Consider the following 109,387-nt stretch of genomic DNA (forward strand, 5'->3'; position numbering starts at 1 on the left):
CCCTGCTGTGAGAATTTGATTGCATTCAGTGACAAAAGTGTTAATGAGGTCAACTCATCCCAAAAGTATTTAACACAGTTCAGTTAACACGGCTCCAAAAAGGTCCCACTCTATTGACAATACCACTCTATTGAATGCACTCGTGAAAAGCGGTGTCCGCAATTATTAGGACAGTGTTTATTCAAAACACAATTATAAACCCTTCTGATCATTGGCTATGAAGTTGCATTAAAGGAAGCCATTAAAATACAGCTCTTTTTAGATATTCTGATTGTACACAATATGTCCAAAAGTCTCCAGACACCCACTCTACTTTCCAGACAGGCTTTTAATTGTGCTCATACAGCTTGTATATTCTCTATAGAATAGCACTGCCAACAGAGTGGGCACACTTGAGCCTAGGGTCACCAGGCCCATCAGCTTAAAAACACTCTGTAGGAGGTAGACAAATCATTGTCAAAGTCAACCTTCATGAATGTAAATACAGAGTGCGCAAGCCTCTGGTAACACTTAAGAACTCAATGGTGAGATAAGGCAGTACGAAATTATTTAAAAAGCCCAATCAGTTCTGGGTCATTCTTTGAACTGATAAAACCAAGATTAAATTGAGTATAGACAAAAAAAGGAAGTGTTGAGGCATAGCACGTCATCTGTCAAACATGGTGGAGGCACTGTAATGCATGGGCATATATGGCCAGGGGGAATTTTGAAGTGTACAGACTTATACCTTCTGTTCAGATTCAGTTATATGCTATAAAACGAATAGGATGGTGCTTCAGAGTACAGAGGAATAATGACCCAAAACATACTTAAACCCGAGATCATCTTAAGAACAGCCAATGTCTTTGCCTTTAACCTGACGTCAACCCAACTGAGCAGCTTTTGACTTACTGAAGGCAAAAAACTAAAGACAGAAAGGCCCACAATCATGCAGCAACTAAAGAAAGCTGTAATAGTGCATCTCTGGGTAGTCTTGGTTCCAGACTTAAGGCAGTCATTGACTTTTGGCATTGGATTTGCATTGAAATTTTGTACTGAAAATGCTCCTTATATTAATAACTATGTTCCTCATTACGTTTGAGCCTGTGAAAATAAAGGGGCTATGTCAAAAAGCAGCGCAATATTATATATTAAACCCTTTGAATTAAGGCTGAAAATCTTGCTAACTTATCCAATTCAACATGACGGGGTTGTACAGACAACAATTATGTCACTGTCCAAATACTTATGGACCCGACTCTATGTCTAACTATTTTTAAATTTTATCTTGAATAAGGGAAACTCAGGAACTAGAAGAGAGAAAAGTAATGAGCCCGACAGCTCTGCTTTCATGCTGCCTGAGGAATATGCATGACACCTGTATGGATTGTCTTTCTCAGTGCTGCTCAAATGGCTTAATTTGTGCTGGAGTCCTGCCTCCCAGCGTTTGATGTGGGGTCCAACTGACGTGAAAGACACAGGCCACATTTGCCTTCCATTTACACCTGAAAAGAGCAGCTCTGCTCTACCCCTCCCTGTTGTTTATCAAATCAGTATTCAGTATTCATCATCTTGCCTCTTTCTTCCCTGCCGTCTTAACCCCCCCCCCCCAACCACCACCAAAATTGAGCGCATTGTCCAAATTCTCAGTGCAGGCCGGGGAAAATATCCAAGGTCCGCTCCAGACACTGTGGCAGCCGTTAGAAAGGAAAATGTAAATGACTTTCTTGTTCATTAATTATGCTATAAAAATGTAAATTGGTCCAGTGCCAAAAATGCTAATGGAACAGAGATAAAAGTCTCTTGTGCCAAGAGTATATAAAAGATTCATTTTTCCTAAATGCGTCTCTTTCTTCAAGCGGAAAAAAACGACAAGACCTTGGACTTCCTGGCTGGTTTCCACTGACTTTTGGAGAAGAGCCGCCGCTCTTTTATTAGTGACCAGCGACACACGCGCACGTGCCTGTCTTAATTAGGCGCTGGATGCTGGGTGATGTTTGCCTGATGCTCTCAAACCTCCTGGTCCTTTGTAGATCAGGCTCCATTGATTTGCCATGGTGGTAACTCTTGTCTTCGCGCTGATGGCCAGTCGCATGACTAGCCCATCCCAGACTGACCGCTGGCTCATTGACGTTTAGAGATGTCAACCTCTAATCCCTTTCGATTGTGCTTCAAAAGGTCCTTCAAAGGAAATTTTAGGAACTGTATGTGCACTTGCACGAATTGCACCGATTAGGGCTGTGGACGGGGAGCACTCAACAGTACAGTGGAGACGACATCTTGAGACAAGGCAATCTCAACTCAAGCTGGGTGTGTGGTGCAGTGCACCCACTGTTCCCACGCTGTCTTAAAGATGCAGCTAATGGGATCAGAACGCTAATTAGTAACGTTAATTAGCAAGGGGGGCCCTGTTGGAGCGCACAGTAGGAAAGGAAGGGGCAAGGGGAGAGCGGAAAGAATGCCGAGCGCTGGGGGAACTGCTAATCTCTTGCAGGAGTCGAGCAGAACTGTCAGCCAGATGAGTCACCGTCGCGCGCACAACACCGCCAGACAACATCTGAAAGAAAAAAAAAACTGACCACGCCGGACGCTGTCCTGTTGGCATGCTCCAGAGGAAATGACTGGAAGGACTGATGGAGGCGTGGGCCTTGTCTGCTCTGGAACACTCACCCATCAGTCTCTGGTGGAGGTTTGCAGATGCATTTAATCTAATCGGCTCTGTTGGATGCAAATAAGCCACGCGCTGGAGTCGGCATCTGCTTATGCTATGACTTGTCTTGTTCTAATCAAGAGCAAAGGGACTGATGTATGGTCATTGCTACGGTTCAAATCACAAGTGACCTGCATGAATTAGGCCTAATACATCCCTAATGAGTTACAGCAGCATTATGTGAGAATTGGTATTTCTTGCTCCTGGGTTCCCCCTACAGTCGGGAGGTGGAATTCAGTCTTCGAGTCTCCACTAAAGGACATACTGTACACATGCATTTCTGGACGAGCTGAGAGATACAGAACCTTCACCGAAAGTGAACGGAGCATGTGGACTGAGATGGATTTTTACACCAGTACACCAGTGTTAAGCAGTTCTTGCAGGTCCTGCCTGCTTCACCAAAGTTTCATAGTGTAGTTAGCAGCCCTTTTCAAGCTGGAGGAGATTCGCTGGGAAAGACACTGTAAGTTAAGCGAGTCTGCAGTGTCCTTAGTTTTTACCCTAGTCTGACAGTAATAACTGTGGTCAAACTTCACATGCATGTGGGCATGGCTGTGTACCACACTGCTGTTGTTATTGAGTATGCTCCTGTCGTCTAACACTGACGTGTAAATCCAGCCTGCCATGTTTGAAACTGGGCAAATCTGTTGTTTTTTAGGGAAATTATATAGAAATTTGAACCCATATTAAAGTAGTGGTCACAGCTCTAGTCCAGTTCAATTTAAGGTGATCTTATTGGTGGCCTTCTTCTCAACTATTATACTATACTTCTCGACCATATATTAGTTGACAATTAATTTGGTCTTCGATTTTAGTTGGCAAAGTCGATTAGTCTTTGCACCCCTACTTGCGTGCTAGAACTGATCACTGAGTGGTATGTTTGGAAAGTCATGCTACCTCCTTTATTAGTCCCTTTAATATAAACAGAACTATCATAGTTATTATAGTATAGCCCTTACATCGGGCCTTAACCTACAGTAAAGGCAAGTGCATGTTCTTCTCCACTGGGCAGCACTGGGCAGGCAAATGTAGGACAGGTCAAGTCGGGCAGGCTGATGCATGCACATCCCTTCTCTCAAAGCCTTATCTCGCTTTCCAACTCTGTCCGTATCTGACCTGCTGTAGAAATTGGCTTGTTTGTCTGCAGAGAGATTTGAGGACGAGTACTAGCTGTGGGTGCTTGAGGTTGCGACAGCGTGCATGCCTCACCCCAGTCACACCGGATTTAGCGTTTGATCAGACGCTGAGAGACATAGGGAGGGGCGATTGAGAGATATCCGCCTGCTGCTCATTAAGAACCCATCGCCACAGATGAAGTGAATAATGACCTGCGGAGGATGTGAGCCGATCAGAGGGAGCGTAATCGTGAAGACGGGCTTTGGAGAACGTCTACAATGAGAGGTTCCATATGGCGGAAAGCAGAGTTTTAGGGAAACACGGTACTTAGTGATTTCTGTAGCTCTTACAGTGTTCTTATCAATCTTCCCTCAGATTCAGCCTAGATCTCCACACGCAGCTGTGACTGAGAAGTAATCAAAGACAACTTGAAATCGAAAGGGGCCCGTCACTCCTTCAGTCCCTGTGGACAATGTGTCTCCATCACTGCACAAGATTTGTGATGTCTATTATTTTCTCATTTGGTGTCAGTTTTATCTTCCTCCCTTCCTTTCAACTGGAACCATTTCACAAGTTGCCCTTGAAGTGGTATAAGGGCACCGACTTTGAACTGAACTGAACTGAACTGAGCCTTATTTTCCCCTGAAGATGACATACCATCGGCACAACCCCACATTCAAACCTTCAGCCTTCCGCACGGTCACACACATGTGCACCACACATCAGATTGATCATCATACATAATAAAATCTCTGCAAAACATTCAAACAAGGTCAACAACAGATTTCTAAGATTTGAGGCCACAGCCACCTCCGATTCAGGTGTGTAGGATAGTTCTCCCTCTACCCCATTGCTTAGCACAATGCTAGCCAGCCTGGGCGACTGGCTTAGTTTCTTCCCACATTTACCTCTTTCAACTGGCCCTCATTTTGTACATAAGCACTATGTAGCTTATGTATCACTCTATAGTGTATGCACCTTAAAAACAGCTTAAAAACCATTGTAGCACTTTACTGACCTGTCATTTTGAGAGTAGCATATCTATAGCTTATCTTTAGTAGCATATCAGTGCTACTAAAGGCTCTTTGCTGCACTATGTAACTTTGGTGAAGCGAGCAGGCCCATCTGTAACTGACTAGCTAGTTAGCTAGTCCTCTTTCAGAAAGTCGCCACTGCCGCTTCAGAGCGTGTTTGTCTGGATCAGTGAAATCCAGAGCAAATTCATCCAGAGGCTGTTTTGGAGGGGTGGGGGAACAAGAGGTGGTTCAAAATGTGTGAGAAATGGCAAATGGTAAAATGTGGTGTGTTACATCAGGACACAACACTGCAACAAATAGTGAACCTGACCCAACAACCACCTACCCCACCCCTAAAAATACTTAATGTTTCCAACATATATGTTCAATAAACCACTGTTTTGGTCAAAGTACATCTTTGAGTTGAATCAACCTAGTTCAATGGCTTACTGCCACATTTTTTAAGGGTTTCTCTTTATTCTCCATGTGTAACCTCCTTAAAGGGTTATTATATGCTTCTATTACCAAAGAATAGCCCCACCAGTTTGTACAGAATTCCTGTAGTGTGTAATAAGCCTTGGAGTGTAAAGGGGTCCAAACTGATTAACTGACACTGGCACATTTTCAGCCTCTTCTTTCACTCATTTGCTTCATTATTCAATAAAGTTTAATTTTGATTGGAGCTCATACTTCATGAATACTTCTTCTGAATAATTGACTAGCCACAATCTTCACTTGGTCAAACACACTGTTCAACATTTTTCCATTTATAGCCCAGAAAGGTCAAGCCACATCAGTAAAGATCAATGCAGGGATTAAGGGGGTCACCGGTGACTTATCGCATATTGTTAAATCCTCTTAATGTAATCCATGACAATCGATAAAGGTTGACAGCAATTTTTGCAATCCCTATTTGCCAATAGTGAGGAAGGAAAAATCATTTAAGAGGGAGTCTTGAAGGTACAAGACTGTGTTTACAGTCTAATTAGAACTGAATGAATACGGCTGGCTACCTGGCAGGCCTGAGTCTAGCTGTGTGGAATCACATGATCACTTGACCAATGGCATGGTCAAGTTGCCGTTTTCAGCAGATTTTGCATTTTATCATACGTACCTTATAGAACTGCACTGTGCCATGTGCAATAGGTTGAATTGTAATGCACAACAACTGATAAACACTTAATAGACAAAAGTATTGGGACACCTGCTAAGTGTAGTCCAAAATCAGGGACTTCGGACTATCGGGTAACTGTCTCTACTGTCCAAGGAAGAAGTTTTTCTACTAGATATTGGAGCATTGCTGTGAGGATTTGATCCCATTCACCGACAAGAGCATTACTAAGGTCAGGATGTTGGATGATCATCCCACCTCATCCAAACTTCCCCAACTCATCCCAAAAGTATGGATTGAGCACCAACCATAATTCCAGAGAGCACAGTTCCACTGCTTCACAGCTCAATGCTGGGGGGCTTTATACCCCTCTAGCCCATGCCTGGCATTAGGCATCATGCCAAAAGGTTCATGTTCATCTGCTCCAGAGAGTCCTATTCTATTGACCAGAGAGTCCTATTCTATTGACAATACTTCTCTACAGGGACTAGACAAGTTGTGTGTGTGTCAGCAATGAGTGCAATAAAAGTAGCTCAATGCATTCATTAGACGTGTTGTCCAGAAACAGATGGACATATAGTGTATATATGTAAACTGTCATAAATCTACCAGATGCTGCTCCTTTTGGGGTCTACTAACAGCTCTTGCTGTAATAATGAAGATTTTGCAGCAGCTTATAAGCTGGTTGCAAAGGGGAGAGGCAGTGTCTTGGACATCAATTTGTCAGAGACCTAATTCCTTCCTGGTTTTTCCCTTAGTGCTATCTCCTGTTGAGCCCCGGGTGTACATGCTGGTTTCACTGTGATGTATGATGGTGGAGCTGTGCCTCAGGTTCAGCAGGCTAACATCAGAACTATCTGATTCTGCATTCATTAAATTATGATATCTCCTGCACCTTAATGTTTAATGCTTAAAGGGGCCAAATTATGTCAAACTGTATTTTCCTTGGACTATTTGACTAATGAGAGTTTGGTACATGGAACTGACACACCGTGACCCTCAAACCTGGTTGTCTCCTCCATCTTTGATCATCTGAAACCAGTTACCAGCAGAAGCTGGATTGTTTAGCTTTCACAATTTCAGCTTTCCCTTCTTAGCTTGCTTTGACAAGCCCTGCACGCTGACCCGCAATCAGGCTACACTGCTCAACGTGACCAGATTCATATTGGTTTTCATCTCTTTTAATATTGTTGTGGTCATCCTTGACCCCTTTAGCCTGACAGACGTCAGTGTAGCTTACTGATGTCTAACTGAAGCCCAGTAGCATTAGCTTTCATGTAGCATTATCAGTATTACAGCTACTATTAAACAACCTAGGGATTCTGAGGCTCCAGTGTTGTACAGGAGATGTAAAATGTACAGAGGTGCCATTCTTAGACCCTAAATTCTAAATATTGGCATAACAACATGGCGGCAACTACAAAGTGACGACACAACTATGCGCAAAACCTTGGTGACCTCTTTGACCTCCCTTTCCACCACATATGAAATCCTATTGTAAGACATATTAAAGGTCAGCGTATTTCCATCTGCACAGGATTGCTCATCTGCATCCTATGCTGACTTCTAAAGATGCTGAGATCCTGGTACATGCCTTCATTCCATCTAGGTTAGACTATTGTAGCTGTCTGTTTTTTGGGCTACCGTCACTTTTCCCCCTACAGTACATTCAATTCAGTTATTCAGCAGCTCATTAAAGCAGCATTATGCCAGAATTGTTATTTTTAGCTCATGGACTCCCCCTACAGGTGGAGAATGCTAAGCTGTCCCCTTCATTGTACAAGTGAAACCATTTCTGCGATCTTTAGGCAAGCCTTCAACTGGGCACCACGCCTTGATTTGGGGGGGGGGTCAGTGTGTCTGCTATCGTAAGGACGGGAAAAGTACCCCTTGCGCTGCTTGAAAAGCACAAAAGGCATGTACTAAGTCTCTTAATTAATCATGGGTGTCTTTTGGGTGTAACGTACAATAAACCAATCAGCGTGTCAGTTGCCATTCCCCACCTCGCACAGGGTGTAAGATAGGGCCCGTGGACTATCTCGGATAACTCAGCATGTTTTCCCAAGCGCTTCACCAAAGTTACATAGTGCAGTTCTGTTGAATAGCAACGATAGAGATGCCATTCTCTCAATTGCAGGTCAGTGGAGCATCACAATGATTTAAAAAAATGCCAATTTCAGGTAAAAATACTACTTAATGCCTTGAAAAATCTCCGCACATCACATCACACCCCCCCCCCACCCTTCAACAGTTGCATTGGCTACCAGTAACAGAACCTGCTGCTATCCTTGAACGCCTTTTGATGAAAAGGCATGAAAGGCCGTCCAATATCAGAGACTCTACTGGGCTTAGACACAGGACTGCAGATGCATAATCTGCACATTCTGACTGTATTCCCCCTCCACAGTCTATTGAAGATCTGGGATGCCCTCTGCACACTTAGCCGGATGAAATGCACACTTTCGAAAATATTGCTTTCCTTCAATAATCTTATTTCAAATGCACACAATCTCATTTCTGAGAGCGCAGCAGACTCCCCGCTGTGTGTTTGAAGAAGCTGCATTTGGTCTTATGTGTTTGCCTCTGTGCAGCTTCGCAAATCTAAATCCTCCAACTGAAAACAATCTGGTGTTGGAGAGATAAAAGGGTTGCTAAGGTAACAGGCAGAAACGTCCAACACCGAGTTTTTCATGCCTGGCAAAAGGCCTACTGCGCTGTACAGAAATAAATCTGATAGAAAGTTTATGTTGAAGTGGTTTGGTGAGAGCTGATCCATGCCTGCGTCACGACAACCAGCAAACCGGATACTCTAGCCGGATACTCTAGCCTAGAGTCGTTTTCTTGGAAAGATTTTCTGACCTTTTTTTTATGACCTTTAAATTGATGAAGAATTTCTGCATCAAGACTAAGCATTTTGGGATCTTTAAAGGTTCTTCACACTCACAAATATCTCTATGACAAACGTGGTTCTTCATGGAACCAGAAGTGGTTCTTCTATGGCATCACTCAAAAAAACACCCTGTCTGCAAAAACACATTTCAGGGAAGTAGCAGGAAGAGACCACCATCCTCCACGCGGGGTGTAGTATATATAAATATATATATATATATAGTAAATAGATCTCTTTCGGATAGTAGATGCTGTACTTTGACTTCAGCTGGTTTGAGAGCTGCCTGTAGTCTGATCTGGCCATGTTGCCAGTTGTTGCACTTCCCAGACTCATCTGCATGTACAACCTGAAGGCCTCAGAGACCTCTTTGGTAATAACCATGGTAATAAGTGGGTATTCATAGCAACAGCAAACATCCCAATATATATATATATATATATATATATATATATATATATATATATATATATATATATATATGTATATTATTATTATTATTATTATTATCACTGAACATGAATAACATTTTTGTTATTTGTAAATCATGTTGGGTTGCTGCAGAAAATGTAACATAAAAATGTATTTCTAAATGATAATTTATTATATTATATTACTCATGTAGTATTTATATATATATAAATGTAGTGTTAATGTGGCACCAGATATACAGTCTGAGCATATCAAAGGTTTGAGGTCAATTCAGCTTTTATTCAGTAATATTTGAGATGGATTTTCAGTGCTTGTTAATACAGACATGTTAAAAGGGTCTGTATTCCTAAAATATTTAATGTTATGGATACAAATATCACTCACAGCATATGTAACCCGTTTCCTTATGAAATATTGCTGTGTAATGACACTTATGACTAGCAACACAAATGCGTGATTACTGTACTTTGTGGTCTGCGGTATTTGGAAGTAACACAGGAGTAAAACTACTTCAGCTCCTCCTCGTTTTATGAATTTCTTACTTTATGAAAATTCTAAAAGTTGTGTTTTTCCTTTGCTAGGTGTGTTTCCTTCCTGTGAGTGTGTTTTGTGTGTGGTTAATAATGTCGCTGTTCCTTTAGTGTGAATGAGACGAAACAGAACAATGTCTCATTAATCCCGTTTTTATTACTTTTAACGACGCTTAAAAATGAAAAAAAAAAAAAGTAATATTAATGAAATATGGTGACAGTGAATGTAACAGTCCTCCTTTACACAGTGAGGGAGAGGGGACGGCGCTGTGGTGTTGACAGTGGCGCGGCGCGCCGGGTTTGTCTCTGTAGCGGAACTAATAAAGTTGGATTTGAACAGTATGGCGGCGCCCTGTGATCGGCGAGAGTCCCGCTGAGCCGCAGAAACACAGACGGATAAACGGAGAACTGAGTGGAAACCGGGCTAATGGCACCTATATGACTCAGGATTGGATACAGTCCAGTCGGCCGGGATGCTTCCGCCATTATTGTGAGTACAGACTCGTTGTCTGATCTTCGTTTGAGTTAGAGGTGAAGACGCGGCTCTAGGGCATCAGTGTGGTTCTCGTGCAGAAGAGCTCATCAGTGTGGTTCACGTGCAGAAGAGCTCATCAGTGTGGTTCAAGTGCAGAAGAGCTCATCAGTGTGGTTCACGTGCAGAAGAGCTCATCAGTGTGGTTCACGTGCAGAAGAGCTCATCAGTGTGGTTCACGTGTAGAAGAGCTCATCAGTGTAGTTCACGTGTAGAAGAGCTCATCAGTGTGGTTCACGTGCAGAAGAGCTCATCAGTGTGGTTCACGTGCAGAAGAGCTCATCAGTGTGGTTCAAGTGCAGAAGAGCTCATCAGTGTGGTTCACGTGCAGAAGAGCTCATCAGTGTGGTTCAAGTGCAGAAGAGCTCATCAGTGTGGTTCACGTGCAGAAGAGCTCATCAGTGTGGTTCACGTGCAGAAGAGCTATCAGTGTAGTTCAAGTGCAGAAGAGCTCATCAGTGTAGTTCATGTGCAGAAGAGCTCATCGGTGGAGTTCACGTGCAGAAGAGCTCATCAGTGTGGTTCACGTGTAGAAGAGCTCATCAGTGTAGTTCACGTGTAGAAGAGCTCATCAGTGTGGTTCACGTGCAGAAGAGCTCATCAGTGTGGTTCACGTGCAGAAGAGCTCATCAGTGTGGTTCACGTGTAGAAGAGCTCATCAGTGTAGTTCACGTGTAGAAGAGCTCATCAGTGTGGTTCACGTGCAGAAGAGCTCATCAGTGTGGTTCACGTGCAGAAGAGCTCATCAGTGTGGTTCAAGTGCAGAAGAGCTCATCAGTGTGGTTCACGTGCAGAAGAGCTCATCAGTGTGGTTCAAGTGCAGAAGAGCTCTTCAGTGTAGTTCACGTGCAGAAGAGCTCATCAGTGTGGTTCACGTGCAGAAGAGCTATCAGTGTAGTTCAAGTGCAGAAGAGCTCATCAGTGTAGTTCATGTGCAGAAGAGCTCATCAGTGTAGTTCACGTGTAGAAGAGCTCATCAGTGTAGTTCAAGTGCAGAAGAGCTCATCAGTGTAGTTCAAGTGCAGAAGAGCTCATCAGTGTGGTTCAAGTGCAGAAGAGCTCATCAGTGTAGTTCACGTGCAGAAGAGCTCATCAGTGTAGTTCACGTGCAGAAGAGCTCTTCAGTGTAGTTCACGTGCAGAAGAGCTCATCGGTGTAGTTCACGTGCAGAAGAGCTCATCGGTGTAGTTCACGTGCAGAAGAGCTCATCGGTGTAGTTCACGTGCAGAAGAGCTCATCGGTGTGGTTCAAGTGCAGAAGAGCTCATCGGTGTGGTTCAAGTGCAGAAGAGCTCATCGGTGTGGTTCAAGTGCAGAAGAGCTCATCGGTGTAGTTCACGTGCAGAAGAGCTCATCGGTGTGGTTCACGTGCAGAAGAGCTCATCGGTGTGGTTCACGTGTAGAAGAGCTCATCAGTGTGGTTCACGTGTAGAAGAGCTCATCAGTGTAGTTCACGTGCAGAAGAGCTCATCAGTGTAGTTCACGTGCAGAAGAGCTCATCAGTGTAGTTCACGTGCAGAAGAGCTCTTCAGTGTAGTTCACGTGCAGAAGAGCTCATCAGTGTAGTTCACGTGCAGAAGAGCTCATCAGTGTAGTTCAAGTGCAGAAGAGCTCATCAGTGTAGTTCAAGTGCAGAAGAGCTCATCAGTGTAGTTCAAGTGCAGAAGAGCTCATCAGTGTAGTTCACGTGCAGAAGAGCTCTTCAGTGTAGTTCACGTGCAGAAGAGCTCATCGGTGTAGTTCACGTGCAGAAGAGCTCATCGGTGGAGTTCACGTGCAGAAGAGCTCATCGGTGGAGTTCACGTGCAGAAGAGCTCATCGGTGTGGTTCACGTGCAGAAGAGCTCATCGGTGTGGTTCAAGTGCAGAAGAGCTCATCGGTGTAGTTCAAGTGCAGAAGAGCTCATCGGTGTAGTTCACGTGCAGAAGAGCTCATCAGTGTGGTTCACGTGCAGAAGAGCTCATCAGTGTGGTTCACGTGCAGAAGAGCTCATCAGTGTAGTTCAAGTGCAGAAGAGCTCATCAGTGTAGTTCAAGTGCAGAAGAGCTCATCAGTGTAGTTCACGTGCAGAAGAGCTCATCAGTGTAGTTCACGTGCAGAAGAGCTCTTCAGTGTAGTTCACATGCAGAAGAGCTCATCAGTGTAGTTCACGTGCAGAAGAGCTCATCAGTGTAGTTCAAGTGCAGAAGAGCTCATCAGTGTAGTTCAAGTGCAGAAGAGCTCATCAGTGTAGTTCACGTGCAGAAGAGCTCATCAGTGTAGTTCACGTGCAGAAGAGCTCTTCAGTGTAGTTCACATGCAGAAGAGCTCATCAGTGTAGTTCACGTGCAGAAGAGCTCATCGGTGTGGTTCACGTGCAGAAGAGCTCATCGGTGTGGTTCAAGTGCAGAAGAGCTCATCGGTGGAGTTCACGTGCAGAAGAGCTCATCGGTGTAGTTCACGTATAGAAAGATCTCATCGGTGTAGTTCAAGTGCAGAAGAGCTCATCAGTGTGGTTCAAGTGCAGAAGAGCTCATCAGTGTGGTTCAAGTGCAGAAGAGCTCATCAGTGTGGTTCACGTGCAGAAGAGCTCATCAGTGTGGTTCACGTGCAGAAGAGCTCATCAGTGTAGTTCAAGTGCAGAAGAGCTCATCAGTGTGGTTCAAGTGCAGAAGAGCTCATCGGTGTGGTTCAAGTGCAGAAGAGCTCATCGGTGTGGTTCAAGTGCAGAAGAGCTCATCGGTGTGGTTCAAGTGCAGAAGAGCTCATCGGTGTGGTTCAAGTGCAGAAGAGCTCATCGGTGTGGTTCAAGTGCAGAAGAGCTCGTCGGTGGAGTTCACGTGCAGAAGAGCTCGTCGGTGGAGTTCAAGTGCAGAAGAGCTCGTCGGTGTAGTTTACGTGCAGAAGAGCTCATCGGTGTAGTTCACGTGCAGAAGAGCTCATCAGTGTAGTTCACGTGCAGAAGAGCTCTTCAGTGTAGTTCACATGCAGAAGAGCTCATCAGTGTAGTTCACGTGCAGAAGAGCTCATCGGTGTGGTTCACGTGCAGAAGAGCTCATCGGTGGAGTTCACGTGCAGAAGAGCTCATCGGTGGAGTTCACGTGCAGAAGAGCTCATCGGTGGAGTTCACGTGCAGAAGAGCTCATCGGTGTAGTTCACGTATAGAAAGATCTCATCGGTGTAGTTCAAGTGCAGAAGAGCTCATCAGTGTGGTTCAAGTGCAGAAGAGCTCATCAGTGTGGTTCAAGTGCAGAAGAGCTCATCAGTGTGGTTCAAGTGCAGAAGAGCTCATCAGTGTGGTTCAAGTGCAGAAGAGCTCATCAGTGTGGTTCAAGTGCAGAAGAGCTCATCAGTGTGGTTCACGTGCAGAAGAGCTCATCAGTGTGGTTCACGTGCAGAAGAGCTCATCAGTGTAGTTCAAGTGCAGAAGAGCTCATCGGTGTGGTTCAAGTGCAGAAGAGCTCATCGGTGTGGTTCAAGTGCAGAAGAGCTCATCGGTGTGGTTCAAGTGCAGAAGAGCTCATCGGTGTGGTTCAAGTGCAGAAGAGCTCGTCGGTGGAGTTCACGTGCAGAAGAGCTCGTCGGTGGAGTTCACGTGCAGAAGAGCTCGTCGGTGGAGTTCAAGTGCAGAAGAGCTCGTCGGTGTAGTTTACGTGCAGAAGAGCTCATCAGTGTAGTTCACGTGCAGAAGAGCTCATCAGTGTAGTTCACGTGCAGAAGAGCTCTTCAGTGTAGTTCACATGCAGAAGAGCTCATCAGTGTAGTTCACGTGCAGAAGAGCTCATCGGTGTGGTTCACGTGCAGAAGAGCTCATCGGTGTGGTTCACGTGCAGAAGAGCTCATCGGTGGAGTTCACGTGCAGAAGAGCTCATCGGTGTAGTTCACGTATAGAAAGATCTCATCAGTGTAGTTCAAGTGCAGAAGAGCTCATCAGTGTGGTTCAAGTGCAGAAGAGCTCATCAGTGTGGTTCAAGTGCAGAAGAGCTCATCAGTGTGGTTCACGTGCAGAAGAGCTCATCAGTGTGGTTCACGTGCAGAAGAGCTCATCAGTGTAGTTCAAGTGCAGAAGAGCTCATCGGTGTGGTTCAAGTGCAGAAGAGCTCATCGGTGTGGTTCAAGTGCAGAAGAGCTCATCGGTGTGGTTCAAGTGCAGAAGAGCTCGTCGGTGTGGTTCAAGTGCAGAAGAGCTCGTCGGTGGAGTTCACGTGCAGAAGAGCTCGTCGGTGGAGTTCACGTGCAGAAGAGCTCGTCGGTGGAGTTCAAGTGCAGAAGAGCTCGTCGGTGTAGTTTACGTGCAGAAGAGCTCGTCGGTGTAGTTCAAGTGCAGAAGAGCTCGTCGGTGTAGTTCACGTGTAGAAGAGCTCGTCGGTGTAGTTCAAGTGCAGAAGAGCTCGTCGGTGTAGTTCTCGTGTAGAAGAGCTCGTCGGTGTAGTTCTCGTGTAGAAGAGCTCTTCAGTGTAGTTCTCGTGTAGAAGAGCTCTTCAGTGTAGTTCTCGTGCAGAAGAGCTCATCGGTGTAGTTCACGTGCAGAAGAGCTCATCGGTGTAGTTCAAGTGCAGAAGAGCTCATCGGTGTAGTTCACGTGCAGAAGAGCTCATCGGTGTAGTTCAAGTGCAGAAGAGCTCATCGGTGTAGTTCAAGTGCAGAAGAGCTCATCGGTGTAGTTTACGTGCAGAAGAGCTCGTCGGTGTAGTTTACGTGCAGAAGAGCTCATCATTGTAGTTCACGTGTAGAAGAGCTCCACTAACTTGTAGTGACACTAGTAGTGTCTGTAATAATTTGGGGTGTAATAACCCAATGACCCACAATTTGACATAATTCATGATTCTGGACTCATGGCTTAATGTTATGGTATTTTAAATGTAATTTAATTGAAGGAAAATGATGACTGTATCCAGCTGTTCCATATTCTACTAATGAAACTGGGGGCATGGGGGGGAGTTTGGGCACCTTTAGAGAGAGCACAATTGACCTTGCTCTCTCAGGGGTGGGGTGATGGCACTTCCTCCCTCTCTTAGTGTGATGTTGGTCAGCACAGGTGTCGGTTAGCTGTTGTGTCTGAACTGGGAAGCCAAGTTTTCCTCCGGAGCTGCCCAAGTTTAAAAAAAAAAGAGGTGGTGGCTGGCTTCACATGTGTCGGAGGAGACTTATGCTAGTCTTCTCCCTCCTAGTGTTGGAGGCATTGCTAGTAATTGAGGGAGTTCACAGGAATGGAAGGAAGGCTTTTTTCTACTAAAAAAATGCATAAGAGAGTGTTATGCTATGTCTGTTATTTAACAAACCTTTGCACACGCCACACTGATGATTTATTTATCTTATGGCATAAAAGGCAAGTAATGTGAATGTATTTAAAGCAGCATTATGTAACATTTTTACCTTGAAATAACCGCTTCAGAAACATGTTGACACGCCACTGACTTGTAATAGAAAGAATAGCATCATCCTCATCATCATTACCATTCATTAGTTAGCAAAAAAAAATAGATCACAGAAGGGGAGTGATAACAGAAATAAGCTTTCACTTCAGTGCAATCTTCGTCCACACATGAGAGGCGTTGCTAGTAATTGAGGGAGTTCACAGGAATGGGGATTGGGTAATTGGCCTTTTGGAGGGGAGATTATAAATACATTATTAAAGAAAAAAGAAACAATCTTTGAGTTGGTGCTCCACTTACCATGGCTATTTCAGACTTGGACTGCTTAATATAGTTATATTTGTGTACATTTCTGTAGTATTACTTTACCGCCTCAATCCACATGCTTCTTTTACTTTCAGTATATCTCAGCTTGTCCAGAAATGCATATGTAAAGCATGTCCCTTAGGAACTCAAAGTGGGAATTACACTTTCCGACTGTAGGGGGAGTTGAGGAGCTAGAAATATCAATTCTTGCATAATGCTGCTTTAAGGTTAGCTAAAAAAAATACTGTTTTATGTTTGATTTGCTATACAGGCTTTTTTCTACTAAGTAAAAAATATGCATAAGAGAGTGTAATACTATGTCTGTTATTTAACAAACCTTTGCACACGCCACACTGATGATTTATTTATCTTATGGCTTAAAAGGCAAGTAATGTGAATGTATTTAAAGCAACATTATGTAACATTTTTACCTTGAAATAACCGCTTCAGAAACATGTTGACACGCCACTGACTTGTAATAGAAAGAATAGCATCATCCTCATCATCATTACCATCGATTAGTTAGCAAAAAAAATAGATCACAGAAGGGAAGTGATAACAGAAATAAGCTTTCACTTCAGTGCAATCTTCGTCCACACATGAGAGGCATTTCATCACCTAGACTGGGTCTGTTGTCCAGTATCAGTCACCAAATCCAATGGTGTGTTCATTAAATAATGGGGAAAAAGAAGGTCTACTAGAATGCATCAATATAATATCCATAAACAGGAATGATCATTACAATGCGACCGCTGGAAGGAACTGCATAGCGCTGTTTAACCCGAGTCATATTTGTGAAAATTCCTGTAGTATTACTCTACCACCTCAGTCCACATGCTTCTTTCACTTTCAGTGATGGTTCTGTATCCTTCAGCTCGTCCAGAAATGCATATGTAAAGCATGTCCCTTAGGGGCTCAAAGTGGGGATTACACTTTCCGACTGTAGGGCGAGTCTAGGAGCAAGAAATATCAGTTCTTGCTTAATGCTGCTTTAAGGTTTGCTGGGAACACAGTGTTTAATGATTTATTAGTTATACAGGCTATTTTCTACTACATCTTATTGTTGATTAGCTATACATGCTAATTTTTTACTACTTCTTAAATAAAACAAAAAAAAAGAAAGAAAAAAAGGCAAAATTGTAAGACTACACAGGCTGCTTCCAACACTGCTGTGTCCGATATCACTGAAATAAGCCACATCCGTATTATGGGTTTCAGCAGTGTTGGAGATGGTCTTTACTGTCTGGAGTCAGACTTTACTGCTTTTACAGATGTTTTATTGTTCGGATTGATTCTCGAAAGGAAAAATCCAGAAATCTCGATACTTCAGTATCAACCTGCCCACACCTACCAGTCTTGCTGCTTGTCTGCCTTGCCCTTTCCATGCTGCACAAGCCGGCAGCCTTGAATGTACCGCTGAGCTGAGACGGTGCTGAGACTCGTGAAGCATGTGGGCGTTTGGTTGAGAATTTATGCTACAAAACACTTTCCTCCTCACTACTGTTCAGTGCTGCTTCCTGTGGACCAGCTTTCAGCACTCTTTGTTCTTGGCTCTGTGCTTTATTGTGGCCGGTAGCTGATGCAGAGTGTCTGCTACCAGGCTTCTACACTGTGGGTCAGTTTTCTTTAAGATCCCCCTCGAGGGTTTAAGCCGAATCCTAGACTATGTTTTCCTTTCCTTGGGAAATCTCTATTCAGTATGCTGGCTAATCCAGGACCTGGCTTAAACCTTAATCTTAAGTCTGGAGCTACCAAACCAAAATGTCCAAAGGTTTGTAGACACCTGCTTGCCCAACAGTTCTTTAGATTTCAAGGGTAAGCAACCTCTACTGTTCTGGGAAGGGTTTACACTAGATGTTGGAACATTGCAGTGAGGATTTGATTGCTTCAAGCCATATGAGGACAAGTGAGGTCCTTTACCGAAGTTGATTGATTAGTTCTGGATCACAGCATCTATGCTCCAACTCTCCTTAAAGGTATTGGATGAAAGCTCCATCACCCCAGAGAATGTGGTTCCACTGCTCAACAACCCAGTGCCAAGGTTAGCAATAAATACAGTGACTTTAGGCTCATGCCTGGCTGCTCCAGAAGGTCGCATTGTACTGATCATTTCTATCTATGGATATTATATTGATGCATTCTAGTAGACCTTCTTTTTCCGCATTATTTCATGAACACACCATTGGATTTGGTGACTGATACTGGACAACAGATCCAGTCTAGGTGATGAAATGCCTCTCATGTGTGATCTCTGTGGGACGAAGATTTCACTGAAGTGAAAATGAGTTTATTTCCATTATCAGTTCCCATCTGTGATCTATTTTTATTTATTTTTTTGTTAACTTCTAGTTTCCAGGGTGATAAAAGGATCACCTTACAGTATCTCATGTTGCCATAGTAACCACAGAGCCGGACCTGAGTTTGCTGTCTGTTGATTGTGTTAGTCTGTTGATTTCATTTGTAATGGTAGAAGATGTACAGTCTTAAGCAAAACTTTGGGCACCTCTGGTCAAAGTACATTAAAGTAAAAAAAATCCATTACCTCTACAGAGACTCCCCTGTGCACATTTTAATACATAATAACTGCTTAATTCAACATGGTTGGGGGGGGGGGGGGGGTGACACATTGAATATAAAATAATATTTTGCTCTATTATGTATTTTTTCCATTATATGTTATAGGGAATAAATAGGAATAGGGTCTAAAATCGCAGGACAATGTTGCAGCTAAGTTCATGTAGAGCAGGGGTGGGCGACAGGGGCCGGAGTCCAGGTTTGCAAATTTCCTGCTTCAATAAACCAGGGAAACTAATCCTGGCAATTGACAGGCATTCAATAGAAGGGGTGTCCACAAACATTTGCACAAATGGTGGAAGTTAGGGGTAAGGGGAAGTCCACGATGACAATTTAGCTAGGTCTCTCTCCATCACACGATGCTGCCAACGCTGGTTAGGTGGTAAGGCTAATTTGCTCTGCCTCCTCCGACTTTGTACAACTTCCTCTATATGTTTACCATCCTTTTCTGAGCTTCAACTGCTAACTCTATCACTAATTGCTTATTTCTTTGTGTCTCTAAAGAGGTCTGAGACAGACAACCATGTGTGGGCTCGCTGTGTGCTCTCGCGGTCTGGTGAGGCAGAGCAGATGCTTGCTGCGTCCCCTCGGAGTGAACGTCAGGAGCCTGTTCAGCAAGACTGGGGAGTGGGAGCGAGACTACAAGGTAGAGATGAGGCACAGGGTGGAGCAGTGGTGGCACCCACGCATCCAGCAGCAATGGCAGAAGGAAATGAAGGAGCAGGTGAGTGAACCTGGATTATGAGGATGAGGAATTCAAACGTAGAGGTGTAAGAAAATATCAGTACATTTGTATCGATTTTCATAAACACAGCATGCCACACGCCTCACCCCAAACCCCGACCCCCACCCCAGCCCTACTATAACATACTACTATGTGTATCAGATACATAAGCAATACTTGGGGGGTCCTCTTTCAACCACAGTTTCCTGCTGAACTGACTGATCTATAACTGGCATTTAGATCCACAAAGTCACTTAAAACAAAAACAAACAAAAAAAAAAATCACAAAACAGTCAAATGACTGGCGGCAAAGGCCAGATTTCTGATTCAGTGGAAAAACAATGAATTTGCAGAAATTTGCCTTAAAGAGAAACACAATTATTTTACAGATAATTCCTGAATTAATATGATCAAACATGTTGAATAAAGTGCCAAACACTGACTGAATAATTCTGTGGTAGCAAGAGAGCCAGCAAATGAAAAGGGTAAGTTACCGTACAGTCTAGAAAAGCGAGGGCAGGCGGTCAACCAAAGATATAAACTAGGACGACCAAGAGAAGGTAGCATTGATGGCTTGTCCCAATCGTGGCATTATAGCTGATAGCAACCATTACCACAGTTAGTACAGCTACTAGTACAAGCCTAGTACAAGTGTTTGACATTTACTGATTATCCATCCTGCTTCTCAGCTGTCCATGTCCAGTAGCTCTCAGCTGACGGCTGAAACAGCTCAAGCTCAGCTAAGCAAACATTACTCACCACTGCCCTCTGAACTTGTTCTAGCGCTAATCAGAAGTTTGAACGCTTGTTGTTTTCGCAAGACATCTTAATAAATGTGTTGTTTTTCGCTTCTTTCCTAAGAACATGTATTTACTTCTGCTGAACTGTTGGAAATGCACCCAGTTCACATTCTGATTGTTGTGATGGAAACGGGAGACTGAAAAAGCTAAGACTTCAAAGACTGGAAATCAAATCAAAGCTCAGATAATGATGTGAAAACTGTGACGGGCCTAATCACAGACTTTACTCCAACTCATCCCAAAGGTATTCTATGGAGCTCTGTCACAGTATAGAATGCAGTGTTGTGGGACTTCATGATCCACTTGTCGACACTTGGCATTGGGCCTGATGACTTGGGATTAGGCTTGTGCTTGGCTGCTCTAGAGCGCCCCATTCTATTCTAGTTTCCTGGACCGGGATTAAGCCTAGTCTTGGACTTCACAGCATGTTAATTGGAGATTCCCCACTGATATCAAGACGGAACACCTCTCCAGCAAAGCGCCCCTTGGTGTATTCTAGGAGTAGCAGGACATCTTTCCATAGAATGCCAAGACAGGTTAATACCAGTGATTATCTTGTTGATTAGCAGTGCTTTTGATCTTATGGCTGGGTCAAAGGATCAAGCCCATATCAAACGTGATGTGACTTTATGTTCCAGGGACGGTCATACTTTGCATGACTGTTTGTCTCTGTGCCTTTAAGACAGCTAGAAGATACCTAGAGCATAGACACTCCTGAGAACTACACTATGAATGGGTGGGGCTGAACTGTGGTAGGCTGAATAGTCTTCACAGCATAGCTTTCCTAAATTTCCTAAAAAGGACTGAGAACAGGATACTTTGGAGCTTCAAATTAAGGCTGAAGAGTAACGGAACCTTTAACTGAGGAAGGCCCTATTTTAGCGATCTTTAGGCGAGCCGTCAAACGGGCACCGCACAGCTTGATTTAGGGCGTGTCAGTGTGTCTTTGCTTTCACGCCAACAGGAAAATTACATCTTGGTCGAAGTGCACAAAAGCCATATACTAAGTGTCTAAAGTAACGCCAAGATAGCAACGAACTTCTGACTGTTGACGTCTGCCTAGGTTGTTTTCAGGCAGTAGCACTCCTGTGTTTTCCGTTGCAGAGATATACTAGCAAAACGCCAGAAATTCACCTGAACGTGCCTTATTTGAGACCACCAGGCCCATCGGCGAAGATACAGTATATTCACAAGCACCGTTGCTATTTAAACGACGCAGGCGGAAGGCGTGAAAGATCATAGACTGTTGGAGGGGGGTAAGATAGCAATGAGCATCGTGCTGCAACCTGCTCAGGGTGCATGATAGAAGCATGCAGTACAGCGTCAGTGTACATGGATGTGTATAGGACTGCAACGTCTCCATTATGGTGGAAGCCAGTGTAACCTAAAAGCTTATTCCAAGTACTTTTGAAGATTTCTATTGGTCTGTCCATCCAGAATTATTTACACAGCTGGGTTCAAACCATGGAGAAAACTAAAAAACTGACAAAAATGGAGATGCATGCTTTTCATTGGATACATGGTGATATATATGAAATGTAGTCAAAAGTAAATGTGAAATCTTAGGCCATACAGTCAGGAAAATAGCTGAGTGTGTGTCAGCAATAAATGCAATGGCCAGTGAATTTGCTTTGAATGTGGTGTTTTCATTATTTTTTTTCTTTGCTCAATAAACAAACTGGTGATTATAAACTTGGTCACAAAAAATCTTTAGCGGCGGTCTGTGGAAGATGGATAGAACCTCTGTGGTGGCACTCTGTCATTAATCTTCTATTGTCTAAAAATAATCTGACCCTTGAAGCCATGCTGAGATCATGATAGCCCCAGGGAGTATTAGAAATATATGACTAAAGAGTTATTAAAACCTCATTTTTTCTCTCCCTTTATTACTTATTCAAACTTGTGAAATATGTAGACCCCTCATAAAAAAAAGTTTTGACCCCTTTTACACCTGGTCACTTCATAGGACTAGTATCTGGACAGTATCCTGGTCAGATTTTAGCCACATGCATTTACACTGGGTAGTCAAATGTGTCTCCGGTTAGTCTGACTGAAACAGCAGTAATTATTACTACTGTTTGGGTTGTACTGGGTAGAGGTTTTGGTTGTACTGGGAGTAGCCAGTTACTCCACCCCACCCCACCATATCTCCTCGATGCCCATTTGCTCCACCATATCTCCTCGACGCCCCATTGCTCCACCCCATCTCCTCGACACCCAGTTACTCCACCCCATCCCCTTGATGCCCAGTCACTCCACCCCATCTCCTCAATGTCCAGTTACTTCACCCTTGACTCCTTGATGCGCAATTACTTCACTCTCATCTCCTCGACACCCTGTTGCTGGATCCCATCTCCTCGACACCCCTGTTGCTCCACCCCCATCTCCTCGATACCCAGTTACTCCACCCCAATCTCCACAACAACCTTTTTACTCTATCCCATCCTATGTTTTGTAGTCAATGACTGCCTGAAGTCTGGAAGCAGTGGACAGTGCCAAATGCTGAGCCTCCTTCTTCAAGATGCTTTTCCAGACTTTAACTGCGGCCGATTTCTGATGTTTCTAGCCGTCTAATCTGCCCTTTCTGTGTCTGAGTGTTACTGCTTATCAGTTAATTGTCCTAATTACTTTTGAGCCTTTGAAAACGGAGGGACTGTGTAAAAATGGCTGTAATTCCTAAAGGGTTGATGCAGCATTTTTGATAAAGCCATTTAGTTCAAGCTGAATGTCCACACTTTAATCACATCTTGGATGATGTGGCGTAGAGAGGCAAAATTATAAAGTTTGTGGCCCTGTCTAAATGCTTAAGGGCATGCTGACGTATACGCAAGAGACTGTGGTCTGAATTTTCATGCACTGTTTTGTTTGGGTTTGTTGACAGTCTGCCTTTTTTGTCTGTCTTGTCTGTCTTTTTTTTTCCTCCCTAAAACGTACGATACATACTTCACAGCAGCATTTTGACCCCCGTTGGCCTTTTGAATAAACGGCTGTCGAGGGGTCTTTATTCTAACTTTCAGCCCGTGTCTCCCCTCAACTATGAGTGTCACATGTAGCATTTATCTGTGAATTTAGGGCAAGGCTTCCTGGAGGCTTGTGCTAGAGCGGTTGCCTCGTCACTCTGGCAGCCTGTGAATAATTCAGGCCTCTCTTGACCTGATCTGATTAATGTTTCCTGGACCGGCGGCCTTCTTCAAGCCTTTATGAATCATTAAACGTCAGATCCCAAAGTGTGTGTGAGGCACGGCAGTATGCCAGACTATATCGGAGGTCAGCTAGACCGAGCTGCTGTACCTTTGAGAGCATTGCATGATTTTATCATGATTTTATGGTGGGAAGGGATCCACTTCACTCCAATGTCATGATATTAGATTCTGTCTTCGTTACGGTCATTTCAAGAAAGACATGACCCATTTCTATCGATCAGTCGATCTATCGATCTATATTATTATATTTCTTGGCTGTAATAAAGTTTGAATCTGATATGCTATTAGGGTTAATGTGGTAATTTCACAAGCACACATGCCACCTGGAAGCCTTAACTTGTAAAATGTTGGATTTGCATGGGATTGTGGAAACTGTAGTGGTTTAGGAGTATGGACCCTTTTCCCACACAATGGGGTTAGAAGGAAATTAATTAGTCTGGCAAAATCACCTCCAGTTGTAGTAAAGGTGCTTTACATGTTGTCTCTTTCTCATATCTCAAGCCGTGTTATGGACCAATTTATATAAAAGGAGACTGCTTATTACTTTTGAATATTTGAATATACAAGATTAACCATTTTTCAAGCATGAAATTGAGTATCTGATAGCCTATTAGATTAGCGTCTTTAGAAACCATGAAATTCCATTCCAATTTTTCAGTTTGGATAAAAGTAGGATGGCTCGACTCACCCCTCTCAAAAACTGACATACTCCCTCAACTCTGCGCTCTCAGGTGTGCTACTTTATCCTCTAAATGTGTGTAATTTCAGCCTCAGTTAGCTGGAAGGACTAAAAAAAACAGATATATCACGGAAAGAATGGCTTTAACATCTTATTTGAACTCATCAAATCAGGGTGGATTGGACGAGGCCGATGTGTCTACTTTTTTGGGTGTGTTGGGGCCGTGTTGGGGCCTCGTTGGGGGACGGGGAGCGGGATTATATGGCCATTAGATGGAACTTACTGTAACATGTATGACTGTCTGTTGAAATTACATTAAAAAAAAAACCTGGGTTAGTCTTTGGGTTTATTTTTCCTCCCCCAATACCAAACCCGGGTGCAAACCGAACTGTGACTTGCGAAAAAATAAAGAAAATGAATGAGTAAATAAATAAATAAAGAGATGGAGAGAGGGATAAAGAGAGAGACAGACTGTGAGGGCCATTACAAAAGCCACGTTGTCTCTCTTCACGTAGTCCATGCTGGTTTTGGGTCATTATCTTGGATCATAGGGCCTGGGGTTAGTTCCAGTTTGGTAGACAACTGAGATAGCCTGCTTGGTTTTCGGACGAACTGGCCATTGGAGGAAAGAGATGGATTACATGTTGTTGCGTGCCGAGCTCGAGCTCCACGTCTGCTAAGACTGACAAAAGAAACATCCCAGGCACAAGGCCTGGTTTACATACAGTTGAAAGCAGAAGTTCACATACACTATATAAAAGGACACATGCATTTTGTTCTTACAGTCTGACATGATTTTAGAATAAGCTTTTCCTGTTTTAGATCAATTAGGATTACCAAAATTATTCCTGTTTGCTAAATGCCGGAATAATGAGAGGAAATTTTTATTACTTTCTTTAAAGTCAAAAGTTTAAATATACTAAGATTACTATGCCACAATTTGGGACAGCTCATATGATGATGTCATGTCTTTGGAAGCTTCTAAAGGGTTCATTGGCAACATCTGAGTTAGAGACACACCTGTGGATGTATTTTAAGGCACTCCAGAAACACACTGCTTCTTTGTGTAACATCATGGGAAAGTCAAAAGAAATCAGCCATGATATCAGGAAGAGAATTGTGGACTTGCACAAGTCTGGCTCATCCTTGGGTGCAATTTCCAGATGCCTGAAGGAGCCTCGTTCATCAGTACAAACAATTATACACAAGTACAAAAATGATGGGAATGTCCAGCCATCATACTGCTCAGGAAGGAGACAGGTTCTGTGTCCCAGAGATGAATGTGCTTTGGTCCGAAATGTGCCCAAATCACCCCAAGAACAAAAGCTAAAGACCTTGTGAAGATGCTGGCTGAAGCTTGTGTGAGTGTGTGATTATCCACAGTGAAACCAGTACTGTATCCACATGAGCTGAAAGGCCACTCTGCCAGGAAGAAGCCATTACTCCAGTAGAAACATAACAAATGCTAATGATTAATATTTGCAGATGCACACAGGGACAAAGACCTTCATTTGTGGAGACCTGTCCTGTGGTCCTGTTTGGCCATAATGACCATTGTTACATTTGGAGGAAAAAGGGGGAAGCTTGCAAGCCTGAGAACACCATCCCAACTGTGAAACATGGGGGTGGCAGCATCATGTTGAGGGGTTGTTTTGCTGCAGGAGGGACTGGTGCACTTCATTAAATAGATCATGCATCATGAGGAAAGAACATAATGTGGAAACACTGAAGCAACATCTCAAGACATCAGCCAGGAAGTTAAAGCTTGGGAGAAAATTGGTCTTCCAAATGGACAATGACCTGAAGCAGACTGCCAAACTGCTTACAAAGTGGCTTAAGGAGAACAAAGTCAGTGGCCATCACAAAGCCCTGATCTCAATCCTACTGAAAATTTAGGGGCAAAGCTGAAAAGGCATGTGCGAGCAAGGCGGCCTACAAACATGACTCAGTTCCACCAGTTCTGTCAGGAGGAATGAGCCAAAATTCCTGTGAACACCAAAGCGTTTGACCCAAGTCATACAGTTTAAGGGCAATGGTACCAAATACTAATGAAATGTATTTAAACTTTTGACTTTAAAGCATCCCGTTCCCCTGTAACTAGCAGAGCCTAGAAGTGATGTGATGCTCTCCAGTATCAACACCACCATATTCCCATCTCCCTGTCGTGTTTTAGTGTTTCACAAGATTTCACTAGGGCCTCTGTTAGTGGGCTGGGATTATGAGAATTTATATAGGTGTAAAAATGAGTCAAGGCGGTTATGAAACGATTTAATTGAGCCATTTTCTAGCCCTGTTTTGATTGTGCTGGATTTTCATTTGGAAGGAAGAGACAACAGTGTTTGAGGTTCTTAGTATGTCAGTTCCATGTACCGAGCGCTCATTAGTCATATTTGAAAGAGAAAATGGAGTTAGAGACATTCTAGGGTGCCTTTAATAAGCTGATTGGCCATTCATGACCCACCCTTTTTTCGTTTTTTTGTTGAGAATCAACAATATAATTATGGTATTCACTAAAGGTAGGAAGACGAGATTTCTCAGAGGATTTGTTAGAAGCCTTTAAAATATGCACAGCTCTTATCTTGCATTAGCCTGAACTCAGCAGGGTAGTGATTGGGACTCTGATTCTTGATAGGTTCTTGATTGTAGACGTAAGATGGCTGACTTAATTTACATTAACGACATAAGGGCTTCTAGGAGCTTCCGTTCCTTGAAAGTCCTGCATGGTGTGGCTAATCAAGCCTCTCAAAAATCTAAATCATTTTGGGAGCGGTTCTTCAGGTTCATTCAAGTGAGAATAAACATCTGTCCGTTGTGTCGTGTAATGTACAACTTTGTCATCCAGTAAATAATGAGATTTTAGTCAGCATAATGTAGAAAGTAATTGTAATTGTGCTGGTATTAGCTTACATTTAAGGCATTTTGCAGATGCTCTTTTCCTGGCTAGAATCCAAAAGATACCTCTAAGCTTAGATGCTACTAAATACAAAAGTCAGTATGGAGAGCATAATACTTGACACTACACTTTGCCAAAGCACTCTTGGAGGAGGTGGGTCTTCAGTCTACGTTTGAAGACAGAGAGTGACTTTGCAGTTTGGACACCCAGGGAAAGTTCGTTTCACCACTTCGGTGCAGGACAGGAAAAAGCCTGGACGCTTGTCTTCCATGGATCTTAAGGGATGGCGGATCTTAAGGGATTGGTACAGATCGGATTTTGACCATTTCCATCAAGTACAGAGGGGCTGGTCCGTTCTTGCCAGCAGCTACAGGAAGCCAGCAAAGAGAACGCAGCAGGGGCCTGATGGTGCGCAAAGGAAGACCAGTCAGGAGGGAGTTGAAGTCCTGATAGAAATATATAATCTATTCAAGGGTTTTTTTTTTGAGGGTGTGTCCAAGAAATAAAATAAATAGTAGGACTGTAGAATCTCTGTGGACTGTGATTTTGCTCCTGGCATGCACTGGAAACAAATCTGGAAAGCTGTGGGGTGACAGCAGATGAGGGAAACTTATCCAAAGCAGGATTAAACCAGCAATTCCAATCATCATCCAAGAATCTTGCCAAAAAACCTGTGCAAAACCTGTTTCATGTCTTGTTCATTAGGAATATATATATTAGGAATATAATCCCTTTAAAATCAGTTTGGCCCACCTTATTACAATATTTCCATTTTCTTAGTACAGTAGATGCTGTTGTGCAGAGTCACTTCCAGACAGCACACAAGTTTCAAAGTCTGGCATGGGGAGGGAAGAAAAGCTAAAGTAGTAAAGTATTGATATTAATATATTTAAAAACTTAGATTTACTTTGGTGGTGTAAAAAAAATATTGTGCATGCCTAAGCTATTTTTTGAAAGTATAAGCTTAGATATTTCTAACATAATTTTATAACCTGGTGACATAAAAGTTTCTGTGCTGAGAAGTAAGACATAACTGCAGTCACAATCCTTTTAATAAGTGCAATTTTGTGTCCGTAATGTCAAGGGAAAATAGTAATACCATACAATCCTCTCTTCACAATGTTAATGATTTATGCCATGTCAATGCAAATGCCTCTTTATGCCTATGCCAATCATGGCTATGTAGCCTATTGGAAAATGAGAAGTATAAAATAAATAAATAAATAAATCCACTCTTGCCTCTCTGTCTTCCCGCCTGTATGATCGAGAAGGCCTCGAATCAATATCACGATTGATTGAATGTTGAACCTCGGTTATGATTAATGAATGCTTAGCTAAGCTGCACGAGTAGCTCAGTTGGCTCTGTGTTTGAGGTCGCTCCCAGGACTTGCTAGGGTCCTCCGCCATAGCATCCCCTGTAAAGGTGACTAGTTTCACAACTAGGTAACTTGCAAGGCTAAAGACTCTCCTGAAGACCAGGCTGGGTCTTTAGCCTTGCAAGTTACTCGTTTGCTTTCACAGACTTTGAGGAACCTGTCGAGACATTCACTCCTCAAGACTTAGCCCGCATTCACCTTCTCTTGTGTGGGATTGGTCCAGAAAGGTTAGCCTTTGGTGTGCACATGACCCTATCGTGGGTTCACTGGTTTTCTTTCCTTGGAATACTTTTACTGGACTCTGCTCCAGCCTCCATCTAGTCCTGGAGAATGCAGATTGCTAGGTGAACCTGGGAATCTAGGAATCTGCGCTAGGCTAGAAGCTAATACTAGCCTTTTGCCATCTCTTAATCGTCTGGATCTATGGTATGCTATAATCTGTAGGTTGTGTGAGATGTTGGTGATGCTGTAAAAACCAGTCAGTAAAAACAGAGCTTATCGTTTCTGTGATTCACAAGCTTTCTGTAATTTTGTGGCAGTGTAACAGGGTGGAAAATAGATTCAACCCGACCAATGTCAAGAAACAACTTAAAACACTCAAAAAATTCATTTTTGGGCCCCGAGTCGTCCAGCAGACTAAGGCACTGTTCCTACGAGCAGAGGATCGCTGGTTCGAATCCCTGTCATGCCTCTTGCCATCAGCAGCCGAAGCTCTGTGAGAGGGGGTAGATGGTGCTCTCTCGCCCACGTCGCTTCACTGCGATGCTGGCTGTCACGAACTTCTGCGAGCTGGTGCGTCGAAGCCAAGTATGCTGGGCTTCCCTCCAGGTGCGTTGCGTCGAGGCAGGCGTATGTTGGTCCATCCTCACTGGCGTCCAGGGCCTGGGGGAGCGTATGTATGGGTTGGGTAATTCATTTATTGTATTTGTTGCCGTTCATTTGAAAATCCTTTTCCGTTATCTCAGTTCCCCCTTTCCCAGTTTATAAATTGGAGCCTGTGCCTGCTGTTGCACCTTTTACTTATACAACAGATAACACCACTATTGGCCAGTGAGCTACCACAGCATGTTCCCGGTCATCAATTCCCGGTCTGGGTGACTATGCTGCACTACACCAGTAAGAGTCCTTGGGCAAGACTCCTAACACTACATTGGCTCACCTCTGTAATACCAGTAACCTTGTAAGTCGCTCTGGATAAGAGCGTCCGCTAAATGCCATAAATGTAAATGTAAAATGTACTCACAGTTACAAACCCAGAGCAATGTCAATTATGCAGCAAGGCCTATGAATAACCAAAAAAAGCTCACCATAACTGGGAAGTTGTTTTTTTTTTTCTCTCTCTCTCTCGATCTTCAGAGCAACCAGAAGAAGAAGTTCTACGTCCTCTCCATGTTCCCATACCCGTCTGGCCGCCTGCACATGGGCCACGTGAGGGTCTACACCATCAGCGACACGATCGCTCACTTCCAGCGCATGAGGGGTCATAAGGTAACTATGTGAGCTATGTGTTTTCACATGTGTACACATCCCATCTCTGACCATTCTGCCTACCTACACTCGCACGGCAGCCTGGGTTTTTGTCAAGGAGGCCGCTTGGTCAAGGTCTTCTGTTGGAGTCATTGTTTGCATTCAGAGGTGTGTGAACGGAGAAGAGGAGAAGTGAGGGGAGAAGTGTTTAAAGGCCGGACTGCAGGAGGGCCTAACCCTGACGCTAACGCTCACACACTCTCACACTCTAACTCTCTATCTCACGCTCTCTCACTCTCTTTCTCACACACACTCCCATCCTCTCTTTCTTTTCTTAGTCTTTGTCTCTTTCTTCACCTCCCTTTGTCTTACATTGTGCCTCACTTTTCTCCCTTTCTCTCTCTCTCTCTCTCTCTCTCTCTCGCGCTCTCTCTCTCTCTCTCTCTGTCCCACCCTTTCTTACTTTCTCTTACTGCTCTTCCTCTCTTGCCTTCTTCTAAATTCCCTGTCTCTCTCACTTACTATCCCTTCCTCATTTTTTTCTTCATCATTTGCTCTCTCTCTCTCTCTCTCTGTCTCTCTCTCTCTCTCTCTTTCTCTCTCCCTATTTCCTTTTTTCCCCAGATGCCCCCCACCCCGCTTTTAAACATGGAGGGGTAATCGTTCTGGTGGCTTTTCCACAAGGACACCAGTGGAAACAAGTCTGAGCCCTGTTCTCTCAGTGGCTCAGTTAGCTAACAGTGCTTTGGGCCACAGAACCGTTCAGTGGGAGGGCTTAAGGACGTAGGGATCCACTTATTGGCTCCATATTTATGTTGCTTCTATATGTCTCTTTATATTTCCGGGACAGAAAATAGAGGCTGTGTCTAATTGTAGGCTCTTTAAGTGCACTGATCATTAGTGTGGCGACAAGTTCAAGGACACACGGGCTTCGTCCAGCATCACTACCGCAGTGTTAGCCCGGCCCGGCCACAGGCTTTGTCCAGCATTGCTACCACGACATTAGCATGGCTCGGCTCTCTTGGAGGTAAAATTCGAATTTCAGGGTTTCTGTATTAAAAGTGTGGACTATGTTTATTATAAGAGCATGTAGTCTTTTACAACTGTAGCTGTGACATGACAAAGTGGTCTCTCGTCGACTCGACTCTTCCTTTCTTTATCTTGTGTTTTTGTTTCACTCCCTTTCTTTTTTCCATAGTATGTCTCTCTTCTCTAAATCTCTCCTATTTTAAGTTGTCTATCCTGTTGTGTTCACATTTTGCCCTCAGAACAGTCCCGTCACCCTTCTCTGTCCTCTCCGTGACCAATCTCTTTCTGGTTGGATGGACAGGCAGCAGCTGCTGGGTGTTGTAAACACAGAGCTTAGTGTAGGTGATGATTTAATGGGCCTTGACCGAGTGCTGGCAGAGTCAGAGAGGCGGCGGAGGTGGCGATGGCGGCAGCGGCAGCAGCAGCAGCAGCAGCTCCGTGCCGTTGATTCAATTGGAACTGACAGCGTTCAGTCAGGTTCTCATGTCCAGAGAGGTTTAGAGAGGGGTGAAAATAGACGCGTGAGAATGGCTGTATGGCTCTACACACTTAATCATGTGAATATTGGAGAGCTCAGGCGCGAGTGCCTGCTGGCCTAGGGCTGGGAATATGGGTCCAAATCTTCTTACAGTATCATTTTTTTATTTTTTTTTTTTAGTTCAATATTGATAATTAAATGCATTTAGCATCTGGTGCCTGGACTTCAAATCTGAATAGGATTTTCAACCATGAAGAAAACAAAGGTGATCAGATTAAAGAAAAAAAAAATTATGCTGTCTCTCCTAGTCTCATAGTCTCAAGTACTCTCCATAATTTTAACTGATGAGTTTACACTGTAAGAAGGGCTTTGTCTGTTCAAACTGAAAAACATAAGCTCCCTGGACAGGACAATTAGTCACCTTTCGTGTTTAAGGCGGTAGTAACGTCCTGCAGAAGGGTGTTGCACGAGGATAATCAGGCTATTAATACCTGAGGGGGGTGTGACAGGATTCACAGACTGAGAAGAGGTGGTACATTGCGGTGAGGGTATTGTTCGATGTGTGGAAAATGGGCCAGCTGAAGGAAGTAGCTGAATATACAGGTGTATTAAAGTGTACAGGTCTTCCAGCAGTGACAGTAATCCCAGCCTACCGTAAATTCTTATCAGAATTGTGGAAGAAAGGCAAAATCGACGGCCAGGGACCCCGCCGGGCTTCACAGCGTGTGGATGAAAAAAGACTCGCTTCCAGCTTAGATCTGCTTTTTGAAGTCAACACAGGTCCTTTACAACCAATTTCTGAAAGGCCACTTCACAGGTAACTGCATACAATCAACATACAGAGACCACTTCATCAAACAAAGCTGAGTTACCTGAATTTGCATAATAGTGATTTTTGAATGCTCTTAAAGTTTAAATATTAGTCGTGTGTTGTTTAAATATGAATAATTATGTATTTGCATAATAATTAAAAGCAGTTGTTTTTGAGCAGTTGTCATTTCTGCAAATAAATGCTCTAAATAGCAATATTTTAATTAGAAATGTAGGGGAAATGTTGTCCATGGTTTATGAAATACATCACAAATGTTAATGTCCCTAAACACATTGCCTATAAATAGCAAAACCAGAGAAACTGATCATGTAGGGTGATCTTTTATTTATTTTTTTCTGGAGCTGTATATCAGAGCAGAGTGGCACACAAGGCCTTTACTCACTTCTGCTCGAGAATATTTCTGTAAACTGGGATTTCTGCCACTGCTAGTAGACCCGTATGAACGTATGCTTCTATACACTTGTAGATTCAGCTGCTTCCTTCACACTATGGCCTTTGCAGTCACTCCTTTTTGTCATTCATTAACATCTGCTTTGCGACCCATTTACCACCTCCTCTCAGTCTGTGAATCCCATCACACACCCTGCAGGTATTTATAGCCCGATCATCTGCAGGAGCCTGAAGTCAATACCACCTTAAACAGGCAAGGTGGCTAATTTCTGGTCTGGTTGGCTCATTTCTGCTTACTTCATGTGATGATAAGCAAGTGAACTGGGTTTATTCAACTAAAATAAACACTTTGAGTGAACCATCATTTGATTGATAAAGTATTTGAGTTGAATAATCAAAAAGTTGTCAAAAGGCAAATATGCAATAAATTTTTACTCGCCTTCTGCTCTAATTTTGCAGTTTTGCGACAGCAACATATGCTCTCTCCACCAATCACAGATCTCTTTCTGCCGTTGGCATGGTAACAGTCAGCTGTGTCTACTGACCACTAGAATTTTTTTATTGAACTGACTGTGTATCCTCCTCGCCTGTGGAGCTGCATCTCCGAGATCTGTTAAAAAAACGCCCAAAGTCAGTTAACCTGCATCCGAGCGGTGTGTAGAAGCTCTCCCAAAGTTTCATCTGTGGTAGAACTTCTGTGGTAGAACTGTTGCAGGCAATGTTTACTCTTGGAGGCCCTGTCTCAAATCTCTCCTCCTCCCCTATAAAGAGCACTTCATTGGTTGAGAAATACCAGCACCTCCACCCAGACAGTGCATAATCTGTCTGATCTACTATTTAAATTCAGCAGTCAGACAGATGACTCTCTATTTAAAATTCTGTCACTGGTTGACAGTGTTTTTTAAGTAGTGCACTATGTAGGGAGCAATAAAATAGCAACTGACTATGTAAACGTACCATTCATTCACCAGTCCGTACATGGAAACTACCTGTCAAAATCAGCTCATTTTAGACATATATACGCCTGCCTATTTAGCCTACAGCTGTTTAGCTTCAACCATTCACATTAAAGAAATGTTTGAGCCTAGACTGCCTTTTTGAGTCCTAGTCTAGGGCAGCCAATAAGAAAAGAGTATGTTAAAGCAGCATTATGGAGAATTTTATTTTTGTTCTTGGGCGCCCCCTACAACTTAAGAGTGTAATTCACTGCAGTGAAGGCTAATTTGAGTTCCCGCAATCATTGTTTTGCCCACTTCTTTAGCTACGTGGTGCAGTTAGCAGTATGCCGAGCCCAGAGTAGCAATGATAGAGATGCTGTTTTCCCATTTACAGGTCAGTGGATCATCACAGTGGCTTTAAAGCTGCTATTTTAAGGTCAAATATTACATATTGTTACTTTAATATATTTTAGTGTTGATGGTGCAGCATGTTTAAATGTAAGAGATGAAGAGAGACTGGAAAATAAGTGTGTAAAAATGTAGAAGTAGAAATGTAATAAGTGGGTACCAGAAGGACGGGGAGAATGCTGGAAAAGTGTACTGTATATGGTGCCTTTATAAGTAGTTATTGTTATTGCTTTGTCACTCAAGCCCATTTTGGCTCATGTTTATGCTCCACTCGAATCTTTCAAGCCTTCATCTGAAAACTGTCAGCTGCTGGCATGTGTGTCTACTGAGTTCAGAGACGCCACCCTTTATCAACAGTGCTGAGAAGCTAATGATCAACATGGTTTAGAGAAAGCGTCGCCTGTACAGTTCGCTCTTCCTGGCAGGATAATAAAGACCATGTGATTGACAGCTGTCTTGTCTCTTGAAGGATGTTTACCATGGAAATCAAAGAAATAATTTTATAGCTCTTATGCATTACATATACAACTGGGGAGATGATGCTTGTTGAGATACGGAAGCCGGTGTCTCTGATTCTAACTTTTTATCCAGTTATGTCCGTCCTTAAGCTCCCTCAGTCTTTGCTCATGCAGCAGATGGAGAGGTGCTGTTGGCACTGTTTTAGAGAGTACCGCATGTCTCCGCGAATTCTCCTCTGTCCTTCACCTCAGAGCGTCTGCTTTTGTTATGCAAATCCATTTTTGGGAAAGACTAACTAAACTAAACTAAAGCTTTGCTAAAAACCGTTTATGCAGCTTTAATTTGACCGTTCTCATAAAAGCACAACTGCAGTCGTTTCAGTTACGAAGTTCGTTCAGTTTTAGGTCTTTGCTGCACATAGAAATGGACTGCAGGTCAGGAAACTAGTTAGTGGTATAAAGGAATGACCCATAGCACACCACTTCTGTGAAACGTCTTAATGAGACTGTTTTGGAGCTGGATCCTTCGTCTTCTTGACGAAATGACAGATCAGAAGTGTGTAACCTTGTCTTGCTGCACAACCCTGCAAGCCACACCACCAAACCGCTTGTAGTTCAGCAGGTCTAAGGGGTCTCAGATGGGCTGAATCGTTTTCCCAATTTAAATCCAATCGAGCTTGGTTTCTCTTGATGAAAAGAAGGATAAAGTCAGACGTCCTACAAAATAAACAAGTGCTGAAAGTGGCTGTAGCCAAGGTTTGGCAGAGGCAAATATAGCAGACTATTTGTTGATCTCTGTGAATCACAGGCTTTATCACAGCTATGTGTGTTTGAGGATTTGGCACTTTTTACCTTCCAAACTGCTCCACCTCAACTAATCTAACATCCCACCTTAATTTAAACTCAGGGCCTGTTTACACCTCGCATTAACATGCGTTTGTATCTGAATAGGATCTACTATGGATCTACTTTAACCGGATTCAGTTTACCCTTGTCATGAAACTGCGTCCTCTGCACGACCAGATGAGCTTGGATTTTACTTTCCTGTGTAAAAAGCTCAACATGTAAGAGCCCTTCGAGCTTCAAGTACGGCTCGGCTCGACCCGCCGTCCCGTAAGATCCACGAAAGACAAGCGTCCAGGCTTTTTTCTGTCCTGGCACCAAAGTGGTGGAACGAACTTCCCCTGGGTGTCCAAACAGCAGAGTCGCTCACTGTCTTCAAATGCAGACTGAAGACCCACCTCTTCAAAGAATACTTGGACGAATAGCAGAGTACTATGGTCACCCTATTGACTTATGTTTAGTAGTGTCTAAACTTAGAGGTATCTTTTAATTTTAGTCTATTCAAACTAGCTGAGGTTTTTCTTGGGTAAATAGCAAAACACTGTAAGTCGCTCTGGATAAGAGCATCTACTAAATGCCTTAAATGTAAGCATGTGCATCATTTTCGGTTCACTTCCTGTAAACAGTGATTTCTCATCAAAATGTACCTGCTCCGAGAGACATAGAACAGTTTAGATGAATGGTGGGGGTTCGACAAATGGTATGGAACAAATGGAATGGTGCGTATTCGACAGGCGTATTTCCGCTTGCCGAGTGGAACTCCTTTCGTGTACACTTGTATAAAATGTGGATGAGATAAGTAAATGACCTCCTCCGCATGTGGTCAAAATGATCAGATCGGAATCCAATCACAATGGGTCTTGAGTAGTGTTTACATCTGGCTTGTCATGCGGTACAAGTCCAGTCTGAACGTGACCTGATCACCAAAAACGCTGGTTCACTGAAGGTAAACTTCAGTTGTAGTGGGAAATGTGCTCAAATTAAAACCAGTAAGATGTCAAATCAAAAAGTACAGATAAGAATTAATCAAGAAATAATTAATTAATTAATTAATTAATTAATTACAGAAAATAAAGCAAAAAATATTTTAAAGGAATGCAGTATTCAATACGAAGCAGCTACAATAAACTGAAACAGCAGTGTTTTAGATTGTCTTGTAATACATTCAGATTGCTGATGATGTTACTGTAGATATAAATAATTATAATGGCTCAAAAGAAGCAGCAGTTTTTGTAAGTTATAGATTTGGAAATATGTGAAAATAAATGTGTTATTAGTTTTACATTAACTTTAAAAATGTGCTGGCCCTCAATGGGAGCAAGACATTTTCTTTTTCTTTTTTTGGGAGGAGGCACTGGAAGGCATTCACACATGCCCAGCATGAGACAACTTTAGGTTTAGCATTGTGAAAAATACTTGTATTAAAAGCCTGAAAAGGGCCAGATGCACCATCTCCTAAAGCATGGCTAAAAGAAATGATCAAACTGTTACACAAGGAGGAAATAACAGACATGGACAATTTTCTTCTACAGTACCTGGAAAACACAAAGAAATAATGGCAATCTTGCATCAGATCACAGAGCAAATAGTATCACTAATGTAAAGAAAATTCAGGGAGACACTAGGTCATTTCAAGTTGTTTAAAGTATTGCTATGTGTACCCCTGCTCAATAAATGATTTATGATATATATAAAAAAAAATTCAAGGTTGGGTAAGCTTTACAGAACATTTTTATTTATTTATTTATTTATTATTGTTTTTAAAACAATTAATTCAGCCTAATAGGAAAAGGGTTCCCACTGAGCAAATAGATGTATTTAAATAAATAAGATTTAAAAAGAAAAAATATATATATTTTAAAATATATATTTTTTTATTTTGTTTTATTTTGGCAGTAAACCTTAGTCAACTTGGAGATCCAACATGTTTTTAGCTTAATGTAGGCATGTAGGGGTATCGTTGGAGTATATGCATATAGGCCTATTGGGGTATTCTTGGGGAATTCATATAGGCCTGTTTGGGGTATTATTGGGGTGTGCTTATTGGCCAATTGGTATTACGGTATTCTTGGGGTATGCCTATAGGTCTTTTGGGGTATTCTAGGGGTATGTCTATAGGCCTGTTGGGCCAAGTAAACCTTAGTCAACTTGGAGATCCAAAATGTTTTTAGCTTCATATTGTCACAGTGAAGCAAAACCTTGTACCTCCAAATGGCAACTGTTGGAGAGAAGTTTAATTTAAAATCAATTTAAAAACATTTTATTCAAAGTCATTTTGGAGCTTTGCTATTGGTTCACTCAGCAAGAAAGTTTGAAACAATGAAAAGAACTACTGCCAGATTCAAATTCTGTCAATAATTGAGATGCAAATGACGCTAACTGTATAACCTCTACCTGTTCCATTACTTAGACCTGTGAAGTCTCTGTTTGTCAGTGTCATTTCAGTCCAGTGTCTATATCCACACAGGCTGCATCACGCAAATGATTCCTGAAGGGTTGAGCAAGTGTGACACTTAACACTCTCTCTACAAGTTAAGATAATTGTGATGCTAAGATGGGCTGGATCTTAAAGTACAACTTGAAACATACAGAGACAGACAGTCTGTAATGTACGCTGGAGCTAATCTGTTTAGTACTGTCCTAAACCTGTGCTAAAAGAGACTGGAACCCAGTGTAATGATGCCAGAATTTGCTGTGCTATGGAGTGTTGTAGTTAACACGCTCACTAAATGTTCTGGAAGAGCTGCAGCTCATCAATCTCTCTTTTTGGCAGCCCAGTAAAAAGTGACTAAGTCAAGTCGTGAGATTGCACTTCCAGTTTCTTTGCCTTCTGCAGACACGCTCATGTGGTCTTACATGAGCAATGTTCCTCAACTGGTTTGACCTGTGGAGCTCTGTGAAGAGTGTTCACTGAAGCTCATTTTGTTGAACAAACTCTCAAATCTTCTGAGCGTAAAGAAGCTTTTCTAAAGAACTTTTACATCAACTGAAGGTTCTTTAAGCATATAAAAGGTTCTCAGTGTAGCCTGTTGTTGTGAGATGTGCTACACTTGCCTATAGGCCTGTTGGTGATGATCTTGAGGTATACCTATAGGGCATAGGCCTTTTGGGGTATCCTTTACATCAAGTAAAGTAGGCATGTAGGGGTATAGTTGGGGTATATGCATATAGGCCTATTGGGGTATTCTTGGATAATGCATACAGGCCTGTTGGGGGTATTTTTGGGGTATGCTTATGGGCTTATTGGGGTATTATTGGGGTATGTTCATAGGCCTATTACTGTAATCTTGGGGTATGCAGATAGGCCTATTGGGGTATTCTTGGGGTATGCTTATAGGCCTATTGAGGTAATATTGGGGAATGCTTATAGGCCTATTGGGGTATTATTGGGGTGTGCTTATTGGCCAATTGGGGTATTATTGGGGTGTGCTTATTGGCCAATTGGGGTATTATTGGGGTATGTTCATAGGCCTATTATGGTATTCTTGGGGTATGCCTATAGTTTTATTGGGGTATTCTAGGGTTATATCTATAGGTCTGTTGTGGGTATTTTTGGGGTATGTCTATAGGCCTTTTGGGGGTACATTGAAGGTGTGGGCCCTATAAAAGTGATCTGAGACCAAAGCTGACAGGAAACTGCATGCTACATTCACTTACTGCTAATGAACACTAATGTTAATAAGCTAATTGTCTAAAGGTGCTGCCATTGACGTTGTGCAAAAGAGTGGCGAAATGTCCTCGAAATCCCCAGGGGCTATACCCCTTTAGTTCTTTTAGTAGCTCATAACATGGTGCGTTGGTATTTATTTATTTATTTATTTATTTATTTATTAGTTATATTTTTCTTCCTTTCCCACAGTTCATAGTTTCGTTACAGGGCAGTTTTAGCAACCTCTTGCCTTAATAACATTCAGTGCTTTGCTTAACAAATGAGGTGCAGCCAGTTACCAAGGATACTGATTCTCCTCCGCTACAGTCACTGTCTCCCCCCTCCCCATCTCTCTCTCTCTCTCTCTCTCTCTCTCTCTCACCTCTCTCCACTCTGTTTCTTTCTTCTCACCTTTCTCAGCTTTCTGCTTTTTCCATCTTCTTGTATCCTCCCTCTCCCCCTTCATCTCCCTCTCTCTCTTCTTCCTCTCTCCCTCCCTCTCTCCCCCCTTTTCTCTCTCTCTTTAATAATAGCACTCTTCACTTCTATTGTCCACATGTTTTATTGTTTAATGCTAAGAGAAGAAAGCCAGTTCTGTTTGAAGGGCAGGGTGAGAAAAACTGCCAGCAACAGGCAGTGTTTGAGGTGGTGGGGAGAAAGAGGGATAAATACAGTGTGGCTGTCTGATAGAAGAGGGTACACTCTCACCTCTCCGATCTGATCGCTGCTGTGATAAGACCTTAATGATGTGACATCCCATTAGGGTGAAACATGGACGTTTTATTATAAAAGAGGCTCTGGTCTGCACAAGCACTGGCCATTTAACACTGCTACTCTGGGCCATTCCCTACTCGAGGTATGCTTGGATTCGAGCGGTAATGTGAGCAATTAATGATCTGTGGTCCACTATGAGTCTGCAATATCTGCAATTTTTACCAGTAATAATTCCATAGTGAATTAGCTTCTGTACTTCACCAATCTCAGAGCTCCCTCTGTAATGGGAGTCCCATTCAGCCTCACTGTAATTTAATAAAACCTGCTAACAGACAGCAGCACATCTTCTTAGGTGACCAGAAAAAACAAGCCACTAGAAGGCTAGCTTCACTCGTCTCTGTCCTCTCTTTAAGTCTGAGGAACCCGGCAAGCTAAAGGTCAAGCCATGACTGGGGGCCTCTCCGCATCACTGTGCAATTTAACTGTTGGGTGCCAGGATGGACGGGAGGTCCCAACGCAGCACCGTAGCTAGGAAGATCCGCTGCCCACCGATTAGATGCCAAATGGGAGGAACAACAGAACATTCAGGAATACTGGCATGGGCGTCTGCTAAAGAATGCATCAGTCCCTGGTGCTTTCCTCTAAGCGCGTTGGTTGCCTGGTCATCTTTTTAAAAGAGCTGGTGGCTGGTTGCACATGTGTCAGTCCTCACCCTCCCAGTGTCAGGAGCATTACATGTGATGGGGGGAGAGTACCAATGAGTAGGTTGGATAATTGGCTAATCTAAAATTGGAAAATTAGATTAGACACATTTAAGGTTTTGCTATGCTGAGATGTGTCCAATTACCTGTAATAACTGCTTGTGTCCTAAGGTTCTCTGCTTTCCTGCCTCACAAACTTACAAGTCAAAAACACAAGATAATATATTTAAATAAAAATGAGACAAACGACAAAAACCTTAATCAAATATAAATGACACAACTTCTCTGTCGACTTCAAACACGACAAAAGATTGCTCTCAGATCGGGGTTCTGGTTCTGTATTGGTGGTGTTTTGGTGAAATGATGAGAGGACTGAGCACTGTTTGTGTCCGGTGGCAGGTATTGAACCCAATGGGCTGGGATGCTTTCGGCCTTCCTGCGGAGAACGCTGCCATTGAGCGAGGCCTGGACCCCGAAGACTGGACAAAAAGGTAGACATACACTATACACAACCCCTCCCACCATGTCCTCCTCTTGTGCTGGATCTTTAAACAGCCCATATTCAACTGATTGTAATTATTCTAGGGATGTCTCAATACAGCCTCATGGTTTAGAGAAGATGAGCTGCTTAAAGTAAAATGCTAATAATAGTTATAATGAGACATTCTGGACTGACTGATTTTGTTTATTAGAGACTTTTCCTAAAATGACTTTTATAGTGTGCTTAATATCTTATAATCCAGTCTGACTCTCCTCCTTGACCAATCAGCTCCCAGTTCATTTAAAACACTGCAGTCCAGTTGCGTCCTGTATGTGTGTAGTGGTACTGAAATCTGTTGTTGTTGGTCTACTGATGTGAAATAACTGGTTTATAGTGGATGAATGTGCTGTGACTTGGGTTTCTACAGCATGTGTGTATTAGCATTAGCGTTAACCTCCACTCGGTTCTGAATGTCAAAGAAAGCCATGCGGTTCTCCCGCTGGTAAAACACAGCGCTGTAAAATAGCTCCACCCTGCAGACTCTCAACTGCTTTATTCACCCTCTGAGAACGTCCGCACTGCTGCTGGCTGGGCAATAATGTCCATCAGTGGTGCCTTGAGGACACCAGATGGCGCTCTGAACACTGTGGTTAAAACACACTCTTGGATTAAACAGAATTCGCTTGGGATTAAAATAGCCGATACCAGATCCATTGAATCATGCCTTGATCCTGACCCCCTGGATTAGATGGGGATATCACCATGTTTCCAATCTGGATTCTGTTTATAATGTTTTTATTCATGTGCACAACCTTTTTCCAACCTTTCAGAATTAAGCAGGTGATTTGTAAATTTACCTTTGAGACTTGTAAATGACCATTGGTCTGATTGGTTCACCCCTTTACAAGTGCTTTTTGTCTTTGCTTGTTGCAAAAAAAAACTGGTTGGTCTGCAGTAACAACCTTCTTTTTCACTTCAATGTGACTGGGTTGGTTATATGCAAGTGTGTTCATGCTTGTGACCTCACAACCACGTCAAATTAACCAGTGGCTGTCCTTGCAGCCTTGTTTCCGTATGTAAACTATGTGGGCTAGGGAAGGAACCATTGAAACTTAAATGGCTTAGTCCATAAAACTATATAATGGAGCCATGATGTGGGCCCTTTAAAACATTTGTCATGTCTTGAATGGTTGTTTATGGATATTTGTATTGTCTGTGTCTCCAGGCTCATGTACACAGTGTGAGGTTAAAGGGGACACAGAGACCAGTATTACTGCTGATTTCTAATCTAATATTAATAATAATAATGATAATGTCTTCAGTATCGTCTGACCTTCTCTGTCCCCTTATCTCTTTCTGACTCTCTCTCTCTCGCTCTCGTGTGTATGGTGTGATCAGAGACTGTGAGTGCTGGGGTGTGAGAAGCGATCTGTGTATATGAGCAAAGACTGATAAACGCATAGACACACTTTCGCCAACCGTCAGGATCCATCCACCCACACACACACCAATTCATCAGGGTATCAACAGCCCCCAAACTTTACTTTACAATTCCAGTCAGTCTCTTGAAACATCTCTCTCTCTCTCTCCCCCTGCATTGGTGCTAATCTCTCTCTCTCTCTCTCATTGTCCTTCTGTCTCTACAGTAACATCCAGTCCATGCGGGAGCAGCTCGACAGCCTGGGGCTGTGCTTTAATTGGGACCGGGTGAGTAGGGAGAGATGTGCCCTCTGCGTGTGCGTGTGCGTGTGCGTGTGTGTGTGTGTGTGTGTGTGTGTGTGTGTGTGTGTGTGTGTGTGTGTGTGTGTGTGTGTGTATCTGTCTCTACGGGCGTGGGTGGTCCTCATTTTGTGGGAACCTCCATAGCCTCGCTGGTATTGCATAGTGCACACATGTGCAACTCCCCGTTTGTTTTAGTGAAGCCTGATGGACTTGCATCATTCCATCACTCCAAATATTGAGTCCTAATCTAAGCTCAGAGTTAATGTCACAGTGATGCTCCTTAAAGTGGCTGGTTACCATGTGAACAGGTGGCTGCTATTCCCAGTAATTGCAATAGAAGTCCCATTCTTCCTGAGCTGAAATCCCAGTAATGCAATCATGTGTTTCTAAAGATACGTGCCCATAGTGGTCATATGTTTGGCACGCTGGCACCACATGCTGGTTTACATACTGTCGAGTATCACTTGAGGTGTTATTTTTTTCATATTCGTTTGAGGTGTTATGAAAAATGATTATTATTTTTTTTTATCAAGTACAAACCATTTAGAGCTTTTCAAAGGTTATACAATATTAAATTAAATAAACTAGAAGGCCTTCAAAATTAAACGGTCAGTAAATGATCCATAGAATATTCTTCAGCTTATTAAAATAAAAGACTTTAATGTATGTATGTAAACATAAGTAAAGTCTCAAAACATCCAATTTGCTCCTCAGTCAATGCAGCCCAGGTACTTATATTTGTAAATAATTGGTTATGTGTCCCAAAAAACTACAGTGGCAGGCAAATGTTGCTCATTATTGATGCATATTTCAAAGCTTTGTAAATACATTGACTCCTCCCACCTTGTCCCAACAATCAGGAGCCATGGGCTCCTCTCGGCAGCTGCCTAACATTATAAAAAGTAAAATAATTAAAGCCTACAAAGCAGGAACATTTCACTGATCGTGGGAAGAATGGATTCTGGATGTAAACATCACACCATCTGCACAAAAACCTCTACAGCAGGATAATGACCCTAAACACACCTCAAAATCTACAATGGACTACCTCAGGAGTCACAACCTGAAGGTTTTGCCATGGCCCTCTCAGCCCCCTGACCTAACTGTCATTAAAAAATCAATGCCTAGGCTTTTTTTTTTTTTTTTTTACTGTAAATCAAGGCAATGAAAAAGCTCTTGCTTATGAAATATTAAAGAAATGCTTCATCTTTACCAATCAAGTCACTTTTACTTGCTAAACTATTCACAGTGACAGATGTTTCGATCAGGGATGCCCAGACTTTCCAATATGCAATGCAGGCAGTCAGTCAGTCAGAACAGAGCACATTTATATACATCAGTCATTTAAAAACAGTTATAAAATATTGATTATAAGTGCTTGTGTGTCTTACTTGGAGACCAGTGAGAGGTTTTAACAAACAATGTTATGCAAAGTATTAACAAAATGTTATTGATGGATTGCCAAGGTTAATTTGAATATTAAGTAAATTTACTCCGTTAATCAAGTTTAGTCAATTCATTGTGACCACCTTAAATATTGGCAATTCCATCCAAGCTCTATTGCAGAAACTCTGTATTTCATCACTTAAATGTCCAATAAATGTCCTTTTTATTTCCCAGTTCTCAAGAATTTATTCAAATCTGTTAACAGGAAATCACTACTTGCCTGCCTGACTATTACAAGTGGACCCAGCACTTATTCGTGAAGCTTTATGAGGCTGGGCTGGCCTATCAGAAAGAGGTATGACACGTCCTTCCTGTGATGATTGATTTGTGGTCAGTAATAAGACATATATTATATACATTTTATGTGTATATATATATATATATATATATATATATATATATATATATATATAAAGTACATATATACATATATGTATACATACATACATATATACATATAACATACATATATATATATACATAATTTTTTTATAAGACATATTAAGACTGGTGAGCTAGAAATGTGTCCCTGTAGATGCTGATGCTTTAGCTCTTATTGATGCATAAAGGAGGCTTTTGACAATTTTCCTTATTTTACAACAACTGCTGCTGCTGCTACTACTACTACAACTGCTACTACTACTACCACAACAACTGCTGCTGCTACTTCTACTACTACTACACTGCTGCTGCTACAATCATTTCTACTACTAGTAATGCAACTACTACTACAGCTACTACAACTGCTACTACAGCTATTTCTACTACTAGTAATACAACTACTACTGCTACTACTACTACAACCACTGCTGCTACTTGTAATATAAAAACTGTTACTAATACTTCTAATAGAATTACTGCTACTAATACTACTTCTGCTACTAATACTACAACTACTGCTACTAATAAAACTAATACTGCTACTGTTACTAGTAATAGAACTACTGCTGCTGCTACTACTAGTAATACAACTACAACTACTAATACTTCTAGTAGTAGTAGTACAAAGAAAGAAGCTGCTTATAGGTGGTGGCTGATGTTCACTGCTGTTCAGTTGATATTGGCAGTTTAGGGATTTTGTGTTTATTTCTAAACCATAACATGTACATAGTGAATTGAAGTCTGATAAACTACACCAGACTGCAGATATGAGTTGATGTTTCGATCAATATTTTAGTAAGAAGTGTAAAATGAATAAAATCATATCTATTTCAAATCATTTCCTTACACTGTTTCCTGTCATCTTCCTCAAGAGCTAATTACCACTTATAAGACAAGATTCTGGTTCTGGACGTTAACTCTATCCTTGGTATTAACGTTTTAAAGAGGCATCTTTTTTTTAAATCTCATAAAGCTCTGTTAACCGTCCTAAATATATCTAACTTTCCTTTCTTCCTTTGTACTTTCCTACTAATTATTGTGTGAAGATTAACAGAACAGAACTGTTTTATTAGAATTATTTACTGTACTTACTGTATCTACAGCTGAATGGGTTTTATTCTATTGAAAAAAAAATCAATTCCCAAATTGTGAACAGTGGGATAAACTTTAGAGAAAGTGAGAGATAAGCAGAGAGTGTGGTGCTATTAATATGCATGTGTCCTCAGAATGACACAGTATGAGAGTAAAACCTGTAGAACACTGGGTAAACTCTGGACACGACCTGCAGGCTCGCTGTAACATCCTCAGAAAGGCGTCTCTCTGTGGTTCACATTGGGAATGTCTATGACTGGATGGTGTGGAGCATGTCTGTACAGGCCTAATGTGTGTGGTATAGAGGAGATGTTTAATTCTGATGTAGAAAGTGTGGAATCGTCTGCATTTCTCCAGCCACAAAGAGCAGATGTTCTCTCCTGCATGGCAACATTTCACCCAGTGAGCAGAGTTTACTGCAGCCTATCCCTGAGCGCCAAGCCCTCAGCTTCACCAGCTGGTCTCCAAGACATCAATACACATCTCCACTTCTAGGCTGTCTGAGGTGAGCAAATACTGTAAACTCAGACCTCTATGTGTGTGTCTGTCTTAAGGCGGTGGTGAACTGGGATCCCGTAGACCAGACAGTCCTGGCTGATGAGCAGGTGGATGAAAACGGCCGTTCGTGGAGGTCTGGTGCCCCTGTGGAGCAGAAGCTTCTCAGGCAGTGGTTCATCAAAACCACCAACTATGGCAAGGTGAGTTACTATGCAGCGCCACGATCATCTGCCCTTAGCTCTGAACCTGTGGTGCTGTTATCGAGTCTCTAGAGTGTTCTCCTCCATTTCCACTGTTCTTGAATGTTCTTCCCTTTCCACACTCCAAGGGTGTTCTCCCCCATTCTCACTGCTTTTCTACTACTATTAGGATGTTAGAATGATCCTCGTTCACATTGCTTACAGTCTGTGTCCCTCAGTACCAAGAATGGACTCCATACAAGAACACAAATCTCTAATTGCAAGAACAGACAGACAGAGTCTCCCTTACCAGAGTCTGATGGGGGCCCAAAAAATGATCAGTTATCAGGACGAGTTTGTAATGTTTTTTTTCATGTCCAATATCAAACCTGTGTCGGGCTCAGGCAGTGTTGTACTCCGTCTTCAGAACCCACTGTTCTGAAAAAGTAAACTCTTCTTTTACTCAGATTTTATTCGTATGATGGTGGTTGTTATTATATTGTGGCGGTCTCCATCAAATTCCCAATAAAATCACCTTCCTTACAGTATTGCAATACATTGCAACCACCAACATGCAATACATTGCAACACCCTACCAACCACCAAGAACCACCTTATCAACATCATAGCTCTTGGTAACACCTGCAACCATCTGAAATGCCATATTAACCACCTGGATCACTTTTGCACACACTTCTGCTTAAAACGCAGAAATGCCTTAGCAACACCATAGCAACCACTTGCTAGGCCACCGCAAGGCTATAGCACTCGCTAAGCAACGCCTTAGCAACCTGAGTGACCACAGTAGCAACCATCAGATTTGTCTTTGCATTAACAGGACGGTCAGTGCAGTTTAATATACAATGTGTTTAAGCACGAGCTTTGGCTCAATTCTGTGACCATCATCCCATCCTCTGCTCTGAGGTCTACTGTGTGGAGATGTTTGAGGTGTGAATAAACGATAGGACTAGTCCATCTTTAAATTTACCTGGGAAAAGCAACTCACTCCTGTCTTCAGTTCCTGCACTGTGTTGCCTCTCACAGTCACAGACGGTCTTTCGTTTATTATAGTTGCGCAAAGTGAAGTAAAGATAATGATTGTATCTAAGATATTGAGAGAGAGCAACACTGATTTTACAGATTTCTTTTTCACATAGAAAAAAAATGTGCACCCTTCAAATGTTACAATAATACTAACACATTAATAACACCCAGCCTACCACATGAGGTACCACAGCAACTGCTTGGCCAACCCCCATCCACCACCTTAGACACCACAACAACGGCCAAAGCAACTACCTCAAACACCTCAGCAAGCACCTAAAAAACAACAGTCGCCAAGAAACACCTTAGCAACACCATAGCACTCACTTAGCAACTACCATGTCAGCAACCCACAGGAATACCCAACAACTACCCTGGCAACCACCAAGAAATACCCTAGCAACACTATAGCACCCATTTAGCAAAATCTTGAAACACGTTGACCTGATGTAACACATGTAACCACCTAGTATACCATAGCAACCACCCAGGGACACCATAGCAACTGTAGAGGAGTGCCCTACAAACCACTTGGTATACAATAGTAGAACAGTTGCACCCTAGTGATCACATAGCAAAAGCTCAGTCAGGCACAGCACAGTCTGTCTATAGCCCATTTCTGGATGCACCATTGGTGCCATGGGACCACCATAGGACCACCACTGACATTAATTATTATTTACTAATAGGACCACCGTTGACATTACTAATTATTTAAGTAACAGAGGTGATTATGAATGACAGCTACACCTAAAAAGTTCGCTTTACAGTCAACACTTTAAACAACCCTTAAAACTCAGAGTGCCAATCCACATCTGGGCATACAGACATACACACATTCACACTCCTACATACACACACACCAGGGCAATTTTCAGTAAGCAGTTCAGCTGCTTGATCTCCATGTTTTTTGACACGGTCATGGGGAGAACATGGAAACTCCACCAAGATAGGCACTTGAAACCTTGAAGACCCCAGGCAGACCAGGTTAACCAGCAAACACACTGTGCCATATTAGATGCCACAGTAATTCCAGCCTCTACAAAGTGCCTCTGTATAGTAACTGTATCTAATAAAATGGCCAGTGTGTGTAGGTACAAGCAAGGTGCACTTCATTTACTGGCCTCTCAGTGTTCGCAGAGTGACTAAATGAAGTAGCAGTGTTCAGGACAACCAAGTTAGACATTATACTCTCGAATCAATACAGAAGCCAAACGGCGGCGTGTCGGACCAGTGTGACCTGCCTAATGCCAATCAGCAGAAGCTCTAGGAGACTGCACTTGTTCTTGTAATCACAGTCTCCGCTGGGCCTCCTTCAGCACTGCCTGCGTAGGCCTGATTGTCGAGGGCTCGCTGTGCCATCCATGCTGTGCCCAACTGAAATTGCCCTGTTTCTACCAAGCCCAGCTCTGTCCATCTGATGGGGCCGGGACAGCTGCCTGATTTGGCCTGATCTTACCTCCTGATTGCAACTGGTGAAGTTGTTACAGGAAATCCCATTGGTTTAAATGGAGTTCGTGAGCAGTTTCATTTGTTGCAATTTGGGAAATCTTAAAAAAAAAAAAAAAGCAAGCAGTAGCATCACAAACAAACGTAAAGCATTTGTTTGGGTGCTGTAATAATTGGAGCAATAAGTGCATTTAAGTAGGTCATTAGGGTGGACCTTCTCTCTGTGGAGTTTTTTTTACACAGCCAATTGTGTTACATTAGCTTTAGAGCGGGGTGTTGCTACCCACTAGGCCAGTTACACTCATATGATGGGATGATGGGGGCAGTACTTAGACGTTTGCACCACATGGGAGTATCTGTGCTAGCTTGTGGCCTAGCATTGATACTTGCTCATTTCCTGCACCATCGTGCACCGTTTTCAACACGCCCCCTTTCCTGGTCAGGGCATCGGGCAAAGCCACAGTCAGGAGTGCTTCCAATAGTTTATTGGAAATAAACTGCAATAAAATACATTTATTGGAGCTGAAGTCTAAATGTTTTCCGATATCCATCTAGTGTGGCTGTAGTAGCATGGTGAACTCTACTGCATGACTTACTGTTGTAACTATATGCTGTAAAGACTGTACAGTTTTCACTGATGGTTCTGTAACTCTCAGCTGTTCCAGAAATGCACGTGTAAAGCTTGTCTGTTAGGGGTGGCTACACTCCCTGACTCTAGGGGGATCCTAGGAGCAAGAAATTCCAATTCTGTTACAATGCTGCTTTAAGTGATTGTGGTTGGGGGGGGGGGGGGGGGAGGGCTGTAGAGAGGGGCCTTCCTACCCACTAGGCCAGTAATACTGGGATATATGATGGCATGATGGAGCTAGCACTTAGATGCTACACCACATGGGAGCCCCCATCACATCCGTATTTAAGGTGAGCATTCCCTAAAACTGCATAGTGTCTCTGTGGTGTCAACAACTGACACGTTTAAGTGGCAGGAGCTTTTTCACAGTGATTTCTCCCTGCCCCTCCTACCCAGAGTTGCTGTGGTTGGGTTGACACTGGGTGGGAGGGCTAATGGAATATTCTGCTATTACAACAGGTCTTATAGACGGAGTCATCTTCATTAGAGCACGGTGATGTTGTTTGAGGACAAACCCTCCTTTCTGCTGCTGCCTTTTGTTTTCTAGACAACTGGTTGCGTATGTGTGTGTGTGTGTGTTGTTCGCACAAGTGGTGTGTAGTTGATTTTCTCTGCCTGTTGTCTCCCTGTCAGATGTTTGAGATGACAAGGTAGGCCAGTGTGTTCCTGTGATTCACAGACGCTCTCATTTGCACAGTGGTAGAACTGTGTGTGTGTGAGTGAGTGAGCACAGTTACGTGCTGGAGGATGGAGAGAGCAGGGGAGTATCATTATCTACCTAATGGGCCAGACTGAGCACTCATTATTGAACCCATCTAATTAGAATGTGTGTTTGTGCATGTATGCACGTGTGTGCTTGTCTGTACTACAGGTTATAAAGCGTGTGTTTAAAAAAGGCCCACTGTTGTTTCTTTCATGCATGATGGGCGAAGATGGACATACTGGCTTATGCAATATCGCGGCCCACCCCCCGACAGCGATGATGTGCTATATATGCTGGCTCAGATGCTTGCAGCTGTTCTGGCAGTTTTATGGTCCATAGGATCAGTGAATCAGCCGTGTTCTCTATCTCTTAAAACACAAGCCTGCAGCTGCAGTCGTGCTCGGTCTATAAACAGACAGTGTTCTTCTCTTTAAATGTCATTATTTAATGTACGTTCTCTCTCTCTCTCTCTCTCTCTCTCTCTCTCTCTCTCTCTCTCTCTTCTCCCTGCACAGCACTCATCCACTCCTCTCATCTCTTGCATAAGTGAGCAGATTCTCCTCCGTCTGACATATCCAGATAAACTCTTCTGCCTCGCTGCATTCCTGGATTCGCTCAGATTGTCCACATTCGTGGTTATTAGCTTTGTGTTACCATGGACACACGTTTGTTCCGAATTTTTAATAGTTCTCTGTTGTCGATGTAGCAGGTATGTGGCGTTTTGTTTGTTTGGGGGTTAGCAACCTGTTTACAGTCATATGACCTGACCGTGGAATGAAATAAGCCGTGGACTCCTGAGTAATTCGATGAGCTCTGCTCTGCTCTAATTGGCTGGTTTACAGCCACACACTATGATGGCTTTCACAGAAACAGACTATTTACATATATTATTTCTCAAATATTCCAGCACTATTTATTGTTAGGGTAAATACAACAAGTCTTACTGTAGAGTGCTGCAATCCGCCAGTGCAGTGCATAATTAGCCTGGCTAGCTGAATGGCTTCCTCTGACACCCAGAGACCATTTCGTGTGGTCTGAAGTAGTCCAGTTTGTTTTTAAGGGGGGGGGGGGGGGCAGACAAAGCAGAGAACAAGGTAAAGCTGGTGGGCTAGGGTTAGCTTTTAGTCTAGCATGGATATTTGCTCATGTCCTGCACAGTCACTTCCTCATGCACCGATTTCAGTGCGTCCTCTTGTGGCATCAGGCAAAGCCACAGTCAGGAGTGCTGCCAGTAGTGCATCATGTATGGCAGCTGAACTTGATCTATGGTGGTGGTGCGGTGGTCTGATCTCCATGGCTTGCTGTTGGCTGAGTAGTATGGTGTACAGTAGTACTGTAAACTTATGGCCTACCTTGGGTCTCAGGTGGGAAATGGTGAAAATTTTCACTGAACCGATATTTCACTGAACCGTGGCTTTTAAAGGAGAAATCTGTGATCTAAAGAAATCTCAAAGTTATTCAGAGGTTTGGGTTTGGTGAGAAATGACCCTCCTTTCTGTACAATGAGGGTGAATGGAAGCAGGGGTATCCAAAACCAACAGTGAACCTACTTGAGTTTATTGTGTTTTATGCATAATGTTGATTAGTGTAAAACCATGGTAAATCGAGGGGGCGAGGTATTTTGGGCAATATTTAGCTTTAAGGTGCCCTGTGTGTATTTTCTGGCAATAAATGCTTTGAAATATAAATGTTTTTAAGTAAAATTAAAGTCTTCTAGTCTGTATTAGGTAGTGTATTTCAAACTATTTCATGTAGCAGCGTTTAAAGGTGTTAAAGTGCGGTAAGTAAACTAGTAAAGAACTATTCAGTTTATAGAGAAATGTAGAAAAAGAAGTGGAAATCCCCCTTGAGGCGGGCTCAGTTTTTCATGTGACGCCTGGTGCCTCGGCTCCTGGCGTGCTGGATGAGTGAGTGCTGTTGTGACTGCTTGGCCAGGCTTTGGCATGACTCAGGAGAAGCCTGTGGAAGCTGTGAGCGAGACTCCAGAGAATTATGCAACCGTTTTTCCTCACAGGGTGATGCATCAGTGCTTGCTGATGGAGCTAGGTTACGATTAGAGACATTCTTGTTATGTTGAGGGTCTGGACTAAACAAGCACGGTGGGAAATGTTCACCAGTCCGCTTCTGTTCCCTTAGGGGGGTCCTGACCGTCATCTCCTCCAGGCAAACAGCAGAAACGATAATAGAAACCGAATCCACTTTGCTGCTAACGTTCTGTGGTGGAGACCTGACAGCCCACCCCATCTCTCTCCATCCGCCGGTTCTCCCAGCTAGAGTGTGCAACTCCGATTTCCTCTTCTTCCGTTAATGAGTAGAAGGCGGCGGCCAGGAGCGGCCTCAGGGTCCCGGCAATTATTTTGTATTTGCCTTCCCTGCAGGGAGCGGAGCCCCTCAGGGCCGGGCAGCTAATGGAGAGTGACAGAGAGGAGAGAGATATCAAACCAGCCAGCACCGGCTACTCATATCCTCTCCTTTCTCTTTCTCTCAGCCCAGCTGAGCCTCTTGGCCCCTGCCATCGTTATTATGCATAGCTTCCTTTTTGTTTTTCACCCGCGCCACCACTCTCTTCTTCATAGCCCACCGTCCTCTCTGCTGCTCCTGGGAGTCTTTTCTTTTGCCTGAGTGCTCATTAGTCGTCTGACTTGAACCCATAGAAAATCTTTGGTGGGATTTGAAGAAGGCGGTTGCAGCACCAAACCCAAGATTATTAGTGAACTGGGGGCCGCTGCCCATGAGGATTGCGGCAAGGATTCCTCAGGAAGGCTGCCAGAAGCTGGAGTCTGGCTATGCATCATGTTTGCTGCAGGTCATGACAGTAAAAGGGCTCTACTAAGTACTGACGATGCTTGTCCTCATTAAAAGAGTAATTTCGTTTTGAATTTGGGAAAAATTGTTGCCGGACCACCTAGCGTTTTCGGTTATTGACTGGCTGAGTAATTGACTGAATGACTGATTGAGTCATTTACCAGGCAGGGTCACATGACCTGGTGGTACATGAAACATGTAAACGAATTGACGAATCTATGCAGCCTGTGGTGGTCTGGCAAAACTAGGCCTGCCTGTGTTTTCTTGTTCTCAAGAAAACAAGAAAACCAAGAAAGGCAGACGTCTGTAAATGTTGCTAATAAAGCTCATTCGCACTGGGGGTTGAATCAGTTCTACTTTACATACCAATCAGTTCAACTCTTATTCACGCTGCAGTGTTTCAGCCTAGACTGCTTTTTAAGTGAGGCACAATTGGAACAGAGGTCATTTACATACGTGACCTGCAAAAGCTGGGTCTCCCCGGTCAAAATGTTGGTACTGTGAATTACTGAGTAGAGGATCTCCAAAGAACTGATCATTAAAAGGGTTGGCGTGTTGTTTTTAGCAACATTGGTAACAAGATTACCTTATTGACTTGTGTTTAGTAGTGTCTGAACTTGGAGGTATCTTTAAATTTTTAGCCTATTTAAACTAGCTGAGATTATCCTTGGGTAAATAGCAAAGCACTTTTGTAGGTCGCTCTGGATAAGTAAAGATATATTACATTTATTTATAAATAAATGTAAAGATTAGTGTGTTATTTTTGTAAGAGATGGACATCATGAAAGATATAGGCACCTTAAGAGATTTGAGCTCTCGGATAACTTGTACCCAGGTTTTTTTTTTATTTTTATTCAGGACTTTATTTAACTTGGTAGGGCTTTGGCTTGTTCACAATCATCATTTCTCTTCATATCTTCAAACTAAATTGAGCAAACTCAGGAGTGAGTGGTGCACTATTCTACTGTGCAGCGATACCCGCACAAATATGCATCCGCACTGCAAAAATTTAGTGTTGGGAGTTTTTTTTAAAGGAACCTCTAAACAGGCTTGATGCATTTTGGACTGATCTTCTGTCATCTCATTCCTTTTGGAAGATCAGATTTTTACTCACTTAACCAATATTTTGACTAGAGTTGTTCACACATTTGCATGCCACTGTATACAAGTCTTAAATGCTCAGGTTTATATGTTGTACTATACGCAGTATTCTACAGGTTATATATATATTCAGGTTTATATTTTCTACCCACAATCCATCAGGTTCCTGAACAAGCTGTGAACCTTTCACCAACACCACTGCACTCGGACACTTTATTATTAATACTCTATATATCACTGCTATGGACAACATCACTAAGTCACTTTATACAACAGGAATAGACATAAACATGCATATTTATATTTAGCTCCACTCTCTCTCAGACTATACCTGTCTCATGAATGTATATATCAAAGAATGTCTACAGATCCCTCCTGTCTTTGTATATTCTGTATTTTGTGTGTATTCTGTATTTATTTAATATAATTTTTATATAACTTTATTGTAATATGTTTAGCATGTATATAGTTTTGTCCTCCTGTAGAGCATCAACCTGAGCCTCACCACAAGCATTTCCATGCATAAATGTCCTGATATGTTGTGCAAATGACAAATAAACCTGAAACTTGAAACTTGAAACTTAAAGAGAGGCGGGAAAGTGGCCGTGTTCAAATTCTTAATACTCAATACCAACATACACAGTCTTAGGTGGACATCAAGGAAAACCTCCCTTAGTCTGTAAATCTGTGCGTAATATGAGACGAGTCAGTGGAGGTCCTCCCAAAGATGGTAATACTATGGCGCATGTGTGTGTTTGTTGAAATCTGTAATTTCATGAGCTTTTTCACTGGCTTAAGAGGAGAACAGGTGGGGAGTGGGCTGGAGGTCAGTGTGGGTTTTGTAAGCCTCTGTCCTCATTTAAAGTGACATCAGTCATTCAGCTACTCTGTGCCAGTAAATTGGCTGTGCTTTGGCAGGGCTGCTGGGTGTGAGCGATATTATTGAGTTGATTGGGAAAGGATCATGAGCTTTGAAATAAAACTGCAGCTCAAACACATCATGCATCCTGCCACCAACCTAAGTTAACGGAGGTTGCAGAGGCTTGTGTTTTAAAGACAGCATATCCACCATATTTTTTTGTAGTTAATTATTTTCCCTGATGTCTTTAATGTGTAATTCTTTGTGTGTATTTTTTTACATTTCCAACTTTCCAACTTCTTTTTGTTTTGTTTTTTTGTGACCATCTTTTAGAATACCCCTTATTTTGACAGCAGGTCAGGCTAAAATATACCCCAAATTTAACTCCCACTGATATCGTTTTATATCTTTTTATTCATTTCATCTTGTGTTCAGCCGGTGAAGCTCCAGATGACCCTAAAGACAAAGCTAGTTCTGTTAAATGTGTAAAATATTCTTTAATTCACAGGATATTTTAGCTCAGTACAACATGGTGATATCGCAGTGCATAAATATGACACTGTGTGATACTGACACTGTGTATGTTGTTAATGATCATATCTATTGCAACTGCACTGTTCGAACACCAAGGTTTGCAGACAATAAGAACCAACCAACAACACACTTCGGCATGGTCATGTCATGGCAGCACACTCCCCCTAGCTCTAGTCTCATTAACCAGATTTTATTCATAATGTTGTGAAAATATGGAATTCAAATTGAACTTTGTCTGTATTGTTATAGTTTTTTTTTAACCCAATTATATAACTCCACTGACACATGCACCTCTCTTTGAACTGCTGCCGAGGCGGGGCCACCACATAAGCAACATGCTTGGAGAGATTGTGTTCTTTTGGGCTCTGGCTGCTGATGGCTGATTTTCTTATATATATATATATATATATATATATATATATATATATATATATATATATATATATATATATAAATTTTGTTGCATTTGTTGCATTGTTCCAGCATACCTCATCCACATGGGCATGACCAGTATTTCATCATCCCTGTCATTTCCTCAAAATTTGTCTTGAGCTAGGCACTGTAAGAGCTGCAACCCCTTAAATCACAGGTCTTTATGTGCACAATATTGTTGGAGAAAATGTATACTCAAATACACAGAGGAGTCAACATTTAGTTTTTATGCATTTTTTTATGCATTTCCAGTTGTCCACTAGCTAAAGTCCACTATGCTATGCCTTAAATGTATTAAAACACACACTGATTAGCCATTACATTAATACCACCTGTCTAATATCCAATAGGTCCCCCTTGTGCCGCCACAACAGATCTGACTATTCGGACTAGATGCCATAAGACCTTTGTTGTGTCTGGCGCCTAGACTTTAGCAGTAGATCCTTTAAATCCTGTACTGCGGAGAGGGGTCTCCATGGATCACATCAATGATCCTTAGGGGCCAATGACCCTGTTGCTGACCTTGTCCTTTCTTGGAGCACTTTTGATGGGTACTGACCACTGAATACCAGAAATATCCAAAAAGACCTGGCTAATGTTTTGGAGTACAAAGCCAAGAACGGACCAGCCCCTCCATACTTGATGGCAATGGTCAAAAGCCGATCCGCACCAAGAGCCCTTCCAGCTTCAAGTACGGCTCGGCTCAACCCGCCATCCCTCAAAATCCATGGAAGACAAGCGTCCAGGCTTTATTCTGTCCTGGCACCAAAATGGTGGAACGAGCTTCCCCTGGGTGTCCGAACGGCCGAGTCGCATGCTGTCTTCAAACGCAGACTGAAGACCCACCTCTTCAGAGAATACTTGGACGAATAGCAGAGTACTATGGTTACCTTACTGACTTGTGTTTAGTAATGTCTAAAGCTTAGAGGTATCTAAAGGTAACTTTTAGTCTATTCAAACTAGCTGAGGTTTTTCTTGGGTAAATAGCAAAGCACTTTTGTAAGTCGCTCTGGATAAGAGCGTCTGCTAAATGCCTTAAATGTAAATGTAAATGACTTGTATTTCTTTTCATTTCTGTGTCGCAGCCTCTTTTGGATGCCCTGGCAGATCTCCCTGAGTGGTACGGCGTGAAAAGGATGCAGGCCAACTGGATCGGAGAATGTACAGGTTGTTATTTCGACCATGTGCTGAAGGTGAGCTTTCTTCAGAGCTGCATTAGCCCTGCTAAAACACTGTCATATTCCTCCTGATTCGCAGAACAGAGTTTGACTGCTTGTGCCCTGTGGGCCGTGTCTGTGGTTATGAATCTGCGTGATGACGTCTGAACATTTTATTACATTTTGTGCATTTTATTAGGCTTTGTGTCGACTTCAGCTCACGGCTACGGGTGCTTATCCGTGCTATCCATCCTTCTCTGTCTCTCTCGTTATGAGAGGAAATATGTTCACTTAGCGGTGGCCTTGCTTATTAAATCCTTAATTTCATTTCCAGAGAAGGGGCGCAGATACAGCGTGTAGGTGGACTGAGTGTGTGTGGCTGCTGAGTGCTGAGGGAAGGGCCACTGAAGTGCCCATTTTGGAAGCGCCATGCAGAGGCAGATTAGATGGGCAGCATTGTCATGGCTGTTCGCCGACAGCATCCATATATACAGTACTATGCAAAAAAAATGGAGAACAGTGGACATAAACCTGGATGTAAAGCAGTTTATGTGAGCAGTACATTTCAGCTAGTTCTGAAAACAGTATATATATATTGGAATAAATACAGGTTCACTTCCATGCTGTGAAACTCCTGTTCTACCACATCCTAAAGCTGTTCTACTGGATTCGGATCCAGTGATTAGGAAGAGCACTGAAGAGCACTGAAGAGCACTGAACTCATCTTCAAGGTCATGAAACCAGTTTGAGACTTTGTGACATGGTGCATCATCATAGAAAAGTGAGTGGGCAGTGAGCATGCACACACCCAGAGCGGTGGGCAGCCAACTCCAGCGCCCAGGGAGCAGAGAGGGTGAAGGGCCTTGCTCAAGGGCCCAACAGTGCCAGCTTGTCGAGCCTGGGTATCAAACCCACAACAATTGGGGCATAATAGTTATCTGTGCTGGTACTGTAGCCTTTCTGTCAGCTCTGACCAGTCTGACCATTCTCTGTTGACCTAACAAGGTGTTTCCTCTGGCAGAAATGAAGCTCACTGGGTGTTTTTTATTCTTCTTTATAACACCATTCTGCCTAAACTCTAGAGACTGTTGTGCTGAAAATCCTTGGAGCATACTCAAACTAGCCCATCTGGAACCAACGATCATGGCATGCTCAAAATCACTGTTACCTGAAGCTGCTGCTGACCTGTATCTGCATGATGTTATACACTGCTTTACATATTTACTCATATTCTACCATGTTCTCTCTCATTGTCCCTCCTCCTCCATCTCTCAGCTGGGGGGGAAAGAAACAGGTGAGGTGCTGGCTGCCTACACCTCTACCCCTGAAGCTGTGTATGGAGCAGCGTTCGTCTCCATCCTGCCCTCTCACCGCCTTCTCCACGGCTCCAGCCCTGTGAGAGCCTCTCTGCACAGAGCACTTCAACATGGGAAAAGTGAGGCGCGCGCACACACACAACATGGATAAGAAAGTGTGTTATGTATTTGTGTAGTAATCTGAGTCTGTGTAGCCCTCTCAGTGCTGCCTGTGAGGAATGGTGTTTCTCTAGCCTGCTCTCACCGGACTGTTTGTAATTAGGAGTCCGGCGCAGGGCCGCTGTCTCTGTGGAGAGATTGTAGTTAATGAGCTATCAGGAGAGAACACGCGCAATTAACACTTCACCATTAGCTCTCATTTGCTGACATCTTGCCTGCAGACTCCCTCACTGAGGTCACTGCCCTCAACGTGTTCACCGGCCTGGAGATTCCAGTGGTCATCTCTGCTAAGAGCCAGTTCCAGGAATACCTGGACACTGTAATAGGTGAGAAATCTAGCAGTTTTTTTTCTGTCATGGAAATGTAGGAAAACTACCAAAAGCATAAAACAGAGTTAGGCGTAGAGCTTTAGCGGCACATAGATTGTTACACGTCATCATCACAGTCATGCAAAAAACTTGTATCTCCAAACCTATTTAACTTTTAGTGGGACTCGATGTGGAAAAGCATTTTTATTGGTCCAATGATTTCATTTTGGCACTGTGTAAAGAACAACTGGCAGATTATTTCAAGTGGAAAATTGAGTTAATTTAATTTAAAGAGTTAAGAGTGGAAAATGGCAAAAAAAAACTTACTTACTTACTTACTTTACTTTAAATGTTAAACCCTAAAAATTCAAGTAGATACAAATAAACTAAAGGTTGAAACTGAACAAATCCGCACACTGTCAGAAGCTCTGAGAGAAGCTGCAACTAGCAGCTTCAACCAGTGGGTTGTGCCCCTCCTGTAGGCTGTGGTGATGGAGCTATAGGGGGTGGTGTTATTTCATTTATTTATTTAATCAATTATTTAATACAATAACTTACCATAAAACATTGTTAAAATGTGTAGTGTTATAATTGCGTAAATAAATACATGTCGTCATGGTCGCACAAATACCTGTGATTAAATTTCATGATGAATGGACCAATATAAATATGTCAAACTAACTTTGTTAACTAACTTTTTTTTTTTCAAACGTTTTCAAAGCGTGCCAGTGACATAACAAATATTTTAAACATTACTGTGCAGAGGTTTTAGGCACCTTAACACAATACTTAGCTCTTAGAGTATTTGCTTGTAAACTCTAAATCAGATTATAATAGGTGAGCAGGTGAACATAAACGTTACTAGAATATCTCCTGTTAAAAGAAAATCTTGTGAGGTAGTCTAAAGAACAAAGCCCCCGGTTTGATTTGTCTGACCAAACTGAAGCAGCTAGTTATTTACATTTCTATGTTTAATGTAAGTCAACATAAAATGTCTGCTATTGACTGTATGGAGTTTATAATGAAGAAAATGATACAAAGCTAATTTGTTGTGTGAATTGATGAATTATGTGGATTGTGTTTGTATTATAGTGGCTGGCTGTTGAAGCTTTTGGGGTTGGTAGTGTGGCCACAAGTTGCAAAAAATTGGAAATCCCTAATTTAGTTATTTTATATAGACTTAAGATAAAACCACTAACTGTTGAGAGTGTTTTCAGCTATTCCGCTCAATCATCCCAATCATGACTGCTCAAGACGATGACCCCTTGTCCTCACATTGTATAAAAACAAGTGTGTGTGTGTTTGAAGTATCTTACTGTGGCTGTTTGTGTTCTTACAATACAGAGGCAAATATGTCACAGGTTATTCATAGCACCATTAACCAGCATGCTCTGCTTCACCTCACCTGAATCCCCTGCTGGCCTCACTCAGTTCTCTGTAAACAGCTCCTCTGTGACTGAATCACTTTAATCACACAGATAGTTTTTCTCTAATGTTAAGTGTGTGTGTGTGTGTGTGTGTCTGTGTGTCTGTCTGATAGGCATCCCTGACAGCAGTGAGGAGGACGTGTGTGTGGCCAGGGAGCTGGGTGTGAGCTGGGAAACAGTGCTGAAGAGTGAAGAAGACGGAACTCACACCCTAATCAACTCTGCTGAGGTATACACTGATCGCACTCAGCATGTCACAAGGGAGGCAGCTGCCCACTCATACACTGCACCCCCCCCCCTTCCTTGCCCAAACCATTCAGGCACAAACACACACATCAGCACTGTCCCAAGGTTCTTATTGCCATACACACACCCACACACAGCCCCCCCCCCCCCCCCCCCAAGGCCCCTACCTACTCAAGCACATATACACTCACACACACCCACACATACACTGTACTGGAAAAAAGTGGCAGAAAAGCAAATATCAAGCTTCACAGATTGTGCTACTGTAGGGGGGTTGGTTCTGTGGTTAGGGAATCAAAAGAGAGTTCTCTCAATGAGGACAAGGAAAATAAGCAGACTGAATCCCTCCTTTCTGGAACACTGCGTATGCAAATTACATATTGCATATGCATACAGCACGACATGCAACATGCAAATCATCACTTTTAGACCTCTCCCATCATGGACAGCTGAACACATGCATTTGTTGACAAGCTAAGAGAGCAAGATTAGGCATCCAAAATCCAAAAAATCATGTGGACTGACCTGGTACAGTAGCATTACAGGATTTTATATGAATATGACTTGGGCTATGCAGTTCTTGTGAGAGTTCTCACAAATGTTCCACCAAAGTGACATTGTGCAGTAGCAGTGTTTTGGGCCTGGAGTGGCAATAACAGAGATGACCGAGACCTTCTATGTGAGTTTGAACTGATTTTATATGGAAATATTATGATATAATAACATAACTGCAATAGCAGAACAGTTACACATATATTTACGTGAACTATTAGTGTTGTTGCTGTTTTTATTTTTCTCATTGTTATTAAAAGGAGCAGGTGGAAAAAAAACAAAAAAAATGGATGAACTAATATAATGGAATGATGACCAAACATCCAGTCTACTTTGCAGTTACTGTACCTATAATATTGTTGTTTACATGCTGTCTATATTTGTCCTAATTCTGTTTTTTATTATTGTTTTTTTTAAGAATACATGCAGAGCCAGTATTATGATTTGCCAATGATGCATCATTACCCTGATAATGCTAGAGCACTGGCCATCAAGCTCTTTGAGCATTGTCCATCTTCTCTTGTTGTTGTTGAATGTTGAAAACATTTTGTGCCCGGTTCCACATTGCAGTGGAGGAGGATTCAGCCATACCTGTGTAATGACACTGCTGTGAGTGTGTCTGTACGAGTGCTTGAAAACCCCTACACTGTCCTTCAGCAACACCGTAGGCGTATATGTCCCTGTTAATCAGCCGCCGAGAGAGCGCTGCAGAGAGCCGAGCGATACCCCCTCAGTAATCTCATCATATCTGCTCTGTAGTTTACAGGTCAGACACGAGAAGAGGCCTTCAACTCCATTACCCAGAAAGCTCAGCAGAGGAATGTGGGTGGCTACCTCACCAGTTCAAAGCTGAGAGACTGGCTGATCTCCAGGCAACGCTACTGGGGTACACCCATTCCCATAGTGCACTGTGAGTCCTGTGGTCCTGTGGCGGTTCCTGTAGAGGATCTGCCCGTCGAGCTGCCTAAAGTGGCCTTCATCACAGGAAAAGGGGCATCGCCTCTGCAGTCTGCCCATGAGTGGGTCAATTGCTCATGTCCCAGGTACAGCAATTTCTTATGCATCCAGTTCTGTAGACCTGTTGTACAGACTTATTATTTAGCAACATATCAGGTAGAGCAGCACAATAGATCATTTCTTAAGTAAGTTCTGGCTACCTGTAATGGCCCACCCAGAGTGAATGGGGTAATATATAAAAGCACCGGTGCTGCTTTAGTAATGGTCTGTAACTAAGCTATTAGCTTAGCTATTTAAGGCATTTTAGGGATGCGCTGTATGTTGTGGGAAGACTAGTCAGTACACAAATTTGATGAATCAGATGTCCCCAAGAGTGTTTTGATGAAATAATCCACTCACAAAAGTGTTATAAATGTTACTGTCTAACATTTTTGAATAGGGGGACCCTGAATGTTAAGGCCTCAACATCATGCACATGTTCATCTATTAACCTATATTGTATAGATCAAGCAGAACACTTTAATCTCATACAGGCAAAACCTCTCTGCTAGAACACTGAACATTTTGGATGTAGCATGAGATGGTTGCTCTTGTCTAGCAAATGGGAAAGAGTGGGTTAAATATCTCAGCTAGCTCAAATATATCATCCAACTTTTACCTGGAACTGGAGTGTAACATCATCTCAGAGAAACACCTAACTCTCAGGGTTTCCTGTAAGCTATCAAACCATCGCCAATGTTTTCTTATTGCAAAGCATTCACCAATCTTCCTGTACTATCCCAACTGAAATGTGGTTGTGATAGCATAGCGCAGGGTTCCCACATGTCCACAGGACATGTGGACAGATGTATACACTGGCCTCATGGTTCACAGTGTTTGACGCTAGAAATGGGTACACAACTCGGCCTAAAGGAGGCAATTGCACTTACTGACTGACTGACAGGCCTTGTTGAAACAAACGTGTGTAAGGACTGCCTCTTGCTAACAAGTGTATATGCTGCCGAGAAGAGATGCAGTTTTAATTAAGCTGAAGTTGGGTTTCCTTGCTTGAAATCCTATTGAAAAGGGAAGTGGTTAAAAGACATACTGTGGCATTAATGTGTGTTAGTGCAGTATCACTACTGCTTTGGCCACCGGCCTCACCCAGCATCTCTGTTGTGGCACTTCTACAGGGGTTACCTTGCTGTTGCCAGCATTAGCATTGCTACTGCACAGGCTGCCAACCTAGTTAGTCACAAGCCATGTTTATGGGGTCCTGGGCCTTTCACTAGTAAATCTATGCTCTGCATCTTTAGGCTCTGAGAGCAAGGCTTAAGTCTTTTACCAGGCAGTGTCAGATGAAATGGTACAAATATTTTCTTTCTAGCTAGAATCAGGCAGCTACATGCCATTTGCTCCCATCATGTGTGTAGTAACATTTGGTGTTGAGAGGCTGTTGGTACGCTCACTATGTGTATATATTAACTGGAATAGAAGTCATGGAAAATGTCCTGGAAAAGCCCTGGAGTATAATTTCTCTTTAGTTGAAGGTTAAAGACTTTGAAGGTGTGTTTTGGCTGCCTGCACGCTGTCGGAAATCTCATGAAATCTCATAAACCCTCACAGAGGTCACTTTGTACAGATGAAGTGCTGGAGTTCCTACCTCGGGCTATAGGCATTGTCAATGAGTCACGAAGCCCATAAGAAGGTTTGGAGATATGGCTCTTCCTGACTGTAGTCTGGAGTAATAGTCTGCTGGTGTCTGACTGTGATGCATGGTTATGCAATACGTATCAGACCTGCTGAAATGCTGGGATCGTTATTTAAAACTGCTACTTGACTCCCTAAAAAGATGAAAGCCGACATATAGGGGCTTCACCCACCTCTGCTTCAGATGAAGCGTACATTTGAAAATGCGCTGATCATGCTCTACATATGCTACAATGCACACCATATGTTAAAAAGGGCACGTATTTAAGTTTCATAAAAGAGATAAAACACTTTCTGACTCATCTGAAGCACATCCCACACCCCTCTTCCCCATCCCACTGGTATTACATTTTTTAGGAGGTCTGTAAAGAATTTTAGGGCAGTCACGATTGCTGGATTCAACTTGATTACTCAATCAACCAATACAATTATTTATTACTACTATACTTGATCTTGACAGTGACCGTCTTAGTTCTCATTAGGGCTTAGGGCTCATTATGGAACAGCATGATTAATTAAATATGTGCCAATATCAATTAAATTGTATGAACTAAATAACCACACATACACTTTTTCTTGGTAAGGTCAGTAGACCTACTCATTCATGCAATCCTGTAGATACAGTCTAGCATCAGCCACCCAGATGTGCTCTCAGTGATTTTTAGTGTGACATTATTGTTGATTGGTGTTGTGGCTGGTTTGAGTATTTCTACAACTGCAGATCTTGGATTTTCAGCACACCAGTTCCCAGAATTTCCTCACAATGGTGTAATAAAGAAAAGGCATCCAGTGAGCAGAAGCTCTGCTGATGGAAACATCTTATTGATGACAGAGGTTGACCAGGCTCCAGATAACCTCTTTGTATAATTGTGGTGAGCAGAAAAGCATCTCAGAATGCTCATCATATTGAACCTTGAGGCGGATGGGCTAAAACAGCAGAGGACCATGTTGGGCCATCCACTGCTATCAGCCAAGAGCAGAAAGCTGAGGCTGCAGTAGGCACAGGCTCACCAAAACTGGACAGTTGAAGATTGGAAATATGTAGACCAGTTGATGAATCTCTGAGATTTCTGCTGAGGCACATAGATGGTCAGAGTCAGAATTTTATGCCAACATTAAGATTCCATGGTCCCAGGCTGGTGGAGGTGATGCAATGGTATGGGGAGTGTTTTCTTGGAAGACTTTGGGCTGTTAATACCAATTCATCATCATTTGAATGCCATATCCTATTTGAGTGTTGTTCTTGACCATGGGCATCTCTTCATCATTTTGCTCCACTGTGTCTCTTGACTTGACTTTTGACTTAAGAACACAATTTCCCATCTTCTAACTGACACTTCCAGCAAGATAATGCACCATTGCACAAAGCAGTAGTCTTCTTTAACTGTTTTCATGAACATGACAATAAGCTCAGTGTTCTTTAGTGCTCCTCCCAGTCACTGGATGTGAATCCAATAGAGCCAAAAGTAAGGTGTGAAAAGTATTCACATTCATTACTCAGGTAGCAGTGTAGATACTAGGGTTTAAAAGACTTCTATAGAAGTTAACGTATCAACTGAAGCTTTTTACTCAAGTAAAAGTGTAAAAGTACTGGTTTCAAAACTACTTAAAGTAGAAAAGTAAAAGTAATGTAAGGAAAACAAAGGCCGAAAAATGTTGGGATGCACTAGGCTATCTGTTTCAGCTGCATATCTGCACATTGGAAATGAATGCAGTTTAGTAATATCAAATATATTAAAGAAGCATCTATGTGCACTGCTGAGCATTAACATGTGTTTCATGGAGCAGAAAATATGATGAGTAGTTGAGCCTGTAAAGATTGTAATAGTGCAAAAAGTCAAACTTCAGAGGCATGTGATCAATAACCTTTACTGGAATGTAAATATGGAGCTTAGTTGGGACGTTTCTCTCGAGTTCTCTTGAGTCTCTGCCACGGAAGTCTTCATACTAGGCTACATACGTCTGTTATGTTCTTGCTGGAGTGTGATGTGATGTGCAGGTGTCGATGGATCAGAAGAGTGTCAGAATGGTATATGTTTATACTTCTCATCCAACCACAATCAAATTCACCCTTTCTGGATGGCGCCATTTATCTGGATAGGGTTGTTTTTTGTTTGTTTGGGGTTGTTTTGAATGACGATGACACTGACGATGACGAATGACAATGACGAGCCGGAATGAAAACAAACAGAAATGAAATAGGAGTAACGAGGCTATTCTTAAAATGTAAGGAGTAGAAAGTACAGATAATTGTGTGAAAATGTAAAAATAAATTAAAAAAATAAAATAATTACTCCAGTAAAGTATAGACAACCAAAATTTCTACTTAAGTAAGGTAACAAGGTATTTGTACTTCGTTACCTGACCCCTCTGAATACAGCATCTTTGGGATGTGGTAGAACGGGAGATTTTTGCCTGAAAAATCTGATGCAGCCATGTCCACATGGGCCAGAATCTTAACCGTATTTTTTCTGGCATCTTGTAGAATTCATGCCATGAGGAACTAAGGCTGTTTTGAGAGCAATCCTACTCCGTTCTACCCAGTGCTACCCGGTGTTAGTGTGATGTTCCCAATAAAGTGCTAAACACCACTTGGAAAAATTAGAACATGGAGGAACTGCTGGCTGTTAAGTGTTTCATGCCCTCTGTGCAGAATATAGTTATTATAAATGATTAAGTAATATTACATGCTAAGCCAGTAGGTCATTATATGGTAATTATGTCTCCATCTAGGAAAATGTGAGCTATAGGAGAAGGCTCTGTAACATTCGTGTGGTATTTCATATGCGGACATTTATATTTTATTCATGTTTGTCTAAATTCACTTCATCATTCAAGATTTTGGCTTTGGCACATTTCAGTGTTAGTTCAGATCTTCGAGTCCTGAAACCGGTCCTCAGGAGTACTAACACTATCATATCTTTCAAGTGAGATGATTTTTGTCGCTGTAAAAGTTTTGTCGTTGAGGTCCATTGATTCTTGTAATGGCAGAGAGATTGGAACATCTCTGTCTGTAGAGAGCGCCGTGGTGACAGTTTGAGGGAAATCGCTTCAGTTTTTTAACTGATCCTCCCACATCCAATTAGGCAAGCGAAAAAGAAGTCAGATGAAAGATCGAGTGAGAGATGGGGCTTATCGGCTTAGTCCTTGAAAGAAGCTAAAAAAAGCTGGAAGTCATTTCCTGAGCAGTGATATTGTCTCTGGTCTTGGCGTTACCAGCTGGAGGACTAATTGAAAGCCTCCTGCAATCCAGTCATCAAGCACATCTCCGTCCAGTGGAGAAACAAGCGCTAAAGATGTTTGTGACACTTATTACATGTTTGAAGAATTGCACAGCACATCTGACCACTGACCACAGAAGTGGAATTTCACCATTTTTCCAAATTTCTTCGGAAATAAAATCATTCAGAGTTGGTGAAATGCTGTGTTCTGGAGAAACTTGCAGAATTAGAATGGTTCACAGTGGTGGTGATGGGAGTCAGATGTCCAAACAAAGCAGTTTCTCCAAACTCTACAGTTATTACATGAAATGATTCTGAATATTGATGGTAATTTTGGCGTAAAATATTTGGATGGGAGGGGCTTTGGATGGCAAAATAGTTCTCAAAGAACATTTTTCTTCAAATTTGCCACTATTTCAACAAGATATGTAAAACTCAAGGCATGTTTACGTTCATGTTGACCCAGCTGGTTTCCACCCCCCTTAGTGCTGTAAAGAAATCCAAACTTGTACGTTTCTCTACAGTTAACAATTTTACACCAATTTAGCAAATGTAACAATTTTATACCAAACCCACTTTCACCACTATTGTGCAGATATAAAAAAAATCCCCTTAAATCTCCAAAATTCCACAGAACTAAATAGTTTCCTTATGTACAGTATATGTAAGTTTATGCTGTCTAAAATTAATGTATGTGTCAGATATGATTGGAAGTTAATACATAATTCTAGAATTCTGAACAAATGGGTAAAATGTTTTGGAGCGCAGAACCAATAAAATGGGCAAATTGTGACATTAGGTAGGATTCTTTAATTTATAAATAATAATACATCTTTCGTCTAAAAAAAAAAATATATATATATATATATATATATATATATATATATATATAATTTTTTTTTTTTTTCTTTTTTTTTTTTTCTTGAGTTTAATTAAACATCTTTCTATGTTGCTTTATCCTGCATTTATATAGCCAGTGAATCTGGTGACGCCATGTGACTCCATGAGCTACACATCAGGCACAGTCAAGTAGAAGTACACAGGACAATAGCTATTGGAACACAGCAGAGAAGGGAGTATTTAGAACCTTATAAGTGCTGTAGTTTGAGAAGCTTTTCAGCTACTTTGGGACTTTTCTTATGAATCTGTAGTTGCTGTGACACAGCAGATCTTGCTGTGCCAACACCAGAGACAACCATGATTGGTGGACAGAGCTCATGTTAGCCATGCTAAGGAGGGAGACGGATTGCTGGCTAAAATCCGAATGGGAACACTCAAAATCCTCAGGGGAACTAGCATTAGCGGACAGACGTAGCTGTCAAGCATGCGTGTCTTGACTTGCTGTGCAGTCTAGCTAATCAACCTGAATAGATCAGAGTTAGGCCCACCCCCTGACTTTGATGCTTGGATTTAATTATTTCATAGTGTGATAAATAATTGCTCAAAACAGCTACTCAAATATTAACAATTATTTATGCTGTGATTTCAAAATTAAAAATTAAATAAAACTTTGAATTATTTCATACTCATTGTAGTCATTTATTTCTTTATTCGTTTATTTAATATTCTCACTACAATTACTCCATATGTTGGATTTGTGTTGTGGAAAGTCTCGCCTTTAACGGAAAAGAGTAAATCATGGCTCAGTTGAAGTCACTCAGATCATCTAAACCCTGCTGAGACACTGCTGAGTAGTAAAGGTCTAGTTATTGGCTGTTTACAGTAATAGGCCAATCGCTTTTTGGAAATGGTATCTGAAACCCTGTTCAGGCAGGATTAAAGCAACACTATGGAAAATTGGCATTTCTTGCTCCTGCGCTCCCCCGTCAGTCAGAAAGTGTAATTCGTGCTTTGAGCCAGCCAGCAATGTGTTTCTGGATGAACTAAGAGAGACAAAACTTTCACTGAAAGTGAAAGGCTCAGGTGACACTGGTAACTTTGCAGGATTCTTCTCGAGTAGAAGTACATGCGATTAAAGCAACGCTATGGAAAATAGGAAAAGTGTAATTCATGCTTTGATCACCACAAGACATGATTTACACATGCATTTCTGGACAGACTGAGAGACACACAACCATCACTGAAAGTGAAAGGCTCAGGCCATAGAATACTGTTAGAGGATTTCTCGAGAGCCCACTTCTCCAAAGTCATATAATGCAGTTAGCAGCGAGCCAAGCCATTCTTTGTCCACATCAACACTTGTTCTGTAGCTTACCGTCTGTGTATATCGAACTGTGCTGTCTCAGCACCTCTGATAAAGACAAGGACACATTTTCCTAAGTTTCAGCAGGAAGTTTCCCAGCATACCTATGGTCAGACACACCAACACCAAATGAATCTTCTCACTCGTCTCCTTCAAGTAAACTTCTTTCCTCCTGCCCTCGGTCAGCCACTCGGCTGGAGCGCTCTAAGAGCAGCCTAGTACGTCAGAGTGGCGTAATGAGTTTGAAAACGGTTTCAAGCAAACCCGTTGCAGCTGAATTTCTCTCTCTTCATAGAAGCACCACTCCACCCAAGTGCGAGCAGTGTGGGCACACGCAGAGCGCACACACACTCTCCATTGTTTCACCCCCCCCCCCCTACAACAGGCCTCAGCTGTTACTGCCTGTCTAATGAGTCTCTCATCTCCTCACTGGACAAATAGCAGCCATTATCACAGCCAGGTACCAACACAATGCTTCAGTGCAGAGCCTCTACTATCAGCTCAGCTGTAAATCCGAGTCCACTTACACATTTCAGACGCTTCAGATCGACTTAAGAAAGAGACGGAGCGACTCGGAATGAGATCAGGAGGAGATCAAGCAAAAGAGGTGTCGCCTTTTTTCCCACGGAGCGTCTTTCTCACGCGTGCACGCAACAGTCTTTGCTGTAAGGCTCTTCATTACGGCTTGTATCGGTGGGGGGGTGGGGGGGTTCATCCTCTGAAATGGCACATGGCTTTCAAAGAATTAACCTGCTACACCTTAGGCTAGTTGCTAGGCAACATGGAGGCGCTGCACTCATCCTGTTGAGCGAGCGCGAGAGCGGACCTGCTTCTGTGAGTGTAGTTCTGATCATCAGTGCTGAGCTGGAAGCTCATATCCCCAGAGAAGACGGCAAGACTGGTCGCTGACTACAGGCTTCCATGCAAGATTGACCAGAAAGGCCAAGACCCTGTGGGGATATACACTTTTGTGTGTGTGTGTATGTGTGTGTTTCCTTGTCTTGGTGTCTGTGAGTGTGAGCAGGATCATTAATTTTCTATAGGAGCTGCTGTTAATGATGGAGATCAGCTGACTAAATTCAGTTGAGACTTGTTACCATTGGTGTGAAACTGATGCAGACGCTTGTATTTGCATTTGTCTGTGTGTGTCTGTGTGTGTGTATCTGTCTCTGTGTGTCTTTGTACATTCCTTGGCCAAAATGGCTCTGCTTTTGTAACAAAACCAGGTTGTACGAAAAACAGGGCAATCCACAATGTTAGAAGCCTGTTTTTTCTCCCAACACTTACAATTAACCCACCGGTTCGTAGCTCCCCCTAGCACTAGCAATGCTCCCAGCATGACAAAGGAAAGGACTTAGTCACCTACCGCCTCTTTTCCAACAGCCGCCGGTGCGGCATTGCCCTGTAGTCGACACGCTCGGAGGACAGCACCGAGTTCCCAGCTCCACCGCACCACCAACAGATGTCTATGCGGGCCAACAACACTTTTAGAGCCGTGAGGGGAGAGAGCTCCATCTACCCAGCCGGCCAATTGTGCTCTCTCAGACTCTGAGGCCACTTGAGGGAGCACAAAGCAACATGGCTCATGATTCTAACCCTGGACCCTCTGGCCATAGTGAGACCGCAGCAGACTGCTGAACTACTCTGAGCCATATATTTCATGTTTTCATGTTTAATTTTTTCATATACTCTCCATGTTCTGTCATTCAGTTCTACTAGCATTTATATGGATTCATATACCAAAGAAAGTCATCATTCATATTTACGCAACTATTTTCCAACGTTTCCTTATCCCTTTTCTGTCTTAAGGGTCATATACAGTCATGTGACAAAATAAAGGCACCCTTTGAGAACATTTTGTCTTTCAACAAAATGAACATTTGATCTTCAAACAATGCAGTTTTCCTGTGAGGATTTTTTTTTAATTATGAACATTTATTACTATTTAATGTCTAAAATTAGAATCATGTGCAGCATATCAGCTGCAGACGATTAGAACATGGTTAGATTGAAACCTCAGACATTTAGTTTGGTTTGCTCTTGATGGGTAAAGAGAGTGTTATTACCATGGTCCCACCCAAAGAGTTCGCTAAGGCCTTCAGAAAGACGGTTGTAGATGCAGAGGAAGCTGGGCAGTTCACTGTTCTTCAACCACAAGGGCATTAGTGAGGTACAGTACTGATTTTGGTTGGTCACTTTTAGTTCATGAACACCACCCTAGCTTGTCCCATCAGCTCAGAGATTGCAGTTTCACTGCCACGGTGCTTGGGGGGGTTATAATCCTCTGGCCGATGCTTGGCATCAGACATGATGACTGGTGCTGGGAGACTTGTGCAGCTGCTCCAGAGCGTCCCATTCTATTGGTCAGTGCTTTACTCTGGAGATTGTACAAGCTCGTGTGTATATAATTGAACACAGAAAATAAGTGCATTTTAAAGGTGTGTGTGTGTGTGTGTGTACACATGTGCACTCTTTGTTTTCAAGCCCTGTGTTTGCCCTGATTGACAAGCAGCAGTGCTGTGTATTTTGGGTGAAAAAGCTGGGGAGGGTGGCACTCCAACACAAACACACAGGCACACATGTGCTGCTCTAGGGGAGCATGTGGTGACCGCTGTTGTGGCCAGCAGCAGCCAGGCTCTAATCAGCACACAGGAGCCGAGTGGCAAAGACAGAGCAGTCCACAGAGAGGTGCCATACACTGACATCCTTCTGACATTTTATACTACAGGCAGGGCTTCCTTTAGGGCTGCTAATGAGAAATCGGTGGCGTTCTACATTTCCTGTGTGTTTGGTCTGTCTTTTTATAGTGACCTGTTCTCCAGTATAACCCTGAAGAAAGATGTGTTGATTTATTTAAACATGGATACAAGGTGCTTAGTATGTATTTTTTAGCTGGAAATGGAGGTAGAAAATGTGTTCCAGTAAAAGGCTTATTCCAGACTAAGGTATATTATTCAGTAACTACAGGGACTTCTGTACAAACTGGTGGGGCTATTCTTTGGTAATAGAGCTTGTATTGAACGCTTTCATCCCACTGGGGGTCCATAAGGGGGTCCTGAAAGGGCTAAAGGGCTCATATTCTAAATTTTTCTTGTTTTCTTTCCTTGATGTGGTTTTAGGTTTACAACACAGATTGAAAGATTTTTTTCCCTCTTAATGCATTTCTGATTGGCTGTCCTGTGTTCTGCCTCATTCAAAAAAGCACAGTGCTGAAACACTTCTGAGAAAAGTTAGATTTCTGTCATATTTTCATGATAGAAACAAAGAGAATACAGTTACATTGCAAATGAGCTGTTTGCAATAGACCAATCAGACAAGAACAATTTTAATAGCTCATTCTTCATGGGCAGTGGCCTCCAGTTCTCTGATATTCTTGGGTTTGGGTGCAGCAACCTCCTCCTTCATCCTGCCAAAGATTTTCTATAGGATTCAAGTCAGGCCACTGTGACGGCCACTCCAGAATCTTCCAGGACTTCTTCTGAAACCAAGTCTTGGTGGACTTTGAGATATGCCTGGGATCATTGTCCTGTTGGAAGGTCCAATTACCCCCAAGCTTCAGCATGATGTTTCCTCCTAGGATTTCCTGACACTTTACTGAATTCATCTTGCCCTGCACACACTGCAGATTTCCAGTGCCAGAGGAAGCAAAGCAGCCCTAGAGCATCACAGAGGCACCATCTCGTTTCACTGTAGATAGGATGTTCTTTTCAGCATATGCTTCATTCTTCCTCCTCCAGACATAACGCTGAGTTAAATAATTTTGATCGTAACTGTATATTTTTATTTCTAGCAAACAAAGTAAATCAAGTTTTCCATGATAGGGGCCCTTTAAAAGGTTAGACGTCTAATCTTTGGGTCTTGCAGGAACTTTTTTCCCCCATAAGAGATTGAATGTAGATTAAGTTTAAGTAGATTTGTTTCTAGAATATTTTTCAAAAGTCAGTTTCACAGGCAGGTTTTGATGGACATACACATACACACACACACACACACACACACACACACACACTCTGTTTGGATCAAGCATCATGACAAACATTATGAGTGCAGTTGAGAAGCACTCGAAAGCTTTAATGAGGCTCAGCCAGTTGGAAAAAAAATCAGATCCTTACAGCAGTGTAGTGCAACATCTAGTGCACTAGTCTAGTCAGAGCTTCCTAGTAGAGTAGAAGCTGTAGTACTGCAGCTAAGAGACGGCACACTCCCTAGCAATACCTCTGATTTATGAGATTGTGAATGAGATTTACACTGGACCCACTGTAAATGGCTGTAGTATGGTAGTTGAGGGTGTTTGTGAAGTACTTCTCGAGAGGTTATAGCTTGGGCTTGGTACATTTTGGCCTTATTTAGCCATATCACTGTATTTGCACTCACTGTACTGTATCCTTGACTTTTCTCATCCCACACTTTTCCTGCTCAGGTGCAAAGGCCCTGCTCTCAGAGAGACCGACACCATGGACACGTTTGTAGATTCTGCCTGGTACTATTTCAGATACACAGACCCACACAACCAGCTGAGGTAAGGACAAAAGTCCATGACTTCTCCATCAGTCCTCTCCTCTCTCTCTGCCTCTGACTCGCATGACCGGGTGGAATGTGTGTAGATTTATTGGGATTGTGTCTGACGGCTCTGGCTTTTATGACCTGTTATGAAATGGGAAATTTCAGAGAAGCAGAACGCTCAGGACACACGCCGAGAACCCATCTGTCTGCAGCTGCTTGGATAAAGAACAGATATTAAGATTATTTAAATGTCATTGTGTGGGTTCAGGAAATTAGAGCAATAAAACAATCTCCCTCCCCTTTCTGATTATCTCTCTCTCTCTCTCTCTCTCTCTCTCGCTCTCACTTCTGTTTTTCTCTTTTTCTTTTCACATCCACTTCACTGTGTAGCTGAAAGCTGAAGGGAGCCTTTGTAGCCAAGTGTTATGCAGACTTCTGACGCCACATAGAACAATCTAACTCCACTTTGCGTCTACGCTCATGACGCAGAAACTTTAAAACGACCACTGTTGGGCTCTTTGTCTGGCTTTAGATGCTGTTCTGGGGATAATTGGAGAGGAATATTCAAGGAAATTGAACAGATAATTATACATATGAACAGAAATTAGGATTCTGTGGGGATTCTGTGGGGAGTCAGAAGTTGGAACAACAGAAATGATTTGGGGTGACTATTGACTTCCAGTGTTTGTTAACCATGTAAACCTGTAGAAATATTAAAAGCAAGCCTTTCTCCAAGCACATTTGGGCAGTTGGACAATATCACTGGCGTAATTCTATTTTGGAGCCAAATGGGCCCCACTTTGGGCCAGATTCATAAAATGCATCGCCAGATTGACTTTACTGTGTAATTACAAGAATCTGGCTCCTCAGGGCCTCCAAAGTATGTCTTCTGAATGTCTTCCCAAAGTCTAATAAATGTCTGCTGTATTTCACCAGTATTGCTCTCCTCTCCATGTGGAATGGGCGTTTTTAAAAGACAGTCAGGCTTACATCAGCATATCCCTGACCAATCATGAGGCTGACATGGCTACGCCCTCTCTCTTAGAGGCTGAGCAGGCTGGTGAGCCAAAGCTAAACCTGACAAGCCAAAGATCAAGCTGCGACTGGTGGAGCGGCCAGCCCACGTACCCCAATGTCCCTCGTGTCCAGTGCCTGTTGCCTCGCTGCTTCACAGCAGAATTGAACAGCGGGGTGCTAGGACAGATGAAAGGTTCCAAAGCAGCAACATAGTCAAGGAAATCCACTGACCGCCACCTACCCATACCCTGCCTTATTGGTACATAGCATATCTGGCCACCAAAGCAAAGAGGCACCTGGTGGTGGACGGGAGGGACAACTGAGCATGCAGGGCAGCCACTCTCCCTGTCACGGCTGGAGATTGTATCTATATATGGGCTGGTGACTCAGTTACAGATGTCAGAAGCTCACTAAACCCCAAAGATCAGTGAAATTTTTTATGTTTTATCATAGTTCTGCTTTATGCTTTACTTTGCTAAACGCATTATTATTATTATTATTATTATTATTATACAGTATTATAATAAATATGTAGTATATTAAAATGTGTTTCCAGGGCCAAGTAGCATCATGATATAATTTATATCAATCTGTATAAATATAATTCATTAAAAATGTGCAGGTTAATCGGATCCTGTGGGGGGGTCAGAAGTGGGCAGAACAACAGAAAAGATTTGGCTGACCACTGACTTCTAGTGTTTGTTAATGGTGTTAAATTTTGGACACCAGTCTGTTTTGGCTGATCAGCTACATCTGGAACAAGTGGAACTAATGTATAGATGTTATTTTCCTTCAGCGAACTTGAATTTATGCTGCGCTACAAAGCTTACGTCACCTATAAACAGTAGAAGTCAGTGGTCACCCAAGTCGTTTCTGTTGCTTCAATCCAGACAGCAAAACTTTGTCCAGGCATGTTTGAACAGTCGGAAGTTCAGTCAGTGTGCTACTTTAGTGCCACAGTTCTATGGTGGAACAAATAGGCCACACTTTAGGCCAGAACCATAAGATGCATCGCTAGATCTGTCAAGAAAAAGTAGTGTAACACATTGTCTCATAATTATAGGAGAACTAGCAGTCTCAGTCTCTCTCTCGCTCCATCTCGCTCTCACTCTCTTAGTGGAGATTATAATGTGTTGGTCATCGCCTGCTGTGGCGACGGTGATACAGAGAGCTTGACAAAAGAGATTAATTTGGCAGCGGCGGGGCTCCTACTCATGCTCTGACCTTGCTGTGCTGCTGCGCCTGTGCTGTTGTCCCCAAGCCGGGCAGATTATCCAGCTACAGGAAAAGCAATTATGCTGTTTACAGTTCCACACTTGTACAGGGCCCGAGGCTAACCGTCAGACAAAGATAGTCAAAGATAGAGGCGGCACAAAACTAAACTGCATTGTGGGACCTGTGGTACATTAACTGCTGTATTATTGATGATTGAAGCCAGATAAGCAGATTCTGGTGTGTGTGTGTGTGTATAATATCTATATATACCTAATGCCAGGCGTGTGCTAAAGGGGTAGAAAGCCCCCAGCATTGAGCTGTGAAGCAGTGGAACTATGTTCTCTGGAATGATGGCTGATGCTCCATCCAAAGCTTTTTGGGATGAGTTTGAGAGTTGGGCATGAGGTGTGGTGGTGCTCATCCAATATCCTGACTTTACTAATGCTTTTGGTCCAGAATGCAATCAAATCCTCACAGCAATGCTCCAAAATCTAGTAGAAAGCCTTCTTCCTTGGACAGTAGAGGCAGTTACTCCAACAAAAGCAAAGCTCTCTCTTTCAATGCCCTTGATTTCAAAGGAAACAATGAATGAACATTTGTCCCAATACTTTTGTCCATATGGTGTACATAATTCTATATTATATATTTAACTTTTGGACCTCTTTAGTTTGATGCAATGTCTGTTAGGCTGGTCACGGTTTTGGAATTTAAAAAAATGTAAACTACCTTCCCCTGTTCAAATTGACAAACATGACTTATTTTTGTTTATTTGGTTTATTTTATTAGGGTCTGTCAAGCTCATTACTAATGCAAAGGAAATAAAATGTACCACTCCGTCACATTTTGTCGTAAATTATTTAATAAGGTTCTGCCTGAGGTGGGAAAATGTTTTTGGAGGATTGAACATGTCTTTCAGGCTGTGATTTAATTATTTATTATTTGTATTTTATTTTTAATTAAGTGTTCGCTCTTGATCAAAAATGTACACCTATTTCACAGAGTCATTCGCCAATTCAGTGTTGCTTTCTTATGGAATTGCCAGTGATTTAGTGGTCAGCTTGGATGATAATGTATAATTTATTCTCCTTCTGATCTCTACCACAGAAACGGAGCCTGATGAACAGAAGCCTTTCTTTTGTTTGCCACAAAGTGCCTTTGGCTCTTTTTTTTATTCAGTTTTTTAAAAGCTTCTTTAAGGCAAATTGTGTTATTTTTTACTTGATGATTGATTATTAATAAGCAACAACTCCCAAAACAGAAAATTCCACCACACTATATGTATATGTAAGCTATAAGACAAAAGTTTTGGGACAAATGCTTATTCATTGCTTCTTCTGAAATCAGGAGTATTAAAGAGTGTATCCTGCTTTTGTTGGAGTAACTGTCTCCACTGTCCAGGAAGGAGGCTTTCCACTAGATTTTGCAGCATTATTATATTACATATTCAGGACCCAGAGCATTAGTAAGGTCAGGATGTTGGATAATTGCCACCCCACCTCATCCCTAAAAGTTTTGGATGGAGCGCCATCCAATAAAAAGAAAAATAATATATGTTATAACATCTAATCAAGTATTTCATTTTCTTAAAAAATCATGTAATTAAATCATCAATCAACCTGATATTTTCATATGTTTGCAGTTTGAAGACGAGATCTCTGAAAGGAGCAGTATGCACACAAAACACAAGAACTACTAACCCAGCATCACCCCTCTCTCTCTCAGTTCTGTAAGCAGTAGATGGCTGTACAAGGATGCCCCCTAGCGGCACTCCCCGTCTGTGTGTGTGTGTTGTGCAGGGTGCTGTGTATTCGAATGCCATGCATCAGAAAGCCTGACCCTATCCTGTCCCCTACAGGCCTTTCGAGCGCACTCTAGCTGATCGTTGGATGCCTGTGGATGTTTACATAGGAGGGAAAGAGCATGCAGTCATGCACCTGTACTACGCCCGCTTCCTCAGCCACTTCTGCAAGGACTTAGGCTTGGTCTCTCACAGGTTATCTCTCCCTATCTCTCTCTCTCTCACACACGCACACACACATGTGCACACATAGGCACGTTTACTGTAGTGTATACAGTGAAAACATGTTAGGCGCATAAGATACATACGTTTAAAAACCTAAATAATTGTGCGGTAAAAACATTCATAAAATAAAAATAACAGTCATAATGAGTGATTTTGCCATTTTCAATTTTCGCCTGAAGGAAGTCCAGGATTAACTGCAGTTATCATCCAGTACCTGGTTTAGTTAATCAAGGGCCTTTATTATTAATAAAATGTGGTCTGATTGTTGTGTATTTCAGTTATAGACATGCACAATCTTACATCTTATTTAACACATCCACAGTGCAGGCTAGAAAAAGTAATTGAACCATCTCGTTAATGACTTCTCCAAGAGCCAGTTGGTAAAAGCTTTGTCAAGTAAGGAGAGGAGATTGGAAGTGCGGGTTTCACAGGTGCTTTGTCCATTAAATAAAGGCGTACAAAGTCTGTTCTTCTCCAGAAGAACTAGTGCGAACCATGCTTCAATGTAAACAACATGCATAAGACCTCAGAAGATGTGTCCACAAAAGCATTGCTAATCTAAACTGTCTGTACATCAATCCAGCACAGATTGTCTACAAATAGGGAGCTCCTGGACTGTTGCTAGTCTCCCTAGAAGTTGGTTCCTTGTTAAGATCAGTCCATAAGCACAACAGGCAGTCCTGAAAGAGGTGAGGAGACATCAACAATGGTACATTTGGAGAGAGAAAGAAACTGCAGTCTATGAGAAGAACACCTTGCCAGCTGTGAAGGATGGGGGTCATGCTTAGATGTTGCTGCCAGTGACATACGCAGTACTGCACAGGTGGAGGGGGAAGTGGATTCCACGAAATACCAGCAAATCCTCAATCCAGACGTCAAACTGTCTGTTAAAGAGCCAGAGCTGAAAATCCGATCCTACATCAGTATAATGACCCGGAATATACCTCTAAATCCACCATGGACGACCTGAAGACACACAAACCGAAACTCCTGGAATGGCCTCACAGTCCCCTGACTTAAAATACCATAGAAGATTTGTGGATAGACCTGAATCAAGCTGTCCATGCAAGATGAGCCACACGTATCTCCAAACTAGAGGCCTTCTGCAAAGAAGAATCACCTGTAGCCTAGATAAAAGCTGTCTCTGTGGTTTTCCCGCTGGAATACACACACACACAGACACTCGCACGACAGTGAGGTGACATTACATACTTGTGGAGGACATGCTTCTCCTATTAATATTGTCTCAGTGTGTGCTATATTGGGTGTGTGTCCTTTTCTCCTAAAGGGAGCCTTTTAAGAAGCTGCTGGTGCAGGGCCTCATTAAGGGCCAGACGTTCAGAGTGGCCGAGAGTGGACAGTGTCTAAAGAAAGAGGATATTGATTTCACAGGTAGGTGTGTGTGTGTGTGTGTATGTTCATTTTTTCCAGATTTTTTGCTGCTCTGTGATTATTAAACGCTATATGTCCAAATGTTTGTGGACACCCCTTGTAAAAAGAGCATTTTCAGCTACTTTAAGTTGCCCCTCCCCCAGATTATTTAACAGATGTGCAAATATACACACACACAGCTTGTCTAGTCCCTGTAAAGAAGTATTGCCAATAGAATAGGACTCTCTGGAGCAGATACACATGAACCTATGGGCACCATGCTGCCTAATTCCAGACGTGGGCTAGAGGGGTATAAAGCCCCCCAGCCTTTAACTGTGGAGCAGTGGAACGGTGTTCTCTATCCAATACTTTTGAGATGAGTTGGAGATGCAGTGGGGTGGGGATCATCTAACATCCTGACCTTATTAACGCTCTTGTTGCTGAATGCAATCAAATCCTCACCGCAATGCTCCAAAATTTAATAGAATACCTTCCCTGGTAGTAGACACCAGTAGAGACACAGTAGAGACAGTTACTCCAAGTCATTACATGTAAATACCCTTGATTCGGGTAGAAACAGTTCATGAGCAGGTGTCCCAATACTTTTGTCCAAATTGGGAATGTCATCAAGATCTGCTGCTGTCAGCTGAGCCGGCTATGCTTCGCTTGTTGCCGTGCTCCAAAATAGATCATGCCTCGCGCTGCAACTCGACAGCAGTCAGCTTAGTCATAGAAACCACTCGAGACAAATGCTCTACAAATCTGTCTTTCCACCTCTCTTTCTTTCTCTCTCTCTGTACCTCTTTCTTCTCTCGCGCTCTCTCCCTCTCTTTCTTGCTCTCGCTCTGTTGCCAGGCAACCGGGTAAACAGGGAGTTTCTGGCTGGACTTTGTGTATTATAGGTATCAAAGGGAATTTTTTTAAGGCTTTAGTGTCCGTGAGCACAGAGATGATGACTAATTTGTGTGTGTGTGTGTGTGTGTGTGTGTTTTGTGTTTGTGGTGGAGGCTACAGTTTCCACAGTTATTGGGTTCCTGTACTGCGCCCACATTTTTCAGAGAGGGATTAGAAATGGAAGCAAATACCTCTCTCTCTTTCCCACCTCTCTCTTGTACACCCCCTGAGCCCCTCTCTCCCCCTCAGCTGTATTCAGTCCAGTTTGGACCGCTTTACCAGTGCAGCTTATCATAAGTTCGGGGACACCTTGCATTCTTGAAAATCAGTTTTTTTGGTTTTTAAATAGTATTTTTTTTTCCATTTAATTAATAAAAAAAATATATGTGCAAGTTATTGTGTTTTATTTTACATAAAATATATTTTCACCAGAACTTCACATATGCTTGTTCATTGAAGTATCTTCTTTAGTGGTGCCAGGCAATGCGTCATCTATACTGATACAGCAAGATCATCGACATATCATGATATTGCCTGTTGTCTTGGCTGTTATCTGGTCCAATTTTGCAATATGGTGTAAGATTCCCTACTTTGGTAAAACTCCTTAAATGTTTAAACCTTTAAAAGGAGAGAGAACAGCAGCCTAATAAAACATGCTATACATGGGGCATGTAAGACACTCTCTTTTAGCATCAAGTACTAGCATTCAGGAATATTAATGGCATTACTGCAGGGGTTCACTGAGTTTATTACACTAACTTTATTAATGCTAGCTAATTACTCATTTTGACTGAATTTTATTATGACTGACTGTTGTTCTTAATTAACTGTGCTATTAATGCAACCTTGTTAAAGCCATTAATTCATTCCATTGTTATGAATTATTAACTCTAATAATGATTATACATTAACTCTATTAATGCTAACCTATTGTCTCCTTCATTAATGCAATTTTTTTTACTCTGTTAATGCTAACTTGTTAACTCCATTAATGCTACCTGATTAACTCCATTAATGCATGGATTCATTGAATGTATGACAATCATATTAATTTCTTAGATATTCATTTTTAACTCATTAATGTGAACATGTACACTTTATTAATTCATATTTCATATTAATAAACTACATGTGATATCTATAAAACATCTTGTTCTTGATTCTTGCTATCAAATCTTATGAACCAGCCACTTAGTCCTTCAGATGGACAGTTTCTGCTATGCAAAATCATTGTATTTAAATACATTGGAAACAACAGATCACACACATTTATGAAAATGTATTATTATTTTGACATTTGATAGGCAATGGAATGAAAAATATTTTTAAAATGTTTTTTATATATGTGTATATATATATATATATATATATATATATATATATATATATATATATATATATATATAAAATCCCATCCCATACAGGCCCAGAACCTGTGCAGAAGGGCAGCGGGAAGCAGCTGCAGGTGACCTGGGAGAAGATGAGTAAATCCAAGCACAATGGCCTGGACCCTCAGGAGGTGGTGGATCAGTACGGCATCGACACCACGCGGCTCTACATCCTCTACGCTGCTCCGCCCGAGAAGGACATTCTGTGGGATGTAAAGAGTAAGTCCCTGTAATTCACCATGCATCTACGGGGCAGGTGAAGGGGTGCCATGTCCACTGCTGGTCCGATATCAGCATCAAATAGATACTTATGTGCACTTATGTGTCTTCTTGCATGGAATGTTGAAAACCTCCCAGTTTGTGCAATTAATATTAATTCATGACCACGCATGGAGCATTTTCTATCTTCCATTTGAATCCTTAATTATAAATCTAGAGATTACTTATATACACCATATATCTTGCTTTATTTACCTCTGAGCACAAACGTAAAACTGTAGAGTACAAACGAATTACAAACAAATGTGGTAAAAGTTAACACTCTCATAATTTAAAAATTTAAAAATCTTTTTTATACATTTTAATTTTATGAAGGATTTTTTTTTTTAAACACATACCCCCTCCTGTTTTAAAGCATCTTGACACACACATTTCTCAGGTGTGTTTAATTGCTGCATTAATGCAGGTGTAAGAATTTTTTTTTTTGGTTGAGTTGCTGCAATGGAAATCCGGTTAACGATTACAAGGCTAAGAACCATGACTGCAACGGTACAAAACATTTGTCAAACCTTAGGCTTCCCAAAATCAACCATTTGGAGTATTATATTAAGAAGAAAGTATAAAAAAGCCAAAGTAGGCTAAGAGATCAGAAACACTCTGCAGCGAAGTGTGGAGACAAAAAGAAGTGCCCAAAATCCAAAGCATACCACCTCATCTGTAAAACATGGTGGTGGGGGTGTTCTGGCCTCTGCCTAGGTACTGGATGCCACAGGTACTGGCTTGCCCATCTTCACTCATGATGTATCTGCTGATGCCAGTAGCAGAATGAATTTTCTGCATCTTTTTTTTTTTTTGTTGAGAATTTGTAACCACATGCGACATTTAAAGTCAATTATTTTAAGTAAATAAATGTGAATTTGAGAATTTTTGTAATGTGCATTTGTCCCAAACATTATGGAGGGCACTTTACTTCATGGTTCTCTATCATTTTTGAATTGTGATGCATTCAGGCTATAATCAAGAGAGCTTAGAGGTACAGTTATAACATCTTATTTCTTATTTCCTGTTAATTGTGCTGCATGTCTTTCACATTGACTGTACCTGATCACTGCTGTATGGTGGGCCTGGAATGTAACTATACAAAAAGACAGACTGGGAAAAATGTTCTTCTGACATTCAAAGGCCTGTTCAGGAGGGATGTTAAAGCTTTTCCCAGTTTAATGTTTTTAATTTATTATTCCTTTCACTCAAAAGCTGACAGAAGTCTTAATTATTGCACCTTTAAATGAGTTGCATCAACTGTGTGTATGTGTGTGTGTGTGTGTGTAGCGGATGCTCTCCCCGGTGTTCTCCGCTGGCAGTCTCGTCTGTGGGGTCTTGTCACTAAGCTGAGAGAGGCTCGGCAGGGCGGAGAGACCCCTAACCCATCCTTGCTTAACAAGAAAGAGCGTTCAGAGGCTCTGAAGATCTGGGAGAACAAGAATCGAACCATCAAACAGGTCAGACACACTGATGATAGCTGGACACCATGCACCACTGATTCCAGAATCACACTGATAACGGTTAGAAAAGTGGCATTGGACCAATGTTTAGATTTGGGTGTTTGGGTATTTGATGATGTGTTTATTGTACTGCTGAAGAACACTTGCTTGTGCTTGTGTTATCAGCTTCTGCAGATACTGTATGTCCAATAAAAATAGTAAATTAGCATCAGCCCAGAATTCCTATAATAATAATAATAATATTTTTGTTAATGTTTTCTTAATTCTTAGTAGTAGCTGTGAGTTATAGATATTTCTTCCTCATAATAAAAACTCTTGTCATTTGCACTCCTTTACCAGTTGGTGTCAGCACTGTGAGCATGAGAGTTCAGTTCCTAGAGCATGTTTAGGCTTCATAAATGAACTTTTTAAAATGTCATTAACATTTAATAAGTCAATTAATTCAACCCTTTTAATTAAGTCAACCCATAGAAATGTCTTAAATCCATTGGATTACATATAATTTTACAGAATGACAAAATATATGTAATTTGTGGTTGGTTTTTATTCAATACTATGATCTCTACAAAATTTCAGTACTACCCTTTATTTATTATTATATTTTAGTTGGCAAGTAGTTCTCAGTAGGATCTGAGTAGATTGAATTAAAACAAGGTCTCCCATTGGTTGAGACTTCATGGGCAGAACTGAAGGCATAGAATCAACCAATCACATTTCGATTTTCCCTCTTGTGTACATCTGTTTGAACCAAAGGAGCATTGCAGTCTAAATACATTAAAACATCTTTGCACAAATAAATATTAATTATAATAAATTAGATTTTTGACTTTGAAAGAGACCACCCTGCCTATTCTATCAGCTCCACTTATCACACTGTGTAGGTCTATAATTACAGACTGTAGTCCATCTGTTTCTCTGCATACTCTATCAGCCTCCTTTCACCCTGTTCTTCAATGCTCAGGACCCCACCAGACCACCACAGAGCAGCTATTATTTGGGAGGAGGGTCATTCATCATTCATCAGTGGTCACAGGATGATGCCCACAGGACGCTGTTGGCTGGTGGGCTATTCACAGTCCATCAGTGACACTGAGTTGATTAAACACTCCAGCAGCACTGCTGTGTCTGATCTACTCGTATCACAACACACACTAACACGTGCTGAAAGTGACCCGCCGCCCAAATACTTCCTGCTCTATGGTGGGCCACAGATGCTCAGGGTCCGTTTAAAACAGCATTAAAAAATAGGACAGAAACAGCTGCAGTCTGTAATTATAGAACTACACAGTGCTCCTATATGGTCAGTGGAGCTGATATAAGTTAATTCCAAACCTGGTCTTGGTGGTCATAATATTCTGATATGACTGTGTTTATTAATAATGTGACATATTTAGTATGTATTTGATGGATCTGTGTATAAAAACATCCAAAGAAAAGTACAGTTTGGAACTTATTTGGTGGGGTAAGAACTTTTCTCATTGTTTTTTCTTGGGTGGATTAGTTATTCCAGCTAACCCTGCCTTATGGAGTCTGTATTTTAGCATGGCTAGCCCCTGCTGAATGAGTTATGCTTTAGAATGTTAAATAATAAAATAATATAGGTGTGAGTACTTATGTGGGGAGGTTTCTGCTAAAGCAGTCTTCAGAGTGAATCTGGAGAAAGGTCCATGTGACATTTTATTACATGCAAGTTGTTGCCCCTCTGTCTCCTATATGACAAACCGCCATGCGCTCTGTGATGCACGTTCATTACTGCATGAGGACCAGAGGCAAAGTCACCAGTCCTCTGCCTCATGCTGATCTATGAGCAGTAACCTGATCTATCTCTAATGCCTCTGGTAACAACAGAGGGGGTGTGGAGAAGTGATGTTAAATCGAGCAGCCGATGCTTCAGTACCTTATAAATAGCATTCCCCTGCATCTGGTAGCCAAGGCTGAGATTGATTCCTCCAGGGGCCCAGGCTGGTTAAGGAAATAGGCCTGTGGTAGATCCAGTCCAGCGCCACTAAGCCGCAGTGTCCCTTTGATCGACCGCCTGGAAAAATTCTCTGTCATCAACCATGTCCTTTCTCCTGACCTGCCTCTGTGGACACCTGCCACCCTGTTTGGCTCATGTAGGACCAGCGTTTACCCGCAACTCTTAACCCAAACCCTAGTCTTAACCAGCTCAAGAGATGATGCCTCCAGCTACAGTTCTCAGATCTCAGATAAACGTACCAGTGCCCAAGAAACCAAGAAGTCACGCCTCTTTCCAGCTGGATTACAGGAGGAATGTTCAAATGCTCTGTGCCCTTTCATTAGCAAAAATATCTGTAGCAGGGGAACATCACTAGGGCACAGTGGAATTATGTGTGCTGTGCCCTCCAACCCTCAAGAGTAACACATGTTCTCCATATGTTCACTTTGTTTACTTTTTTGTTTGTTTACACTCATTCTTTGCATGTCTTCTACACAACATGGACATCATTTGTGTTGCATTTAAATAATGAGGTAGTAATTATTGAGAACAGTCCACCAACCAGGAATATCCAGCCAACAGTGTCCTATGGGCAGCGTCCTGTGAGCGCTGATGAAGGACTAGAGGATGACCAGCACAAACTGTGCAGTAACAAATGAGCCTCTGTCTCTGACTTTACATCTGCAAGGTGGATCAAGTTGGTGGGAGTGTCTAATAGAGAGGTTTATAGAGCAGCACTGCAGTATCTCATCCATTTGTACCACCAGCTCAACACACACCACCACCACCACCATGTTATGTAGTGTCACTGCAGTGCTGAGAATGACCCACCTCCCAAATAATACCTGCCTTGTGGTGGTCCTCTGGGGTTAGAGTATATCAGTAATTTGATGTCATTTGTACCGACTGTACTCTTGGGTTAGTAATGATTCTGTATGAGTGACCTACTGTAGAAAATATGTTGAAATATGCAGTAATTTCTATAAGAGTTTAATTAATATTGTCACATTCCTGTGTAAAATTAGTTTTCCAATGACAAATATGCATCACTATTGTTCAATTTTTGCCAATTCTTTTTTTCTTCTTTCTTTCTTCCTGACACTGGCATGGTGACAGCCAAAAAGACTGATTGGCTGTTTCCCAGCAACTAGAACTTTTTAATGATCGTTAGATAAATTAGTTTGTCTTCATTGTGAGTAAACACAATTCTGAGTTTTGAGCTGTGTTATAACGCGCTAATACAGTTTAATTACCTGAATGAGGTGGTTTTAAATGTGTTCCAATAATGAATGGACTACCAGTAATAATGCACATGGCTACCAGATCAGGCAAAATCAAGCCAAGCAGACTGGAAGAGCACATTATATTTAACTATTTAGCTGATAATAATAATAATAATAATAATAATAAACTTGAATAGAAAGCACTCTTTTAGCTTTCCCTCAACAAAATGTAGCCCAACCAGAGTCACAGTTTGCCAGCTTTATGGGGAGCATAAGTGTTTGTAGACATTCTGGCCAAAATTTGCCAAAGTTTCTTACTGAATATTACTGCAAAATGTGTGTAACATTGACGTGAGACAGTGTTGTCTTCAGTGTCTAATTACCTTTACGTAAAATCATTGGACAGCTCAACACGCTTTGAGGAGAACACTAACTGCTAACAGACACCCTTATTGGCAGGCATGGTGCTGGAGGATGGGGGAAGGTCAATTACGCTCAAAGTCTCCAGAAGTAGAAAAATATAGGACACCACATAGAAACCTCATCAGCACATCAGCTGCAGATGAGTACATCATCATTAGATGATATTCTGGAGGAGCCTGTCTTATTGAAACCTCAGACATTTAGTTAGTAAAGGGAGTGTTACTACCATGGTGAATTTCGAAGAGCTCTCTAAAGCCTTCAGATAGAAGGTTGTAGATGCAGATGAGTCTTAATGTGCAACAACTGGCAAAAATGAAAGTCAGGCCATCCTAGCGGGTTCAGTCTAATAGCAGGCCTATCTAAAGGTAGCTCTTGCCACATCTGAAGTCAAAGTACAGTACCTACCCTCAGAAAGACCCCAAACACCTTTCATTCTCAAGGGAGGTACACAAGAAGGAAACCCTTGCTGTCAAAAGAAAACAAAAAAAAACACCATCAGAGCAAGACTAATGTTTTCTAAAGAAACTTAAGACTAAGACCAGGACATCTGGAATATTGTGCTTTGGACAGATGAATACAAAGTCATGGTTTGGGGCTGCTTTTCTGCAGTAGAGTCTAGAGAGCTCTCCAACAAAGAATACACTAGGAATTCTTTACTGTATCAGAGAGCCCCTGAGAAAAATGTAAGACCATCTGTCTAAAAACTAAAGCTGAAACGTCACACAGCTGAAAGAATTCTGCATGGAGGGGCGGGAAACACTTTCTCCTTGTTGATGTCAGGGACAGGAAGATCATTATAGGAAACATCTAACTGACGTTATTTTAGCCAAGGAGAGAAATACCAGCTGTTGGGGCAAAGGGTGTGCTCACTTTTTTTCCTCACAATGAAAATGAATTACATTTTACAAAGGGTTTTTAAAAGACATGTCTTTAGTTTTATTGCCTTAGGTATTTTACATCCATCTCTTAATATTATTTCAATGTAGATTTAATGTCCAGATATTTAAATACATGTAAAAAGGACAAAGGTTTTCTTGTTTGTTGGTTTGTTTTTTGCAGAAAAGGAGTAATATAATAATTAATACATTTCCTCATTTAAACCAGGCTATGCCATAGCTTAAAGAAATGTCAACCTCTGAACTATTTGCCTTAATCTATTGCCTCCCCTGATGAACTTTGGAATACCTTCAATCGACATTGCTTGTAACGAGCTGAAGCTCGAGTGTTTAGCTCTGGGTAACAGCAGCATTTTTATGTTCCGACAGCTCCTTTTTGTGCAGCCAGTGTAGAAACAACCACATTGGTCTGTTTTGGTAAAACAGTTTTTTTATGAAGAGACACCAGTGTTTAAGGTTCATGGTATGTCAGTTCTGTATACTGAACTCTCATAATTCAACTGTGCCAAGATACAGTTTGCTTTTCTGAGACACCTTTTCATCTGATCTTTCCACCCTAAAGATTTAGTGACAGATTTAGACCACAGAAGAAAAATAATGAGTGACTATACTGAATGATATTTATCTGCATTGTTTGATTGTCAGGTCACCATTTACTTCACAGAGGACTTCCTGTTGAATGCAGCAATCTCACGCTTGATGGGACTGTCCAATATACTCTCAGTGAGTGTGCCGTGAACACTCACCCATCTCCTGGCATTTAAAATCTGTACATTTGTCTCCAATTTAAATGTATTAGTTGATTATTGATGGAGAATACATTCATTTGATCAACTGGTAACCGTGTATCTTTACACTACCACAGAATGCATCACCTCGTGTGGTTCTGCACAGTGTGGAGTTTGAGCAGGCCCTGGCTTCCCTGTGTGTGATGGCTGCTCCCATGGCCCCTCATCTGGCCTCAGAGCTGTGGGCAGGTACGTAGACATCCAGAGCCATTAGGTGAAGTGATGGAGAAGTTAAACATAAGAACTCCACCTGTTTCTGACCCAATGCATTGTAATGCTGAGTGTAGTTGGAAGTAAACTATATGGACAGAAGTATTTGGACAACTGCAGAGCGTTTTTTGGCATCCCATGCTACAGCCATATGCAGTAATATGGTATATATCTAAAATTTTATAAGAGCATTTATGAGGTCATGATGTCACTAATGTTGAATGAGAGGGCCTGGCCTGCAATTTACATTCTAGTTCATTCCAAAGGTGTTCCATGAGGTTGAGGTCAGGGCTCTATGTAGGCCAGTCCAGTTCTTCTTCCACACCAAACACACTTTACCATGCTGTTATGGATCTTGTTTTGTGCACTGGAGCACAGTCATGCTGGAACAAAAAAAGGCACTGTTTCAAAGTTGGGAACACAAGTGTCCAAAATGTCTTGGTAGGCTGAAGCACTAAGATTTCCATTGAACCCCTAAAGACAATCCAGTAGCATTATCCCTCCTCAACCAAACGTTACTGTTGGCACAATGCAGTCAGGCAGGTAATGTTCTTCTGGCATTTGCCAAACCCAGATTCATCCACCAGACTACCAGATAGAGAAGTGCGATTAGCCACTGCACAGAAAACATTTCCACTGCTCCAGTGTCCAGTGGCGAGTCCAGTGTGTTTACACCACTCCATACAACACTTGGCATTGTGATTGGGGATGTAAGGCTGGCATGCAGCTGGCTGGCCATTAAAACCCATGCATCAAAGCTCCCAGCACACAGCTTTTGAGCTGATGTTAATGCCAGTCACAAACTGACTTGTTGCACTGGTGGCATCCTGTTACAGTACCACACTGGAATTCAGTGAGCTTTTTAGAAAGACCCAGTCTTTCACAAATGTTTGTAAAGGCAGACTGCATGGCTAGCTGCTAGGTGATTTTGTACACATGTGGCAATGGGACTGAAGGAAACACATAAATTCAATAATTAAGAGGTGTGCCAGTACTTTTACTTTCCATATAGTGTGTTTTTTGATGTTTAGATAATATTACATTTAGACTTTTTGATCTGTGTTGATGCACTAAAGCATTCCCAAGCATTTGTTGACATGATCTGGCTCTGAACATTTTATAGAGTGCCCTGCTGATGTAATACAATATGCAAACAGCCAGAATGTGGGTATACCCCCTTTGGTCCACTGGAATGCAAACAACTTGCCTATGGTTTGTGTATATAGTGTAGTAGTGTATTCTGTAGTAGCCTATAGTAGTGTATACAGTGTCTTGCAGAAGTATTCACCCCACTAAAAGCCATCAGATTCGCCTGGATTTGATGCCTGACCCTCAACATGAAAAAAATTATGTTGAATAATGAAGTGGTGACCAGTTAAACAATAACATGAAAAAGAAACGTTGAACACGTGTTTGGCGACAGGACAACTCTCTCCATTTAAAAGTGAAAATGTGCCAGTCCGGAGTTAAGAGATGTGGAAAACACCGGAAGAAACAGAGGAAGCAACTGTCCAGAACTCAATCACATCCAGCTATTGTCAGATGCGTACACACACACACACACACACACACACACACACACACACACACCATTCAAACCTGCGATGTGGACAGAAGACCTGAGCACCTCACAGAAGAGATAAAGAATGGGCACCTCCTCATTTTCTAGCTGATAAACACAAGGCACAATGAGGAATTGTAATGAGAAGAGACCGGAAATGTACATGGTGTGTGTGTGTGTGTGTGTGTGTGTGTGTGTGTGTGTGTGTGTGTGTGTGTGTGTGTGTACGTTATCGGGTTGCATTACAAAAAAAGCACACAAAACGCAACAAAAGATTGTAGTGTGAACAAGACCTCTACTGAGGGTCCAGCTCCGTCCTTCCCCCTAACATGTGGCTGCACACACAAACACACTAACACAAAGGCCTGGAGGAAACACACATCCTTCCTGGAGGCATGTGTGGGTCATACAAAGATTGCTAATTTTACCTAAGTCCCAGGAGAGAGTCTCTCTCCCACTCTCTCTCTCCCACACACTCGGAACCATTGTTCATTCTATCTCCATTTGTGTTTTTTGCAGTTTTTTTTTTATACATTGTATAAAAGTCCAAACCTGGAATCAAATATTTGTGTGGCTGTACAATAAACAGCCTCAATTCTTTGTGGCATTCTACCACATCCAGAAGATGCTGTAGTGTGATGTGGTCCAGCATCATGCTGAAAGTAAGCCGTTAGAAGATGAGTAAACTCTGGTCTGGAAGGGATGCACATGGTCAGCAACAGTACTCAGTAATCTGTGGCATTCGGGTGATTATGTATTTGTATTAATGAGCTCAACGTGTACCAAAGAACATTCCCCACACTATTACACCACCTCCACCAGCCTGGACTAGGATTGACACTAGGATTCATGCTGTTGGCGTCAAATTCTGACCCTACCATTTGTATTCTCAAAAGAAGACAAGGTTCTTCAGACCAGGATCTGTTTTTCCAGTCTTTACCTGTCCAGCCTCAGATGAACCCAGCGTGGTCTTCTGCTGTTGTAGCCCATTCGCCTCAAGATTCAACATGTTGTGCATTATTATACAGAGAGGTTATCTGAGTTACTGGTCAGTCTGGCCATTCTCTGTTATATCCTCTATTATAAATATGCTGTTTACGTCTTCAGAAATGCCGCTCCCTGGATGTTTATCTTTATTGTATCATTCTGTGAGTGATCTTTAGAGACTGTTGTGCTGAACATCCCAGGAAATCACATCCACACATGAGCCTACGTTCACCATGCCCAATTCCAAGCGTCAGCTAGAGAGGTTTAAAGGCCCCAGCATTGGACTCTGGTTCTTTTGAGCGGTCCAGTGCCTTTTGGCCTTACTTCTCTCATCCTCTCATCCTCTCATTCTCTCTCTCTCTTTCTCTTTCTCAGGGTTGTCTCAAGTAAAGAATCCTCTCAGCTCTTCTTTCCAAGGCGGTGGAGAAGTATTGCAGCAGCCCTGGCCCACTGTAGACCCAGAATACCTGGAGACCCCTGAGCTGCTAGAGTTCTCCGTACGGGTGAGACAAGCACACACACAGCCATTTGTACTACACAACAGATAAAACACTTGTGCCTAGTGACTGCTTGGTGTATAGTCACTGTCCTCTCAGCCAGTCATCTCTGCTGTCCTGTCTTGCAAGTGCTTAAAGGAGAAGTGACAGGCAGGGTCCCCAGGCCGCTCAGTACCAATGATCTGCTGTCAGCAGTGCCCTGCTTCGTCACCACTGAGCTACTGAATATCTCTACAATCAGTCAGTACCCCCACAGAGACTGCTGGAATGCAGAAAGGGAATGTGTCTCATCCTAACGAGGCTGTGCCTCCTTCTAGCTTGTCTGTAATTAATCTTTGTGTGTGTTTATGCATGTGTGTGTGGGTGAAGAGCCTGGCCTTTGGCTCACTCTGACGGGTGAACAGCAATTAGAGACCGTTTTAATGCCCTGGGAGACAGATGAGTGGATTCCTTTACGCAAGACTCTGTTTGAGGCATGCATATATTTTGGTCTGGGTGTGTGTGTGTGTGTGTGTGTGCACGCTTTGTAGGCTAGTTTCTTGGGCGGTCAGAGAAATTCAGTTGTGTGGGTTGGTCAGTGAGTCAGCTGCACAAAGATCAAAGCCCCTCCATCAAGACTGTAAAGTGAATGAGTGATGCAGTGACACATGACCCACTTCCCAGAGACTTTCCATAAGGAGAGGGTCCAAGATATCAGATCAATCATCAGCATGGCCTCTCAAGGGCCCATATCACTGTAGCAGTCTCAGAAACATACCAGTCACTCCCCAGTCCATAGATGGAAAAGAAGCTGCAAATACAACTACTTTAGGATTTATCAGGGACTGTCCATTCAGCCTACAGCAGTTTTCCACCCATTCCTGACATTAACATTCCCTGAAGTTTAGTTTTTCCAAGCCAATCAAAACGCAGGGCTCCTTTTCGACTGAGCAGAACAGAGCTGATTAACATATACACCAATAAGCCACAAAAATATGATGTACCTACTCTGCTATTGGTCCTTCTTGTACCACCAAAACATCTCACTCCACCTCTGATGACCTCTGAAGGTGTCCTGTCATAGCTAGCCCCAAGACATTACAGCAGAATCTTTTCAGTCCTGTTGGGAGGTCGTTGCGGGTCAAACTTGTCCCACAAGCATGCTGCGCATGTACCTGGCCATCCATGTTTGCACCATCCACTTTGCACATTGCTCCTATAACCATTATAAAAAAATCTGAGCAGACAGGATAGCCTTTGTTGCTCTCATGCAACAGTGAGTTCTAGTTGCCCAAAACCCTGTCACTGGTTCATGTTTTGTCCCTCCTTGAACCACTGTTGACCAGGAGCACTCCACAAGCCTTGAGCCAACCATTCATCTGGTCAAAACCAGTCATTTCTTAGGTCTTCATGCCTGCCCAAGTCTCCCACATCCATCGCATTGACTACAAGAATCCACTGTTATCTGTGTCTAACGTATATCCCAGGCCAAGGTAATGACCGTAATTCATTTCCTCTGTATTTGGTCATACAGTTTTGGCTAATCAGTGTATGTATATTAAATGCACAGAATCAAAATTAACCTGTTTTAATTCCAAGAGTCTTTTTATTAACGTTATCTTACTGCACTGCACTACAGAGGATGTTTTTTAATGCTAGTGAATGTGTCTGCCAGCAAAATTAGGAAGAAATCACCAACTAAAGCAGCATTATGTAGGAATTTCAGCCTTAAATGACCTAAAATAATAAATTCAAAATTAATTTTGACTTTTAATATGGAGATCGTTCTCTCTGTCACTGCCATGCCACGCCCCGGAACTCCTGCTACTGCACTATGTAACTTTGGTGGAGCTGCACATGCTCTCAGGAACCGCAAAACCGAAGTCATATGTGTTGGACCCTGTAATATACACTTTTTCCAAGAGTACTTAGATACTACTAAATAGAAAAGTCAATATGGATACCACAATACTCAACATGCACTACACTTTGACTGAGCTTAGAGGTATCTTTTGGGTCCTGGTCTGTACAAACTAGCTGAGGACATTTTCTGAGTAAACGGTGAAGCTCTTTTGTAAGTCGCTCTGGATAAGAACGTCTGCTAAATGCCTTGCATGTAAATGTAAACAAGTGAAAAGTACCGGTTCTCACATAATACTGCTTTAATTTAATTAAAAATTTAAAAAGAATGTAAAATTAAAAAATAGGTTGGATAATAATCACATTTAACAGTATATGACATTTAAACATACTAAAAACATAAACAGACTTCAGCAAGTATAATTACTCTACATGGAAAACTCAAATATGGAATCTTTAAAGGAGGAGAAAGTCCAGTTTAAATGAATGGGTATGTTTTCCATGTGGGAAATGACCACCCACATGGAGTTTCAAATGTGATGAATGGATGCTAAAGGCACTCCACCCAGTGAACTACGTCAGATTTAGACTTTATTCACACACAGACGTCTCACACACAAACGTGCCTAGTATCTTCTGATATTGTTTAATTACATCTTCAACCATTCACAATTTTCGTTGGCTAGACGTACAAAAATGTAAATGTTTGTGGACACCCCTTCTAATGAATGCATTCAGCTACTATAAGTTCCACCCATTGCTGACACAGATTAGCAAATGCATACAGAGCTTATCTAGTCCCCATAGAGAAGGACTGTCTGGAGCAGATAAACATGAACCTATTGGCACTAGGCCTAATGCCAGCCACTGATCATTCTCTGGAATGATGGTCGGTGCTCCAGCCAATACTTTTGGGAAGAGTTGGGGATGAGGTGTGGTGGTAAATGACACTCTTGACACTAAATGCAGTCAAATCCTCACAGCAATGCTCCAAAATCTAGTAGGGTGCCGACCTCCTGAACGCCTACGGCCCCATTGGTTGCAGCAACGACACATGAGCAGAAAACTCTCTAATTGGCTCCTTTTTCCCCAACTCTCTCCTCATTAAGCCCCACCTGCATGCTTGTTATCTACATGTTACAGTCAATAAATCAGTATTAATGACCGATGGCTATCAAGACTTTCTCTACTTCTTACCAGCATGTTATTAATCCATCCATCCCGTTGTTCGGGTTGAACCTTTCCCATCACTAAACGCTGCCTTGTTGGCACCTGCGGGACGAGGTGAACTGGCATCATCGGCTCATGGGTGTGTATCCTGCGGTATTTTGGGAATCCCCTGCCTCGTGGCAGAGGTTGAAGAAGTTCTGGAACCATAATGACAGGGTGGAGTTTCGCCCACATGGCAGGGTGGCTTCTTGGGCTGAATCTAACGTATGAACACACACACGCTGTGGCAGATTTGATCAAAAGTGACGAGGTCACACACAGCCCTGCTTACACGCCCGAGCGATCTTGTCAGATTTAGAAGCTAGATGAGCACCCTGTGAGGAGCAGAGCCTGATTGTTTACCCATCACTGTTCAGCCACAAGGGATTTGACTCTGAATGTTTGTTTCTATTTTAAAGACTGGAGGAGAGCCGATGGAGGATGAAGTGAAATCAGCTTCTTAGCAGTGTGCCAGAGCGGAATTGTTATTGGTCACGATCAGAATGAAGTGTTTGTGTCTTTCGGCTCTGTTGATTTTGTTCAGGTTTTCGTGCTAGGCTTTTATGCTGAGCAGTACAGTGACCCACTGCTCCCAAGTGCTTGGGCCCCTATTGTTTTTTTTGTTTTTTTTCATTGGTAAAGGAATAGTTTGATGCCAAATCAGACACCCCCACCCTAAGTGTAGAGGATCGGTCATAAGGTTTAAAGACAAAAATAATTTTACAGCATTTCTGCATTATGTAGAGTAGGGCTGTAGAGTAATTCGGAGAAACAGTATTGTGGACAAATGTACAGATTCAGATTTTTGTTACAGTAATGGTGACAGGAACCAGAGGTCAGAATATCCACAACACAAATATGGCTATTCTGTTTACCATCCTAAACCACACATGAACCTACACAAGTTTTATGTCATTTTGATGACGGTAAAGATTTTTGTATATCTGAGACAAAGCTCTTACATGCATTAAACATTTAAACCCTTAAAGCCTGTAAGCACACCTTATATAATCAAATCATTTTTAGTGGATACTGAATCATTCATAGAGGATAACTGAATAATTTATACTGAATAATTCAAACATTCATAGTATTTACTGAAATATTCTTACAGTGAATATCTGAACAAATCATAGGGAATTTTAAATCATTCATAGTAGTTATTTACTAATACATAGTGGATACTGAATAATTCATAGTAATATAGTAATTTGTAGTGTATTTCAAATCCACGAATCCATACTGTACTGTAACTTTCTTTACTTAGTGTGTTTCTTTAACTTAGCATTACTAGTGTACTCTGTATGTGTGTGTGTGTGTGTGTGTGTGTGTGTATATATATATATATATATATATATATATATATATATATATATATATATATATATATACCTATTTCGTTTCTCTCTTTTTTTGTTGATATTTATAAGATTATGTCTATAGATGGAGGAACTGCATTTTAATTGTACATTGTAACTGCTTGTTTCAGCTCTTGAATCTTGAATAATTCATGGCAGTTAGTGAGTAATTCGTAGTGGATAATTCAGTCATTCATAGTGGATAACTACATATTTCATAGTACGTCTTGAATCTTGAATAGTTCTTGCCTTTACTGTTACTGTTCCTTGTAACTCTTGTAATTGTACTATGACAGGACCTTGTAATAAACACCAAGCTGTGTGGGTTTCATTCAATCTGTACATTGTACATTGAAACTATTAGCTTACTACCACCACCGCTGCGGCACACTTCTGACGTAGGTTTCTGTAGGACATGGCATTCTATACCAAACCACTTTGAATTACATTGTTTACATCCACCAGAACTAAATTGTTGGAATTCCTCTTCAACATGGCCACAAAGGGCCACTGATGTCTTCTCAATGTTCTCCCCCTCACTCCCTCAGATTAACAACAAGGCATGTGGGACTGTGACTGTGCCTCGCCAGGTGGCTCAGGATGTTGAGAAGGTGCGTGAGCTGGTCCTGGCCAGTCCACTGGGCATGAGTCATCTCGCTGACCGCGTCATAAAGAAAACCATCCTTTCTCCCAGGACTACCCTCATAAACTTCCTGGTAGAAGAATGAACAGAGGTGCCAACATGGAGCCACAAGGAGCAACGGATGAATGAGAAGCCGAGGCTTTTCTACATGGAGAGATGGTTGGAAATTGATGCAGCTGTTAGTTTTGAGAGCAAAAAAGACTTTTCATACAGACGTTATTTTTATTTATAATGTTTTTTACAGATTTTCTCTCACGAGTCTACTTTTGTCTGTCCTAAAAACTAAAAGTGAACTTGGCATTTTGCTTTGCTGCTGAGAGAAAGGGATGTTTATCAAAGCTGGTGGTAAATTTTACATTTCCAAATTTCCAATTTTCAAACACCCCACCCCTATCCGCACCCCCTCCATGTCAGCCTGTAACCCCAAGGCATATCAGTCATGCTCCAGGCTATTTCTGCACCTGTTTGGATGATGAGCTGCTGGTCCCTGATGAACTGGCTTCCCTCCTGCCAGTCTTGTAACAGAGCTGCACAGACACTGTTGTATGCCTTCACTATTACTGTTCCCTGTAACTCTTGTAACTATACTATGACAGGGCCTTGCAATAAACACCAAGCTGTGGGGGTTTCATTCAATCTGTACATTGTATTGGGTTGGTCTAGCCCACATGTGGGCCATGTTTACTGTTTGCAGTACATAGTACATATGAGGACAGTATGCTATGTAGAGTAAATACCTACTGAACAGTAGGCAGTATACAATACATACAGATGACATGTACTGTATACAGTAAGTGGCACACAATGCATTCAGTATGTGGTATACAGTACATACTGATCCAGCATAGGGGACACAGTGCCCAGCACAGTGGTGATTTGTCTGCACAAACACACCTCATAAGCCTGCCACTGTATACTGTATGTATACTGATGCTGGTACTGTATGTAAACAGGACATAATGGTTTGGTAAGTGGTATACAAAACATACCGATTCAGTATACATTCCACACTGGTACTGGATTCAGTATACAGTACATTCTAGTACAGTATGTGATGATACAGTATGCAGTATACAGTAAACAAGGGTTCTTCAAGGTGAGTTCTCTGCACAAGCACACCTTCTAAACCAGGTAAATTAACCCCTGAATCAATTAAAGATTGACTCAGGGATGTTCACTACTTTGGTGTGTCCACACTTCTTATTGTTTGCAGTATACAGCACATAATGGTACAGTAAGCAGGATGAAGTACATACTGATATGCTGGTACCGTATGCGGCATACAGTACATAATGGTTCGGTATGTGTGAGATATGGTACCTAGTGGTATAGTACATGCTGGTACTGTATGTGGTATACAGTACATATTGGTATGATATACTGTAAACAGTACATACTGTTACAGGATATAGTGCAGTATGTATTATGCATTATGCCATTACCAACACTCCTGCAGAATTTAGCAATCTGCCTCATTAAATACACCGCTCCGCTGCTAATTAAACAGTAAATGAGTAGAGTTCAGCTCAGGAAAGTCTTGTTAAGAGTTATTAATCATGAGAACAAAAGCATGTTGCAATGTAATATTAAATATTTCACACTTATAGCTCAGAGAAGCAGAGAACGTCTACCAAAAGAGTGGATAATGAACTTCTGTGTCCATAAAGAGGAGGAGGAGATATTTAATTAATGTGAATTTGATGAAAAGTTATTGCTGTGTGTATGGCCTTGTTTTGCTCAAAGATAAATCCTCTCAATTCTGTTGAGTCAATCCTGTTTTCATCATTGCTTAATAAAACGAGCAGAAAAGTTTCTAATTATGTATCTAATTGCTTAATTACATTTAAATTATAGCAAATGACACTAAAATGTAGGTAATAATTGGAGTTGGATCAGGTATGTTGGAGTGCCCCAGGTATGTTGGAGTGCCCCATTCTTTTAAAGGCACAGAGATGGAGTGAAGGATAACCACCAGACAGAAAGTGATAACTGTGCTCACTTAGTGTTGTTCATGTACTGTGACCTGGAATGTTGTGTGTTAGAGTTATATTCAAAAGTTGGGGCGGCCCGTCTAACTGAAAAATGTTGATGGTTTAGTGACTTTTAGGTGGTTTTAGTTTCAACATTGGCATGTAATGAATTTCTGTTCTTTGTCTATTTAGTTCACAGCCAAATAAGCTCATTGATTCATGTGCATTTAAGAGAGATACAGGGTGGGAGGCACTGTGTGGGTGGTCACTGATTTGGTGATATCGCTCTGAAAACAGGTGGGTGAAAACGAAAAAGTTCATCGACTTGCTGAGTTCAGTTAAAAGACAGAGCAAACAAACCAAATGTGAACCTAAATGTGCCTGAAAACAGTCAGAAACACTCCCAAGACCATTCACTCAACTTTGTGCTCTCAGAGATGAGGCCTAACCATGTGCTAACCATGTGCTAGGAGTTTAGCAACGTGCTGAGTTCAAATAAAGGCAAAGCAAGCAAACCAAAATGAACCTAAAAGTGCCTCAGACACTCCTAAAGACCCTTCACTCAACTTTGTGCTCTCAGAGATGAGGCCTAATCTTATAAACGTGAGTGAGTAGCTGTGAGTTTAGCAACATGCTGAGTTCAATTAAAGGGCCTCCTTAATGTGCCTGAAAACACTCCTTAGATCATTCACTCGACTCTGTTCTCTCAGGTATGAAGCTTTAACCTCTAAACGTGTGTAATTTGAGCCTCAGTTTGATGCAACACAGTCTGTGCAATGGTGTTTTGGCAGCTAGCTAAGCAAAGGTTAGCTTAGCAAGTGGGCAACAGATCCAAAACCAACCAGATCCAGTCCTTTCAGAAACCAGACGCTCAATCTGAATCTCATATAAAGGTTTATAAGTGTCATTTCTGTAAGCCAGACTTGAATTTATTTTGTGGTGAGCAGACTGGTATCCTGCTGATTGCTGATAGCTAATGCTAGCCAGCGTCTCTGTCCTGATCCATAGCAGTTTAACATTTGTAATTGTCAGCCTGACTGCTTAACATTTATTGAATGATTGATTTAAAATTGTGCAGTGTTCACTTATTCTGTGAGCAATCTGAACTATGTATCTGGCTGTTTTTTGTTTAAAAAAAAAAACAAAGGAAGAGAATGTATGGAAGCCACGTAAGTGTAGAACCATCTGCGCTAATTGCAGAACTTACGCTACTCCCCATCCCAGGTGATACTGTATTCTGTGGTGGTATTTTGAGACAGCGTGATGGTATCTGCCCAACCCTACTGGACACCATATATAGTAATGCTTCCTTTTGCAGATATCCCATTATCAGATATCTCGCAGGTTATTTTTTAAGAAGTTAAAACTTTTATTTTCTTGTCTTAAAACTTTATACCGTCTCTTCCTTGCAGAACCCATCTGGTTCTGGTATTCCGTGTGGTGTGCAAAGCTTGTTTAATATCTACCCACAGACTAAAGTAGCAGTGTTTAACCTGTCTCTCCAGCTGTGCCTCTAGAATGAGCTGATATTTAGTGCATCTAGCCATATATTGTTTGTTGTACCACTGGCTGCCACACAAAAGCATAATAGATCCACGCCCAGAATTAACAGTTGGCAAGGTTTTCTTTTCATCAAATGCTGCTCCTTTTGTTCTCTGAACATATATTTAGTGATTGTGAGCTTCTTTTTGTACCTTTTTTTGTGTTTCCAAAAGGACTCTTGCATACTTCAGACGTAAACATTGGTAATTAGGTTGCAGGCCAGGTTTCTTTCTAATGACTCTTCCATTCAGAGAGTTTTTTTGGTCTTCCAAATCTTACCTTGATTTCCTATAACATTTCAGACCGGAAATTGGGAGCTGAAAAAATGTCCTCAGGTAGCTGCTTAGACTGTATCTGTTATCAGAGGTCAGTGTTTGACCTGACAGATATTCATACCTCATCTAAGGTAAAAGGTACTTTTTATGGAGTTTGTACTTTTCAGTATGTAAATGGGTGCCTGTCCTGATACTGTATCTACTGAATAGATTCCAGTTAGGTAGCAAAATGATTTCAGTTCAGGTAGCAATTCATTAAAACTGGTATTTAACTATTGACCAGTTTTTCAGCCACACACAGGACCGGTGGACACATGCTGTGCTCTTGCACAACAGCTATTTGCGAATGCACAGATGTCGTTGGGCTTTCAGATCAGCTGAGTTCCTGTTTGTGAGCTTTGCGAAAGGCCATCAGCAGTTCTTTTTGTTGCTGGCAACCAGGAGGCCATAGTCATCACATTGCAGGAGCAGTGTGATTCAGTGTCACTCTCTCACCAGCCCAACCCAACGAGATGAACAGCAGTGGCGCCAGTGACCGCTATCACCAAGCCAAATGAGAGGCAATCAAGGCTCCTCAGCTGTCTGACTTCATGGACAGCGTCGAAGAGTAATTCACTTGGCTCCTGTATAGGATAAAGATGAACAAAGGCTGCCTAAAGACTTAAAGCCTCTCTTTCATCCCATAAGAAGAGCTAGGCCTCCTGGGTATTGAAGTCCAGGGGGCTCGAACATCTGACAGTAGGCCTATTGTCTGGGGAAGTTCCCTAACATAGCTAGATGTCATTTTCTGACCTCACATAGCTTACTCAAACTGCCAGCTCTCCAGGGTCTGAAATCTACCCTTCCCCTGTGTGACACTGTAATGACTCACCGATCTAATTCTGCTGAGTAACAGCACTGAGAGTGCTTTCGCGTCCCCCGTACGTGCTGACTTCTCTCATTAAATACCCTCTCCTCTCTCAAAACCAGGAATCTGACATGGCCAGCACTGACTGTTCCTCCGATGTTACTTATTATATCCTTTCCTGGGGATATTAATATATTTATGTCCCCCATTTTGTACCCTGTCCTTTTCATTTCCTTTCAAGGAAGTGTTTTTCATTCCCCTTTTCACCTTTTGCCGCCGGTAAATTCCCTGAAGTTCAAGGTTATTAGTTATGGTCTTGTGCATCGCTCAGGTTCAGGTTGATGATAGCTGCTTCTGGAGCGCTGTGTGATTTCAGAACCGAATTCCAGATTCTTTCACAGTTTGAGTAAATGTATCAATCATCATCTCAGATGATCTCTCAAACAGATGGCCTGCTGGCCTGCTGGCCTCCTGACCAGTACCGTGCTCTCATGTGATTCTGGTTGGAGAGCATGAGTTGGTGATCGATGTTTGCTTCCCTCATTCTATTACCCTTAAACGACATAGACAAGGGAAAACTGCCTTAGACTTTGGTAAAGAGGTTCTTAATGGCAGCAGTTCTTGACCCACAAGGGTAGATACTACTTAAGTGTTGTCTATTATTGCACTTGAGTAATATTGAATTTGAACACTATTGAATTGAATTTCTGTATTTGTATTTAGATACTGGACATATTTACGGGATCTTCCTCTTAAGCCTTGTCATGGAATAACCACTTTTGGTTCCTTATAGAACCAAGTTTGGAGGAAGTAAAGATCAGTAGTTTACTATATCACTTCTAGAACCTTTATATTACATGTTTCTTTAACTTTCAAAAGGTAAATCACACTCCTACAGCTCATTTGTATTTTTGGTTCTTATTATTCTTATTATTTGAAACCAAAAGTGATGCAAAAAAAAAACAAAAAACAAACAAGTGAGTATTAAAGGAGTAGCTATTTAAGCAAGTGCTTTTGTAGGGTGCACCATACCTACCGACTGTGGTTCAAGAAAGGACAAACCATGAACTGGTGATGGGGTATTGTGAGTCTAGGACTAATAGATGTGTGAAGGCAGTAAAGGCTGTCCATCTGGGCTAAACCAACAGAAGGGCTTCTGTGAAACAAGCTACATGATGTTTATAGGACCAATATGTCACAACACAGTGCATCAGACCCTGCTGTGTATGGTACTGTGTGCCCATGCTAACCCCTGTCCACCAGAGATGACAGTAAGGCTCCAGTAACTCAGATAACCACTCTGTACAATTGTGGTGATCACGTCCACATCAGAAGACCAGTTCCACCTCTGCCAGCCAAGAACAGAAAGCTGAGGCTGCAGTGGGTCACAGGCGCACCCAAAAATGGGCAGTTAAAGACTGGAGAAATGTAGTCTGGTCTGATGAATCTCGATTTCTGTTGAGGCACTCGGGTGGTAGTGTCTGAATTTGGCGCCGACAGCATGGACCCAACCTGTTATATGTCAGGCAGTGGCGTAATGGTGTGGAAAATGTGCTCTAGTTAATACCAATCGATCATGACACAGCTTGAACGACACAGCCCATTTGAGCATAGTTGCAGCCCATGTGTATCCCGTCATGACCACAATGTACCCTGCTACTTCCAGCAAACTGGTTTCATGAACATGATAAGGAGTTCAGTGTTCTTCAGTGGCCTTCCCAGCCATCGGATCTGAAGCGAATAAGAAAATTTTTGGGATGTGGTAGAATAGGCAGAACAGGTAGAAGTTTTGCAGTTCTCCTGGAAAATCTGCAGGAATTATGTGATGCAATCATGTCAACATGAACCCGAATCTCAAAGGAATGTTCCCAACATCTTGTGGAGTCCATGCCACGAAGAACGGAGGCTGTTTTCAGAGAAAACAGAAGCTCTACCCAGTATTAGTGTAGCGTTGTTAATACATTGCTAGGTGAGTGTGTGTGGAAAACACATTCGTCTCTGCTTCATCATTGTAGCAATCATCACAAGTGTGTTTGGTATCTAGACTCGGCACTGCACTGTTTGTTTTGGTTGGGAGGGACACAACATTAGCTTAATCCTTTTCTCAGCTCTGCTGGCTGTCCATTCTTGTCTCCTCTCTCATTTTACAGCTTTAGCTCCTATTAGATCTGAGGCCTTAAATCTGCTTCAGTCCAGAACACTGGAGTCAGAAACTGGAACATAGACAGAGGAAAAGCACTTTTAGAAGGAGGTGGGGACAAGGTAAAAAAAGTGTACACAGCAGCTAGAGATTTATTAATATGCTGTCACAGCAATAGGCTATTGTAAAGTTAGCCCCCCACCCTCCCCCAAGGTACAAACTATGTAAATAATGTCTTTAGTGGTACAAAACAGCAATTAAGGTTTAATTGTGTACTTCAGAAACACAGCATTCACATTCCCAGGGGAAAGGTACCAAAAACAACACCAAAAGAATTCCGAAGGAATGTGGTAGAGCTATGTTCTCTAACTAAAGATACTGAAAACATGCCAGTGATGGTACCGCCACAGTGTTTGTACCCTAAATAGCCCTAAATTTGTATCTAAATCTGTAGTAGGTATGGTAAGCTGCATGCGTGTCTGCTTTTGTTTTATAAGCATCATTTGTTAAGAGTTTTCTATACACCAGGAATATGTATACTGAAGATTTATTAGTAGTAAAATAGTAGTAAACAGAGGTGTCAAGTAATGGATAACAAATACTTTGTTACCTTACTTAAGTAGACATTTAGGTTATTTATACTTTACTGGAGTAATTATTTTTCAGCCGACTTTTTACCTCTACTCCTTACATTTTTACGCAATTATCTGTACTTTCTACTCCTTACATAAAAAAAAAAACTGTCCGGATAAATCACACCATCTGGAAAGTGTGAATTTTTTGATTGTGGTTGGATTAGAAGTATAAACATAAGCCATTTGCAGATCCATCGCATCTGCACATCACGTCACACTCCAGCAAGCACACAGCAGACGTATGTAGCCTAGTATGAAGATGTCCGTGGCAGAGACTCAATAGAACTCGAGTGAAATGTCCCGACTAAGCACCACATTTACATCCCAATAAAGGTTATTGATTACATGCCTCTGAAGTTTGACTTTTTGCACCATTAGAAAAAAACGTATAGGCTCAACTGCTCATCATATTTTTCAGCTCCATGAAACACATGTTAATGCTCAGTAGTAAATATAGATGCTCCTTTAATATTTTTGATATTACTAAAATGCATTCATTTTCAATAAGCAGATATGCAACTGAAACAGGTAGCTCAACATTTTTCAACATTAATATTTTAATATAAGATTATAGTTCTTATGGCTTTTAGAATAGTGTTTTTTGGGGATGTAGGGTAGTGCACTATAGGCCCCTGTTTTTGGCCTTTGTTTTCCTTACAATACTTTTCTACTTTAAGTAGTTTTGAAACCAGTACTTTTACACTTTTACTTGAGTAAAAAGCTTAAGTTGATATTTCAACTTCCATAAAAGGCTTTTTAAGACTTATCAAGATGACGCCGCGGAGGTGGCAGCCTGTTGCAGCAGCTCCTGCTCACTTCTGAGCTTTTTCTAACTTTTTTCCAATTTAGAAGTTTTAAGTTAAGTACACTGCTGACTTCATGTACAGCTCACCGACCTGTCACCTCCAGAAGTTCGCGATCATCTGCCTCATATCCAATGAGGAGGACAGCGAGTACAGAGAACTTATTCAGGACTTTGTGGACTGGTGTCTGCAGAACCACCTTCAGATAAACGCTGGAAAGACCAAAGAACTGGTGGTGGATTTCCGCAGGTGCAGACACCCCCCTCCATCAGTGAACATCCAGGGTATGAACATCGAGAGTGTGGACTCTTATAAATACCTGGGTGTTCATCTGAACAACAAACTGGACTGGTCAGTCAACACTGCTGCACTCTACAAGAAAGGCCAGAGCAGACTCTACCTGCTGAGGAGATTGAGGTCCTTTGGAGTGCAGGGAGCACTCCTGAGGACGTTCTTCGACACAGTGGTCGCATCTGCCATCTTTTATGGAGTGGTCTGCTGGCTCTGTCCTGGGGTGCTTCTTAGACCCAATGCAGGTGGTGGGAGACAGGAGGACAAGCTGGCATCCATGCTGGAGAACAGCTCCCACCCCATGCATGAGACTCTGGCAGCACTGGGCAGCTCCTTTAGCGACAGGCTGCTTCACCCCAAGTGTGTGAAGGAGCGGTATCGCAGGTCCTTCCTTCCTGCTGCCGTCAGACTGCACAACCAGCACTGCTCCCAGCGGACCACATACACACACACTTAACTACACACACATGTTTCATGTTCAGGGAATACTATGTGCAATACCCCCCCCCCCCCCCCCCCATGTGCAATTAAGAGTCTTTTGCTGTAAATAGTATTGTTATTGCTCTTTTAATTCTTATTTATATTGTGTACATAGTGTAAATTATTTATCCAAATTTTTGTAACTGAGTGTCTTGCTATCCCTTTCTGCTGTTACACTGGGAATTTCCCCACTGCGGGACTAATAAAGGACTATCTTATCTTATCTTATCTTAAACCCTAGTATCTACATTTCTACCTGAGTAATGAATACTTTTCACACCTTTGGCAGTAAATATCATAGCCTCTATTTAGATGCTCATATTAAATGAAAATTGAACATTGAAAACAGAATCAAATCTAAATTATTTAAATTGTTTTTTTTTTTTGTTTTTTTTTGTTTTTTTTTTTACAAAGAAGGTTATTGCAAAGCAGAAATCCGGTAATGAAGTTTAACATAAGCATAAAAAACCCAGGAGAACAAGTCAAAGGCAACAATGGCAAGGACAACCTCTACTCTAAGGGAGTCCAAGGCAGCTAGCAGGAGAGCTTAGACAAACGTCCATCACTAATGGGCTAACCCAGCGGTCAAACTTCCATCAGTGTCAGTGTCTCAGATAAAGGTAATGAGATGAAATTAGTTCTGTTTGGATTTTATGGAGTACAGAGTAATGAGGACATTATCATTGTGGCTAGTGACTCTGGCAGATCTGACTATAACAGCCTAATTGAAAGGAGAGAGCCAGAAGGCAACACAGACACGGGAGCAACCTGGAACACTGGCATCCCTCCGCTCCACTGCCCACAAACCTGACTGATTGTGTGCAAGTGGTGGAATAGTCAGACTGAAAAATTACAAAATATTATATAGGGTGAAGATTGGTAAAGAGGAACAGTTTTGGAGGTTTCATGTCATGTTTTTCCCATAAGCCAACAACAAATTTGAAAAGCGTAGGTTGTCTTTTACATAAATTAAGCATTAAAATTAAGAGAAAAAAAACAAAACAAAGAGGGTACTGATAAAGTGGGACATGACAGCATACAATGTTTGGGATAATAACATTGTTTGATATGCCCCCCTTCGAATTTCATTTTTCAGCTTACGCATTCCAAATACTTTAAATTAGGGGGGTTTGTAAACAATTCAGGTATTTAGGATTACTCAGGTATGTTCCATAAAATAAAATTAGAGGCAGTGGTCAAATCTTTGGATTACCAAAACGGAAAAGACAGACCGCACTGGTGAGCGCACTCATTAATCTCAAAGGGACTGGTAGGCCAAGGAACACCAGAAGAATCCTCACTACGGAAAGAACAAATCCTCAATTATCTGTATGGCAGATCAGAACCAGCCTTCTGGAGGTGGGTGGGTGTTTGTCAAAGACTACTATGTGCAGAAACTTCATGAACAGAAATACAAAGGCTACAATGCAAGATGTAAAACTTTAAATAAATTGGCCAGATTACAGCTTGCAAACAAGTACTTCAGAGCTGCAGAATTCTGGATAAAAGGTCTTGTGGACAGATGTCCGAAGCATACAACGCCTCATCTGTAAAACATGCCACGGCATGGGCATGTATGTCTGCCACATGTACTGGTGCACTTATCTTTATTGTTGATGTAACTGCTGAAGGCAGCAGCACAATGAATTCTGGGGTGTAGAATTCTTATCTTATCTGCTGAAGATCTAGTAAATGCCTCCAAACTCATTTGGCAGTGCTGCAACCTACAGCAAGATAATGATCCCAAACAAATATGCTAAGGTCACGCAGCTCATTATTTAAAGTAAAGAAATGGAAGATTCTTGCCACTCACCCAAAATAAATCCAATTGAGGGTGTGTTCCAAATGCTGAAGAGAAAATGGAAGGGAACAAGGCCCTGAAATAAGCAAGAGCTGAAGATTACTGCATTAGCGGCTTGGTGAAGCATCACCAGAGAAGATACTCAGCACCTGACGATGTCTATGAATCACACTTCAAGCATTCAATGCATTCAATAAAATAAACATGGCTGCTATATCATTGCTATGTCCCAAACATTATGGGGCCCTGAACTGAGGGGGGCTGTCTGAAACCCCCACCCCCTTTTTTTTTTAGAGCAAATCTGCCCTACTGTCTGTAAGCAGTGAGTTTATGAACCTTATAGGCCTCATGCATGCTTTGGTGTGCTGTGCACTTTGAGTGTGTTTTTATCACTGGCAGGCATTCCAGCCCTCCTTCACTCAGCAGATAGTGTTGCCACACTGGAATGTGTGGCGCGCAGCTGGAGCAGAGTGTGTTTTCTCACACACGACATGCAGGGTTGGAGTGATAACATAGGGCACATGGGCCAAAGCCATTATTCGCCACCCAGCGCTCCTGCCTGCACACAGTCATGCACTTGCTTGTTTGTTGTTTCTTTAAAGTTCTCACCTTTTACAGAGCACAACCACTGCCTCTCCTGGAGCCTTTCATTTAGCTCTTTTATGTGCACAGCAGAGCTGCCCAGGCAGTTGGAACAAAATCCTGGGGTGGATTTTTACTTTCTGGACATGAATTTTTAATAAGTAATCCTTTACAAATGACTGACTGGGTTACTTTACTGATTACTAACTGGAAAAAGTCATCTCACTTATAATTACTTTACTTCTACCCACATGTGTACTAAGACTTTCAAGTACTTCTAAATAATTAGCCACAGTAAACATCATTGAAAGCAGCATTATGTGAGAATGGGCATTTCAAGTAAAGTCAAGTGGGTTTTTATTGTCATTTCAACTACATACAGAGTACACAGTGAAACGAAACAGACAACACAACACAATACAGACAAAGAATAATAAATAAATTAGGGGTAGTGTGTAAATCTTTCTCCTGGGCTCCCTCTAACAGTCAGTCTAACCGAAGTGTAATTTGCACTGTGAGCCACCCATCAAGAATAAGCATTTCATGCATTCCTGGACAAGCTGAGAGATAAAGAACTATCACTGAAAGTGAAAGAAGCATGTGTACTGAGGTGGTCGAATTGTACACTAATATGACTCTGGTTATGCAGTGTTACACAGTTCTTGCAAGCATTGTCCTGTGCATTTCACCAGAGTGACATTGCAGCTAGCAGTGTCCCGAGCCAGGAGCCACAGTAATAGATACAGTATTCTCCTTATCACAAGTCTGTGGAGCTTCTTACTGATTCTGAAGCTGTCAAACTAAGACAAAAAGTCAAATACCCTAATGCAAATTCAATGAAAAGAATTGTCTGCAGTAAAACACTGTTATTTTTTTCAGATTTCTGAATTTCCTGAATTATTACTATCAAACACCTTCAATAAAGTGACAGGGCTGCAGCACATTTAACACACACAGAAAAATTCTGCGGGAGCAGGAGAGTGAACACTGGCACACAGCCAGCATAGAGTCAAACATTTACATTTAATGCTGAAACATGGGTAACTTGCTCTTACAGCCTTCAACACTGAGGCCAGAAAGTCAACCATTACATAAAACCTAAGGACACATAAAAAAAGGAAGCCCCGGGGCAGAGAGTGTAAGTGACTGGAGGACATGCCCTGTATATAAACAGCCAGGATCCAATGGAAAACATGTGTATTTTGAACTGCAGAAGGATATTTGACTTAATGTTTACAGTATAATGTAAAGTGAAATTAATCCTAAAATTACAATGAAAAATAACAATAAACCTTTCTATCATCTGCATGTTTATTGTAGAAAATTATTGTAATTTTATATACATTTGATTATAATAAAAAAAACAGAAAAGTACTGTACAAATAATATAGTATTTTATCCATAAAAACTCAAATGAAATTAGTTAATATTGGCATATTAAAATAACAGTTGGGTTGTTAATTTACATTGATTTTCTTTTGTTTTTGTATACAATGTATACAGTGTACATCATGTTTCTTTACAAGGCATTACCAGCCCTGCCTTTACTTACTAACACACAGATAGCTATTTGAATAAATA

The 109,387-nt window shown here is 42.0% G+C and overlaps 1 protein-coding gene across 1 annotated transcript; it reads left to right on the top strand.

The window, feature by feature from the left end:
* The first annotated feature begins 10,051 nt into the window (after positions 1–10,051).
* On the top strand, positions 10,052–97,076 carry lars2 (leucyl-tRNA synthetase 2, mitochondrial). The gene is made up of 21 exons (XM_072680091.1): positions 10,052–10,271; positions 19,051–19,270; positions 29,578–29,709; positions 40,528–40,619; positions 42,256–42,316; positions 43,983–44,072; positions 45,805–45,948; positions 56,568–56,675; positions 57,915–58,074; positions 58,336–58,440; positions 59,963–60,078; positions 61,407–61,690; positions 73,138–73,236; positions 77,308–77,445; positions 78,764–78,867; positions 81,165–81,347; positions 82,677–82,846; positions 87,994–88,071; positions 88,214–88,325; positions 91,270–91,397; positions 96,346–97,076. The coding sequence occupies exons 1-21, from the start codon at positions 10,255–10,257 to the stop codon at positions 96,523–96,525; spliced, it is 2,721 nt and encodes a 906-aa protein (XP_072536192.1). The 5' UTR covers positions 10,052–10,254; the 3' UTR covers positions 96,526–97,076.
* The last annotated feature ends 12,311 nt before the right edge of the window (positions 97,077–109,387 follow it).

This window comes from Salminus brasiliensis, chromosome 5 (assembly GCF_030463535.1).
Source record: "Salminus brasiliensis chromosome 5, fSalBra1.hap2, whole genome shotgun sequence".
In the NCBI taxonomy this organism is placed as follows: domain Eukaryota; kingdom Metazoa; phylum Chordata; class Actinopteri; order Characiformes; family Bryconidae; genus Salminus; species Salminus brasiliensis.

Excerpts from the sequence above, each read along its gene's own strand:
- lars2 (XM_072680091.1), top strand. Across the intron at positions 40,620-42,255 it reads CCCGAAGACTGGACAAAAAG|TAACATCCAGTCCATGCGGG; the intron begins GTAGACATACAC and ends CTGTCTCTACAG. Across the intron at positions 60,079-61,406 it reads CCCTAATCAACTCTGCTGAG|TTTACAGGTCAGACACGAGA; the intron begins GTATACACTGAT and ends TCTGCTCTGTAG.